Here is a 144179-nt window from a genome sequence, read left to right as displayed (position 1 = left end):
CGTTCAATAAATAGTATACCAATAAGTTATTAGAAGTGTTACCTTAGATCCTGGCCAATTCTATACAGTGTCATTAGTGTACTGTTGAGCAATGACCATAGTTAACCTAACCACCTCTTTTCCTCCAATCACTCAGTTGAAGGACATCTCACTGGAGGCCACAGGAGTGTTGTGAAGCCAGCGGGACACAATACATGGAGAGATGACCAACCAATCACTGTTGATGAGGGGAATGGAACCTCACCACAGCACGTTATTGTGATAGAGGTTAGTGGAATAGTGTTGCATAAAAAAAATGTGTTATTGTAAATCAAATGTGGCCTGTTTATTTCAGCAATGCTTTCCTCAGCCATTCACTTGCTTACATGTACAGTGCATTCGGAAAATATTCAGACCTTCCCTTTTTTACCCATTGTTACATTACAGCCTTATTCTAAAATTGATTAAATACATTTTTTCCCAAATCAATTTATACAAAATACCCCATAATTACAAAGCGAAAATAAGTTTAGATATTTTTGCAAATGTATATATATATTTTTTAAACATACCTTTGCTCTGAGGCTGAGGCTTTGCTCTGAGGCTTTGCTCTGAGGCTTTGCTCTGAGGCTTTGCTCTGAGGCTTTGCTCTGAGGCTTTGCTCTGAGGCTTTGCTCTGAGGCTTTGCTCTGAGGCTTTGCTCTGAGGCTTTGCTCTGAGGCTTTGCTCTGAGGCTTTGCTCTGAGGCTTTGCTCTGAGGCTTTGCTCTGAGGCTTTGCTCTGAGGCTTTGCTCTGAGGCTTTGCTCTGAGGCTTTGCTCTGAGGCTCAAAATTAAGCTCAGGCCCATCCTGTTTACAATTATCATCCTTGAGATGTTTCTACAACTTGATTGGAGTCCACCTGTGTTAAATTCAATTGATTTGACATGATTTGGTAAGGCACACACCTGTCTAAACAGGGTCCCACAGTTAACAGTGCATGTCAGAGAAAAAAACTAAGCTGTGACGTCGAAGAAATTGTCCGTAGAGCTCTGAGACAGGATCGTGTCAAGGCACAGATCTGGGGAAGGGTACCAAAATATTTCTGCAGCATTGAAGATCCCCAATAACACAGTGGCCACTATTTTTAAATGGAAGAAGTTTGGAACCACCAAGACTCTTCCTAGAATTGGCTGCCAGGCCAAACTGAGCAATCGGGGGAGAAGGTCCTTGGTCAGGGAGGTGACCAAGAACCCGATGGTCACTGTCAGAGCTTCAGAGTTCCTCTGTGGAGATGGGAGAAGCTTCCAGAAGGACAACAATCTCTGCAGTAGTCCACCAATCAGGCCGTTCATGGTAGAGTGGCCAGACAGAAGCCCCTTTTCAGAAAAAAGCACATGGCAGTCCTCTTGGCGTTTGCCAAAGGGCACCTAAAGGACTCTCAGACCATGAGAAACAAGATTCTCTGGTCTGATGAAACCAAGATTGAACTCTTTGGTCTGAATGCCAAGCATTACATCTGGAGGAAACCTGGCACCAACCCTACGGTGAAGCATGGTGGTGGCAGCATCATGCTGTGGGGATGTTTTTCAGTGGCAGGGACTGGAGACACATCATGATTGAGGAAAAGATGAACGTAGCAAAGTACATAGAGATCCTTGATGAAATCCTGCTCCAGAGCACTCAGGACCTCGGACTGGGGCGAAGGTTCACCGTCCAACAGGACAACAACCCTAAGCACACAGCCAAGACAACGCAGGAGTGGCTTCGGGACAAGTCTCTGAATGTCTTGAGTGGCCCAGCCAGAGCCTGGACTTGAACCCGACCAAACATTGTTGGAGAGACCTGAAAATAGCTGTGCAGCGACGCTCCACTTCCAACCTGACAGAGTATCTGGAGACAAGAATGGGAGAAACTCCCCAAATACAGGTGTGCCAGGCTTGTAGCGTCATACCCAAGAAGACACGAGGCTGTAATCGCTGTCAAAAGTGCTTCAACGAAGTACTGAGTAAAGGGTCTGAATACTAATGCAAATGTTACATTTGTTTTTAATACATTTACCAACATTTCTAAAAACATGTTTTTGCTTTGTCATTATAGGGTATTGTGTGTAGATTGATGAGGGGAAAAAACTATTTCATCCATTTCAGAATACGTCTAACAAAATCTGGAAAAGGCGAAGGGGTCTGAATACTTTCCTTATGCACTGTGTTTTGTGTGGTCCCCAGGATGAGTAGCTGCTGCTTCAGCAACAGGATCCTAGCATCATATATGATGAATTTTAAGGCCCAAAAAACTTGCATAAACACATTGAATATAATGTAGGCTAGTGATGTGCGAGTTGACTCATAACCACATTGCTCGCGCTTATATCCGGGGGGCGGGTGGATTTAGTGTCATGAAATATTGTAAGGGTTAAATGAAGAGAAAACAATGCATAAATCCATACATGTGCAATTAATATCTATAGGCTTCTTTCTTTTATTATATACATTATTTATATATATTATATATACTTTTATTATATACATAAGCCAAGCTTTAGGGCATAACTGTACACGCGCCAAATAGGCTGCACAATTGTTTGTTTCAACTACTGTGTTAAGATATCACGGGATCCGGCAGTCTAACAGGAGAGTTTGAGCACAAGAGAACAACCATAGAAAAAAATATGGTCCAAAATGTAAGGTTTTATTTACAAGTGCACTTTACAAAGTGAATATTTACAAAAATGGCTCAGAATGTATCCAAAAATTACGTCCTGGTAGCCTTTTGCAGTCGACAAATGACAAAAAGGTCAAAATAAAGAACAATATCATGCAATAGCAACTAAATGGCTACGAAAGGCAAACGCATAAAGCCTACAACAGGCCAAAAAAAACTCACTCAACTGAGAATTTGTTTAGAGAACTTAATGTGTTGCTATCTTCACAGCAGTTCTACTGATAATGGTAAAGAACGGTCTTCTATACCCACAATATCCCCCTGCACACCCAATTGGAGAGAAACCATACCAATGCACACTTTAAGCAGATACATGGCTAGATCATTGTTGTAGACACTAAAAGGAAATCCGATAGACAAACTTAAATCATAATTTCTACAGTTATTGGTTAAGCAATACAATGGATAATTTTCCGAATATAGCATGACTCCAAAACGGGACTAACCAATGCAGTGACCGATTGCATGAGGTGTGAAGTGCGTGCGCTAGCAACACTGCTTGCCCGACACCAACGGATGGCAGGGAGCTCAGATTGGATGCCAAGCAGTTGCCATACCAAGCAGTGATGCAGCCAGTCAAGATGCTCTCAATGGTGCAGCTGTAGAACCTTTTTGAGGATCTGAGGGCCCATGCCAAATCAACAGGTAGCCTATTACAATAAATTAAACTTGTAAAATAAAGCACATTCTTTCTTATAAACAAATGAAATAGTCCCGGAGTATTACTTCTAATAGCACAAACGAGTGGTGCACTCATAAGTGTAATGCACTGAACAAAAATGTCAAAGATTTTACTGAGTTACAGTTCATATAAGGAAATCAGTCAATTGAATGAAATTCATTAGACCCTAATCTATGGATTTCACATGACTGGGAATACAGACATGCATCTGTTGGGTCACAGATAAATAAATAAAAACAAGGCAGGGACGTGGATCAGAAAACCAGTCAGTATCCAGTGTGACCACCATTTTCCACATGCAGAGCGACACATCTCCTTCGCATAGAGTTGATTGGGGCCTGTGGAATGTTGTCCCACTCCTCTTCAATGGCTGTGTGAAGTTGCTGGATATTGGCAGGAACTGGAAAACGCTGTTGTACACGTCGATTCAGAGCATCCCAAACATGCTCAATGGGTGATATGTCTGAGTATGCAGGGCATGGAAGAACTGGGACATTTCGTCACGGTATCTCTGTGCTTTCAAATTGCCATTGAAAAATGCAATTGTGTTCATTCTCTGTAGCTTAGGCCTGCCCATACCATGACCCCATTGCCACCATGTGGCACTCTTCATAATGTTGACATTAGCAAACCGCTTGCCCAAACAACGCCATATACGCCGTCTACCCGGTACAGTTGAAACCAGGATTCATCCGCGAGAGCACACTTCTCCAGCGTGCCAGTGGCCATCAACGATGAGCATTTGCCCACTGAAGTCGTTTACGACGCCAAACTGCAGTCAGGTTAAGACCCTGGTGTGGAAGATGAGCACGCAGATGAGCTTCCTTGAGATGGTTTCTGACAGTTTGTGCAGAAGTTCTTCAGTTGTGCAAACCCACAGTTTCATCAGCTGTCCGGGAAGCTTCCCGCAGGTGAATAAGCTGGATGTGTAGGTCCTGGGCTGGCGTTGTTACACGTGGTCTGCATTGGACATACTAACACATTCTCTAAAACGATGTTGGAGGCAGCTTATTGTAGAGAAATTAACATTCAATTCTCAGGCAACAGCTCTGGTGGACATTCCTGCAGTCAGCATGTCAATTGCATGCTCCTTTGAAACTTGAGACATCTTCTACTACAGTAGAACACACTAGAGTACTTTGATGTCCAAACTTGTGAAACAGACGTCTATGATGGTTTCAAATTTTGTCTGATCCTGATCAACCAAAGGTGGTCTTGTTTGGGGGCGGCGCTCATTAGAATAATAGCCAGTGTGTAGAATAATACCCAAATATGCAAAATACAGATATTGATGATGATGATCGGGACCTGTTAGTGGTAGTTATGTGATAAATGCACTGTGCTAACAAAAAGTATATATAAAAAATGGTTAGGGAATTTTTCTAAACGTTAACGATCCCAATTTTTATTTAAATGTTCACACCCCTAAAAGTTAATAACCAAATTTTCTTGTGTCAGTCGGCACATGCAGAGGCCTCGGGTCCTGGAGGATTCTCTCTGGTCAAGCAGGAGAGGACTGAAGGAGAGGACCCACGAGACGGCAGACACATCCAGACTGGAGCAGCGGCCGGAGTGGAACTCCCTTCAGCAGTGCCCCGGCACAGGACCCGACGAAGCATCATTGTGGTCAGTGTAACGCCATCCTCCGTCATAGACCGACACAGACTTTAACACTAAGGCCGTCACCGACAAAAAAAAAAAAATCTTAGGCGACCTAGAGTTGTCTTTTCTTTCGATCAATCGATTGTGTTGTAATCAAATATAAGCACTGAGCTTGTCTGATGCTTTAAGCGAACTGTTTGATGAAATAATTAAGACACACAAATGACTAGAGGAAGTCCGACCGCAATTGATTTGATTGTGCCGCCTGGCTGACTTGCTGCACTTTGTTTAAAAAAAAAGACAGAGTGATTGTGTGACTAGTACAACAGTTTAACTTTAGTACCGTCCCCTCGCCCCGACACGGGCGCGAACCAGGGACCCTCTGCACACATCAACAACAGTCACCCACGAAGCATCGTTACCCATCGCTCCACAAAAGCTGCGGCCCTTGCAGAGCAAGGGGCAACACTACTTCTAGGTTTCAGAGCAAGTGACGTAACTGATTGAAACGCTACTAGCGCGTACCCGCTAACTAGCTAGCCATTTCACATCCGTTACACTAGCACCTGTTGTCTCTTCCTCTCCTCCCTGCTGCAGTGACCACCACACAACATCAGTGTGTATAGCACTGTCTGTGTTGCTGAAGTTGCAACATAGCCTAATTACAGCCATTTCTGACTGAAAAGTTGTTACCAAAATCTAATTTGTTTAGGAAAAACATTCCCTCAACCCTTGCTATCTTTATGTGACACATGCACGTGACCAATAGGGCCTGACCTATAGCATATCATAATCGCATCAATAAATAGGTTCTAGCATATTGAATGCCGTAACTCATGTGACAGCAAAATGGATGCAGAGGACGTGAAACTCAAAACGGGGAATGTTTACTGGCTGCGCAGGAGGTAAAAGGGAAGTCAGATGAATACATTTAACTAGTTGTGGAAAATACTGTAGCTCAAGAAAAATAAGGTATGAAGTAAGCGCTACGTGCCAAACAGATTACAGATAGAATTTTTCTGACCGTTTTGGAACTACGTAAACAACACTAAATACATTATAAGGTACCAGAGAGTCTGTTATGTTTTTTTAAGCCTTTATTTCTCATCTCCGAACTCTGCCGCTGCCTCCGCCGCATTGTTCTCAACACCAATATGCTGGTTAACTTTGCTATTATGCACATAGCAACATGGTCTAGGAAAAGGAGCCAATTCAAGAGCGCACTGATGTGTTTCAGGACCACAGACACCGACCACTATCCAATGCAGGAGAAAGCGCATTTGTTATAATATTTTTTTGGTGTTGCACCACAAATAAAGGGCAGAGATTTCTTACATTACAGGGAAAGCTTAGAGACAAATCCAGAAGTTGCGAACCACACGTACACTCGCTCAGTAAATAGGAAAGGTTCCTCTGCATGTTCTGTAACAAAGGCTTCAGCTGCCTACAGAAGGTGACGATCCACAAGGTTCCACAAAGGGGAGAAACCCTACAGCTGTACCCAGTGTCATATGCGCGTCACCCATGCTGGTGACCTGAACAGGCACCAGATGGTTCACACAGGTGAGAAATCATTTGTCTGCCACTAGTGTGAGAATGCACATGCACTAGCTGAAGATGCACCAGAAGGTCCTCATGGGAGAGAGGATGTTCGCCTGTACACACTGCGTGAAGAGGTTCCAGAGAGGAGTTATTCCACACTAACATAGAAAGTAGATCATTAGGGGCCTCCCGGGTGGCGCAGTGGTCTAGGGCACTGCATCGCAGTGCTAGCTGCGCCACCAGAGTCTGTGGGTTCGCGCCCAGGCTCTGTCGCAGCTGGCCGCGAATTGGGCTAGCGTCGTCTGGGTTAGGGAGGGTTTGGCCGGTAGGGATATCTTTGTCTCATCGCGCTCCAGCGACTCCTGTGGCGGGTCGGGCGCAGTGCGCGCTAACCAAGGGGGCCAGGTGCACGGTGTTTCCTCCGACACATTGGTGCGGCTGGCTTCCGGGTTGGAGGCGCGCTGTGTTAAAGAAGCAGTGCGGCTTGGTTGGGTTGTGCTTCGGAGGACGCATGGCTTTCGACCTTCGTCTCTCCCGAGCCCGTACGGGAGTTGTAGCGATGAGACAAGATAGTAATTACTAGCGATAGTAATTACTAGCGATTGGATACCACGAAAATTGGGAAGAAAAGGGGATAAAAAAAGAAAAGGAAAAAAAAGAAGAAAGTAGATCGTTTAGATCAGGGCTGCCCAACCCTGTTCCTGGAGATCTACTGTCCTGTAGGTTTTCAGTCCAACCCTAATTTAGCATATCTGATTCAGCTAGTTAAGGTCTTGTTGAGCAGATGATTAGTAGAATCAGGTGTGTTTAAATTAGGGTTTGACTGAAAATCCACAGGACGGTAGATCTCCAGGAAGAAGGTTGGGCAGCCCTGGTTTAGATCAAACCATGCATTAAAGACAAAGATTAATGTTTTATTGTTAACAGAAAAGATCCACAGATGTATTTGGAATATGTATTTCAGATGTATTAGTGTTGAATATTCCTGTGTAGATCATTGTATCCAGACGTGTGATATATATATAAGGAATATACAGTGCCTTCGGAAAGTATTCAGACCCCCTGACATTTTCAACAACAAAAAAAAAATAATCCTCAGCACACAAATTGGGCCGGAGATGGCTGCAGTTTTACGGGCTCCTAATCAATTGTGCGTGTTTTTGCGTTATTTGTAACATATTTCTGCCACCGTCTCTTATGACCGAAAGGAGCTTCTGGATATCAGAACAGTATTTACTCACCTCGCACTGGACAAAGATGTTTTCTTTAACAAGTCGGACGCGAAGGATTTACTTCAGACACCAGACAAGGCCCAAATCCCCGTCATTCGCATGAAGAAGAGACGGCGATATAGGGGACGTAGGTTGGGGTGCCTTGTAAGAATCCAACGACGAGTAGTTAATCCACCTCTACCATCAGTCCTATTATCATTGGATAATAAACTAGATGAGCTCCGATCAAGACTATCCTACCAATGGGACATTAAAAACTGTAATATCATATGTTTCAGAGTCGTGGCTGAACGACGACATGGATAACGTACAGCTGGCTGGGTTTTCCGTGCATCGGCAAGATGGAACAGCTGCCTCCGGAAAGACAAGGGGTGTCGGACTGTGTCTATTTGTCAATAACAGCTGGTGCATGACGCTGGTGCATGACATCTAATATTAAGGAAGTCTTGGAAGCACTATTTAGTTGTAAATGGCCATAAGCAAACAAGAAAATGCTCATTGAGGTCGCGCTCCTTGTGGCCGGGGACTGTAATGCAGGGAACCTTAAATCCGTTTTACCTAATTTCTACCAACATGTTACATGTGCAACCAAAGAAAAAAAAACTCGAGACCACCTATACTCCACACAGAGACACGTACAAAGCTCTCCCTCGCCCTCCATTTGACAAATCTCACGATGACTCTATCCTCCTTCATCAAAAAGTGCATCGATGACGTCATCCCCACAGTGACCGTACGTACATACCCCAACCAGAAGCCATGGATTACAGGCAAAATTCACACTGAGCTAAAGGGTAGAGCTGCCGCTTTCAAGGATTGGGACTCTAACCCGGACGCTTATAAGAAATCCTGCTTTGCCCTCCGACAAACCATCAAACAGGCAAAGCGTCAATACAGGACTAAGATTGAATCGTACTATACCGGCTCTGACGCTCGTCGGAGCTTGCAAACTATTACGGACTACAAAGGGAAGCACAGCCACGAGCTGCAGTGACACGAGCTCACCAAATGAGCTAAATGACTTCTATGCACGCTTCGAGGAAAGTATGAGAGCACAAGTTGTTCCGGACGACTGTCTGATCACGCTCCCCGTAGCCGGTGTGAGTAAGACCTTTAAAAACAAGTCAACATTCACAAGACCGCAGGGCCAGATGGATTACCAGGACGTGTACTCCGAGCATGCTCTGACCAACTGACAAGTGTCTTCACTGACATTTTCAACCTGTCCCTGACCAAGTCCGCAATACCAACATGTTTCAAGCATATCACCATAGTCCCTGAGCCCAAGAACACCAAGGTAACCTGCCTAAATGACTACTGAGCCGTAGCACTCACGTCTGTAGCCATGAAATGCTTTGGAAGGCTGATTATGGCTCACATCAACACCATTATCCCAGAAACCCTAGACCCATTCCAATTTGCATAACGCCCCAACAGATCCACAGATGACGCAATTTCTATTGCACTCCACACTGCCATTTCTCACCTGGAAAAAATGAACACTTACGTGAGAATGCTATTCATTGACTACAGCTTAGCATTCAACACCATAGTGCCCTCAAAGCTCATCAATAAGCTAAGGACCCTGGGACTAAACAACTCCCTCTGCAACTGGATCCTGGACTTCCTGATGGGCCGCCCCCAGGTGGTAAGGGTAGGCAACCACACATCTGCCACGCTGATCCTCAACACGGGGCCCCCTCAGAGGTGCGTGCTCAGTCCACTCCTATACTCCCTGTTCACCCATGACTGCATGGCCAAGCATGACTCCAACACCATCATTAAGTTTGCCAACGATACAACAGTGGTAGGCCTGATCACCGACAACGATGAGACAACCTATAGGGAGGAGGTCAGAGACCTGACAGTGTGGTGCCAAGATAACAACGTGATCAAGACAAAGGAGATGATTATGGACTACAGGAAAAGGAGGGACGAGGACGTCCCCATTCTCATCGACGGGGCAGTAATGGAGCAAGTTGAGAGCTTTAACATCCTTGGTGTCCACATGTTTAGTATACATCATATCTGATCTCACCCTATTTGGCATACACCAGACAGTGCTTTATCACCATTATAGACTTACTAAATATACCTACACATACTCACACGCTAACAAACACCTACTGTACACGTCAGACTAGTTTAGTCAGGTGTTGTCTGATGACTTGACTTATCATAGCTGACTTATTTTTACCCACATCATATTTATGTCCACTATGATGGGTTTCACAACAACAAAATAATGATTTAACTACAGTACAGGTCTCATGTAGTGGAGATGGGTAAACACTCCATGTTGAAAGTGTGTTTATCTGTGTGTGCGTACCTGAGAGAGTATGTCTATCACCTGTCTCTTCCAGGAGGAGGAAGAAGGTCCAGAGGTGCAGCTGGTGAAGCAGGAGGGTCTGGGGAACCCTGAGGAGACCATGGTCATGGAGGACAACCAGACTACACCTTCTCCTGAACCCACAGAGGAACCAGCTGAGCAGCACAGGACCACACACAGTCTCACTGAGGTGAGCCCACCGTAAACTACTGTCTGAATGGTATTAGGTCAGAGCTCGGATCCACAAAGCCTCTCAGAGTATGAGTGCTGATCTAGGATCAGTTTTGTCTTTTAGATCATAATGAATAAGACTATATAGACAGGTGAGGACCTGATACCCGATCAGCACTTCAACTCTGTGGATACGGGCCCAGGTCTTGATTAATTTTGTGTTAAGTGTGGCACCATGCCTTTGAATTATCAAACCATGAAAGAGTGTCAAGTAATCAAATCAACATGTTTACATAGTACTCTTAGCAATCCCTCATTGCGTTATCAGAAGATGCTCCATAACAGGGCGCAAATATCCGATTTCAGTAACACTTTACATGACACCTAGCATCATGACACATTTACACATGTGACATATTACATTATTGTATGGCACCTACATAAGTGTCAACCCACATTTATTCAACTGTGTTTTTTCCCTGCCAAGAAGTTTTTTAGTTTTGAAAGTTTTTCTTAGATCCTTTGTTGTTGTTATGAATTCTTCAGTCGTGTTTTTGATTTCATCATATTTTAAATAATGTGTAGAAAATAGCATGAAGCATTATGACCATCCTTTGTCACTTTACTTGGACTAAGAAAATACACTTTATGACACTGTCAAGAAGCATTATGACCAGAATGATGTAAGCCAGGTCTGCCACGTACATGCCCTTATGTTAATCATCAGTCAAAAAGAGGGTGTCTTGGGGGATTGGAGGGACGCCATGTGCGACTGATGTGTTTTCCATTTGCTCCCGTGGTATTTTTAAAGTTTGTGAATTTTGCAGCAGAACGGTATTTATTTTCATATATTATTTTGGTGATCCCTTCCCGTAAAAACCAAGACTACTTTACTTCCAAATGTCAGCATGTCGACGAAACATAAGGCCAAAAGCATGACTTTGAGAATACCCGGCCTACAAGACACACTCTCATCACCACCCTCTCCTGAGCCTAACGGCCCGGGGACTGACACTTTACCCGGGGGGGGGGCGGCTTGGCCTGGCGGCGCTGAAATGAACATTCTCGAGGCCATCAAACTACTACGCTCTGAGATAGTTGAAATGAAAACGGATGTGGTTGCTACGATTGAGGCCCGAATAAAGGAGGTTTCTGATACTTTAAAAGCAGATCTAACCATCCTGCGGAATGAGACGGTGCCAGCAATCACATCACTCAAAACAACAATGAGTGACACTACAACGATGGCAGCACTGGAGACCTCCGCTACAAATGTCTCCGACTTAACTACATCCCTGGAGGCTGACGTGAAACGCCTAGCTGCGGATTTGAAAAAGGTGAAGGAGAGCTGTGTAAGCTTAGAGGGATTCTCTCGCCGCAACAACCGGAGACTTGTATCAGTCCCAGAGGCAGCGGAAATGCCTCGCGCCACGGATTTCGTTTCTGGGCTGCTGAAGGATGTTCTTGCCTTAGATGAAAAGCCCCTGATTGATCGTGCCCACCCGTCGCTGCGCCCAAAGCCCCGGGATGGGGAGGCCCCGTGACATAATTCTTCGAGTGCACTTTTTCCATGAGAAGATGGAGATTCTCCGACGAGCCCGCAATACCACTCTGAGCTTTCAAGGACAGAGCTTCTCCATCTACCAGGACTACTCCCCCACTGTTTCCAGGCAGCGCGCAGCTTTCGAACAGGCCAAACGACTACTTCGGGACCATCCAGGTGTGAAGTACGGACTGCAATTCCCGCCTGTTTATGGCTATCTCATGATGGTAAAGACTACACATTTGAATCTCCGGATGAGGCTCTCTCTCACATTCAACGTCACATCAAGAAGTCTTGAACTTGCTCATAGTTCAGCAACTGTTGTAAGTAAGTAACCCACCTGTGGTACAATTATGTTTAGCTATAACATGCTAATTTTGTATAGTCGGGGAGTTGGCGAACCCATTCAGGCTTATTTGATGTGATCTAATGTTTTGATCATCTAGTGTGCTTGCCTTACAAGCATTCAGTCATTTTAATTTCATTGTATTGAGGTTTTACTTTACTCCTGTGTTTCTAGGCTGTCTTGCTCACCTATTCAGTTTGTTTACATAGTGTCTCAGTGACTCAAAATATTCTTGGTTATTTGTTTACTGCATCCGTTTCCAAGATGGCGTAGCAGTCAGATGTCCATTGTCCTCGTCTTGTCCCGTGTATATATATTTTTCTTCGCATATCTTTTTTATATATATATTATTTTCTTCTTAAAAACTCAACTTCAAAACACTCTCCTGCAACCCACCTCACCAAATGTGGTGCGGATCTGTTGTTTTTTCTTCCTCAAAAGTATTATTCACCTCGTATCCGAAATCTACAACAGAAGCTAACAAGCTAACCAGAAGTTAGCCAGCTCACAAGCTAACGTTAGTAGCTAACGTTAATAGTTCAGCTACCCACAGCTAGCGCTCATCAGCTATCCTTTAGCTCGGAAAACTATTGCCAGTTTTGTACAACGCGACTCAGACCAGAGCATACCAGACCTATTTTTCTCTCCACATCCCCGGATTTTTACCTCAAGCTCTGGACATTTACACCTGGATCTTGCAGCTAACTAGCTGCTATCCGAGTGTCTATCGGCTAACATCAATTCCGGAGCAAACACCAATTATCCCGGAGCTAGCCAGCTGAAGAGTGCCATCAGCCACTCCTGGGCTACAATCACCTATCCGGACCCGTTTTACTGCCGATGCGGAGCCCCACCGGGCCTTCACGACTGGGATACCGACGTTATCTGCCCGAGGGAGTATTTCAACCGGCCCCTCCATCGCGACGTAACCTGAACGTCCATATACTAACTGCGGCCCGCTAATCGTTAGCTGTCTTGAGCATATCGGCTGCTATCTGAACAGGTCTATCGAACAATCTTCTTAGGCCACTATAACTATTTTGACAACTGGATTGGTCCCCTCTACCACACTGAACCCCACTAATCTACCGACGGAATTGCACGGCGTGGCTAAAAACAGACCTCCATCTTCTGCTAGCTTGCTACCCATGACTAGCTGTCTGAATCACGAAGCTAGCACCAGTTAGCAAACACAATTCTACAACTCACAACCTCTCTTTCGCCACCGCCATCCGGCTTGGATTCTCTGTCGACACGACCACGTCTGGTCTGCAGACAAATACCCCATCCGCTGTGCCCTCAACCGGCCTCCGTCTGAGCAGACCCCCTCCGTCTGAGCAGACCACCCCCCCGGGCTACTAACTTTAAACGCCGCGGGCTAGCTTAGTGGAGGCCTCACTACTTCATCTACGGCTGGCCCCTGGACACTATGATCACTTGGCTACATAGCTTATGCCTGCTTGACTGTCCATTAATTCACGGTACTCCATTCTGTTTATTTGTGTTTTATCTGTCGGCTCTGTGCCTTAACTCAGGATCTGTGTGTAGTTAATCCGACCCTCTCTGCCCAGTCGTCGCCATTTTTTTACCTTCTGTTGCTGTGTTAGCCGACTAGCTGCTGTTATCTGACCTGCTGTTTTAGCTAGCTCTCCCAATCATGACCTGCAATCACTTTATGCCTTATTGTATGTCTCTCTCAAATATCAATATGCCTTGCATACTGTTGTTCAGGCTAGTTATCATTGTTTTGGTTTGCAATGGACCCCGTAGTTCCACTCTCCGTACCTCTGATACCTCCTTTGTCCCACCCCCCACACATGCGGTGACCTCACCCATTGAGACCAGCATGTCCAGAGATACAACCTCTCTTATCATCACCCAGTGCCTGGGCTTGCCTCCGCTGTACCCGTGCCCCACCATACCCTGGTCTGCACATTATGCCCAGAATCTATTCTACCACGCCCATAAATCTGCTCCTTTTATTCCTTGTCCCCAACGCTCTAGGCGACCAGTTTTGATAGCCTTTAGCCGCACCCTCATCCTACTGCTCCTCTGTTCCTCGGGTGATGTGGAGGTAAACCCAGGCCCTGCATGTCCCCAGTCACCCTCATTTGTTGACTTCTGTGATCGAAAAAGCCTTGGCCTCATGCATGTCAACATCAGAAGCCTCCTGCCTAAGTTTGCCTTACTCACCGCTTTAGCACACTCTGCCAACCCTGATGTCCTTGCCGTGTCTGAATCCTGGCTTAGGAAGGCCACCAAAAACTCTGAGATTTCCATACCCAACTATAACACTTTCCGTCAAGATAGAACTGCCAAAGGGGGAGGAGTTGCAATCTACTGCAGAGATAGCCTGCAAAGTTCTGTCATACTTTCCAAGTCTATGCCCAAACAGTTTGAACTTCTAATTTTAAAAATTAATCTCTCCAGAAATAAGTCTCTCACTGTTGCCGCCTGCTACCGACCCCCCTCAGCTCCCAGCTGTGCCCTGGACACCATCTGTGAATTGATCGCTCCCCATCTAGCTTCAGAGTTTGTTCTGTTAGGTGACCTAAACTGGGATATGCTTAACACCCCGGCAGTCCTACAATCTAAGCTTGATGCCCTCAATCTCACACAAATCATCAAGGAACCCACCAGGTACAACCCCAAATCCGTAAACATGGGCACCCTAATAGACATTATCCTGACCAACTTGCCCTCCAAATACACCTCTGCTGTCTTCAATCAAGATCTCAGCGATCACTGCCTCATTGCCTGTATCCGCCACGGGTCCACGGTCAAACGACCACCCCTCATCACTGTCAAACGCTCCCTGAAACACTTCTGCGAGCAGGCCTTTCTAATCGACCTGGCCCGGGTACCCTGGAAGGATATTGACCTCATCCCGTCAGTTGAGGATGCCTGGTCATTCTTTAAAAGTTACTTCCTCACCATATTAGACAAGCATGCTCCGTTCAAAAAATGCAGAACCAAGAACAGATATAGCCCTTGGTTCACTCCAGACCTGACTGCCCTCGACCAGCACAAAAACATCCTGTGGCGAACTGCGATAGCATCGAAGAGCCCCCGTGATATGCAACTGTTCAGGGAAGTCAGGAACCAATACACGCAGTCAGTCAGGAAAGCAAAGGCCAGCTTTTTCAAGCAGAAATTTGCATCCTGTAGCTCTAACTCCAAAAAGTTCTGGGATACTGTAAAGTCCATGGAAAACAAGAGCACCTCCTCCCAGCTGCCCACTGCACTGAGGCTAGATAACACGTTCACCACTGATAAGTCCGTGATAATCGAAAACTTCAACAAACATTTCTCAATGGCTGGCCATGCCTTCCACCTGGCGACTCCAACCTTGGCCAGCAGCCCCGCCCGGTCCGCTGCTACTCGCCCAAGCGTCCCCAGCTTCTCCTTTACCCATATCCAGATAGCAGATGTTCTGAAAGAGCTGGAAAACCTGGACCCATACAAATCAGCTGGGCTAGACAATCTGGACCCCCTATTTCTGAAACTGTCCGCCGCCATTGTCGCACCCCCTATTACCAGCCTGTTCAACCTCTCCTTCGTATCATCTGAGATCCCCAAGGATTGGAAAGCTGCCGCTGTCATTCCTCTCTTCAAAGGGGGAGACACCCTGGACCCAAACTGTTACAGACCTATATCCATCCTGCCCTGCCTAGCTAAGGTCTTCGAAAGCCAAGTCAACAAACAGATCACTGACCATCTCGAATCCCACCGTACCTTCTCCGCTGTGCAATCCGGTTTCCGAGCCGGTCACGGGTGCACCTCAGCCACGCTCAAGGTACTAAACGATATCATAACCGCCATCGATAAAAGACATTACTGTGCAGCCGTCTTCATCGACCTGGCCAAGGCTTTCGACTCTGTCAATCACCATATTCTTATCGGCAGACTCAATAGCCTCGGTTTTTCTAATGACTGCCTTGCCTGGTTCACCAACTACTTTGCAGACAGAGTTCAGTGTGTCAAATCGGAGGGCATGTTGTCCGGTCCTCTGGCAGTCTCTATGGGGGTACCACAGGGTTCAATTCTCGGGCCGACTCTTTTCTCTGTATACATCAATGATGTTGCTCTTGCTGCGGGCGATTCCCTGATCCACCTCTACGCAGACGACACCATTCTGTATACTTCCGGCCCTTCCCTGGACACTGTGCTATCTAACCTCCAAATGAGCTTCAATGCCATACAACACTCCTTCCGTGGCCTCCAACTGCTCTTAAATGCTAGTAAAACCAAATGCATGCTTTTCAACCGTTCGCTGCCTGCACCCGCACGCCCGACTAGCATCACCACCCTGGACGGTTCCGACCTAGAATATGTGGACATCTATAAGTACCTAGGTGTCTGGCTAGACTGCAAACTCTCCTTCCAGACTCATATCAAACATCTCCAATCCAAAATCAAATCTAGAGTCGGCTTTCTATTCCGGAACAAAGCCTCCTTCACTCACGCCGCCAAACTTACCCTAGTAAAACTGACTATCCTACCGATCCTCGACTTCGGCGATGTCATCTACAAAATAGCTTCCAATACTCTACTTAGCAAACTGGATGCAGTTTATCACAGTGCCATCCGTTTTGTTACTAAAGCACCTTATACGACCCACCACTGCGACCTGTATGCCCTAGTCGGCTGGCCCTCGCTACATGTTCGTCGTCAGACCCACTGGCTCCGGGTCATCTACAAGGCTATGCTAGGTAAAGTGCCGCCTTATCTCAGTTCACTGGTCACGATGGCTACACCCACCCGTAGCACGCGCTCCAGCAGGTGTATCTCACTGATCATCCCTAAAGCCAAAACCTCATTTGGACGCCTTTCCTTCCAGTTCTCTGCTGCCTGCGACTGGAACGAATTGCAAAAATCTCTGAAGTTGGAGACTTTTATCTCCCTCAACAACTTTAAAAATCTGCTATCCGAGCAGCTAACCGATCGCTGCAGCTGTACATAGTCCATCTGTAAACTACCCACCCAATTTACCTACCTCACCCCCATACTGCTTTTATTTATTTACTTTTCTGCTCTTTTGCACACCAGTATCTCTTCTTGCACATGATCATCTGATGATTTATTACTCCAGTGTTAATCTGCTAAATTGTAATTATTCGATTTATTGCCTACCTCATGCCTTTTGCACACATTGTATATAGATTCTCTTTTTCCTACCATGTTATTGACTTGTTTATTGTTTACTCCATGTGTAACTCTGTGTTGTCTGTTCACACTGCTATGCTTTATCTTGGCCAGGTCGCAGTTGCAAATGAGAACTTGTTCTCAACTAGCCTACCTGGTTAAATAAAGGTGAAATAAAAAATAAAAAAATAAAATTGACCCAGTAAACAGTAAATGCTTCCCGAGGCGACACGTTTTTTGGGGTCTTCACTTAAATTGTAAAAGTTCTGAGCGTCATTATGCCCAGCAAGTGTTCAATGTTGCGCACAAGTAGTTTTTTGGTCTTGGTTGTAAGCTGTCTCAGCATTCAACTAGACAACTATTATAATAATAATAATTATTATTATTATTTTTGATTGTCTTACTACGATTTCCTTACTTCAAATTAGGTTTTCGGCTGAGAGCCTTTATACATGTTATTTATTTTCTCTCTCAAATGCCTGTTATAAGACTGGGAATATAATTATATACATCTACAAGTGGTGCTTTTGTAATTTCGTTTGCACAAGGGATTCACTTTTATTTTATTTTTATTTAAAAAACGATCTCTTTTTGCTGTTTGATCCACTAACAAAACGTGACTTTAAAGAGCGGGACTGTGGGTTTAGGTTTAAGACCGCACTCTCACAGACATACTGTGCGAAGAACATGTTCTATTTAGGCTTGTACCTCGTTTGTGGAGGTATTGTCTGGGATGGGGGGAGGGGGTGGGGGGAGGGGTTGAATTGTTCAGTTCTAATGTTGTCATTCTGTCTTTCGTTTTTTTTTTCTGTACTTTTTCCAAACATCTACCACCGTACATTATTACTTTGAGACAAGTTATTCTGGGGTATTTGGGCGCTCATTGCTTTTCCATTCTATGCTCTAATGACAGGGTTGTATAACGGGAATGCCCAGAGGGGCCAAAACAATGCGATCAAGTACATTTCGTGGAACATCAAAGGGGTTAATAACCCAGTGAAGCGTAAGAGGGTGTTGACACACTTAAAGGGTTTGAATGCAAATGTTGCATTTCTACAAGAGACTCACTTGAGGACTGGTGAGCATTTTAGGATGCGTAGGGACTGGGTTGGTCAAGTGTTCCACTCTAACTTTCATAGTAAATCAAGAGGGGCTGCCATTTTGGTTGATAAAGCTACTCCCTTTGTAGCTTCTGAGGTTATCGCTGATCCTAAGGGACGATACGTCATAGTAACCGGTAAACTGTTTTCTACCCCTCTTGTTTTGGCTAGTGTTTATGCTCCCAATTGGGATGACACAAGTTTAATTTCTTCCTTTTTGTCTGCTATACCCAATTTAGATTCTCATTTGTTGATTTTAGGGGGGATTTCAACTGCAAAATGTCCCCAGTTCTTGACAAGTCCTCACGAACAACTACAGGCCCATCTAAATGTGCCCTACTTATTCAAGCCTTTCTTCAGATATATGCCATGTTTGAGGCCTGGCGTTTTTCCTACATCCTACAGATAGACAGTATTCATTTTATTCTCATGTTCATCAAACATACTCCCGGATTGATTACTTCTTTTTGGACAAAAAACTTCTGCCTAACCTTCAGCAGTGTACTTACAAGAGTATTGGTATTTCTGACCATTCACCATTAGTGCTTGAACTAGAGTTTCCCCAGCGACCTCCTATGTGTTATCAATGGCGTCTTAACCCCATTTTACTCTCAGATAAGGAGTTTGTCAATTTCATTTCTTCTGAAATCACCTTACTCCTAGAAACTAATTCAACACCAGGTATGTCCTGCTCTACCATATGGGAATCTCTCAAAGCATACCTACGTGGGCAAATGATTTCTTATACAGCCAACCAAAACAGAGTTCGCTCTCAGCGACTTCAGGACCTGAGCGAATCCATAGCCACATTGGATGAGAAGTATGCTACGGTTCCTTCCTCTGATCTGCATAAAGAGCGCCAACTACTCCAATCTGAATTTGATGAGCTTTCTACCAGGCAAGCTGAACAGTTACTCTTGCGAGCTCGGTACAGAGTGTATGAACAAGGCGACAAGGCCAGTAAACTCCTTGCACATCAGATCCGTAAATCTGAGGCCTTACGTTTAATCCCACAAATAAGGACCCCATCCGGTGCCACCACAGTTATACATAAAGAGATCAATGATCAATTAAAACAATTTTACTCTGCGCTATACACCTCTGAATCCCCTCAAGACCCTTTGCTGATTGATTCCTTCTTTAATGGCCTGAATATGCCTTCAATTGATACAGACACCCATGACTGTCTAGAAGAAGAATTTACACCTGAGGAGATTGCAACAGCAGTGTCCGCAATGAAAAGTGGTAAATCACCGGGTCCGGATGGTTTTCCAACCGAATTTTACAGGACGTTTTTTGGTCTGCTTTGCCCATTCTTGTCTCGACTATTTGCAGAGTGCCTTAATACCTCAAAGCTACCGCCTAGTCTTTATCAGGCTTCAATTTCATTACTATTAAATAAAAACAAAGACCCCCTGTAATGTGGATCCTATCGCCCAATCTCGCTTTTAAACTGTGATTACAAAATCCTAGCCAAGCTTTTAGCCATCCGTATGGAAGGCTCGCTGCACCAAGTAATACACTCTGACCAGACTGGCTTTGTGAGAAATAGGCATTTGTTTTTCAATATTAGGCGCCTTATGAATATACTGTACTCCCCAGCGTCGGAGGACCCAGAGGTGGTGGTCTCACTTGATGCAGAAAAAGCGTTTGACCGCGTTGAGTGGGATTACCTAACAGCTACCCTTTATAGATTTGGCTTTGGCCCCAAATTCATTGCGTGGATAAAGATTCTTTATTTTTCCCCCATGGCTTCGGTACGGACTAACAACTTGTCCTCTGACTATTTTCCCTTGCACCGCGGATCCAGACAGGGTTGTCCACTCTCCCCCTTGTTGTTTGCTTTGGAAATCGAACCTCTCGCCATTGCACTACGCTCTAATGATGCCATTCAAGGAATATTCAGGATGGGCTCAGAGCAGAAAGTCTCGCTATATGCGGATGACCTCCTTTTGTTTATCTCTAACCCTGATACCTCATTGCCACGCACCTTATCTGTTCTTAAAAGGTTTGGATCAATCTCAGGGTACAAGCTGAATCTAGGCAAGAGTGAGCTTTTTCCTGTAAACAAGGCTGCTTTAAAGTGCTCTTTTACAAGTTCTCAGTTTAGAATTGTCCGGGATCAATTCACCTACTCGGGAGTTAAAGTGACAAGGAAATATTCAAATCTGTTTCAGGAAAACTTGGTTGCTCTAGCAGACAGTTTGAAACAATCTTTTACTTTTTGGAATTCGCTACCTCTTTCTCTTATCGGAAGGATTAATGTTATTAAAATGAGTGTGTTGCCCAAATTTCTATATTTATTTCAATGTTTACCCATTTTTATTCCAAAATCGTTTTTTATTTCACTGGATCAAACATTCATGCATTTTATTTGGGATGGCACCACGGATTGGTAGAAAACATTTACAGAAGCCTAAGTCATTGGGGGGTTTAGCTCTACCAAATTTTCAGACATACTATTGGGCTGCAAATTTCAGAGCCCTTCTGTACTGGCTGCAGACTGATCCTACAGGCCCTAGACCACTCTGGGTCCAGATGGAGTCTGAATTGTGTAAACCTGCTTCACTTTCTTCTGTGTTGTGCTCGTCTCTCCCAGTGTCCTTAGGCAAAAGGTGTGTCAACCCAATTGTAAAGCAGTCTCTTAATTTGGAATCAGTTCCGTTTAGCCTTTAGCCTCCGAGGCTTTTCTCTATCAGGCCCAATCAATCAGAACATTTTTTTTCCTCCATCTTTGAATGATGGGGCTTTTGGCATCTGGCACTCACTAGGCCTCTCCTCACTAGCCCAATTATTCTTTGATGATACATTTGCCTCTTTTACTCAGCTACAGGAAAGGTTCAACCTCCCCCATTCCTGCTATCTCCAGACTAGGAACTTTGTCAGAGCTAACACACCTGAATTTCCCCATAGGCCTTCGAATACAGCTATAGAGAGCATCTTGGAGCTGAACAAGCTTCCTAGGGGCGCAATTTTAGATGTATATGCAATCATTCATGACTTACAGAACCCTTCTTTGGTGCCTTTAAAGACTCGATGGGAAAAGGATTTGGGGGAGGAACTTGGGGAAGACACCTGGGAATCTGTGCTGCGCAGGGTGCATTCGTCCTCTTTTAGCACTAGACACAGCCTCATTCAATTCAAGGTGGTTCACCGTATCCACTGGTCTGGGGCCAGACTTGGAAGAATATTCTCTGATTTTGATCCTACCTGTGTCAGATGTAAAATTGAACCAGCCACACTGTTGCATATGTTCTGGGGCTGTCATAAACTGTCAGGTTTCTGGGAATTAATATTTAAATGTTTCTCTGATATATATGACACTGTTATAGATCCCTCTCCCCTTACAGCCCTTTTTGGAGTACTGCCCATAGGTACCCCCCTGTCAAGAATCCAGTCGGACACTGTTGCTTATACAACTCTTTTAGCTAGATGGCTAATACTACAGAACTGGAAGATGGCAGCTCCCCCATTTTATAAATATTGGGTGAGAGATGTGTTGTGCTCTCTGAAACTAGAAAAAATTCAATTCCATTCACGTGGGAACCCCGTGGGAACTGTTTAATGAGGCTTGGGCTCCATTCCGGTCTTACTTTAAACAGTCCATCCTCTGATGGCATTCCTATTAAAACCAAAATAAGTCTGTATTTGACCCCCCTGTGACTTAGGGGTTGGATGAGCATTTCTCTGTGTTTTTTCTGGGGTGGGGTGCATTAAGGTTGATGTGCTTATTGATTGTGACCTGCGGATGCCTTGTTCATCTTGCCCGGGCAGAGACTAAGGTGTGAGCTTGTTTTTCCCAGTTATTTTTATTTTTACATTTTGTACACGCCTACATGAAATTATTATTATTCATTTTTTATTTTAAAGCATTGTAAACTTTTTATTTTTGGTCCAGTGGATGGTCGGTCTGTGGCCTTGACTGTCTGTGAGTGGTTGCATTTCTCCACCCCATCCCTTGACTGTTTACAGGAACAATGGTGAGGTGTTTGCTCTGTCCCTATACTATAGATTGCCCTTTAACCTTTGTAGCCTTCTGCCTGGTGTGTTTAACTTGTCTAAAGTATGGTATCTTTAAAGCTATTTTTTTTTTTATGTATTATTTGTATTTTTTCTAGTTGAGTATATTATTTATATTGCTTTGTCTTGTCTGTGTGTGTAAAACTTAATAAACAGAGTTTAAAAAAAAGAGGGTGTCTTTTCCTGCTCTTGAAATCTGCTCCTGCATTCATCAGCAACAATTGGGGAAGGTGCTTGCATCCCCAAGCATTGGGGGAGGTGCATGTCTGACATCAATGTGTGCGCAATTACAATAATATATGAATATGGTACATTTTAGAAAATGTTCCAGGTAGGATTTGTGTGTTTTGACACTTATGTAGATGTCATAACCAGCCATAATATAATGCAATATGTCACAAGAGGTCTAAGTATGTGTTATGACTATATTTTGACAGGTTGTCAGCTGTTATGAGATATGACACGGTTATGACCATGTTATGATGCTAGGTATCAAGTAAAGTGTTACCCACATTTCTTGATCCAACATCATATCAGATTTCTTGATCCAACATCCTCTCACTCTGTATCTCTTATAGTCAGTAGACATGGAGGATGGGAAGCCTGATCTGCTGCTAGTCAAAGAGGAGACAATAGAAGACGGACCAGAGAGCATTGATCTGCTGAGTGGACTAAAGCTGGGGGCGCAAGGTAAGGGAGAAATACATATAGCCTACGTACAGTAATAAATCTTCCTGACAATTTTTATCTTTTTCTTCATTCATAAAATTAAATCAATAGAACTTATGTTTACATAGAAAAACACACATCTTAATGTATGAACTTGACCAGATAATTGACAAAAAAATATCCATATGTAACATTCTCTTTCATTTTTGTAACCTCTTCCTGCAGGTGATTGGATGGAGGCTAAAAGAGGAGACTGGGTGGCCATCTCTGATTCCCAGATAGGTGCAGCCAAGGGCCCAGGGGACAACATCACAGAGCAGGCCAGGACCAGAGGCGAGGCCAGTGGATTGGACAGCGTCCTCAACTCTGGGCTGGGGAACAACACTGTTAACCAGAAACAGACAGTCGAAAACAAAACAACAACCGAATTTAGTCTCCATGCCAACAGACTGGCTGAGACCAGGGTGAGGTGTAGATTTGGTCTGTGGGGACGGGGAGGTGTCCGTATGTGGAGGGAGAGAACAGACACAGACACGGCTAGTGATGCACCGTCCTGCTCCTATAGTTGTGATTCAGAGAGACTGATGGGGCCTCAGGTTAAGCCCCTAGCACTGCCTTCTATAGGATCTATCAACTGGAACTTGGACCCTGCGACAACACAGACACTTCCTGGCCTTCAAACTCCTCAAGCTCTCCTTATGTTAAACCAGACCTCAGACAATGCCAGTGCCTCAACACTAAATGGCTACACAAGCCCATCGACAAATGAGAGTAGTAGAGATGGAATCAGTAAAGGTGGCAGCGCCAAGGAGAAGCGCTTCCCGTGTTCGTTCTGTGGGAAAGCCTTCAGTTTCCCAAAACACGTGGAGATCCACCAGAGGATACACACGGGGGAGAAACCGTTCGGCTGTAGCCAGTGTCACATGCGCTTTGCCCAGGCTGGCCACCTGAAGAGGCACCAGAGAGTCCACACAGGGGAGAAACCCTACAGCTGCCCCCAGTGTGAGAAAAGGTTCTCCCACCAGCATCAGCTGAAGCTGCACCAGAGGGTCCACACAGGGGAGAAACCCTACGGCTGCCACCAGTGTGAGAAAAGGTTCTCCCACCAGCACCATCTGAAGATGCACCTGAAGGTCCACACGGGAGAGAGGCCGTTCGCCTGTACGCACTGCGGGAAGAGGTTCTCAGAGAGGAGCTCTCTCAGGACACACCAGCAGAAAATGCACACAGCCCATGTATAGAGTATAGTGACATGTAGTACTAATTTGTTTTTTTGCAGTTAATTATGTTGGTTTTGGATGTATAGGGAACTGGATGAGGTGAACTGAGGATGATGAGGTGATGGTTGGTGTGATGGTGTCTGTAAAAATGCTTCACTGATGAAGAGTGACAAACTTTGTCCCTTTAGGTTGATACTGGTGTTTTATAATAAGGAAATGATAGTGCCTTAATTCATGTTTACTTTAAATGAAGTAGTGAAGATGTGTGTAATGTTTAACCTTTTGCAAAGTACTTTAAAATGTATTTTATCAAAGCAAGGGTACCAGATTTACAGAAAAGTTAACGCATCATGTAACAATTTCAAAAATGTTACTGAGTTAGTTTATAATAAGGAAATACGTTAATAAAAATGATTTCATTAGTCCCTAATCTATCGATTTCACATGACTTGGAATCAGTGTTGTGTTCAAAACCACCTAAAGCGAGACCAATTCAAGACCGAAAGGGGGGCGAGACTGAGACCAGAAAAATTTGAGTCCAATTCAAGGCGATTGGAATTTTGTCCAATCGCCACCATTGTAAGAGTTAAACATGTCCAGTATTTTAGACATTAAGAATGGTGAAAAAATGCATGCTAAGGGAAAATAGAGCCACTCTACAAATTATTACTAACCCAAACACAGTGGGGAACAATGAGGGCCTTCTACATCTTCAGAGAAGGGCTAAGGATTTATAAAATAATAATGCTATTTACATTACTATTTTCAATTATGTTCTGTATAAGGGCAACATTTTGGCTAGACAATGGAATCAACCAATCACATTTTGACTTGTAATGAATGGGTTGAACTGTTTTTACAAAAAAACATATGGGAACGTCTGCCTTCTCAAAGGCCAACAGGTCACTGCGCAATAGCGAGCAGCAGTTTTCTCACTGTCTAGCTAGCTATCTTTCGTGGTAGGCTAGTTTGCAGTGGCTGCAGCAGTTATTGAAGATGTTACTAATTTGTTAGCTTCTCCCTTTTCAAGAATAACTTCCACCAAGAAGTTAAATTTCAAATTATCACCATCTGGCGAGTTGAACTGTTTTATTGGAGCTCACTTGCTTTTCTTAGCCATCTCTTTGAAAATAACTTGTGTATGAAACATTGTTGCATTTAAACTTTAGGTCACCGGTTACTTTGTCCTAAATGTTTTTGCAGTTGGAAGTAAGTTCTACATTTCGATTAGGAAATGCTTCGCCTAATGGTTGTGTTTTTGTTTTCTTATGATTGGGACCTACTGGCTTATTATCGCCGTGTGAATGGACTGCTTATCCTTTAACATCATGCTGCAGTCTTTCCATCGGCCCCATGTAGTGGTGCTTGGAGAAGTGGGTATACTCCAATTTTTCCAAAACGACCTGACCAGCGGATGCAATTAAGTCTGGCAGCCCAACTGATTGGCAAACGTACTGCACATTAAGAAATCATGTGACTAAACTAAAGAAACAAAGATAAATTATATAACGAATGATAGTAAAAAGCTTTGGGGCACCTTAAATTACATTTTTGGGGGGAAAAAGCCATCTTGGCTCATTCATCACAAAGCCCACTGATATTGTAAACTCCTTTAATAATGTTTCATTGGCAAGATAAGCAAACTTAGGTATGACATGCCAGCAACAAAACGCTGACACTACACATCCAAGTATATCGGAACAAATTATTAAAGATGAATTGTACTTTTGAATTCCGTAAAGTCAGTGTGGAAGAGGTGAAAAATGCCACCGGGATCTGACAATCTGGATGGAAAGTTACTGAGGATAATAGCAGACGAAATTTACACTCCTTTTTGTCACATCTTCAATTTAAGCCTACTAGAGAGAGTGTGTGTCCTCGGTCCTGGAGGGAAGCTAAAGTAATTTGGCTACCCAAGAATAGTAAAGCCCCCTTGACTGGCTCAAATAGCCGACCAATCAGTCTGTTACCAACCCGTAGTAAACTTCTGGAAGAGAATTGTGTTTGACCAGATACAATGCTATTTTACGGTAAACAAATTGACAACAGAATTTCCGCATGCTTATAGGGAAGGACACTCAACAAGCACAGCACTTACACAAATGACTGATGATTGGCTGAGAGAAATTGATGAAACAATTATTGTGGGGGCTGTCTTGTTCGACTTCAGTGCAGCTTTTGACATTATCGATCATAGTCTCTGCTGGGAAAAAACAAATGTGTTATGGCTTTACACCCCTTGCTATAATGTGGATAAAGAGTTACTTGTCTAACAGAACACATAGGGTGTTCTTTAATGGAAGCCTCAAATATAATCCAGTTACAATCAGGAATTCCCCAGGGTAGCTGTTTAGGCCCCTTGCGTTTTTAAATTTTTACTAATGACATGCCGCTGACTGAGTATAGCCATAGTGTCTATGTATGCGGATGACTCAACACTACACGTCAGCTACTACAGCGACTAAAATGACAGTTAGTATCAGAGTGGGTGGCAAGGAATAAGTTAGCCTTAAATATTTCTCAAACTCAAAGCATTGTATTCGGAACAAAACACTCACTAAACCCTAAACCTCAACCAAATCTTGTAATAGATTATGTGGAAATTGAGCAAGTTGAGATGACTAAACTGCTTGGAGTAACCCTAGATTGTAAACTGTCATGGTCAAAACATATTGATGCAGTAGTAGCTAAGATGGTGAGAAGTCTGTCTACAATAAAGCGATGCTCTGCCTTGTTAAGAAGGCAGGTCCTGCAGGACCTATTTTTGTCGCATTTTGACTACTGTTCAGTCGTGTGGTCAGATGCCACAAAAAAAAATTAGGAAAATTGCAATTGGCTCAGAACAGGGCAGCACAGCTGGCCCTTGGATGTACACAGAGAGCTAATATTAATAATATGCATGTCAATCTCTCATGGCTGAAAGTGGAGAAGAGATTGACTTCATCACTACTTTTATTTATGAGAGGTATGTTGAATGCACCGAGCTGTCTGTCTAAACTACTGGCACACAGCTCGGACACCCATGCATACCCCACAAGACATGCCACAAGAGGTCTCCTCACAGTCCCCAAGTCCAGAACAGACACACAGTACTACATAGAGCCATGACTACATGGAACTCTATTCGACATCAAATAACTGACGCAAGCAGTAAAATTCGTTTTTTTAAAAACTGATAAACACCTTATGGAACAGCGGGGACTGTGAAGCAACACAAACATTGGCACAGACACATGCATACAATACATACACATTGATTTAGTACTGTAGATATGTGGTAGTGGTGGAGTAGGAGCCTGAGGGAACACAGTGTGCTTTGAAATATGTGAATGTATTGTTTTTAAAATTGTATAAACTTCCTTAGTCTTCCTGGGGTCCAGCAAAATTATATGCTGCTTTGGCATGTTCAGTACAAATAAAAGGTACCCTATGTTTCCCTAATCGTTTTTTATTAGTATTCCTATATCTTTTTCAGATTTGCACTCTCAAAATCACACTTTTTTAAATAGAACATCACATTTGTTGTTTTTCTAAGTCCACAACAATGCTTAAACCACATCCTGAGGCCATTTTGGAGGTCTGGGGAAAATCAGAAAGGGAAGGTGTGGACTGTTTTTGTAAAAATAATGTATTATTTTTTTGTTTTTGCTCAATCTGATAGGGTGGGCCTGGCCATGCCTGCACCCCTGATGAAAACAGGGCATGATGACTGAATTGTGCATCACAAATAGCCTACTAACAAATACTTTGACCCAAACTTTTTCAATACCTGGTTTTCATACCCATTTACTTGTAGATATCATAAGTTGAAATGTCTTTCCTACCTACCCTACCGGCTACCGATGTCATTCTTCTGAGAGCTACTCCATGCCAAAACCAGAGCTGTGGGTGCTTGCTGCCTGTAGATGATAATCTGCTGAAACTAGGCTGTGCGCCACGCATGGGAATATATTTCACGTGCTATGCGATTGTGTAGGCTACTTTGTGCATGATTTCTCTATTGTACTACATAACTGATAAGTCGTATACCTCCATTACACTACTTTGATACGCATCAGTGGGGATTAAGAAGTGAGTATACGAAATGGCCATAAACAATTGTTAGAAATGTGAAATTGTTAGAAATTACTGCATGGTCGGAACTAGAAGCACAAGCATTTCGCTACACTCACATTAACATCTGCTAACCATGTGTATGTGACCAATACAATTTGATTTATACCTGCTTATAGCCTCCGTTTTACAAAAAGTGCACTCCTTCATGAACACATGCCGTTTCCTACTGCTAACATTCGTCTCACCACTAATCAACTCGTTGTTAGCTGGCTAGTTAGCATCATTAACAACCTATAAGGCAAAGAGATCTATTCCATCGCTATGGCAGCGAACATTCTGACAGGGGCCTGAAATTAGGACAACTTTAGGGATGAATTCGTGGACTATGCACTGGCGACCGGTCAACATGAAAAACCCAATGAGTTCCAAGCGGCAACTCTGAGGAGTTTAATGGGCAGCGAATCGAGGCACATCTACTTGCGCAATCTCACACTCACAACATACTGGATCCATTGGATAATTACTTCAGACCTGCCAGGAACGTCATTTACGAGCAGTTTGATTTTGGAAGCTGCAAACAGGAATAGGGTGAGTCAGTAAACAACTTTGTAACCCATTTGAGAGAAAGATCCACTACTTGTGAATACGGGGATTGAAAGATGTACTGATTCGAGACAAAATAGTACTGTGAATTGCAAATGAGGACATGCGTCGGCGTCTACTAAGAGAGAGAGGCTTAACATTAGCAACTACCATTGAAATGTGCCGCACTGCTGAAGTCACTGACATGAGAATGAGAGCAATATAAATCGAAACCCCACACACCAACGCTGATACTGTTCACACTGTTGCCAGGCAAACATTCAGACAAAACCAATCGAGGCAGAGTAATTCACAACAAACGGTGAACACTGTGAAAATGCACACGCAAAGAGCACTGCCCTGCCTACGGAAAACCATGCAGAGCTTGTGGAACTAATATCACTTTGCAAAAGTGACATGATGGGAAAATCAGAAGAAATCAGCCAAGACCTCAGAAATAAAATTGTAGACCTCCACAAGTCTGGTTCATCCTTGGGAGCAATTTCCAAATGCCTGAAGGTACCACGTTCATCCGTACAAACAATAGTATGCAAGTATAAACACCATAGGACCACGCAGCCGTCATACCACTCAGGAGGAGACCCGTTCTGTCTCCTAGAGATGAACGTACTTTGGTGCGAATAGGGCAAATCAATCCCAGAACAACAGCAAAGGACCTTGTGAAGATGCTGAAGGAAACGGGTACAAGAGTATCTATATCCACAGTAAAACGAGTCCTATATCGACATAACCTGAAAGGCCGCTCAGCAAGGAAGAAGCAGCTGCTCCAAAACCGCCATTAAAAAAAGCCAGACTACGGTTTGCAACTGCACTTAGGGACAAAGATCATAGTTTTTGGAGAAATGTCCTCTGGTCTGATGAAACAAAAATAGAACTGTTTGACCATAATGACCATCGTTATGTTTGGAGGAAAAAGGGGAAAGCTTGCAAGCCAAAGAACGCCATCCCAACCGTGAAGCACGGGGGTGACAGCATCATGTTGTGGGGGTGCTTTGCTGCAGGAGGTACTGGTGCACTTCACAAAATAGATGGCATCATGAGGGAAGAAAATTATGTGGATATATTGAAGCAGCATCAAGACATCAGTCAGGAAGTTAAAGCTTGGTCGCAAATGGGTCTTCCAAATGGACAATGACCCCAAGCATACTTCCAAAGTTGTGGCAAAATGGCTTAAGGACAAGAAAGTCAAGGTTTTGGAGTGGCCATCACAAAGCCCTGACCTCAATCCTATAGAAAATTTGTGGGCAGAACTGAAAAAGCGTGTGCAAGCAAGGAGGCCTACAAACCTGACTCAGTTACTCCAGCTCTGTCAGGAGGAATGGGCCAAAATTCACCCAACCTATTATGGGAAGCTTGTGGAAGGTTATCCAAAACATTTGACCCAAGTTAAAGGCAATGCTACCAAATACTAATAGAGTATGTAAACTTCTGACCCACTGGGAATGTGATGAAAGTAATAAAAGCTGAAATAAAATCATTCTCTACTATTATTCTGACATTTCACATTCTTAAAATAAAGTGGTGATCCTAACTGACCTAAGACAAGGAATGTTTACTGGGATTAAATATCAGGAATTGTGAAAACTGAGTTGAAATGTATTTGTCTAAGGTGTATGTAAACTTCCGACTTCAACTGTATATGTTCGAGAGCTGGTCACCTCTAAAACTGATCACAAACTATATTCAGTAAATCTCTCAAAGCCCAAGAGGCTTCAAAGCATGATCCTGACTCTGCAAAAGTTCAGTCTGAAGATCATCTACAAGCCAGGACCAGAGATGTACATCAGCGACACACTGAGCAGGGCAACAGAACAATGTACAGGCAGAGGCACTGCCTATCAGTGGCATGCATCTGTTCGCTACAGCAGGAACAACAAGATGTTCAACAGATCAATCAGGCAGACTACTTAAACATCACAAATCACCACCTAGGCTCAGATCAGGCAACACACTGACAAGGACGAACACCTACAGTACCTGAAGTCCATGGTTCTCATAAGTTGGCCGTGCCTTAAAGAAGAGACACCTTTCACAGTGAGAGCATACTGGACCTTTCGAGATGAGATCAGCATGCAAAATGACATCTTGTCATTATCCCCAAATCATTATACTGGCCAAATATGCAAGCCGAAATTAAAGACTTTGTCAGCAGCTGTCCCCCACATGCAACGAGTACGCTAATGAACAGCAAAAGGAAACCTTGATGTCGCATGAACTGCCCACAAGGGACGGCAGGTAGCCTCGTGGTTATAGCATTGGACTAGTAACTGAAAGGTTGCAGATCGAATCCCCGATCTGACAAGGTAAAAAATCTGTTGTTTTGCCCCTGAACAAGGCAGTTAACCTCTCTTGGGTACGTGAGACGTTAGTGAAACTGCTGGGCGCCAAATTCAAATACAGAAATACTCATTATAAAAATTCAGAAAACAAAACATATTTTACATAGGTTTAAAGATTAACTTCTTGTGAATCCAACCACGGTGTCAGATTTAAAGAAATGCTTTACGGCGAAAGCATACCTTACGATTATTTGAGAACATAGCCCACTAGACAAATCATTACAAACAGTAACCAGCCAAGTAGAACAGTTACACAAGTCAGAAATAGAGATAAAATTAATCCCTTACCTTTGATGATCTTCATATGGGTGCACTCAGAAGACATTCATTTACTCAATAAATGTTCCCTTTGTCTCTTTATATCCAAAAACCTCCGTTTTGTTCGCGCATTTTCTTCAGTAATCCACAGGCTCAAACACAGTCAAAACAGGAAGACAAAAAAAATCCAAATTGTAGCCGTAAAGTTCATAGAAACATGTCAAACGATGTTTTATATTCAATCCTCAGGTTGTTTTTAGCCTAAATAATCGATAATATTTCAACCGGACAATAACATTGTCAATTTAAAAGGTAAATGCGGTCTCGCGCATGAAAAAGCTCTGTGACACTTTAGGGTCCACTCATTCAGACTGCTCTTACTTCCTCATTATTCAGAATACAAGCCTGAAACAATTTCTAAAGACTGTTGACATCTAGTGGAAGGCATAGAAACTGCAATTTGAGTCCTAAGTCAATGGATACTGTATTGGCATTGAATTGAAAACTACAAAACCATAGCCGCAGGACACCGGATAAGACAGGAGAAGTACTCCAGATATAACAGACTGACCCTAGCCCCCCGACACAAACTACTGCAGCATAAATATTGGAGGCTGAGAAAGGAGGGGTCAGGAGACACTGTGGCCCCATCCGATGATACTCCCGGACAGGGCCAAAGAGGAAGGATATAACCCCACCCACTTTGCCAAAGCACAGCCCCCACACCACTAGAGGGATATCTTCAACCACCAACTTACCATCCTGAGACAAGGCCGAGTATAGCCCTCTTCTCCAAGGCACCCAAAGGCAAATCGCAAGGCAGAGTCAGCTATCAAGATTGCAAAAAAACTGTTACGCAAGGCTTTGCGTGACAGCAACAACCCCTAATAAAAACATGTTACGTAAAGCCTTGCGTACTGCGCCACCGAAAGCAGATAGCTAAGTGCTTCTACAACCGGACTGCTTGAGACCTGCCAGAGCTGAAGGTGGGTGAAACGATAAGGGTGAAACCGCTGCCGGGAGCCCACACAGGACTTTGGAGGCTGGGCACGTGCCTACAGAGAGTTGCACCACATTCTTACCTGGTGGATGTCAGTGGCTCCCTCTATCGTTACAATCGGGTCACAATCAGGTCAATCTCCGTGTAGGAAAGCAGACAATACAGAACACACCATAAACTCACCTAGATGAGCTGGATCACAGTCCTGGCCTAAGGGCGCAGAATGGAGACATAAGCCAACTGAGGGTGAGGCTTCTACCCCACCAAGCTCTCCAGCTCGTGACCCTTGACCTACCCCTGTCAGAGCCCACACTTACGCACGGGTGGGTCGGATGTGTAAGCCACCGGACAGGCTTACTCTGTAAACAAGGGACTGTGTTAACTCGTCCTCTGTTATATATTTAAAAAACAGGAACAGGACAACTGGAGTAAAAAGAAAATGTAATGCATTTTCATTTGTTATGACTTGACTGTTAAGAACTTAATGGTTGTGCTGTTATGTTTGCACTTCTATTGAAATGATAATGTTACAGAGTCTAGTTGATAGGTAATCGACTAGCTGGGCTGTTCCCGGGACCCCGTATGTAAGGACTTGTACAATGCTTTATTCTTTAATCTAACATATAATTCAGAATCAAAGCGGTTTTATGCACTTACTGAATGGATGTTGATAATTATGGATTTTTTACTCCGCTGGTCTCTGGAAGGCTTCACTGTCTGAGACAGAGTCAAGACTGAGTACAATGTATCCGACACAAGACAGACACTCAAAATGTGGTCTCGAGTACTACAACACTGCTAAGAATACAGATACCTTAAAAAAATGTAAGGGCGTGGATCAGAAAACCAGTCACTATCTGGTGTGCCATCTGCCTGGTACATTTGAAACCGGGATTCATCCGTGAAGAGCACACTTCTCCAGCATTCCAGTGGCCATTGAAGGTGAGCATTTTCCCTCTGAAGTCAGGTCGAGACCCTGGTGAGGACGACGAGCACGCAGATGAGCTACCCTCAGACGGTTTCAGACAGTTTGTGCAGAAATTCTTTGGTTGTGCAAACTCACAGTTTAAACAGCTGTCCAGGTGGCTGGTCTCAGATGATCCCGTAGCTGAAGAAGTCAGATGTGTAGGTTCTGGGCTAGCGCTTTTACACGTGGTCTGCTGATTTAAAGAACATTTTAAAAACTCTAGTGGCTCCATATTGATACTTGAATCATAGTGTTAGAGATGGGCTTGACTTTGGTTTACATTGTATTATAAACTGGGTGGTTTGAGCCCTGAATGCTTAACACCTGTATACCACAGGGATGACAAAACATTTATTTTTACTGTTCTCATTACACTTGTAACCAGTTCATAATAGCAATAAGGCACAAGGGGGTGTGGTATATAAATGTGTCATGTTTATGTGTACAGCAAGAGTTTCTTATATAAACCTTTTATATGCTCTTCTGTACAATTTTGTGTTTACAGTCTGCGGTCCATGAGGACCTGCTGATGACCTGCAGTGTTGCGGACGGAAGAGACTGGACCTCTGAAGCAGCTGGTCACAAACCCTGGCCCCAGATCAGAACCCTGGATCAGGAGCCGTTACTCTTCTGTCCCGAGTCTGAACTAGGACCAAACCACGAGGGACAGAGACTCCACCACCACCACACCGAACACAACCAGTGTACAGGTGGACTGAACAACCTCAGTCCTGGTGGTCATCCGAGAGACCGAGGCTCCAGTCAGGGATCCAGTCTGCAGGCCAGACCCTTCTCTTCACAGTCTCAGTGCAGGGATGAAGCAGGGCCTGGGGCTGATAGAGACAGACCCTCCTGTTCCTTTGATACAAACACCACAGTATCCATGATGAACAGAGCAGGTCACCCTGGGCTTCAGCCTTCACAGAGAGTGGTGGGAGACCCCCCTTGCAGTAGTCTATCGGCAAGTCTGTCTTCTCCTTCAGGATCTTGTCTAATGCCTGGTGACTGGGTTCATGGGAAGCCTGGATCCAGCCTTCCTCAGCTACCTCATGGTTACCCCACAAATACAGACAGGGCCAGGATGGGCGTTCACCACAAGAGGTACCTAGCCTATAACACAGCACACAATCCCAACAACACCCAAACAATGGCTAGAGTTCAAGGAGGGAGCTCAAAGACTAACCACCTAAGGGTGGTGGCTTCTGCTTCTACCTCCTCTGGTGTCATTGGGAGGCCGAGCATTAGGACTGACGCCGACAAGCCGTATGCCTGCCCCACATGTGGGAAGCACTTCGCTGAGGCGAGCTATGTGAAGAAGCATCAAACCGTTCACACCAAGGAGAAGCCATTCAAGTGCAAACTATGTTACAAGAGCTTCTCTTTCCTGAGTAACCTTATCAGACATAGGAGTGTCCACAGTGGGGAGAAATTGTAGCAGTGTGGCTTGAGATGTCTGGGAAACATTCTTTAGCTGACATTATCGTAAGAGGGTAATTAACCACATATCCCTCATTAACCCTTTGTTAACTTATCATTTGAAACAGGATTGTGTGAATCTGTTTTTAGAGAGACAGTAAACCTAGGCTAGAACAAGGACCGTTGTTTTACCTTACTGAGGCGATGTAGATGGAATAAATTAATTATTTTCTCTTCTACTCTATTCTTGCTAACACTTCTTTCTAAACGAGTCTGCGCTCAGCTCGAAAGATAGCAATCATAGGAGATTTTATATGTAATGTACACTGAACAAAAATATAAATGCAACATGTAAAGTGTTGGTCCCATGTTTCATGAGCTGAAAAAGATCCCAGAAATGTCCCAGATGCACAAAAAGCTTATTTTTCTAAAATGTTGTGGACAAATTTGTTTATATCCCTGTTAGTGAGTATTTCTACTTTCCCAAGATAATCCATCCACCTCTCCAGTGTGGCATATCAAGAAGCTGATAATCATTATTTTATCTTCTGCTCTATTCTTATGAACACAATGTTCTTTCCTTACAAGTTAGTCACGAAACGTGGCCTTCAAATTATGCAAACACTGTGCGCACATTTCCATTCAATAATGACAAACCGTCCCTTTACAAGTCAGAATGTTTAATAAACTTAATTTGAACTTACTCTGCTGATTGTCCGTGGTGTTCGTCCTTCTCTTGGTAGACATGTTTGACAAAATATCAACAGGACAGTGTTATTAACCTGACTTCAAAACGGAGATCTCTGTGTGTGGCAATCCAGATTTTTTTGCCCGTGCACAAGACGGAAGTACATGGAAAAGCAAAGTATTCATGAATCTGAAGTCTGCAGGTGTTTAAATGTTTTTGTATACGTGCCAGGTGATAATTTATAACGGCAGTAATAGTGCTCTAAAAAGTCGGTTAAACAATACTTTCCTGTCGATAATTTCTCGAATATCGAGCAACTGAAGGACAAACCGCACAGATCACCAGTGTAGAGTAAGTTCACATGTAATTTGATTCAATATTCTTGCTTGTAAGGAACATTTTGCACAAAGTTACATTAGTTTCAGGCTGTATATACAAATTAGATGTATTGCAGTCTGATTAATTCACAAGTCTGCTCTCAGCTTGAAAGATACTGATCATAGGAGATTTGATGTGTAATGTAATAAGCAGTACCGTGTTTCAAAGAACATCCGGTGAAATTCCAGAACGCGAAATTCAAACTACAGAAATATAAATATTCAACTTTCATGTGGTTTGTGTTTCTGCTGGTGTTTCTGCTGGTCAGAGGGATCAGGCACTTCATGTTAAACAAATGGGGGCAAGAGATGTGAATGGTTTTACTCCCAAGAAAAGGGTGCCATTGAAAGGAGTGATTACTGGGGTAGCGGTAAATGTGAAAGCTGACCAACTGACGGAGAAGATTTACTACATATGTCACCAAACCCACTTTCTCCAGGTCATCTATAAGTCTTTGCTAGGTAAAGCCCCGCCTTATCTCAGCTCACTGGTCACCATAGAAACACCCACCCGTAGCACGCGCTCCAGCAGGTATATTTCACAGGTATATTTCATCCCCAAAGCCAACACTTCCTTTGGCTGCCTTTCCTTCCAGTTCTCTGCTGCCAATGACTGGAACGAATTGCAAAAATCACTCAAGCTGGAGTCTTATATCTCCCTCTCTAACTTTAAGCATCAGCTGTCAGAGCAGCTTACCGATCACTGTACCTCTACACAGCCAATCTGTAAATAGCACACCAAACTACATCATCCCCATATTATTACTTACCCTCTTGCACCCCAGTATCTCTACTTGCACATCATCTTATGCACATCAATCACTCCAGTGTTAATGCTAAATTGTAATTATTTTGCCTCTATGGCATATTTATTGCCTTTTATTGCCTACCTCTCTACTCTTCTATATTTGCACACGTTGTACATAGATTATAAAAAAAAAATTCTTCTATTGTGTTATTGACTGTACATTTGTTTATCCCATGTATAACTTGTTTTTGTCGCACTGCTTTGCTTTATCTTGGCCAGGTCGCAGTTGTAAATGAGAACTTGTTCTCAACTGGCCTACCTGGTTAAATAAAGGTAAAATAAAATGTTGCTCGTTGCTTGGTGCGACACAGACAGGGTGGCATGAGTGGAGAAACAGAAGTCATTTTCTGTTCTTTTGAGTTTTGATTTTGAGTCTTTGCCCAACAAAGTGATGTTAGGATATAAGTTATCCTGTATGAGCTTTTGTGCCGAATACATTACGTTATTACAGGTGTCAAGCTTATGGGCATTTGGCAGCAGTGTGTAGGGAGGTTCCTAGGTGTGAGAAGTGTGCATGCGGAAGGGCATGAGACAAAGGAATGTGTAGCATTGGGGAAAGTAGTGGTATGTGTTAATTGTAGGGGTGCCCATGGGGCTGGGGATCAGAAATGTCCAGTGTGAGAGAGCCAGGTTGAGGTTTCCAGGGTCAGAGTAGTGCAGAAGTTGTCTTATGCTGAGGCAGTGAAGAAAGTAGAGGAAGATGAGTCAAGGGGGAGGGATCCTGAGAGGAGTGGCGTGAGTTGTAGATCTGTACCAGTACAGAGGGATAAACCAACAAGTGATATGTTTCAGTAATATTGGATTTTTGTGGTGGCAGCTGCAGAGAGGTATTTGGGTGTGTTAAGTGGTGGTGTCCCATCCTTTCAGGCTGTTGGGCTGGAGTAGGACTAAATAGATTTAAAATAGTGGAGTATGTTTTTTAAAATTATTATTACATTTTTGTGTGAGTGTAGTGTTAGATGGTAGGGTATTTGTTGTATTATTCTTATTAAACAATTGTTTAAAGCAAAGAATAAGGGAGTTATACTCCAGTCTAATAGGTGGCGGTAACGCAACATTTATTGGATGCCAACCGCAGTTAAACTTAATCGAAGAAGTAGTAAACAAAAGTAAATAGTGACCAATAACCATTTCCACGTTAGCGGTTTTATTGTTATTTAGAAGTTTATTAACACCATGGAAATCAAAATATGACTGATTTAACTGCAAAGCATTACATACTTACCTCAGGTAGTTTTTAATTCGCGTTAGAGACAGGACTTGGTTGATAGATGTTATTTAGCTAGGTAACGCTAGCTAGGTAGCCGCTAACAATAATGGCTAATTGTATGGGTTTTCACACTCAAATAGCCTCCATCATAGAGGTGCTAGCGAATGCAGCCGTGGCAGAGATCTGTAAACTCGTAGACGACGACTATGCAATGTTCCGTTTGGAAATGTCTCAAAGCCAGAAAGAAAACAGGGGATTGCGGAGGAAACTACAGATATTGGAACTGAAGGTGGCACGAGAGCGCGTCGTTGCCAGTCGTCCCAGTAGTGTCAAGATCCTCGACCGATACAGAGGATTAGCAAGAGGTACATTTTGCATAAATTATCCAGTTCCCCTCTGCGCATGTGTTCAGATGTTACCCAGAATTGTGACTTGGTCAGTTTTTGGATAGTATGCAATAGACGGCTTGATTGTTTAGAGTTTTTCCTGGTCAGGTAAAACTCTGGATCCTATTCCTAGGCTATGACAAAATATTGTTATAGATAGCTTCCCTTTTCCTCTGTGTTATGACTATACGGCTTGGATTTTTTTTGGTCATGTTAATTGGAAACACTCCTGGCGTAAGGTGGATCAAACCCTTTCAAACTACCACAAACCTTGTTATTATTCATTCTAAATCAGATATCAAAACACCCAGAGAAGACAACTTTAATGGACACCATGCTCTGTAGTTTAGTGAACTACTATAGCAGGGCTGAGCGTTATGCAAAGAATGGTTACAATGTCTTTAAATATTAATTTCACTCTATACACAATGTAAATTAAGTCTTAATTTAATGTCATAAAACCTATTTGTTAATCTAATTTCAGTGCTCTAATGCAATTATTAATTCTGTAATCTTTATGTAAGGCAGGGTTACATTTAACACTATACACAGTAGACTTTGTAACAGTTTTTTATGTGTAAGTCATAAAACCACTAACTTTGTGTTGTTGTCCTGGGCTCCATCTGTCCCACCAGAGGTTGGTTTCCTGGTGCTCACTGTAGGAACTGATTGCCTGTAAAATCCATATATTCAATCATTAAATCAACTACTTTATTTTTTTTTAAATTCACATGCGCCGAATACAACGTTACAGTGAAATGCTTACTTACAAGCCCTTAATCAACAATGCAGTTAAGAAAAATAAGTGTTAAGTAAAAAAAAAATAGCAAGGCTATATACAGGGGGTACTGGTACAGAGTATATGTGCGGGGGCACAGGTTAGTCGAGGTAATATGTACATGTGGGTAGAGTTAAAGTGACTATGCATAGATAACAAACAGAGTAGCAGCAGCATAACAGGGAAGGGGTGGGGACAATGCAAATTGTCTGGGTAGCCATTTGATTAGCTGTTCAGGAATCTTATGGCTTGGGGGTAAAAACTGTTGAGAAGCCTTTTTGTCCTAGACTTGGCACTCCGGTACCGCTTGCCATGCGGTAGTAGAGAGAACAGCCTATGGCTGGGGTCTTTGACAATTTTTGGGGCCTTCCTCTGACACCGCCTTGTGTAAAGGTCCTGGATGGCAGGCAGCTTAGCCCCAGTGATGTACTGGGCCGTACGCACTACCCTTTGTAGTGCCTTGCGGTCAAAGGCCGAGCAATTGCCGTACCAGGCAGTGATGCAACCAGTCAGGATGCTCTCGATGTTGCAGCTGTAGAACCTTTTGAGGATATCAGGACCCATGCCAAATCTTTTTCTTTTTCTAAGGGGGAATAGGCTTTATTGTGCCCTCTTCACGACTGTCTTGGTGTGTTTGGACCATTCTATTTTGTTTGTGATGTGGACACCAAGGAACTTGAAGCTCTCAACCTGCTCCACTATAGCCTTGTCGATGAGAATGGGGGCGTGCTCAGTCCTCCTCTTCCTGTAGTCCTGTTCACAATCATCTCCTTAGTCTTGGTTACGTTGAGGGATAGGTTGTTATTCTGGCACCACCCGGCCAGGTCTCTGACATCCTCCCTGTAGGCTGCCTCGTCATTGTCGGTGATCAGGCCTACCACTATTGTGTCGTCTGCAAACTTAATGATGGTGTTGGAGTCGTGCCTGGCCATGCAGTCGTGGGTGAACAGGGAATACAGGAGGGGACTGAGCACGCACCCCTGGGGGGCTCCAGTGTTGATGATCAGCGTGGCGGATGTGTTGCTACCTACCCATCTAGCTAGTCTACACTAGCGTTAGTAGTTTTTTTAGCTAGCTATAGATTGGATCGTTCTACCTAGTTTTAGACGACGACTAAACTGCTTTAACTGCTTTTAATAACACATACTCTGTTTTCCATGTGTGTTCGCTTTCTCATGAGGCAAGCAGGAGAAGACTTACACTAGATAACACAAACACAAATTCAGATCCCACAGAACGTGAGCGAAGAAAGAGGCAAAGTGCGAGTCAAACAATGGGGGGGCACTAGTGGATGGGGTCCCTAAGTGACCGCTTATGTCACTTATGCCTGGGGCCGGGCCTGATGTAGTACTTCCCCTGATTACTTAGCTATCTTGCAAAAAAATGTATTTACCAGGCAGGTCAATTAAGAATTAATTATTCTAACACAGAGACACAATATTATATTCTAACCCAATTCATATTATCATATTCTAACCAGATTCTTGATTTACTGAATTCCCTATTGTCATACTCAAAATAATGTAATGCATGGAACATAATCAATCAATCAATAAATAGTATGTCAAAAATTTATGAGAAGGGACATCCTTGCCACTTGTAGACAGTGTCAAGTGCACAATTGAGCATTGAGAGTACCTAACTTAACCACCCGTTTCCCCCAATCACTCTCTCAGGTGAAGGACATCTCACTGGAGGCCACAGGAGCTTTGTGAAGCCAGCGGGACACAACACATGGAGAGATGACCAACCAATCACAGTTGATGAGGGGAGTGGAACCTCAACCCAGCAAGTTATCATAATAGAGGTTAGTGTAATAGTGTTACATTAAAATTACATTAGATCAAATGTGATCAGTTTATTTCAGAAAGACTCCCATCAGCTATTCATCTATTTGCCATAGGGTACTTTGAGACTTCACTACCATATTGTTATCCAATTCAACTCATGTATCGATAATAACCTCCTCTCTTCTTGTCAGTCTGCAGAGGCTGCAGGTCCTGGGGTCAAGCAGGAGAGGACTGAAGGAGAGAAGGACCCACGGCACAGCAGAAACATCCAGACTGAAACAGCGGCTGTAGCCACGGAGGACCTCGCCACCGCCGCCATGCCCCAGGCCAGGACCAGACACAGCATCTTGGAGGTCAGTGGAACGCCGAACGCCGTCCTCAAGTCAGAGACAGATACCGAGACTTTAACTGTAACACACAGGCTCTTACACACAGGATCTGACCACAGATCAGAACCAGAGAGACTGGGCTGTCCTCCTGCTTCCGGCTCAGAGTACCTACCGGTATTTCACCAGAGCCAGAGGATGGGTCATTCCCATGGAGATGTAGACGGCGACGCGTTAGACACTGGCGTTGATGACCTGTCTGGTTCTTACACTACAGAGATGGACCCTGGCAACATGCCCTTGGGTTTAGAAGCACAGACTGATCTGTCTAGAGGGGAATGGAACCGGTACAGTAGTAGTGAATACTCTGAAGGGTGTCTAGATAAGAAAGGTGAGGGTTTAGTCGTAGATGAAGTGACTGTAAAATTGGAGGGCAACGTACCTCCCACATGGAATGGTCACCTAGTAGACGGACACTCGCAGGCCAGAGATTTCTTAGACTACAGGGAAAGCTTAGAGACAAATCAAAATGTTGCCACCCACTCCCTTTTACACGCGTTCAGGGATCGCGACCCAGTGTCCACGTCGATGGCACCTTCCGATTCACACAGCCACATCCTTTTCGATCAGGTATTGAACTCAAACGACAGGGCCACAGCCCAGGCTCAGGGAGGGGGTGCCACATCAGACAATAGTAAAGAGAAACGGTTCCTCTGCATGTTCTGTAACAAAGGCTTCAGCTGCCCCCAGAAGGTGGAGATCCACAAGAGGGTCCACACTGGGGAGAAACCCTTCAGCTGTACCCAGTGTCACATGCGCTTCGCACAGGCTGGTGACCTGAAGAGGCACCAGAGGGTCCACTCAGGGGAGAAACCCTACAGCTGCCCCCAGTGTGAGAAGCGGTTCTCCCGTCAGGACCAGCTGAAGAGGCACCATATGGTCCACACGCGAGAGAGGCCGTTTGCCTGTACGCACTGCGGGAAGAGGTTCTCAGAGAGGAGCTACCTCAGGATACACCAGCAGAAAAACCATTCCACTCAATAGCTTCTGACATTTACATCAAACACTGCATTAAAGACAAATGTACATTTTCACGGTTGTCAGCAGAAAAGATCCACAGATATATTTGGAATAACAGATTTCAGTGTTGAATATTCCTGGGTAGAATATTGCATCCAGACATTGTGTGATATATACACTGCTCAAAAAAATAAAGGGAACACTTAAACAACACAATGTAACTCCAAGTCAATCACACTTCTGTGAAATAAAACTGTCCACTTAGGAAGCAACACTGATTGCTCTGGACACTAGTGGCTCACCACACCTGAGCCACTTGTGTGGGTTGTAGACTCCGTCTCATGCTACCACTAGAGTGAAAGCACCGCCAGCATTCAAAAGTGACCAAAACATCAGCCAGGAAGCATAGGAACTGAGAAGTGGTCTGTGGTCACCACCTGCAGAACCACTCCTTTATTGGGGGTGTCTTGCTAATTACCTATAATTTTCACCTGTTGTCTATTCCATTTGCACAACAGCATGTGCATTTTATTGTCAATCAGTGTTGCTTCCTAAGTGGACAGTTTGATTTCACAGAAGTGTGATTGACTTGGCGTTACATTGTGTTGTTTAAGTGTTCCCTTTATTTTTTTTGAGCAGTGTATATAAGTCTAAAGTCTGATACATATTGTGTTTGTACTGTGTAGGCTGTATGATGTTCACAAATGTCTATTTCATTACTTCTATTAAACTACATGTTTTTCCAATACATTTTTAATGAGAAAATGTATGCAAGTGATACATTTTTTGTTGAGATGTATATATGTGGTTTTCATACATCGTGTATTTAAAACTTGTTTATGTTTAATAAACACAAAATGGGACTTTTCATTCTAAGACTTTCATTGAGACTCTCTTTAGTATACATCACATCTGATCTCACCCTATTCTGCATAAATCCAACAGCACTTTATAAACAATATACACTTAAATATACTTACACACTAACACTTACTGTACAATTCCATATAGTTTAGTCAAGTTTGTGATATGATTACTTTTGACTTATCATAGCTGACTCATATTTACCCACAACAACATATTTATGTCCACCATGATGGGTTTAACAACAATGAAGTCATTCTGTAACTACAGTATAGGACTCAAACGTAGTGAGGATGGGTCAACACTCCATGTTAGAAGTGTGTTTATTATCTGTGTGTACGTACCTGAGGGAGTGTATGTCTGTTTAATCTGTATCACCTGTCTCTTCCAGGAGGAGGAGGGTCCAGAGGTGCTGCTGGTGAAGGAGGATGGTTGTGAGGAGGGTCTGGGGAACCCTGAGGGGACCATGGTCATGGAGGACAACCAGACTACACCTCCTCCTGAAGCCACAGAGGAACCAGCTGAGCAGCACAGGACCACACACAGTCTCACTGAGGTGAGCCCACTGTGAACTACTGTCTGAATGGTTTTGCCTTTTAGATCCTAATGAATTAGACTATGTAGACAGATAAGGACCTGATCCTCAGTCAGCACTTCTACTTTGAGACTCTTTCTAGACGCTTTTCAGGTCTAGATGAATGTTGTCTTAAGTGTGAGTTTGAATGATCAAACCATGAAAAAGTGTCAAGTAATCAAATCAACTAACATGTTTGCATTGTATCAAATCAACTAACAAGTTTCCATAGTACTCATAGCCATCCCTCATTGCCCAATCAGAAGGTGCTCCATAGCAGGGTGCTCATATCATTTCTTGATCCCACATCCTCTCACAGTCAGTAGACATGGAGGATGGGAAGCCTGATCTGCTGCTGGTCAAAGAGGAGACAATCGAAGACGAACCAGAAAGCATTGACCTGCTGAGTGGACTAAAGATGGGGGAGCAAGGTAAGGGAGAAATAATTATAGCATAGAGCAACTTGTGTTTGCATACAAAAACACACATTTTAAAACTTTTTTGGGATAGGGGGCAGTATTCGGAAGTTTGGATGAATGAGGTGCCCAAAGTAAACTGCCTGTTACTCAGGCCCAGAAGCTAAGATATGCATATAATTGGTAGTATTGGATAGAAAACACTCTACAGTTTCCAAAACTGTTAAGAAAATGTCTGAGTATAACAGAACTGATATGGCAGGCAAAAACCTGAGGAAAATTCATCCAGGATGTGGGATTTCTTTGATGTGGGTACTTTTCAATTGAATGCCTATACAGTATGTAATGGGTTAGGACCCATATTGCAGTTCCTTTGGCTTCCACTAGATGTCAACAGTCTTTAGACATTGTTTCAGGCTTTTATTCTGGAAAATGAAGAAGAATGAGACCATTTTGTAAGTGGACTGTAGAATGAAGCAGAGCTGGTTTGCACGTGTGACCGATTGCGTGCCCTTTGTTGTTTTTCCTTTCTATTGAATACGCTATTGTCCGGTTGAAATATTATCGATTATTTAGACAATAGACAACCTGGGGATTAATTCTAAACAAAGTTTGACATGTTTCGACGAACTTTACCGGTACTATTAGGATGTATTCGTCTGCATGTTGTGCTGCCTTTGAGCCAGTGGATTACTGAACAAAACGCGCCAACAAAACAGAGTTTTGGGATATAAAGAGGGACTTTATCGAACAAAACGAACATTTGTTGTGTAACAGGGACTCTTGTGACTGCAACCAGATGAAAATGATCAAAGGTAAGTGATTAATTTTAGCGCAATTTCTGACTTTCGTGACTCCTCTACTTGCCTTGAAAATGTTTGTATGCTTTTGTAAGCGGGGCGCTGTCCTCAGATAATCTCATGGTGTGCTTTCGTCGTAAAGCCTTTTTGAAATCTGACACAGCGGCTGGATTTACAAGAAGTTCATCTTTAAGCCGATGTATAACACTTGTATCTTTTATAAATGTTAATTTTGAGCATTTCTGTATTTTGAATTTGGAGCTCTGCAATTTCACCGGATGTTGTCGAGGTGGGTCGCTAGCGGAACACCTATCCCTAATTAACTTGACCAGGTAATTGATAAAGAAAAACTCCATATGTAGCGTTTTCTCTGCCATCTTTGTAAAGTCTATTTTCTAACCTCCTGCAGGTGGTTGGCTGGAGGCTAACAGAGGAGACTGGGCGGCCGTCTTGGATTTTCAGACCCAGACGGGTGCAGCCAAGGGCCCAGGAGACAACATTACCGAGCAGGCAAGGACCAGAGGCGACATAGTGGAGGTCAGTGGATGGGACAGCGTCCTCAACTCTGGGCTGGGGAACAACAGTGTTAACCAGAAAAGACAGTCGAACACAAAACAACAACCGAACTTAGTCTCCATGACAACAGACTGGCTGAGAGCAGGGTGAGGTGTAGATTTGGTCTGCGGGGACGGGGATGTGTCTGTATGCGGGGGGAGAGAACAGATAGCTGTGCTGACTGACTTGGTTATTTTTGTATTATTGCAGAGACTGAGTTTCCCTCATCTCAGTCGAACCAAAACATATTTCATTTTTGAATCAACACATATGGACAATGTTTCATAGTAAACTCCAATGGCTACAAATTGTTAGGTACTTGACTGTGGTTAACATTTTATAATATCATGTCATGTTTCTGTGTGTACAGCAAAGAGTTTCTTATATAAACCTTTATGCTTTTCTGTTTACAGTCTGCAGTCCATGAGGACCAGCTGATGTCTGGTGTTGCTGGCGGAAGAGACTGGACATCTGAGGTGGGTGGTCACAAACCCTGGCCCCAGATCAAAACCCTGGATCTGGAGCCATCACTCTTCCTTCCCGAGTTGGAACTAGTACCCAACCGCGAGGGACAGAGACTCCACCACAACCACTACACAGAACACAACCAGTGGACAGGTGAACTGAACAACCTCAGTCCTGGTGGTCATCAGAGAGACAGAGGCTCCAATCAGGGATCCAGTCTGCAGCCCAGACCCTTCTCTTCACAGTCTCAGTGCAGGGATGAAGCAGGGCCTGGGGCTGATAGAGATCGACCCTCCTGTTCCTATGATACAAACACCACAGTATCCATGATGAACAGAGCAGGTCACCCTGGGCTTCAGCCTTCACAGCGAGTGATGGGAGCCCCCCCTGGTGGTAGTCTATCAGCAAGTCTGTCTTCTCCTTCAGGGCCTCGTCCAATGCCTGGTGACTTGGTTAATAGAAGGTCTGGGCCTGGGTCTAGCCTTCCTCACTTACCTCAGGTTTACCCCACCAATACAGACAGGGTCAGGATGGGCGTTCACCATAAGAGGTACCTAGCATATAACACAGCACACAATCCCAACAACACCCAAACAATGGCTAGAGGTCAAGGAGGGAGCTCAAAAACGCTTGCTTCTACCTCCTCTGGTGTCATTGGGTCACAATGTGGGAGGCCGAGCATTAGGACGGACGCCGACAAGCCGTATGCCTGCCCCACGTGTGGGAAGCGCTTTGCTGAGGCAAGGTATGTGAAGCAGCACCAGACTGTTCACACCAAGGACAGCTTCAATTGCAAATTATGTCACAAGAGCTTCTCCTTCCTGAGTAGCCTTATCAGACATAGGATTGTCCACAAAGGGGAGAAATCGTAGCAGTGTGTCTTGAGATGTACGCAGAGGATATCTGGGAATCATTCCTTATCTGACATATTATAGTTATAATGTTTAGTGTCTTGGGATAAGAGGGTAATTAACCACATACCCCTTACCTGTTGGGGATGGGGGCGCTGTTTAGACTATTTATGCTAATGTGGCTAATTTTTTAAACGGCTTCCCACAAAATCCTTGATCGTACAATATGCATATTATTATTATTATTGGATAGAAAACCGTCTATAGTTTCTATAGGAGTTGAAATTTTGTCTCTAAGTGGAACAGAGCCCATTCTACAGCAATTTCCCTGACATGGAGTCAGATTTGAGAAATGTTGGCCACTTTTCTGAAGTCAGTTAAAAGGGCACTGTCGTTGCTATGACTATACGGACACTTCTTACGTCTTCCCCTGGATGCCTTTACGTGATGACGATTCCAACGGGCTCGATTGCGCGTTCACAGGCCCTACAAATGAAAAAACTCTGAAGCTAGTCATTCTTTGGGAGCTGCGTAACGCGCATGGAAGACACCGACCCTCTCCTGTTCCAAGCGTTAGTTTAGCCTGTTATATTTCTCCGGTCATCTTTTCACTCGTTATAGGAGTTACAAACATCATAAAGTAGTTAATTTAAAGCGTTTTATAGCAATTTATATCCGTTTAGTGCGATTTTGGGACATTTATTTTTGCAACGATGTGAAAAGTTGGGCACGCTTTTTCAGTTCATCCCGAACGTAGTTGACATTTCCACATGGCAAGAGGACAGCTTTCCACCAAAAGACGATTTCTCCCAAGAAAGGATCCTTTGCCCAAGATACTGATGGAAGAACAGCTCAAGGTAGGACATTTTTATTATGATAAATCGTGTTTCTGTCGAAACATTTTAGTGGCTTAGGACGCCATGTTTTTTGACGTAGCTTCGTTTGGCGCAAACTGTATTGAAAAGTAAGGATAAATTAAAAAATGTAATAACGCAATTGTATTAAGAATTAAATTGTCTATCAATCCCTGTCCACCCTATATTTTTTTGTCACGTTTATGAGTATTTATGTATAAGAGTAGATCACTGTCTAAGTGGCGCAAGGACATTTTCTGACCAGCTGAGCTACATTTCACATTGTCTAACCATGATTTTGGTGGCTAAATATAAACATTTTCGATCAAACTGTATATGCATGTTGTAATGTGATGTTACAGGAGTGTCATCGGAAGAATTCTGAGAAGGTTAGTGAAAAAATTAATATCTTTTGGCGATGTTGACTTTTATCGCTCACTTTGGCTAGAATCAATGCTGGGCTGCTAATTGCTATGTGCTAAGCTAATATAACGATTTATTGTGTTTTCGCTGTAAGACACTTAGAAAATCTGAAATATTGTCTGTATTCACAGGATCTGTGTCTTTCGATTCGTGTATGCTGTGTATTTTTACGAAATGTTTGATGATTAGTAGTTAGGTAAACACGTTGCTCATTGTAATTATTCTAGTCCATTTGTGATGGTGGGTGCAATTGTAAACTATGCCATATACCTGAAATATGCACTTTTTTCTAACAAAACCTATCCCATACCATAAATATGTTATCAGACTGTCATCTAATGAGTTTTTTTGTTGGTTAGGGGCTATAAATATCTTAGTTTAGCCGAATTGGTGATGGCTACTGGTGTTGGTGGACAAATAAAAGATGGTGGATTATGCTAATGTGTTTTTAGGTAATAGATGTACATCTTTACATATTGTGTCTTCCCTGTAAAACATTTTAAAAATCGGAAATGTTGACTGGATTCATAAGATCTGTGTCTTTCATTAGCTGTATTGGACTTTAATGTGTGAAAGTTAAATATTTTAAAAAAATATTTTTTTTGAATTTCGCGGCACTGGTTTTTCAGTGGGGGGGGGGGGGTGTGCCGCTAGCGCCACGCTGATCCTAGACAGGTTTTAACCCCTTTAACTTAGAATTATTTAACAGACTTGTGTTAATAACTGTTTGTTAGAGAGATAGTAAACCTAGGCTAGAACAAGTATAGTTCAATATTCTCTGGTCTGATGAAACCAAGATTGAACTCTTTGGCCTGAGTGCCAAGCGGCGCGTCTGGAGGAAACCTTGCACCATCCCTACGGTGAAGCATGATGGTAGCAGCATCATGCTGTGGGGATGTTTTTCAGTGGCAGGGACTGTGAGACTAGTGAGGTTCGAGGCAAAGATGAACGGAGCAAAGTACAGAGACCCTTGATGAAAACCTGCTCCAGAGCGCTCAGGACCTCAGACTGGGGTGAAAGTTCACTTTCCAACAGGACAATGACCCTAAGCACATAGCCAAGACAATGCAGGAGTGGCTTCAGGACAAGTCTCTGAATGTCCTTGAGTGGCCCAGACTTGAACCCGATCTACCATTTCTGGAGAGACCTGAAAATAGCTGTGCAGCTACGCTCCCCATCCAACCCGACAGAGCTTGAGAGGATCTGCAGAGAGGAATGGGAGAAACTCCCCAAATAAGCTTGTAGCATTATACCCAAGAAGACTCAAGGCTGAAATCGCTGCCAAATGTGCTTTAACAAAGTACTGAGTAAAGGGTCTGAATACTTGTGTAAATGTGATATTTCAGTTTTATAATTATTAATAAATTAGCAATAATTTCTAAAAACCTGTTTTTGCTTTGTTATTATCGGGTATTGTGTGTAGATTGAGGAAGGGATTTAAAAATAAAACATTTTTTTTTTTTATAGAATAAGGCTGTAATGTAACAAAATGTTGAAAAAGTCAAGGGGTCTGAATACTTTCGGAAGGCACTGTAACTCAAAGCTAGAGTGAAAACAGGGCATTGCGGCGGAAACTACATGTACTGGAACTGAAGGGGGCATGATAGCGTGTCCTCGCCAGTTGTCCCAGTACTGTCAAGATCGTCGACCGATAAACTATCAAAATAAAGAGTGTCAGACCCTGAAGAAGGCACAGGGATGCCGAAACGTTGGTGATTTACCTAATAAATGACCAGAGTTTATATATGTAGTGTCTCTCTTTATTTTGATAGTTTATTAGCCGTTAGTGAGCACTTCCACACAAAATCATTTTTCTGGGTGTGCGCCTACTCGTGTTTTTTATTCTAAGATCCTCGACCGATACAGAGGAATGGCAAGAGGTACATTTAGCAGAAGACAGAGGAATGACAAGAGGTGCATTTGCCCTGTTCCCCTCTGTGCATGTTAATTTAGATGTGTTAACCACATATGGTTCTTGGACAGTTTTTGGATAGTATGCAATAATTCACCTGATTACTTAACTATCTTGCGCAAAGACACAATATCATATTCTAACCAGATTCTTGATTTACTGCATTTCCTATTATTTACTCATTGAAAACTATGTGATACATGGAGCATAATACATCAATCAATAAATAGTATATCAAGAAGTTATGAGAAGTGTTACCTTACATCCTGGCCAATTCTAGACAGTGTCAATAGTGTACAACATACCGTTGAGCATTGACAGTAGCTAACCTAACCACCTCTTTTACCCCAATCACTCTCTCAAGTGAAGGACATCTCACTGGAGGCCACAGGAGCTTTGTGAAGCCAGTGGGACACAGTACATGGAGAGATGACCAACCAATCACTGTTGATGAGGGGAGTGGAACCTCAACCCAGCATGTTATCATGATAGAGGTTAGTGTAACAGTGTTGCATAAAATATGAGTTACTTTGTAAATTTAATGTGGCCTGTTTATTTCAGAAAGGCTTCCCTCAGCTATTCATTTGTACATCCTTTTTTGTGAGACTTCACCAAATCAAATAATATTTTATTGGTCATGTGACGACCCTCCCACTCTGTCTACCGTTTTCTCTCTCTCTCCTTGCTCTTGTTTCCCTATTAGGATGCCGGTGGGCGGAGTTGGGAGGGTCGTCAGCTACATGGGGAACACCTGGGCCCACTCTCCCAGGATAAAATTACCACTTCCCCATTCATCAGGGAGACTCTCTCCATGTAGACACCTTGTTAGATTCGGTTATGTTTCATGGTGTTTTTTGTTTGTTTGTCTTAGCATCTTTCAACACCCTGCACTATCACCTTCATGCATGCAAAACATTCAATTACACTACTGATTACTGATTACACACCCCATTGTATATTAAACCTAGTTTCGTTAGTTAAATAAATATATTTTGTTACTCCTGATTTCCACGTGGTCTCCCTTTTGTTACGGGCTCTGAGCCGGTTCGTGACAGTCACATACACGGGTTTAGCAGATGTTATAAGATTTAGATTTTGTTTCACTGATCTACACACAATACCCCATGATGTCAGTGGAATTTTGTTTTAAGAATTTTTTACAAATTACAAAAGAAAAGCTGAAATGTCTTGAGTCAATAAGTATTCAACCACTTTGTTATGCCAAGCCTAAATAATTTAAGCAGTAGAAATTTGCTTGGCAGATCACATAAGAAGCATGGACTCCCTTTGTGAAATAATAGTGTTTAACATGATTTTTGAATGACTACCTCATCTCTGTAGCCCACACATACAATTATCTATAAGGTCCCTCAGTGAAGTTGTGAGAATTTCAAGCACAGATTCAACCAAAAAGACCAGTGAGGTTTCCAATGCTTTGCAAAGAAGGGCACCTATTGGTAGATGGGTAAAAATAAACTAAAGTAAACATTGAATCTCCTTTTGAGCATGGTGAAGTTATTAATTACACTTTGGATGTTGTATTAATACACCCAGTCACTACAAAGATACAACTCAGTTGCCAGAGCGGAAGGGAACCACTCAGGAATTTCATCATGAGACCAATTGTGATTAATGGGTGTGACAGGAGAAAACAACATTGAATCAACAACATTGAAATTACTCCACAATAGTCACGTAAATGACAGAGTGAAAAGAAAGAAGCCTTTACAAAATACAAATATTCCAAAACATGCATCCTGTTTGCAACAAGACACTAAAGTAATACTACAAAACAAAATTGGCAAAGAAACTACGTTTTTCTCCGGAATACAAAGTAAACACAACACATGACTGAGTACAACTCTTCACATTTTCAAGCATGGGGGTGGCTCCATCATGTTATGGGTATACTTGTAATCTGCAATGACTGGGGAGTTTTTCAGGATAAAAATAAACCGAATGGAGCGAAGCACAGGCAAAATCCTAGAAGGAAAACCTGGTTCAGTCTGCTTTCCAACAGACAATGGGAGAAAAATTCACCTTCAGCAGGACAATAGCCTAAAACACATGGCCAAATCTGCACTGGAGTTAATTACCAAGATGACATTGAATGTTCCTAAATGACCTACTTACAGTTTAGACTTAAATCTGCTTGAAAATGGCTGTCTCGCAATGATCAACCAACTTGACAGAGCTTGAAGAATTTAAAAAAGAATGAGCCAATATTGCACAACCCAGGTGTGTAAAGCCCTTACAGACTTATCCTAAAACACTCACGACTGTAAACACTGCCAATGGTGTTTAACATGTACTGACTCAGGGCGGTGAATAAAATGATATAATTTTTCTTCCACTTTGACACTAGAGTATTTTGGGTAGATTTTTTACCCCAAAAAATTACAACTGGATGAGTGCTGGGGGTTGTCTTGCTGGAAGATCCACTTTCAGCCAAGTTCCAGCCTCCTGGCAGACCATAGCACTGGCTGGAGTTTACTAAACGGTATTGGCACTTGGATTGGAACTGGTGTTATGGTCAGATGACATGAAAATAGAGCTCTTTCGCCACACCAGTGGTGTGTTTGGCGTCGAGAAATGGAGGTACAGTTGAAGTCGGAAGTTTACATACTCCTTAGCCAAATACATTTAAACTCAGTTTTTCACAATTCTTGACATTTAATCCTCGTAAACATTCCCTGTTTTAGGTCAGTTAGGATCACCACATTATTTTAAGAATGTGACATTTCAGAATAATAGTAGAGAGAATGATTTATTTCAGCTTTTATTTATTTCATCACTTTCCCAGTGGGTCAGAAGTTTACATATACTCAAATAGTATTTGGTAGCATTGCCTTTAAATTGTTTAACTTGGGTCAAATGTTTCGGATAGCCTTCCACAAGCTTCCCACAATAAGTTGGGTGAAATTTGGCCCATTCCTCCTGACAGAGCTGGTGTCACTGAGTCAGGTTTGTAGGCCTCCTTGCTCGCACACGCTTTTTCAGTTCTGCCCACAAATTTTCTATAGGATTGAGGTCAGGGCTTTGTGATGGCCACTCCAATACCTTGACTTTGTTGTCCTTAAGCCATTTTGCCATAACTTTGGAAGTATGTTTGGGGTCATTGTCCATTTGGAAGACCCATTTGAGACCAAGCTTTAACTTCCTGACTGATGTCTTGAGATGTTGCGGCGGTTTTACGGCGGTTTTGGAGCAGTGGCTTCTTCCTTGCTGAGCGGCCTTTCAGGTTATGTCGATATAGGACTCGTTTTACTGTGGATATAGAAACTTTTGTTCCTGTTTCCTCCAGCATCTTCACAAGGTCCTTTGCTGTTCTTCTGGGATTGATTTGCACTTTTTGCACTAAAGTACGTTCATCTCCAGGAGACAGAATGCGTCTCCTTCCTGAGTGGTATGACGGCCGCGTGGTCCCATGGTGTTTATACCTGCGTACTATTGTTTGTATAGATGAACGTGGTACCTTCAGGCGTTTGGAAATTTCTCCCAAGGATGAACCAGACTTTTTTTCTGATGTCTTGGCTGATTTATTTTGATTTTCCCATGATGTCTAGCAAAGAGGCACGGAGTTTGAAGGTAGGCCTTGAAATAAATCCACAGGTACACCTCCAATTAACTCAAATGATGTCAATTAGCCTATCAGAAGCTGTTAAAGCCATGACATAAGTTTCTGGAATTTTCCAAGCTGTTTAAAGGCACACTCAACTTAGTGTATGTAAACTTCTGACCCACTGGAATTGTGATACAGTGAATTATAAGTGAAAAAATCTGTCTGTAAAGAATTGTTGGAAAAATTACTTGTGTCATGCACAAAGTAGATGTCCTAACTGACTTGCCAAAACTATAGTTTGTTAACAAAACATTTGTGGAGTGGTTGAAAAATTTGTTTTAATGACTCCAACCTAAGTGTATGTAAACTTCCGACTTCAACTGTATATGCAGAAAAGTACCTCATACCTATTGTAAAATGTGGTGTTGGATTTTTTAAATTGGATTTTTTACATTATGGGAGTATTTTGCATCCACTGTTCTTGAGGCCCTTGCTAAGGTCAACGGCATCATGAACTTTACCAAGTAGCAGGTCATTTTAGCCGGCTGCACTTTGCAGGCTGCAAAGATTTTGTTGGTTAGCTTTATGTTGGCTATTTTTACATATTTGGCAATGGCAATAGAAGTTACTTTTAGATTTGTATAATCTTAATTTAGATTTAGATAGAATCTTGATTAACCACATGACAATGATTTTGAGATAGAAGACGTTATTATGACTGAAACTGTTCAACAAAAATGTGCATATGAAAACCATAAATGGCACACAGATCAGTAGAAATGGTAAGGGAAGTTCCCCCTGTACCAGGCCTCACAAGATTAATCTAAAGTTCCCCCTGTACCAGACCTCACAAGACTCATCTGAAGTTCCCCCTGTACCAGACCTCACAAGATTCATCTGAAGTTCCCCCTGTACCAGGCCTCACATGATTCATCTGAAGTTCCCCCTGTACCAGGCCTCACAAGATTCATCTGAAGTTCCCCCTGTACCAGGCCTCACAAGATTCATCTGAAGTTCCCCCTGTACCAGGCCTCACAAGATTCATCTGAAGTTCCCCCTGTACCAGGCCTCACATGATTCATCTGAAGTTCCCCCTGTACCAGGCCTCACAAGATTCATCTGAAGTTCCCCCTGTACCAGACCTCACAAGACTCATCTGAAGTTCCCCCTGTACCAGACCTCACAAGACTCATCTGAAGTTCCCCCTGTACCAGGCCTCACATGACTCATCTGAAGTTCCCCCTGTACCAGGCCTCACAAGACTCATCTGAAGTTCCCCCTGTACCAGGCCTCACAATGCTCATCTGAAGGTCCCCCTGTACCAGGCCTCACAATACTCATATCATAACTGCTACACACAGACTACATCGTTGTCACCATATTAGCTAAAGTAACGTCATAGTCAACATAGCTAAAAGAACTAACATGTTAGTAAACCCGCTACAATCATGCAGTAAAGTTAGTGTACAGTGAGTAAGCAGTTTAGAATTTACAATGGCGGCCCCCGGTGGCAATACATTTCTAAAACAAAAAGCTTACCTTTGATTTGTAAGAGTTCCAGTGTTGTGTTGGAAAGTCATAGCCAGCTAGCTAACACAGCATCCCTCTGTTTGAGCAGGGTGTTTGAGTAGGCTAAACTAGCTAGCTGCATTTGCTAGCTAAGTAAGTGAAACGGGGAAAAAATGACACTTGCTTCTCCTTAATTTTTGAAGAAACTAATTGGTTCAAAACTGATCAGCTATTGTCTTTCTCTCTCTTTGAGTCAACTACTCACTACATGTTATGCACTGCAGTGCTAACTAGCCATAGCTTATGCTTTCAGGAATAGATTAGTTCTCTGATCCTTTGATTGGGTGGACAACATGTCAGTTCATGCTGCAAGAACTCTGATAGATTGGAGGACATCCTCCGGAAGTTTTCATAATTAACTGTATAAGTCTATGGAAAGGGGTGAGAACCATGAGCCTCCTTGGTTTTGTATTGAAGTCAATGTACCCAGAGAAGGACGGAAGCTAGCTGTCCTATGGCTACACCATAGTGCTACCCTACAGAGTGCTGTTGAGGCTACTGTAGACCTTCATTGCAAAACAGTGTGTCAAAACTTGTTCAGGACCTCAGACTGGGGCGAAGATTCACCTTCCAACAGGACAACGACCCTAAGCACACAGCTAAGACAATGCAGGAGTGGCTTCAGCACAAGTTTCTGAATGTCCTTGATTGGCCCAGCCAGAGCCCGGACTTGAACCCGATCGAACATCTCTGGAGAGAACCGAAAATAGCTGTGTAGCTACGCTCCCCATCCAACCTGACAGAGCTTGGGAGAAACTCCCCAAATACAGGTGTGCCAAGCTTGTAGCGTCATAGTCAAGAAGACTCGAGGCTGTAATTGCTGCCACAGGTGCTTCAACAAAGTACTGAGTAAAGGGTCTGAATACTGTTGGGTTCTGAGAATTTGAAAATCTACTTATTCATGTCACTGATGGAGGGCTAAGGTTTAGAGGGTCTACACCAGAAGTTAAGGGTTATAGGAGGAAGGTATATAGTGTGTGCAACTAAGCTTGGAATGTGTTGAGTGCAGGGAAGTGGTTACATGTGGCAGGCATTGATAAGGGGAGAGAGCCATAGATTGGTGATAGAGGGAGGTTGAGGTCAGGTCAGGTCACCTTAAGGGAGTTAAGGGAGAAATAGAAGTTATGACCCGTATCACTAGTGTCCTTCCTAGCAGTAAAGAACGATGTTTGTACAGATGGGTAGGAGGAGACTCAGCTTCGGAGAAAGGGTTAAATATCAGTGCTTGTGTGAAATGTCTTGTCTGAATTACAGCTGTATCGACGCTTTGGGAATAATTAAACTTGGTTAAGCTTCTCCTGTGTCCGTGAGTTATTTACTCTGAAAATTAGAACCTAACAATGCTTATGTAAATGTGATATCAGTTTTTTATTTCCAATACATTTGCAAAAATTTCTAAACCTGTTTTTGCTTTGTCATTATGGGGTATTGTGTGTAGATTAAGGTGGGAAAAACTATTTCATACATTTTAGAATAAGGCTCTAATGTAACAAAATGTGGAAAAAGTCAAGGGGTCTGAATACGTTCCGAATGCACTGTATGCAAAATACAGAAATACAGCCGGCATGATGCATTTTGCATTATGACTGCTTTGAAATAAATCTTAATCACCAATAAATCTTAGCCAGCTCCAGTTTTGCACGTCCATTAAAAACCCCTCCATGTAGGCTACATGTGTCCATATGCCCATCATGAAATGAGAGATGAGATATGCTGGTGACTCTTGTATTTAGAAATAATTTTCCTGTAACAATTGCTTGTTTTCCGTTTCATATGATTAAAAACCAAGCCCTCCATAGGCTACCCTTATGCCTATAGGCTATAACAAAGGCTGCTTCAACAGCAATACATTGTCTTTTTTATCCTAGCGGTTTTATTATATTATGCTTCTGACCATGCTATTTAGAAATGTTGTTTTAAAACAGATGTTTTTTTATTCAAATTAAAACTTAAAACAAGCAAACTTATTAGAATGATTCACCGTTGCTTTATGATGAGAACGTCCAGCTGCCATGCAATGGAATTTAGTCATAGTCTATTTCTGGAAAAGTGTGAATGCAATCTGTAAGATGGTTCCATTATGTTTATAAAACATATTTGGGAGCAGTAGAACAGTGAGTGCACACTCTCTCTTTCTCTTTATATTGGATCTTTTTCCGGCAGGTAGCCTAGCGGTTAAGAGCGTTGGACCAGGTTGTTGGTTCAAATCCCCGAGATGACTAGGTGAAGAATCTGCCGATGTGCTCTTGAGCAAGGCCCTTAACCCTAATTTCTCCTTTAAGTCGCTCTGGATAAGAGCGTCTGCTCAATGTTCCTCAAGCAAGGGTGTAGGCCGATGACATCACGGATTTGCAGTTGTCTAAAAAAACACTATTTTGCTCAAAACATGTTTTAAAAAAAAAACTTTTTCATGTGTGTACTTTTCACAGTAAAAGTTTAAAAAATCAGTTTAGAATGCAATTAGTTTAATCAGCTGTGTTTGCTAGGGATGGGGTAAAAGTGTGACACCACTCCGGCCCCCAAGGACTTGCTCATCTGTTCTATCTAATACAGACGGGGACTATGTCGCACAGCAAGAGTTGAGTGGGGACGAATGGATTTGTTTCAGTCAGTTCTGAGGCCATGTCTAGACTTGACAGTTCATGGTTGGAAGAGCGCGCTTGTTTGAAATGGAAAAGCGTTGCGGTAGCTTTTGATAAAGAACAACATCAAGACTAATCAGCTGCTTTACAAGTGGGATGCACTGTTGAGCGCTACATCCCGAGGGGTTCGTGCTGATTATTCGGCGATTGAGACAGCCAGTTAAATGGCGTCCCTTAACAATGCAAGAACAAGATGTAAGTCAGGAGAAGTGCAGTATTATCAGGAGACGTATACTTGGAATACGGAGGAGGAATGGAGGGAAAAGGAGAGGCAGAGGAGGTCTAAGAGAGAGAGGGAGGAAGTTGGTGAGCTTGAGTCGGTTAAAAATGTTGGGGAAAAGGGAGATGGTTTGTTAAAGAAGAATGGTAGAAAGTGTAAGCAGAGAGCTGAAGACAGGAGGAGAAATGGAAGTGAATGAGGTCAAAGTATCGGAGGTGGTAGGTGTGGGGAAGTTCTTGGAGCACGAGGCTTGCACCGAGGGTCAGAATAAAGATGAGTCTGTGACGGTAGGAGTGAAGTTTTTGGAAAAAGTGGACCTTTGCCTTTTGGCTGATCCATTTGTGGTTTCAAGGTGGGTGAAAAAAGAGTTGGGTGCTGTGGAATCGGTGAGGGTAACGAGAAGTGTTCTTGTGATAATTCTTTGTGTTTCTGCTGGTCAGAGGGAGAAGGCGCTCGCCGTTAAACGAATGGTGGCAAAAAATGTGAATTGTTTTGCTCTCAAGAAAAGGGTGCCATTGAAAGGAGTGATTACTGGGGTAGCAATAAATGTAAAAGTTGACCAACTGAAGGGGAAGATTCCCGGTGTTTGTGATGCTCGTCATTTGGTGTGACACAGTGGTGAAACAGAAGAGTCATTCTGTTCTTTTGAATTTTGATGTTGAGTCTTTGCTAGACAAAGTGATGCTAGGATATATAAGTTAAACGCGGTTTTGTGCCAAATACATTAAGATGTTACAGGTGTCAAGCTTATGGGCATGTGGCAGCAGTGTGTAGGAGGGAGGTTCCTAGGTGTGAGAAGTGTGCAGAAGGGCATGAGACAAAGGAATGTGTAGCATTGGGGAAAGTAGTGGTATTTACATTTACATTTAAGTCATTTAGCAGACGCTCTTATCCAGAGCGACTTACAAATTGGTGCATTCAGCTGGTATGTGTTAATTGTAGGGATGCCCTTGGGGCTGGGGATCAGAAATGTCCCGTGCGAGAGACTCAGGTTGAGGTTTCCAGGGTTAGAGTAGTGCAGAAGTTGTCTTATGCTGAGGCAGTGAAGAAAGTAGAGGAAAATGGGTCAAGGGGGAGGGATCCTGAGAGGAGTGGTGTGAGTAGTAGAACTGTACCAGTACAGAGGGGTATGTCAACAAGTGATAAATGTTTCAGTAAGACTGGATTTTTTTGCACTTATAGCAATGGTTATCAACTGTACTGCAGGGGTGGAACGTAAGCCGCAGAAAATTGAGGTTGTGGTGGCAGCTGCAGAGAGGTATTTGGGTGTGCAAGACTTGACATCAGAAGAGTTACAGGGTGTGTTAAGTGGTGATGTCCCATTTCAGGTTGTTGGCCTGAGGTAGGACTAAATATATTTCAATAGGGGAGTAGGGTGGTGTTATTTATTACATTTGTAGTGTCAGATGAAAGGGTATTTATACATTTTTTAAGCAAAGTATAAGTGAGTTCTACTCTAGTCTAGTAGGTGGCGGTAATGCAACATATTTGGATGCCAACCGCCGTTAAACCTCATCGAAGAAGAACAGCGCGCATACGCTTTTCATTTAGGCACACCCTTTGCGCTACGACGCCAACCAATAACATTTCTCTTCACTGTAAACGGAAGTGAACAGTGACCAAGAACAATTTCCACGTTAGCGTTTTTATTGTTGTTATTTAGACGTTTATTAACGCCATGGAGCACAAAATATTATTATTTTAACTACACAGCATCACATACTTACGCCATGTAGTCTTTAATTCGCGTTGGAGACAGGACTTGGTTGATATATGTTATAGGTAACGATAGCTAGCTGCTAACAATGGCTAACTGTATGGTTTTTCACACTCAAATAGCCTCCATCATGGAGGTGCTAGCGAATGCAGCAGTGGCAGAGATCTGTAAACTCGTAGATGACGACTATGCAGTGTTTCGTTTGGAAATTTCTGAAAGCCAGAAACAGAACAGGGCATTGCGGAGGAAATTACAGCTTCAGGAACTGAAGGTGGCACGGGAGCGCGCAGACAGGACAATGCGAGAGCGCGTCCTCGCCAGTCGACCCAACAGTGTTAAGATTCTCGACCAATACAGAGGAATGGCAAGAGGTACTTTTTGCAGAAGGCCGAGGCTGCGCGGCCTGTCGCCGTTCATATATACAGTAGCTCAGTGCCCGTTCCCCTCTGTGTCCAGATGTGTTACCCAGAATTCGGTCCGGTTTAGGATAGTATGCAATAGTATACTTAGCTATCTTTTGCAAAGACACAATTTCATATTCTAACCAGGTCTTGATTTACTGTATTTCCTATTTACTCAATGAAAACAATGTGATGCATGGAATATAATACATCAATCAATACATAGAATATCAAGAAGTTATGAGAAGTGAGTCTTCTTATATTCTTGCCAATTCTAGACAGTGTCAAAACTGTCAATAGTGGGAATATACTGTTGAACATTGACAGTCGCTTATCAAACCACCTCATCTCCTCAATCACTCTTTCAGGTGGCGGACATCTCACTGGAGGCCAAATCAATTTTGTAAAGCCAGTGGGACACAATGCATGGAGAGATGACCAACCAATCACTGTTGATGAGGGGAGTGGAACTTCAACCCAGCAAGTTATCATGATAGAGGTTAGTGTAATAGTGTTGCATTAAAAATGACAGTCACTTTGTAAATCAAATGTGGCCCGTTTGGTTCAGAAAGGCTCCCCTCAGCTATCTGTCTTAGGGGAGCTTGAAAGACTTCCTTTCAACAATGTTATCCACTACGCCATGGTCCCTCGTTTTGTAGGTTACGAATTTGCTTAAAATTTACATTGATATATATTAAAATGTATGTGTATCTGAGGTCATTTACTTACCCTATGCCGGTTTTCAACGTATTTGACAACCAAGAAGAAGCACAAAGCCGAAAAATTACGTTTAGCATTTTTTTAAAGTACTGGCTAGCAATGTTCAGTAAAAAAGCTCCAGCGTAATCTAATATAAAGCACATCAAACGGACTGTAATTTATAGGTTTTTATCGTCCTGTAAGTCCTCAACTTGAGCAGGCACGCTAACAAGGCTGCTGAGTTGTAGTTCAAATGAGACTTTAATAACTTTCGCCGATGTGTCTTACTTCTTACAGTCTGAATTGAAAATGTATTACATTTAGATTTTGTGTCACTGATCTCTACACAATACCCCATAATGTCAAAGTGGAATTTTGTTTGTAGAACATTTTAGTAATTAATACAAAATTAAAAGCTGAAATGTATTGAGTCAAGTTTTTGTTATGGCAAGCCTAAATAAGTTCAGGAGTACAAATGTGCTTAACAGATCGCATAATAAGTTCCGTGGACATATTCCGTGTTCAATAATAGAGGTTAACATGATTTTTGAATAACTAGCCCATTTCTGTACCCCACACATACAATTATCTTTAAGGTCCCTCAATCGAGCAGTGAATATCAAGCACATTTTCAACCACAAAGACCAGGGAGGTTTTTCCATGCCTCGCAAAGAAGGGCACCTTTGAGCATGGTGAAGTAATTAATTAGGCTTTAGATGATGTATCAATACACCCAGTCACTGCAAAGATACAGACAACCTTCCTAACTCCGTTGCCTGAGAGGAAGGAAACTGGTCAGGGATTTCACCATCAGGCCAATTGTGATTTTTAAAACAGTTAAGAGTTTAATGGGTGTGAAATTTGAAATCTGGAGATAAATCAACAACATTGTAGTTACGCCACAATACTAACTTAAATGACAGAGTTAAAAGAAGGAAGCCTGTACAGAATACAAATATAACAAAATATGCATCCTGTTTGCAGTAAGGCACTAACGCACAGTGCCTTCGGAAAGTATTCAGACCTCTTGACCTTTTCCACGTATTGTTAGGTTACAGCTTTATTCAAAAATTCATTAAATTGTCCCCCCCCCCATCAATCTACACACAATACCCCATAATGACAAAGCAAAAACAAGGTTTTAGCCATTTTTGCTAATTTGTGTATTTTTTAAACGGATCACATTTACTTAAGTATTGAGACCCTTTACTCAGTACTTTGAAGCACCTTTGGCAGCGATTACAGCCTTGAGTCTTCTTGGGTATGACGGTACAAGCTTGGCACACCTGTTTTTGGGGAGTTTCTCCCATTCCTTTCTGCAGATCCTCTCAAGCTCTGTCAGGTTGGATGGGGAGTGTTGCTGCACAGCTATTTTCAGGTCTCCAGAGATATTCGATCGGGTTCAAATCCGGGCTCTGGCTGGGCCACTCAAGGTCATTCAGAGACTTGTTGTGAATCCACTCCAGTGTTGTCTTGGATGTGTGCTTAGGGTCATTGTCCTGTTGGAAGTCTGAGCTTCTGATCACCCAGTCAGCTTTTGAGCACTCTGGAGCAGTTTTCATCAAGGATCTCTCTGTACTTTTCTCCGTTCATCCTTCCCTCGATCATGACTAGTCTCCCAGTCCCTGCCGCTGAAAAACCTCCCCACAGCATGATGCTGCCATCACCATGCTTTACCGTAGGGATGGTGCCAGGTTTCCTCTAGAAGTGAAGCTTGACATTCAGGCCAAAGAGTTCATTCTTGGTTTCATCTGACCAGAGAATCTTGTTTATCATGGTCTGAGAGTCTTTTAAGTCCCTTTTGGCAAACTCCAAGCGGACTGTCATGTGCCTTTTACTGAGGAGTGGCTTCCATCTGGCCACTCTGCCATGAAGGCCTGATTGTTGGTGCGGCAGAGATGGTTGTCCTTCTGGAAGCTTCTCCCATCTCCACAGAAGAACTCTAGAACTCTGTCAGACTAACCATCGGGTTCTTGGTCACCTCCCTGACCAAAGCCCTTCTCCTCTGATTGCTCAGTTTGCCCGGGCGGCCAGCTCTAGGAAGAGTCTTGGTGGTTCCAAAGTTCTTCCATTTAAGAGTGATGGAGGCCACTGTGTTCTTGGGGACCTTCAATGCTGTAGAAATGTTTTGGTACCCTTCCCCAAATCTGTGCCTCGACACAACCCTGTCTCTGAACACTACAGACAATTCCTTTGAGAACATGGCTTGGTTTTTGCTCTGACATCCATGTCAACTGTTGGACCTTATATAGACAGGTGTGTAACTTTCCAAATCATGTCCAATTTAATTTACTACAGGTGCACTCCAATCAAGTTGTAGAAACATCTCAAGGATGATCAATGGAAACAGGATGCACCTGAGCTCAATTTCGAGTGTCATAGCAATGGGTCTGAATAATCATGTAAATAAGGTATTTCTAAAAACCTGTTTTTATTTTGTCATTATGGGGTATTGTGTGTAGATTGAGGATTTTTAAAATGTTATATACATTTTAGAATAAGGCTAATGTAACAAATCTGGAAAATGTGAAGGTGTCTATATACTTTCCGAAGGCACTGTATATCTCCAAAGAAAATAACTTTATGTCCTGAATACGAAGCGTTATGTTTGGAGCAAACACTACACATCACTGAGTGTCGTTCTTCATATTTTCAAGCATGGTGGTGGCTGCATCATGATATTGGTATGCTTGTCGGCAAGGACTAGGGAGTTTTTTTAGGATAAAAAGTAGCGGTATAGAGCTAAGCACAGGCAAAATCCTAGTGGAAGACCTGGTTCAAACTGCTTTCCAACAGACAATGGGAGACAAATTCAGCTTTCAGCAGGACAGTAACTTAAAACACAAGGCCAAATATAAATTGGAGTTGCTTAGCAAGATTATATTGAATGTTCCTGAGTGACCTAGTTACAGTTTTGACTTAAATCATCTTGAAAATCTATGGCAAGACTTGAAAATGGCTGTCTAGCAATGATCAACAACCAACTTGACAGAGCTTGAAGAATTAAAAAAATAATAATGTGCAAATATTGTACAATCGAGCTGTGCAAGGCTCTTAGACTTACCTAGAAAGACTCACAGCTGTAACCGCTGCCAAAGGTGACTCTAACATGTATTGACTCATGGGTGTGAATACCTATGCATATGAGATATTTCTGTATTTAATTTTCAGTAAATTTGCTAACATTTCTAAAAATATGTTTTCACTTTGTCATTATGGTCTATTGTGTATAGATGGGTGAGAAAAACAATCAATTTAATACATTTGAATTCAGGCTGTAACACAACAACATGTGGAATAAGTCATGGGATATGAATACTTTATGAAGATACTGTATATCTTATTTGACCACGTTCTCATGAATTTGATGATATAAGTGTGAAGCCCATTAAAAAACACATACTTCTTGTGTCAGGATGCAGATGCTGCAGGTCCTGGGGTCAAGCTGGAGAAGTCTGAAGGAAAGGAGGACCCGCGGCACAGCAGAGACATCCAGACTGGAGCAGCGGCTGGAGTGGCGCCCCCTGTAGCCACGGAGGACCCCACCACCGCCCCAGCGCAGCCCAGGACCCGATGCAGCATCACGGAGGTCAGTGGAACGCCGAACGCCGCCCTCAAGTCAGAGACAGACACCGAGACTTTAATGGGGCTGGGGCAACTGGGCTGTCCTCCTGCTCCCTGCTCAGAGTATTTACTTTATGGTAGCCCAAGGATGATTCTATCCCATCAGGACACAGGTGATGCGTTACAGGCTGGCAATGATCCGTCCTGTTCATATGCTACAGCGACAGAGATGATACCTGGTGACATGCCTGTGGGCTTAGATACACAGACTAATCCAATGAGAGGGGAAATGGACCGGTACAGTGGTAGTGTATACTCTGAAGGGTCCCTAGATAAGAAAGGGGAGGTTATAGTCATAGATGAAGTGACTGTAAAAGTGGAGGGTGACGCACCTCTGACATGGAATGCAGACATGACTCATTTAAGAGAAGGAAACTCGCAAGGCAACACTCGTGACTTCTTAGACTATAGTGAAAGCATAGGAAAAAATCAAAATGTCGTGACCCACTCCCCTTTACTCACTTTCAGGGATTGCGACCCAGTGTCCACGTCGATGGCACCTTCAGATTCACACGGTCGCGTCCTTTTCGATCAGGTATTGAACTCAAACAAAAGGGCTAGAGCGAAGGCTCCGGGAGGGGGCGCCACATCAGGCAATAGTAAAGAGAAACGGTTCCTCTGCATGTTCTGTAACAAAGGCTTCAGCTGCCCCCAGAAGGTGGAGATTCACCAGAGGGTCCACACGGGGGAGAAACCCTTCAGCTGTACCCAGTGTCACATGCGCTTCGCCCAGGCTTGCACCCTGAAGAGGCACCAAAGGGTCCACACGGGGGAAAAACCCTACAGCTGTACCCAGTGTCACATGCGCTTCGCCCAGGCTGGTAACCTGAAGATGCACCTGAAGGTCCACATGGGAGAAAGGTCTTCTGACATTTAGATCAAATCCTGCATTAAAGACAAAGATTCATTGTCATTGTTGTCAGCATAAAAGATCCACAGATGCATTTGGAATACAGAGAGTAACAGATTTCAGTGTTGAATATTCCTGGGTAGAATATTGCATCCAGACATTGTGTGATATATAAGCCTAAAAATCTGTTACCATATTGTGTTTGTACTGTGTAAGCTATATGATGGTCACAAATGCCTATTTCATTACTTACATTCAAAAGAAAATGAATGCAATTCGTCAAGTTCATGCAGATATTTTGTTAAGACATGTGTATGTGTGGTTTTCATATGGTGTATTTAACACTTGTTTGTTTAATAAACACAAAATGGGACTTTTCATTCTAACACTTTAATTGAGACTCTCTTTAGTATACATCACATCTGATCTCGCCCTATTCTGCATACACCCAACAGTGCTTTATAACCAATATACTCTTACTAAATAAAATACACTTAAAGATTGCCTCATAATATGAAGTAAAACGTTAATGTTTCAAACAGCATAATGCCTCCAGCTCACATTGCAAGTGGTGTGTGATGCGCTGAATGGCGAATGGGAAGCGCGCTTCAATTACCAGTTGAGAATTAAAAACAGTAGCTCTTTTTAATAGCGATTTCAAAACTGTTGTAACACGCTCATGTGCGTTGCACTTTTGACGACTTGTGTTGTCCCGCTAATTGCATTATGGAACGGAAATTTGCACACTGCCTTGTGCACATTGCTGTGCTTATAATGTGAAGAAATACACTGCTCAAAAAAATAAAGGGAACACTTAAACAACACAATGTAACTCCAAGTCAATCACACTTCTGTGAAATCAAACTGTCCACTTAGGAAGCAACACTGATTGACAATAAATTTCACATGCTGTTGTGCAAATGAAATAGACAAGTGGAAATTATAGGCAATTAGCAAGCCACCCCCAAAAAAGGAGTGATTCTGCAGGTGGTGACCACAGACCACTTCTCAGTTCCTATGCTTCCTGGCTGATGTTTTGGTCACTTTTGAATGCTGGCGGTGCTCTCACTCTAGTGGTAGCATGAAACGGAGTCTACAACCCACACAAGTGGCTCAGGTAGTGCAGTTCATCCAGGATGGCACATCAATGCGAGCTGTGGCAAAAAGGTTTGCTGTGTCTGTCAGCGTAGTGTCCAGAGCATGGAGGCGCTACCAGGAGACAGGCCAGTACATCAGGAGACGTGGAGGAGGCCGTAGGAGGGCAACAACCCAGCAGCAGGACCGCTACCTCCGCCTTTGTGCAAGGAGGTGCACTGCCAGAGCCCTGCAAAATGACCTCCAGCAGGCCACAAATGTGCATGTGTCTGCTCAAACGGTCAGAAACAGACTCCATGAGGGTGGTATGAGGGCCCGACGTCCACAGGTGGGGGTTGTGCTTACAGCCCAACACCGTGCAGGACGTTTGGCATTTGCCAGAGAACACCAAGATTGGCAAATTCGCCACTGGCGCCCTGTGCTCTTCACAGATGAAAGCAGGTTCACACTGAGCACATGTGACAGAGTGGAGACGCCGTGGAGAACGTTCTGCTGCCTGCAACATCCTCCAACATGACCGGTTTGGCGATGGGTCAGTCATGGTGTGGGGTGGCATTTCTTTGTGGGGCCGCACAGCCCTCCATGTTTTCGCCAAAGGTAGCCTGACTGCCAATAGGTACCGAGATGAGATCCTCAGACCCCTTGTGAGACCATATGCTGACACAAGCACATTTGTGGCCTGCTGGAGGTCATTTTGCAGGGCTCTGGCAGTGCACCTCCTTGCACAAAGGCGGAGGTAGCGGTCCTGCTGCTGGGTTGTTGCCCTTCTATGGCCTCCTCCACGTCTCCTGATGTACTGGCCTGTCTCCTGGTAGCGCCTCCATGCTCTGGACACTACGCTGACAGACACAGCAAACCTTTTTGCCACAGCTCGCATTGATGTGTCATCCTGGATGAACTGCACTACCTGAGCCACTTGTGTGGGTTGTAGACTCCGTCTCATGCTACCACTAGAGTGAGAGCACCGCCAGCATTCAAAAGTGACCAAAACATCAGTCAGGAAGCATAGGAACTGAGAAGTGGTCTGTGGTCACCACCTGCAGAATCACTCCTTTTTTGGGGGTGGCTTGCTAATTGCCTATAATTTCCACCTGTTTTCTATTCCATTTGCACAACAGCATGTGAAATTTATTGTCAATCAGTGTTGCTTCCTAAGTGGACAGTTTGATTTCACAGAAGTGTGATTGACTTGGAGTTACATTGTGTTGTTTAAGTGTTCCCTTTATTTTTTTGAGCAGTGTAATAGTTTATCAACATTTTAAGGTAAACGTTCTCATCTGATGTATCAGCCTCATTGCGATTTAATGTTTTTCTTATGTAGCCTTGGCCTACTTGTTGTATGAATTTGGGATCTTTTGTCCCACAACTGTCCCAAAGTCTGTTTGGAATAGGCTGTTTCTTTCTCGCACAGAACGACAAGCTGACCAATAGAATAGGTACACTTTTCTACTGTGGTGTGTAGTAGATTGACATAGGCTAGTGATTCTGCTGTTCATTACTCGTCTTGTTGGCTGAAAGAAAAGTACATGTGGACAGTTATTCTAACGTCTTCAAAGTGCGCATCGGAATTCGGTAAGAAGGACGCACGTTCTGTTGAAATGAATTACCATAGTCTAAATGTGATTTCTGTCATTCTGAGCACCGTGGGTGGACGGCCTAATCAGGTTATGCACCCAATGCATATGGGTCTGGTTCATCTCTCAAATGTCACATAAATGAAAATGCTTCCAGAAATGTCCGGTGCATATGTAACCTGAGGCTATCACCTGTCTCTTCCAGGAGGAGGGTCCAGAGATGGTGCTGGTGAAGGAGGAGGGGTGTGAGCAGAGTCTGGGGAACCCTGAGGGCACTATGGTCATGGAGGACAACCAGACTACACCTCCTCCTGAACCTACAGAGGAACCAGCTGAGCAGCACAGGACCACACACAGTCTCACTGAGGTGAGCCCACTGTGAACTACTGTCTGACTGGTATTAGGTCAGAACCCGAATCCACAAAGCTTCTCAGAGTATGAGTGCTAATCTGCATCAGTTTTGCCTTTTGGATCATAATGAATAAGATTATATGTACAGATCCTAGATCAGCACTTTTTGTCTTAAGTGTGGGACCATGTCTTTTGAATTATCAAACCATTAAAGCCTCAAGTAATCAAATCAACTAACATGTTTGCATAGTACTCATAGCAATCCCTCATTTCCCAATCAGAAGCTGCTCATATCAGATTTCTTGATCCAACACAATGTTTTTCTGTACCTCTTACAGTCAGTAGACATGGAGGATGGGAAGCCTGATCTGATGCTGGTCAAAGAGGAGACAATAGAAGATGAACCAGAGAGCATTGCTCTGCTGAGTGGACTAAAGATGGGGGAGCAAGGTAAGCAAGAAATACATATAGCCTACATACAGTAATAGCTCTTCAATGGGAATAGTGATGCTTCTGGCTATTAGGTCGTTCCACCAATTAGGTGGCTTTTGAGTAGTGTAAATTGGTGTAAAAATAAAGAGCACATATTCAATTAAATAAACACTTTTTTTTTTTTTTTTTTTTCCATCTCAAGAGGTTATTAACCCTTGTGTTATACATTCTGTATAATCCCCTTGTACTAAGAGTAAGAAATTACCCGCCTTCACTAAACCCCTAAAATAAAGCATCTTAATTGAATTTTAAACCCCACATCTATTTTGCATGAAGAAACAACCTGTCATTCATCACAAACTTTGTGAATATCTGGGTTGTCCCTGTTGACAATGCAGAAAGACTGCATTTAATCAGTGGACACCACTCGTTTTTATTACAACACACCTGTCATACTTGTTTTCTTAACTAAAGTAGAGTTTTATTATTATTATTATTATTGCTAAAGGTACTGCATAGGTGTAAACATACTTTTTTCAGCAAGAGATAGCACTTGTTAAGCCTAAGAAAGTAACAGAAATGTGCAGAAAGTAGTTTTGAATGCATTTTATTGAAGGGAAACAATACGTCTTGAACCGTTTTGGCAACATAGTGATATATTCTTATATACTGTACAATGAGGAATTCAACTACAAAATACTAGTCTTCTCCCATTTTTTTAACCATTGCCCCCACCCACAAGATGTATAAACAACAACAATAAATAAGAATAAAATAAGATAATAGATACAAAAACATGAAGAACATAAATCAATCAACTCTAATTATCACATGTAGGACAGTATGCAAGTGTTTGTGCATGGACCTTGCAAATGTATTTCTCACATGTGCAGCACATAGTATTTGTTTCCTCCTCTTGCCTGCCCCAGCTGCAGCCTCAGGTGGATCAGGATTCAGACCCCTGAACAGCTTTCACAAGCGCTGCAGAGGCTGCTGTGTGGAGACGTGCTCCCTTCTTTGAATGTATGGGGTTACAAGTGCCTTTTCCAGCTGCTCCCTCCTCTTGTTCCGCTTATTAGGCATCCAGATAGGGTTGATCTTGTTCCATATCACGAAGGCATTGTATGAGGACAAATCAATGATATTATGGAAGATGACCAGGAGCCAGCGGGCAGTCATCCTCCTGCAGCTGTAAGTTCCAATCACCTTGTCCAGGTTGTCCACGCCTCCTTTGTGGTGGTTGTAGTCCAGGATGATGGCTGGCTTAATGTCCTCACAATTACTGATCTCAGCTGTTTTTTGCAGTGTGCTCAGGAGGACCACATTCTTGTTCCTCTCTGGGAGGTCAGAAACTAGAGTGGTGATGGGGGTGAAGGCAAACTTTGATGAGAAGGCCTCTCTCCCCCTTGTTGTGAGGATTGCAGGGGGGAGCTCAGACTTGTTCTTTCTAACTGTGCCAACCATGGTGATCTTCCTCTTCAGGAGCTGCTGGCTGAGTTCAAACAGTAGCACACATAATCTACATTTCTCATTGTGTGTGTCTTTGTGGTTTTTCTGGTGTGTAAATTATTTTATAACTTGCCGGGTCAAAGATGACCCTAAGACAATCTTTGTACCCTAGTGGTGTACAGCTTTCATGGAAATATGAACAAAGGTGATGTTTCACTTTTTCTAATGTTGGGGTAACTCTAGGAAAAGTAATCAAATTTCAAGTTGAAAAAAATATAATTTAGGGGGTTTTCTCTGCTCTTAAACAAAGTGGCATGTCATTTTTTACCCTTAAGAAAATGGTTAAATTTAAAAAAGGCTATTAAGTGCCAAATAAAGTAACAGGGTTGATAAATGAATCTTAAATCAGCCATGAATCCCCTTGCGACAGGGAATGGTTGCCTAAAATTTAGACTGTTACCATGGTTGCTCCATGGATATCAGTCTTAAAGAAATTGTCTCAACAAGGCAGAATGTTGAATAAAATTATATTTACACTTACTTTACCGGTTGTTTATGCTGTTGGTCCTTTTGGCAGTAGGAGGTGGAGATAAGATATCCAGAGGGAAGTGTTGTTTACTCAACTTTTTGTGGCGCCGGTAGGTTCTGTCGCTTGTATTTTCAATCAGTTAACACATTGCACGTGATACACAATATGTAGACAATAGCCGAATGTAACCGAATGTAGTCGACCGAAGCACGTTTTATCGCAATCTGCTGGTAGTGCTTGCCGTTCGGTTATGCTCGGCCACATTGTGCAAGTGTTTGTCACGTGCAAATTGCATCAGTATTGAAAATAAAAAACAGAAATACAAATGATATACATTCCAACCTGCAAAAGGACCAACCACACGGACAACAGGTAAAGTATAATTCTATTCAGCATTATGGCTTGTAGAGGTCTTGAGAGGAAACTTTCCTGATCCAAATGCTCATTTCTGCCCGACGTGGGTATGGACGCTTGTGTACAACAGGAAGGGGCAATTAAATGCAAGCTTCAAGAAAAAAACAGTCTAGAAATGTTTTGTCTATCTATAGGTAACAGGGTTTATGTGTTATGCTCGATCCGCTCAGAGTATAAAGAGAATAACCAGCTCACCTGATTTTACACTATGATTTCACGATTAGATGTTCAATGTTTTTTGAAAATAATGTTTTCTTTACCTTAAAATTAGGGTATTTTTTACCTTAAAATTAAGGTAAAAATCACATGAAACAAATAATAATCTTCAGTAATTACTTTGTCAAAGCAAAACAATAACTAGGGCTTAATGAGGGTGAAAACGTATAGAAATGTTGGTTAAGTGGGTTAAAATGCACAAAGGGAAATGTCAAAATGCTGAATTTTGACACGGGCTAGAAATGTCTTTATTCATATAAGCAAATCAGATTTTTATGTGCTCTATATTAAAGGGCACTTCATTTTAAAATGCAATATTGTTGAATAATTTCTATCTAAAAGATCAATGGGATGCAAAAAAATATATAATTATTGTGTGATGACCCTTATTCTTTAATTTAAAAAAAAATTGTTCCATTAGATGAAATCAATAAAATGTACACTACCGGTCAAAAGTTTTTGAACACTTACTCATGCCAGGGTTTTTCTTTATTTTGACTATTTTCTACATTGTAGAATAATAGTGAAGACATCAAAACTATGTAGTAACCAAAAAAGTGGTAAACAAATCAAAATATATTTTATATTTGAGATTATTCAAATAGCTACCCTGCCTTGATGACAGCTTTGCACACTCTCGGCATTCTCTCAACCAGCTTCATGAGGTAGTCACCTGGAAAGCATTTTAATTAACAGGTGTGCCTTGTTAATTTGTGGATTGTCTTTCCTTCTTAACTTCTCTGGGATATGTGGGACGGTAGCGTCCCACCTGGCCAAAAGCCAGTAAAAATGCAGAGCGCCAAATTCAAAGAAATTACTATAAAAATCTAACTTTCATGAAATCACACATGAAAGACACTAAATTAAAGCTACACTTGTTGTGAATACAGCCAACATGTCTGATTTCAAAAAGGATTTACGGCGAAAGCACACCAAACGATTATGTTAGGTCAGTACATAGCCACAGAAATACACAGCCATTTTTCCAGCCAAAGAGAGGAGTAACAAAAAGCAGAAATAGAGTTAAAATTAATCACTAATCTTTGATGATCTTCATCAGATGACACTCATAGGACTTCATGTTACACAATACATGTATGTTTTGTTCGGTAAAGTTCATATTTATATCCAAAAATCTGAGTTTAGCCGGGACGCTACTGTCTCACTTGGCCAAAAGCCAGAGAAAATGCAGAGTGCCATATTCAAATAAATGACTATAAAAATCTAACTTTCAATAAATCACACATGAAAGATACCAAGTTACAGCTACACTTGTTGTGAATCCAACCAACATGTCAGAATTCAAATAGGCTTTTCGGCGAAAGCAAACGGTGCTATTATCTGAGTTAGCACCATAGTAACAAAGAGAGAGAAACATATTTCAACCCTGCAGGCGCGACACAAAACGCAGAAATAAAAATATAATTCATGCTTTACCTTTGACGAGCTTCTGTTGTTGGCACTCCAATATGTCCCATAAACGTCACAAATGGTCCTTTTGTTCGATTAATTCCGTCGATATATATCCAAAATGTCAATTTATTGGGCGCGTTTCATCCAGAAAAACACCGGTTCCAACTTGTGAAACTTGACTACAAAATATCTCAAAAGTTACCTGTAAACTTTGCCAAAACATTTCAAACTACTTTTGTAATACAACTTTAGGTATTTTTTAACATAAATAATCGATAAAATTGAAGACGGGATGATCTGTGTTCAATACAGGATTAAAACAAACTGTAGCTAGCCTTCTGGTCATGCGCCTCTAAAAACAGGACACAACAAGTGACCCTGATTCAAAATGGCCGTACTTCTTCATTACACAAAGGAAAAACCCTCAAACAATTTCTAAAGACTATTGACATCCAGTGGAAGCGGTAGGAACTGCAAGAAGGTCAATTAGAAATATGTATTCCCAATGAAAATCCATTGAAAAGAGAGTGACCTCAAAAAAACAATCTGAATGGTTTGTCCTCGGGATTTCGTCTGCTAAATAAGTTCTGTTAAGTTCTGTTCTGTCAGACATGATTCAAACAGTTTAGAAACTTCAGAGTGTTTTCTATCCAAATCTACTAACAATATGCATATCTTATCTTCTGGGGATGAGTAGCTGGCAGTTGAATTTGGGTATGCTTTTCATCCAAACGTGAAAATGCTGCCCCCTATCCTAGAGAAATTAATGGGTTTGAGCCAATCATTTGTGTTGTGACAAGGTAGAAGGGGTATACAGAAGATAGCCCTATTTGGGAAAAGGCCAATTCCATATTATGGCAAGAACAGCTCAAATAAGCGAAAAGAAACAACAGTCCATCATTACTTTAAGACGAAGGTAAGTCGATGCGAAACATTTCAAGAACTTTTAATGTTTCTTCAAGTGGGAGATGGTTTGGGATGAGTTGTACCGCAGAGTGAAGGAAAAGCAGCCAACAAGTGCTCAGCATATGTGGGAACTCCTTCAAGACTGTTGGAAAAGCATTCCAGGTGAAGCTGGTTGAGGGAATGCCAAGAGTGTATAAAGCTGTCATTAAGGCAAAGGGTGGCTATTTGAAGAATCTCAAATATAAAATATATTTTGATTTGTTAAACACTTTTTTGTTTACTACATGATTCCATATGTTTTATTTCATAGTTTTGATGTCTAAAAAAACACACATTACAATGTATGAACTTGACCAGGTAATTAACTTTTTTTTCTCTCCATATGTAGTTTTCTCTGCCATGTTTAAAAGTCTATTTTGTAACCCCTTTCTGCAGCTGATTGGCTGGAGGATAACAGAGGAGACTGGGCAGCCATCTTGGATACCCAGACGGGTGCAGCCAAGGGCCAGGGGGATGACATCACTGAGCAGGCCAGGACCAGAGATGACATAGTGGAGGTCAGTGGATGGGACAGCATCCTCAGCTCTGGGCTGGGGAACAACACTGTTAACCAGAAACAGAGAGTCGAACACAAAACAACTGAACCTAGTCTCCATGACAACAGACTGGTTGAGACAAGGGTGAGGCGTAGACTTGGTCTGCGGGGACAGGGAGGTGTCCGTATGCGGCAGGACAGAACAGACACAGACTCGGCTAGCGATGCTCCGTCCTGCTCCTATAGTCGTGATTCAGAGAGACTGATGGGGCCTCAGGTTAACCCCCTAACAGGTGCTGCCTTCAGCCTGCCTTCTATAGGATCTATCAACTGGAACTTGGACCCTGCGACAACACAGACACTCCCTGGCCTTCATCCTCCTCACACTCTCCTTATGTTAAACCAGACCTCAGACAATGCCAGTGCCTCAACACTAAATGGCTACACAAGCCCATTGACAAATGAGAGTAGTAGAGATGGAATCAGTAAAGGTGGCAGCGCCAAGGAGAAGCGCTTCCCGTGTTCATTCTGTGGGAAAGCCTTCAGTTTCCCTAAACAGGTGGAGATCCACCAGAGGATGCACACGGGGGAGAAACCATTCGGCTGCCACCTATGCCGGGCCAATTTCTCACACTCGTCCAGCCTGAAGAGGCACCAGAGGGTCCATACAGGGGAGAAACCCTACAACTGTCCCCAGTGTGAGAAGAGGTTCTCCCACCAGCACCAGCTGAAGATGCACCTGAAGATCCACACAGGAGAGAGGCCGTTCGCCTGTACGCACTGCGGGAAGAGGTTCTCAGAGAGGAGCTACCTCAGGATACACCAGCAGAAAATGCACACGGCCCATGTATAGTGAAATGTAATGTAAAACTAGTTAGTTTGTCGTCAATTTTGTTGGTTTTGGATGTACAGAGAACTTCAACTGGATGAAGTGAACTGGGGAAAGAATTAGTATGAGGGAGAGTAGATATGGTGATGGTTGGTGTGATAAAACGCTTCACTGATTAAGAGTGACAAGTATGTCCCTTTTTTAAATTGATGCTGGTGTTTATAGTGACATGAGGATAGTGCCTTAATTCATGTGTACTTGATATAAAGTAGTAAAGATGTGTGTTATGTTGAATCTTATCCAAAGTATTCTAAAATGAATTTGATCAAAGCGAGGGTACCAGATTTACAGAAAATGGAAAGTGTTACCATAGTGAGAACAGTTATTCTACTTGTCACGTATCGTTTTGTGCAATAAAAGTAATGTACTTCAAAGTTGTGAGTGTTGTTGAAATTAAATACAAAATTGACTCTGTGCTGTCTGACTTGGTTATTTTTGTATCATTGCAGGGACTGAGTTTCCGTTATCTCAGTCGAACCAAAACATTATACTTAGTTCTTGAATCAACACATATGGACATTTTCTTGATAAACTCCAATGGATCCATATTGTTGGGTACTTGAATCACAGTGTTAGAATAGGGCTTGACTGTGGTTAACATTTTATAATGGCATGTGTCTTATATAAACCTTTATGCATTTCTGTTCAATTTGGGCAATTCCACATCAAAATGTTACAAAACAAAAAACATTGATTTCAAAGTTGAACAAACAACTCTATGCATAAGGAATAATTTGAACAATTTCCACAGAATATTTTACAAAAACACAACTGTTTGGTAACAGAATTTCAGAAGGGCGGGCTGACCAAATTTCAACTAGTTTTCCACATCCACAGACGTCCGGTTTCGCTTGGTGCTCACTGGGTGAGGATGCTTGTAACAGTAAATGGAAAGAGGGTAGTTGGTAGGAGACAGGAGAGGAGACAATAACTGGAGATGAGAGTGTGTGAGAGGGTGGGTTGGTCCAGACTGTTTTCACAGTCTTGCTTTGACCACCAGATGACAGAAAGATAAAACAGTATGCCAGTGGATAGAAGAACAGTAGCAAGAGACCTAACTGTGGTGTGTGACTACTGTGATTTCCAATTGTAGCCAATTTAATTGCAGTTAATCCATTACCAATTTGGAAACAGAATTACAAGTCTAAATCCCTTAATTCATAAACTTGATATCAGTAAAAACACTAACTAATGGTAGGTCTACCTTTACTTGTAACTTCTGTGAACTTTCATTATCCTTCCTCCTCATGAGGGAGAGAAATTAGAAAATATCCAAAAGATATGTGGGGTTTTGCTAACGGAATTACAAGTCAATGTTTCTTAAACGTACAGAAAAAGTTATCAAAAACAAAATATAAGTGTTGATGTTAGTTAGCAGGGGTCTTTACTTTCAACATGATTGTGGTTTGATGTATTTCCAAAACCTGAAGACTTTTTTTCTGGGAGATGTTGTCTCTTCCATCTGTTTGGCGAGAAATCAAAGCCTCTGCCCATTGACATTTTTTACAATGGAAAATGTTTGAAAAATGTATATATGCCTTAATTTAAGAAATATATACTCTTAGCATTCATTTGACACTCAATTTGACATGCTCTTATGAATGTCACATCAGTGCTCATGGGTCTTTTTACATTGAAATGCCCATTTGTGTATACAGTCTGCAGTCCGGTGTTGCTGGTGGGAGAGACTGGACCTATGAAGTGGCTGGTCACAAACCCTGACCCCAGATCAGGACGCTGGATCAGGAGCCATTGCTTTTCCTTCCCGAGTCAGAACCAGAACCCAACCGCAAGGGACAGAGACTCCACCACCACAGAGAACACAACCAGTGGACAGGTGGACTGAACAACCTCAGTCCTGGTGGTCATCAGATAGACAGAAGCTCCAGTCAGGATCCAGTCTGAAGCTGGGCCTGGGGCTGATAGAGATAGACCCTCCTGTTCCTATGATAAACACCACATGATGAACAGAGCAGGTCACCCTGGGCTTCAGCCTTCACAGAGAGTGGTGGGAGACCCCCCTGGTGGTAGTTTATCAGCAAGTCTGTCTTCTCCTTCAGGATATTATTTAATGCCTTGTGACTGCGTTCATAGAAACTCTAGGTCTAGCCTTCCTCAGTTACCTCATGGTTACCCCACCAATACAGACAGGGTCAGGATGGGTGTTCACCATGAGAGGTACCTAGCCTTTAACACAGCACACAATCCCAACAACTTCCAAACAATGGCTAGAAGTCAAGGATGGAGCTCAGAGACTAACCACCTGAGGGTGGTGGCTCCTGATTCTATCCCCTCTGGTGTCATTGGGTCACAACGTGGGAGGCTGAGTGTTAGGACGGACACTGACAAACTGTACGCCTGCCCCACGAGTGGCAAGCGCTTCACTGAGGCGAACTATGTGAAGATGCACAAGACCGTTCACACCAAGGAGAGGCCCTTCAAGTGCAAACTATGTTACAAGAGCGTCTCCTTCCAGACATAGGAGTGTCCACAATGGGGAGAAATCTTAGCAGTGTGGCTTGAGACATACACAGGGAATATCTGGGAACCATTATTAAGCTGACATAGTGGGTATCATAAGTATTCACCACCCTTGGGTTACTTCACATTTTATTTGGTTACAAAGTGGAATTAAAAGTAATTTGTTATTTTTTGTCAATAACCTACAGAAAATACTCTCAAAGTGGATTTTTTTTTTTTTAATTGTTAATATTAATTAAAAATAAAACCTAATATATACCTAATTTCAATTCCACTTTACAAAATGTGAACAAGTCCAAGGTGGGTGAATATTTATGATACCTACTGTATTACAGTTAACATGTGAAGTGTCTTGGGGTAAGAGGGTAACCACATAACACTCATTAACCCTTTGTTAAATTGTCATTTGAAACAGGTTTGTGTAAAGACCGGTTTTTGAGAGACGTAAACCTAGGCTAGAACAAGGGCAATTTCATATTTACCTTACTGAGGTGATGTAAATGGAATAAATTCATTATTATTTTCTACTCTATTCTTGCTAACACACTGTTCTTTCTAAACGAGTCTGCTCTCTGCTTGAAAGATTCTGATCATAAGAGATTAGATGTGTAATGCAATAAGCAGTACCATATTTGAAAGAACAGCTCGCATACCTTTTTAATTTAACCACACCATTTAAGCTATATAACGTCAACCAATAAGATCCTTTCTCTTCAGTGTAAACGGGGCCTAGATTATCGATACCTGCATTTGGCTATCCTATCGAGCTGATATTTCTCTGTCAAATTAGTTATGGCAAAATAGCAAGAGCCCGTGTCTGGAATGTGTTTCATAAATAAGCTAGAGATGTCAAGCGTTCCAACCTGGTCTCATAGACTAGACGTAACATAGTAAAGGTAAACTTCGTCTTCCTGTCGAACCATAAAAGATGTAAGGGTTGGAGAGAAGGAGGAATGCATATAAATTAGAGTATATATACACTTGTGCGAAAATGTTTTTGTCTGAATGCAGCTGTATTGACCCTCTGGGAGAATAAACTTGGTTAAGCTTTCATAGTGTCCGTAGAGTTTTTTACTCTGAGAATTAAAACCAAACAGCTCGACATTAAATTACTTCCCCAATCAGTGCGGATTGAGCAGCTTGCTATGGAGCAGGTAAGCAATTTAATCTATATTGGAAAATCGTTAAAAGCAAATTGTATTTTGCTGTAACAGCATGGTTTAATCATAATGAAAGACAAACACACACACTATTCTGCCAGTCACAGTGTAGGTTGCAAGATGCAGTTTACATTTTGCAGGTGAGGAGAGAGAGGATGGAGGAAGCTTGCCTTGAAGTGCTGGGCATCTTCTTATTCCACAGAATTATACCTACGGAGCAGCGGCTCCTATGGAGGTACTCTGTGTCTTTGAACTTCCAAGTTGATTCAATGTTGGACCAGAGCAAACGTTATGTTACATTTCATATGGTAGGTATTCATTTGTGGAAGTCCATCATCTGTTTCGTATGATATGTTATGAATTACAATTCGTCCAAGATGTAACAAATTATTGTATGGTGCCAGAGGAAACGGCAGCCATTTTACGGGGTCCTGACCAAGTGTGCTATTTTGTGTTGTTTTTTTGCGTTGGTCTTAACTTTTTTTATATGTTTCCGCCATCGTTTCCTATGACTAAAAAGAGCTTCTGGACAACAGAACGGCTATCAGTAACCTTGATTTGGACGAGGACTTCTACTTCAATGAGTCGGAGGCGAAAGACGTATTGATTATCCCTGACCAGGCACTAATCCCTGACCCTCGTAGAAGGCGTTATAGAGAGCGCCATGCGGGCACCCTGGTGTGCCCGAATGTCAGGAAATAACGTAATTATGCACTAGAGGACGCATTCTCATTATAGATTAACCTAGTATTTTGGTACATTTGTATGACCAAAAGTATGTGGACACCTGCTCGTCAAACATCTCATTCCAGAATAATGGGTATTAATGTGGAGTTGGTCCCCCTTTATCTGCTATAACAGCCTCCACTCTTCTGGGAAGGCTTTCCACTAGATGTTGGAACATTGCTGCGGGGACTTGCTTCCATTCAGCCACGAGAGCATTAGTGAAGTCGGGCAATGATGTTGGGCAATTAGGCCTGGCTCGCAGTCGGCATTCCTATTCATCCCAAAGGTGTTAGATTAAGGTCAGGGCTCTGTGCAGGCCAGTCAAGTTCTTCCACACCGATCTTGACAAACCATTTCTGTACGGACCTTGCTTTGTGCACAGGGGAATTGTCATGCTAAAACAGGAAAGGGCCTTCCCCAAACTGTTGCCACAAAGTTGGAAGCACAGAATCATTGAGAATGTAATCAATGTATGCTGTAGCGTTAAGATTTCCCTTCACTGGAACCATGAAAAACAGCCCCAGACCATTATTTATCCTCCACCAAACTTTACAGTTGGCACTATGCAGTCGGGCAGATAGCGTTCTCCTGGCGTCCAAACCCAGATTCGTTGGACTGCCAGATGGTGAAGCGTGATTCATCACTCGAGAATGCGTTTTCACTGCTCCAGAGTCCAATGGCAGCGAGCATTACACCACTCCAGCCGATGCTTTGCATTGAGCATGGTGATCTTAAGCTTGTGTGTGGCTGCTCGGCCATTAACCATTTTCATGTAGCTTCCAACCAAGATTCTTGTGCTGACGTTGCTTCCAGAGGCAGTGCTGCGCTACAGCACTCGGCGTTCCCATACTGTGTACTTGTGTGACCTACCACTTCGTGGTTGAGCCGTTGTTGCTCCTAGACGTTTCCATTTCACAATAACAGCACTTACAGTTGACCAGGGCAACTGAATTGTTAGAATGGTGGCGTCAAATCAAATCTTATTTGTCACATGCACCGAATACAACAGGTGTAGACCTTACAGTGAAATGCTTACTTACAAGCCCTTAACCAAAAATGCAGTTTTAAGAAAAAGAAGTGTTAAGTAAAAATAGATAAGTAAAAAATAACAATAGCGAGGCAATATACAGGGGCTGCCGGTACAGAGTCAATGTGCGGGGGCACCAGTTAGTAGAGGTATTTGAGGTAATATGTACATGTAGGTAGAGTTAACGTGACTATGCATAGATAATAAACAGAGAGTAGCAGCAGCGTAAAAGAGGTGGGGACAATGCAAATAGTCTGGGTAGCCATTTGATTAGCTGTTCAGGAGTCTTATGGCTTGGGGGTAGAAGCTGTTAAGAAGTCTTTTGGACCTAGACTTGGCGCTCCGGTACCGCAATGACGGTGCCACGTTGAAAGTCACTGAGATCTTCAGTACAGGTCATTCCACTGTCAATGTTTGTCTATGGCGATTGCATGGCTCTGTGCTCGATTTTATACACCTGTCAGCAATGGTTGTGGCTGAAATAGCTGAATCCACTCATTTGAAGGGACATACTTTTGGCCATGTAGTGTATTTTTTAAATCTCCTGTTTTGGGCTGGATGTGTCAATGTGTAGTTCATTCATGCATAATCTATGAGCAGAATTACTGTCTTACCTCAATTAGCCACGAAATCCCCAGTTTTGAAGCAACTGTTGATTGCTCCATTTTGCAAATCTGACCATAACTCTATCCTCCTGATTCCTACTTACAAGCAAATATTAAAGCAGGAAGCACCAGTGACTGGGTCTATAAAAAAAGTGGTCAGATGAAGCAGATACTAAACTACAGGACTGTTTTGCTAGCACAGACTGGAATATGTTCCGGGATTCTTCCGATGGCATTGAGGAGTCAACCCCATCAGTCACTGGCTTCATCAATAAGTGCATCGAGGACATTGTCCCCACAGTGACTGTACGTACATACCCCAACCAGAAGACATGGATTACAGGCAACATTCGCACTGAGCTAAAGGGTAGAGCTGCCGCTTTCAAGGAGCGGGACTAACCCGGAAGCTTATAAGAAATCCCGCTATGCCCTCCGACAAACCATCAAACAGGCAAAGCGTCAACACAGGACTAAGATCGAATCGTACTACACCGGCTTCGACGCTCGTCGGATGTGACAGGGCTTGCAAACTATTACAAACTACAAAGGGAAGCACAGCTGAGAACTGCCCAGTGACACAAGCCTACCAGACGAGCTAAATATCTTCTATGCTCGCTTTGAGGCAAGTAACACTGAAACATGCGAGAGCATCAGCTGCTCCGAACGAGTCTGTGATCACGCTCTCCGCAGCCGATGAGAGTAAGACCTTTAAACAGGTCAACATTCACAAGGCCGCTGGGCCAGACGGATTACCAGGACGTGCACTCCGAGCATGCGCTGACCAACTGGCAAGTGTCTTCACTAACATTTTCAACCTCTCCCTGTCTGAGTCTGTAATACCAATAAGTTAAAAGCAGACCACCATAGTCCCTGTGCCCAAGAACACTAAGGTAACCTGCCTAAATGACTACCGACCCGTAGCACTCACGTCTGTAGCCATGAAATGCTTTGAAAGGCTGGTCATTGCTCACATCAACACTATTATCCCAGAAACCCTAGACCTACTCCAATTTGCATAACGCACCAACAGATCCACAGATGATGCAGTCTATTGCACTCCACACTGCCCTTTCCCACCTGGACAAAATGAACACTAAGTGAGAATGCTATTCATTGACTACAGCTCAGCGTTCAACACCATAGTGCCCTCAAAGCTTATCACTAAGCTAAGGACCCTGGGACTAAACACCGCCCTCTGCAACTGGATCCTGGACTTCCTGACGGGCCACCCCCAAGTGGTAAGGGTAAGTAACAACACATCTGCCACGCTGATCCTCAACATGTGGGCCCCTCAGGGGTGCGTGCTCAGTCCCCTCCTGTACTAACTGTTCACTCATGACTGCACGGCAAGGCACGACCCCAACACCATCATTAAGTTTACTGATGACAAAACAGTGGTAGGCCTGATCACCAACAACTATGAGACAGCCTACAGGGAGCAACAACCTCTCCCTCAACGTGATCAAGACAAAAGGATATGATTGCGGACTACAGGAAAAGGAAGACCGAGCACATCCCCTATTCTCATCGACGGGGCTGTAGTGGAGCATGGTCCAAGCACACCAAGACAGTCGTGAAGAGGGCACGACAAAACTTATTCCCCGCAGGAGTCTAAAATGATTTGGCATGGGTCCTTGGATACTCAAAAGGTTTTACAGCTGCACCATCGAGAGCATCCTGACGGGTTGCATCACTGCCTGGTATGACAACTGCTCGGCCTCTGACCGCAAGGCACTACAGAGGGTAGTCCGTACAGCCCAGTACATCACATGGGCCAAGCTTCCTGCCATCCAGGACCTCTATACCAGGCGGTGTCAGAGGAAAGCCCTAAAAATTGTCAAAGACTCCAGCCACCCTAGTCATAGACTGATTTCTCTGCTACCGAATGGCAAGCGGTACCGGAGCGCCAAGTCTAGGTCCGTCAGGCTTCTAAACAGCTTCTATCCACAAGCCATAAGACTCCTGAACAGCTAATCAAATGGCTACCCAGACTATTGCATTCCCCCCCCCCCCCCCCCCACCCCACTGCTGCTACTCTCTATTATTATCTATGCATAGCCACTCTACCTACATGTACATAATTACCTCGATACCGGTACCCCCTGTATATAGCCCCGCTATTGTTATTTACTGCTGCTCTTTAATTTGTTATTCTTATCTCTTACTTTTTTTTTGTATTTTCTTAAAACTGCATTGTTGTTTAAGGGCTTGTAAGTAAGCATTCCATTGTATTCGACACGTGACAAATAACATTTGATTTGGTTTGTATTTTTGAAGTTGTGCCAAGCCATTTTCTCTACATTTCCCCCCATCTGGGCCAGCCCCTAGGCAATTCAAGTTCTAGCCAATGTACTTCAGCCCCTCGCAGCATTGTCCAATGAGGTTGCAGTGCAGCCTAACGGCTCAGTGGACACAGCAGAGAGACAGAGACAGAGACACAGCAGAGAGACAGAGACAGAGACAGAGAGACAGAGAGAGACAGAGAGAGAGAGAGAGAGAGAGCAATGACCTGGTGCACATATCTGGACATATGTGATGTAGTACACATTTTCTCTCAAAAAAGGACATCTTAAACTGGTCATATGACATCCTGACCAGAATATGACCATTATATATCATCATAATGACATAATGTGCCAGTTGGGATGTAGTAGATGATGTCTCACCCTCTCAGGTCCCAGAGCCTTAGCAAGGTATTTGAGTTTTTGAATGACTGGAGTGGGATTTTTGTAGTTTTTGTAAAATGTTGGTAGTTTGTGTGGAATAATGTTATTTTCCCTTCCACATAATATAGTTTAGTGCATTTTTTCACTCCTATCCAGTTGGTGGCGGCAATACACATTTGCGTGAAATTCGCAACAAAACCTCATCTAAGAAGTAGTAAACGGAAGTAAGCGTTGACCAGTTACAATTTTCACGTTAGCGGTTATATTGTTGTTATTTAGACATTTATTAAACCTATAGAACTGAAAAGATTACTAATTTAACTACACGGCATTACATACTTGCCCCAGGTAGTATTTGATTCGCGTTGGAGACAGGACTTGGCTGATGTTGTTTAGGTAAAGTTAGCTGCTAACAATGGCTGACTGTTTGGTTTTTCACACTCAAATAGCCTCCATCATGGAGGTGCTGGCGAATGCAGCCGTGGCAGAGATCTGTAAACTCGTAGACGACGACTATGCAGTGTTTCGTTTGGAAATAACTCAAAGCCGGAAAGAAAACAGGGCATTGCGGAGGAAACTACTAGAACTGAAGGTGGCACGGGAGCGCGCAGAGAGGACAACGCAAGAGCGCGTTCTCGCCAGTCGTCCCAGTAGTGTCAAGATCCTCGACCAATACAGAGGAATGGCAAGAGGTACATTTTGCAAGGCCCAGGCTGTGGAGGCTGTCTTGGTTCATATAGCTCAGTGCATGTAGCCCCGTTCCCTTTTGTGCATGTGTGTCTTTAGATGTGATAATCAGAATTGGATCTTGGTAAGTTTTTGGATAGTTAGTATGCAATAATTCACCTGATTACTTAGTTATTTTGCCCAAAGACACAATAGGGTCGTTCCACATCTCCCCCCAAATGAGCTTAACCAAAACCATTCTGTTTATAGCTCGATTGATTATGTTCCATACATCACATTGTTTTAAGTGCGCTAATAATAGATAACGTAGTAAATCAAGAATCTGTTTAGAATATGATATTGGGTCGTTCCATTTGATTTCAATCACTTATTGACCACACCCGTTTTGAGTTGAACAAAACTTTCTCTACATATTTGCTCATGGTAGAAGAAGTCAGAAAGTAACCTTTTGGACCTGAATACCAAAACATTTAGGAGATCGATGTGCTCAAAGTTGACCTGTTTTGCATACCCCACCCTACCATGAGACATCCATGTCTTCATCACTGGAAAATAAACGATTGAGTTGTATATAATTTAAAAGCTTACAAACAGGGTTGTTAAACTATTTTATAATTTATAATTAAAAAAAAAAAAAAAAAAAAAAACTTTTTTTTTTTTACCATTAATGTCAATTATCTAAAACTTGGTAAAATCAGCTACTTTCTCAGAACAGTTAATATCTGACTACTTCTATCATGGGCAAATATGTATACAAGTGTAGTCCATATGAAAAGTTCTGCGGTAAAAATATGATTGAAATGAAATGGTACGACACTATCATTATCTAACTTGATTTACTGCATTTTCCATTAATTACTCATCGAAAACTGTGATGCATGGAACATAATCAATCAATTGTATATCAAGAAGTTATATCCTTGCCAATTCTAGAACATGTCAATAGTGTATAATATACCATTAAGCATTGACAGTAGCTAACCTCAACACCTCTTTTCCCCCAATCACTCTCTCAGGTGAAGGACATCTCACTGGAAGCCACAGGAGCTTTGTGAAGCCAGCAGGACACAATACATGGAGAGATGACCAACCAATCACTGTTGATGAGGGGAGTGGAACCTCAACCCAGCAAGTTATCATAATAGAGGTTAATGTAATAGTGTTGCATGAAATATTACGGTAACATTGTAAATCAAATGTGGCTGTTTATTTCAGAAAGGCTCCCCTCAGGTATTCACTGTCTTACATGCACATCCTCATGTATCTGCCATAGGGGAGCTTGTGAGACTTCCCTACAACATTGTTATCCAATTCAACTCATGTGCCCGTGATAACCTCCTCTCTTCTTGTGCCAGTCTGCAGATGCAGAGGCTGCAGGTTCTGGTGTCAAGCTGGAGAGGTCTGAAAGAGAGGAGGACGCATGGTACAGCAGAGACACCCAGACTCGGGCGGCTGTAGAGTCCCATGTAGCCACAAAGGACCCACCCACCATCGCCCCAGCGCCGCCTAGGATCCGACACAGAATCACGGAGGTCAGTGGAACGCAGAACGCCGTCCTCAAGTCAGAGACAGACACGGATACTTTAACTGTAACACACAGGCTCTTACGCACAGGATCTGACCACAGATCAGACCCAGAAAGACTGGGGCTGGGGAGACTAGGCTGTCCTCCTGCTTCTGGCTCAGAGTATTTACTTCACGATAACCCAAGCCCGAGGACTGTTCATTCCCTTCGGGACTCAGGTGACGCATTAGAGACTGGCAATGATCTGTCTTGTTCTTACACTACAGAGATGGACCCTGGCATCATGCCCTTGGGCTTAGAGACACTCACTGATCCGTCCAGAGGGGACTGGAACCGGTACAGTAGTAGTGTATACTCTGAAGGGTGCCTAGATAAGAAAGAGGAAGGTCTGGTCGTAGATGAAGTGACTGTGAAAGTGGAGGGTGATGTTCCTCCCACATGGAATGCAGATAATCACCTAGGAGACAGACACTCACAGGGCAGAGATTTCTTAGATTACAGGGAAAGCTTAGAGACAAATCCAAATGTCACGACCCACTCTCCTTTACACACAGTCAGGGATCGCGAGTCAGTGTCCACGTCGATGGGACCTTCCAATTCACAGGACAGCGTTCTTTTCGATCAGTTATTGAACTCAAAGGGCCAAAAGGCCAAGGCACGGGGTAGAGGAGCAACATCAGGCAAAAGTAAAGAGAAACGGTTCCTATGCATGTTCTGTAACAAAGGCTTCAGCTGCCCCCAGAAGGTGGAGATCCACCAGAGGGTCCACACAGGGGAGAAACCCTTTGGCTGTACCCAGTGCCATATGCGCTTCGCTGAGGCTGGCAACCTGAAGAAGCACCAGAGGGTCCACACAGGGGAGAAACCCTTTGGCTGTACCCAGTGTCACATGCGCTTCGCCCAGGCTGGTCACCTGAAGAGACACCAGAGGGTCCACACAGGGGAGAAATAATACAGCTGACCCCAGTGTGAGAACAGAATCTCCTGCCAGCACCAGCTGAAGATGCACCTGAAGGGCCAAACGGGCGAAAGGCGGTTCGCCTGTACGCACTGTGGGAAGAGGTTGTCAGAGAGGAGCTACCTCAGAATACACTAGCAGAAAAAACATTCCACTCCATAGCTTCTGATGTTTAGATCAAACACTGCATTAAAGACAAAGATTAATTTTCATTATTTTCAGCAGAAAATATCATTTGGAATAACCAAAGTAACAGATTTCAGTGTTGAATATTTTGGGGTAGAATATTGCATCCAGACATGTGTGATATACACTGAGTGTACAAAACATTAAGGACACCTGCACTTTCCATGACATAGACTGACCAGGTGAAAGCTTTGATCCCTTATTGATGTCACTTTTTAAATCCACTTCAATCAGTGTAGAGGAAGGGGAGGAGACAGGTTAAAGAAGGATTGTTAAGCCTTGTGACAATTGAGACATGGATTGTGTATGTCTGCCATTCAGTCTGTGAATGGGCAAGACAAAATATTTAAGTGCCTTTGAAAGGGGTATGGTAGTAGATGACAGGAGCACCGGTTTGTGTCAATACTGCAACGCTGCTCGATTTTTCCACACTCAACAGTTTTCTGTGTCAATCAAGAATGGTCCACCACCCAAAGGACAGTCAGCCAACTTGTAGGAAGATTTGGAGTCAACAAAGGCCAGAATCCCTGTGGAATGCTTTCGACACCTTGTAGAGTCCATACCCCAACAAATTGAGGCTGTTCTGAGGGCAAAAGCGGGGGGGGGACTCAATATTAGGAAGGTGTCAATGTTTTGTACACACTTTGTACAGCCTAAAACGTGTTACGTAATGTGTTTGATTCTAACATGTTATGTATTCAGGGGTTGAATCAAGATATATTAGTTTTATTTTTCACTTTATTTTTATTTTTTTACAAATGTTACATTTTTCTTCCAATTTGCCATTTAGAATATTTTGTGTAGATTGGGGGAAAAAAAGACAAATAAATTTTAATCCCACTTTGTAACAACAAAATGTGGAATAAGTAAAGGTGATATTGTTAGTACTGTGTAGGCTAAATGATGTTCACAAATGCCTATTTCATTACTTCAATTCAACTACTTAATTTTTCCCCCGAATAACCTTTTAATGAGAAAATGAATGCAGTGTGTCAAGCAGATTTGTAGTGGAGACATGTGCATGTGTGGTTTTCATATGGTGTATTTAAAATTATTAATAAAAATAATAAAAACAATGGGACTTTTCTAAGACTTTCATTGAGACTCTCTTTAGTATACATCACATCTGATTTCACCCTATTCTGCATACACCTGACAGCACGTTATAACCAATATACACTTACTAAAAATACCGACACAAACCCAGACACTAACAAACACCTACTGTACACATCAAAATAGTTTAGTCAGGTCTGTCTGACTTTTGACCTATCATAGCTGACTCATATTTACCCACAACATCATATTTATGTCCACCATGATGGGTTTAACAACAATTAAGTATTTTTGTAACTACAGTATAGGACTCAAATGTAGTAGGGATGGGTAAACACTCCATGTTGAAAGTGTGTTTATTATCTGTGTGTATGTACCTGATGGAGTGTATGTCTGTGTAATCTGTATTACCTCTCTCTTCCAGGAGGAGGAGGGTCCAGAGGTGCTGCTGGTGAAGGAGGAGGTGTGTGAGGAGGATCTGGGTAACACTGAGGAGACCATGGTCATGGAGGACAACCAGACTACACCTTCTCTTGAACCCATAGAGGAACCAGCTGAGCAGCACAGGACCACTCAGTCTCACTGAGGTGAGCCCACTGTGAACTACTGTCTTAATGGTATTAGGTCAGGTCTTGATTCATTTTGTCTTAAGTGTGGGATCATACCTTTGAATAAAAAAAAGTGTTTAGTAATCAAATCAACTAACATGCTTGCATAGTACTCATAGCAATCCCTCATTGCCTAATCAGAAGATGTTCCATAGCAATTTGACGAACTGACTTGTTAGAAAGGTGGCATCCTATGACGGTGCCACATTAAAAGTCACTGAGCTCTTCAGTACGGGCCATTCTACTGCCAATGTTTGTCTATGGAGATTGCATGGATGTGTGCTTGATTTTATACACCTGTCAGCAACGGTTGTGGCTGAAATAGCTGAATCCACTAATTTGAAGGGACATACTCTTGGCCATGTAGTGTATTGTTTAAACCTCCAGCTTTGGGTTGGATGTGTCAATGAGTAGTTCATACATGCATAATTTATGTGCAGAATTACTGCCTTCAATTTGCCACGGAAGCGACTGTTTTCTTGAAGTTGTTCCATTTCCCCCCCACCTGGGCCAGCCCCCTAGCAATTCAAGTTCTAGCAAATGTACTTCAGCCCCTCGCACCATTTTCCAATGAGGTTGAAGGGTGGGCCCAATGGACACGAGAGAGAGAAATGACATGGTGCACATATCTGGACATGTGACGCAGTAGGCATTTTTCAGGGAACACTTTTGGCTCGTGCATGCTAGTTTCAGAACTACTGGCAAAAAAAATGATACAAAAGTACCGGTGAATCTCTTTAAAAAGTGGCCAATCAGCTGAAATCCATTCAAAAAATAAAAATCTTAAAGTAGTAATATTTTGGTCATATGACATCGTGTCCAGAATATGACCATTATAAGACATCATGTGCCCGTTGGGATTGGAGTACTGTCTCATGCGATCTCAGGCCCCAGAGCCTTAGCAGGGTATTTGGGGTTTTGAATGACTGAAGGAGTAGAATTTTTTTGTATGTGTACATTTTTTGTAGTTTGTGTGGAATAATGTTATTTTCCCTTCCACATAACGGAATAAAATTTTATTTTGTGAATTTTTGCACCCCGTCCAGTGGGTGGCGGCAATACATATTTTGCTTAAAATTCGCCACAAAACCTCACCGAAGTAGTAGCAAACGGAAGTAAGCATTGACCATTTACAATTTTCACGTTAGCGGTTTTGTTGTTGTTATTTTGACATTTATTAACGTCATGGAACTAAAAATATCACAAATTTAACTGCACAGCATCACATACTTGCCCCAGGTAGTCTTAAATTTGCGTTGGAGACAGGACTTGGTTGATATTGTCTAGGTAAGCTAGCTGCAAACGTTAGCTAACAATGGCTGACTGTGTGGTTTTTCACACTCAAATAGCCTCCATTATGGAGGTGCTAGCGAATGCAGCCGTGGCAAATATCTGTAAACTCGTAGACGACGACTATGCAGTGTTTCGTTTGGAAATAACTCAAAGCCAGAAAGAAAACAGGGGATTGCGGAGGAAACTACAGATATTGGAACTGAAGGTGGCACGGGAGCGCGCAGAGAGGACAACGCGAGAGCGCGTCCTCGCCAGTCATTCCAGTAGTGTCAAGATACCCGACCGATACAGAGGAATGGCAAGAGGTACGTTTTGCAAGGCAGAGGCTGCGGGGACTGTTGCCCTCTGTGCATGTGTGTGTCTTTCGATGTGGTTAACCAGAATTGGATCTTGGTCCGTTTTTGGATACTATGCAATATTATACAAAAGCTATCCCCCAAATTAGCTTAATAACTGAAACCATTCTATTTATAGCTCGATTGATTATGTTCCATGCATCACATTGTTGATTATGTTCCATGCATCACATTGTTTTAAGTGAGTAAATAATAGCTAATGTAGTAAATCAAGAATCTGTTTAGAATATGATATTGGGTTGTTCCATTTGATTTTAGTCACTTTTTGACCACACCCGTTTTGAGTTGAACAAAACTTTCTCTACATATTTGCTCATGGTAGAAGTGGTCAGAAAGTAACTTTTTGGACCTGAACACCAAAACATTTAGGAGATCGATGTGCTCAAAGTTGACCTGTTTTGCATACCCCACCTTACCGTAAGACATCCATGTCTTCATCACTGGAAAATAAACAATTGAGTTGTATATAATTTAAAAGCTTTCAAACAGGGTTGTTAAACTATTTTATAATTTCTTAATATAAATAATTTTTAAATTAAGAATGGATTTCTTTTTTTACCATTAACGTCTATCTAAAAATGCGTAAAATCTGTCACTTTCTTATAACAGCTAATATCTGACTACTTCTATCATGGGCAAAGATATATATAAGTTTAGTCCAAATGAAAAGGTGTGCAGTCAAATTATGATTGAAATTAAATGGAAAGACCTAATATTTTATTAAAACTAAATTCTTGATTTACTGCACTAACCATTATTTACTCAATGAAAACAATGTGATGGAACATAATCAATCAATTTTATGTCAAGAAGTTATTAAATGTTATACCTTACATCCTTGCCAATTCTGAATTGTGTCAATAGTGTATATTAAGCATTGCCAGTAGCTAACCTAAACACCTCTTTTCCCCCATCAATCTCTCAGGTGAAGGACATCTCACTGGAGGCCACAAGAGCTTTGTGAAGCCAGCAGGACACAATACATGGAAAGATGACCAAACAATCACTGTTGATGAGGGGAGTGGAACCTCAACCCAGCACGTTATCATCATAGAGGTTAGTGTAATAGTGTTGCATGAAATATTAGTTAATTTGTAAATCAAATGTGGCCGTTTACTACCGGAAGTCTTACACTGTCTTACATGTACATCCTCATGTATCTGCCATAGGGGAGCTTGTGAGACTTCTCTACGACATTGTTATCCAATTCAACTCATGTACACGTGATAACCTCCTCTCTTCTTATGCCAGTCTGCAGATGCAGAGGCTGCATGTCCTGGGGTCAAGCTGGAGAGGTCTGAAAGAGAGGAGGACGCATGGCACAGCAGAGACACCCAGACTCGAGTGGTGGTAGAGCCCCATGTAGCCACAAAGGGCCCCCCCACCATCGCCCCAGCACCGCCCAGGACCCGACACAGAATCACGGAGGTCAGTGGAACGCAGAACGCCGTCCTCAAGTCAGAGACAGACACGGATACTTTAACTGTAACACACAGACTCTTACACACAGGATCTGACCACAGATCAGACCCAGAGAGACTGGGGAAGGGGCCACTGCGCTATCCTCCTGCTCCCGGCACAGAGTACTTACCGGTATTTCACCAGAGCCAGAGGATGGTTCATTCCCGTGGAGATGGTGAAACGTTAGACACTGGTGGTGATGATCCGTCTTGTTCGTACGCTACAGAAATGGACCCTGGCAACATATCCTTGGGTTTAGAGACACAGACTGATCTGCCTAGAGAAGACTGGAACCAGTACAATAGTGGTGTATACTCTGAAGGGCCTCTAGATAAGAAAGGGGAGGGTCTTGTCGTAGATGAGGTGACTGTCAAAGTGGAGGGCGACGCTCCTCTGACATGGAATGTAGACAAGACTCACTTAGGAGAAGGATACTCACAAGGCAGAGATTTCTTAGATTACAGGGAAAGTTTGGAGACAAATCCAAATGTCACGACCCACTCTCCTTTACACACGGTCAGGGATCGCGAGTCAGTGTCCACGTCGATGGGACCTTCCGATTCACACGACCACGTCCTTTTCGATCAAGTATTGAACTCAAAGGGCCAAAGGGCCAAGGGGAGGGAAAGGGGAGCAACATCAGGCAATAGTAAAGAGAAACGGTTCCTCTGCATGTTCTGTAACAAAGGCTTCAGCTGCCTCCAGAAGGTGGAGATCCACCAGAGGGTCCACACAGGGGAGAAACCCTACAGCTGTACGCAGTGTCATATGCGCTTCGCTGAGGCTGGCAACCTGAAGAGGCACCAGAGGGTCCACACAGGGGAGAAACCATTTGGCTGTACCCAGTGTCACATGCGTTTTGCCCAGGCTGGTCACCTGAAGAGACACCAGAGGGTCCACACAGGGGAGAAATCCTACAGCTGACCCCATTGTGAGAAGAGATTCTCCTGGAAGAGACGGGAGCTACCACCAGCAGAAAAAACATTCCACTCTATAACATAGAAAGCAACCAATCCTCTCAGTAGCTTCTGATGTTACGTTCAAACACTGCATTAAAGACACCGATTCATTTTTATTATTGTCATCAGAAAATATAATTTGACATAACGAGTGTGACAGATTTCAATGTTGAATATTGCTGGGTAGAATATTGCATCCAGACATTGTGTGATATACACTGAGTGCACAAAACCTTAACACCTGCTCTTTCCATGACATAGACTGACCAGATGAAAGCTATGATCCCTTATTGATATCACTTTTTAAATCCACTTCAATCAGTGTAGTTGAAGGGGGGAGACCGGTGGAAGGATTTTTAAGCGTTAAGACAATTGAGAAATGGATTGTGTATGTGTGCCATTTAGGGTGAATTATGAAAGACAAAAGATTTAAGTGCTTTTGAAAGGGGTATAGTAGTAGGTGCCAGACGCATTGGCTTGTGTCAAGAACTGCAACGCTGTTGGATTTTCAACGCTCAACACTTTTCAATGTGTATGAAGAATGGTCCACCACCCAAAGGACATCCAGCCACCTTTACAGAACTATAAGAAGCATTGGAGTCAACTTGGGCCAGCATCCCTGTGGAATGCTTTTGATACCTTGTAGAGTCCATACCCAAATTGAGGCTGTTCTGAGGACACTGTGCACACACAACTCAATATTAGGAAGGTGTCTGTTTTGTACACTCAGTGTATGAGGCATATATAAGCCTAAAAAGTCTTAAGTAGTGTATTTGATTTTAATATGTATTGACTCAGGTTTTGAATACTTATCTAATTAAGATAAATTCATTTTTTTTTTTTTTTCTTAAAAAAAGTCAAATGTTAGAATTTTTCTTCCACTTTGACAGAGTATTTTGTGGTGATCATTGACACAAAAAAATACAATTAAATCAATTTAATCCCACTTTGTAACACAACAACTGTGGAAAAATTCCAGGGGTGTGAATACTTTCTGAAGGCACTACTTCATTTCTAGAAGGTGCTTTATTGTGCTTGAACTTTCAAATCAAATGAAAGTTTATTTGTCACGGGCATCAAATACAACAGGTGTAGACCTTACAGTGAAATGCTTACTTACAGGCTCTAACCAATGGTGCAAAAAAGGTATTAGGTAAGTAAAGAAATAAAACCACATACAAGGTGACATACAGACACCGGTTAGTCAGGCTGATTGAGGTAGTATGTACATGTAGATATGGTTAAAGTGACTATGCATATATGATGAACAGAGAGTAGCAGTAGCGTAAAAGAGGGGTTGGCAGGACACAATGCAGATAGCCCGGTTAGCCAATGTGCGGGAGCACTGGTTGGTCGGCCTAATTGATGTAGTATGTACATGAATGTATAGTTAAAGTGACTATGCATATATGATATACAGAGTAGCAGCAGCGTAAAAAGAGGATTTGGGGGGGCACACAATGCAAATATTCCGGGTAAGTGATTACCTGTTCAGGAGTCTTATGGCTTGGGGGTAAAAACTGTTGAGAAGCCTTTTTGTCCAAGACTTGGCACTCCGGTACCGCTTGCCAGGTAGCAGTAGAGAGAACAGTCTGTGACTGGGGTGGCTGGGGTCTTTGACAATTTTTAGGGCCTTCCTCTGACACCGCCTGGTGTAGAGGTCCTGGATGGCAGGCAGCTTAGCCCCAGTGATGTACTGGGCCTTACGCACTATCCTCTATAGTGCCTTGCGGTCAGAGGCCGAGCAATTGCCGTACCAGGCAGTGATGCAACCAGTCAGGATGCTCTCGATGTTGCAGCTGTAGAACCTTTTGAGGATCTCAGGACCCATGCCAAATCTTTTTATTTTCCTGAGGGAGAATAGGCTAAATGATGTTCACAAATGCCTAATTTCATTACTTCCATTCAACTACTTAATGTTTTCCCCCAAGACACTTGTATTGAGAAAATTAATGCAGTTTGTCAAGCAGATTTGTAGTGGAGACATGTGCATGTGGTGGTTTTCATATGGTGTATTTCAAATTAGTTTATGTTTAATAAAAACAAAATGGGGCTTTTCATTCTAATACTTCTTTTAAATTATCATTGAGACTATGATAATGATCTCACCCTATTCTGCATAAGCACGACTGCACGTTATGACAAATATACCTACACATACCGGCACACTAGCAAACACCTACTGTACACGTCGAAATAGTTTAGTCAGGTTTGTCTGATGATTACTTTTGACTTATCATAGCTAACTCATATTTACCCACAACAACATATTTATGTCCACCATGATGGGTTTAACAACAATTAAGTCATTCTGTAACTACAGTATAGGACTCAAGCGTAGTGGGGATGGGTAAACACTTCATGTTGAAAGTGTGTTTATTTTCTGTGTGTACGTACCTGAGGGAGTGTATGTCTGTATCACCTCTCTATTCAAGGAGGGGGGTCCAGAGGTGATGTGGGTGAAGGAGGTGTGTGAGGAGGGTCTGGGGACCATGGTCATGGAGGACAACCGGACTATTCCTCGTCCTGAACCCACAGAGGAACCAGCTGAGCAGCACAGGACCACACACAGTCTCACTGAGGTGAGCCCACTGTAAAATGTCTGAATGGTATTAGGTCAGGTCTTGATACATTTTGTTTTAAGTGTGGGACCATACCTTTTGAATGAAAAAAACAGAATCAAATCAACTAACATGTTTGCATGGTACTCATAGCAGTCCCTCATTGTCCAATGAGAAGATGCTCCAGAGCAGGGTGCTCATATCAGATTTCTTGATCCAACATCCTCTCACTCTGTATCTCTTAGTCAGTCGACATGGAGGATGGGAAGCCTGATCTGCTGCGCGTCAAAGAGATGACAATAGAAGACGGACCAGAGAGCATTGATCTCCTGAGTGGACTAAAGATGGGGGAGCAAGGTAAGAGAGACATGCATATACAGAACATAATAGATATACTTCAATGGGAATAGTGATGCATCTATATAAAATGAAATCAATACAATGTATGTTACATAAAAAAACACAATGTATGAACTTGACCAAGTAATTGACAAAAGAAAATCCATATGTAGAGTTCTCTGCCATGTTGATAAATTCTATTTTCTAACCTCTTCCTGCAGGTGATTGGCTAGAGGGTAACAGAGGAGACTGGCCATCTTGGATTCCAAGGGCCCAGGGGACGACACCATTGAAGCAGGCCAGGACCAGAGGCGACAGTCAAAACTGTAACTCGGCCACTCAGGAACATTCACTGTCTTCTTGGTAAGCAACTCCAGTGTAGATTGTCCTTGCTGCTGGAAGGTCCTTCCTGCTGGAAGGTGAATTAATCTCCCAGTGTCTGGTGGAAAGCAGACTAAACTGTGTTTTCCTCTAGGATTTTGCCTGCGCTTAGCTCCATTCTGTTTATTTTTTATCCTGAAAATCTTCTGTCCTTAATGATTACAAGCATACCCATAACATGATGCAGCCACCACTATGCTTGAATATCGGGAGAGTGGTAATCAGTAATGTATTGGATTTGCCCCAAACATAACACATTCTATTCAGGACAAAAAGTGAATTGCTTTGCCATACTTTTTACAGTATTACTTCAGTGCCTTGTAGCAAACAAGATGCATGTTTTGGAATATTTTATTCTGTACATGCTTCCTTCTTTTCACTCTGCAATTAGGTTAGTATTGTGGACTAACTACAATTTTATTTTTTTATTTTTTATTTCACCTTTATTTAACCAGGTAGGCTAGTTGAGAACAAGTTCTCATTTGCAACTGCGACCTGGCCAAGATAAAGCATTGCAATTCGACACATACAACAACACAGAGTTACACATGGAATAAACAAAACATAGTCAATAATACAGTAGAACAAAATAAAACAAAAAGTCTATATGCAGTGAGTGCAAATGAGGTAAGATAAGGGAGTTAAGGCAATAAATAGGCCATGGTGGCGAAGTAATTACAATATAGCAATTAAACACTGGAATGGTAGATGTGCAGAAGATGAATGTGCAAGTAGATACTGGGGTGCAAAGGAGCAAGATAAATAAATACAGTATGGGGATGAGGTAGGTAGACCAGTGAGATATACCTGCTGGAGCGCGTGCTACGAGTGGGTGCTTCTATGGTGACCAGTGAGCTGAGATAAGGCGGGGCTTTACCTAGCAGAGACTTGTAGATAACCTGTAGCCAGTGGGTTTGGCGACGAGTATGAAGCGAGGGCCAACCAACGAGAGCGTACAGGTCGCAATGGTGGGTAGTGTATGGGGCTTTGGTGACAAAAACGGATGGCACTGTGATAGACTGCATCCAGTTTGTTGAGTAGAGTGTTGGAGGCTATTTTGTAAATGACATCACCAAAGTCGAAGATCGGTAGGATGGTCAGTTTTACGAGGGTATGTTTGGCAGCATGAGTGAAGGATGCTTTGTTGTGATATAGGAAGCCAATTCTAGATTGAATTTTGGATTGGAGATGCCTAATGTGAGTCTGAAAGGAGAGTTTACAGTCTAACCAGACACCTAGGTATTTGTAGTTGTCCACGTATTCTAAGTCAGACCCGTCCAGAGTAGTGATTCTGGACGGGCGGGCAGTGATCGGTTGAATAGCATGCATTTAGTTTTACTTGCAATTAAGAGCAGTTGGAGGCAACGGAAGGAGAGTTGTATGGCATTGACGCTCGTCTGGAGGTTAGTTAACACAGTGTCCAAAGAGGGGCCAGAAGTATACAGAATGGTGTCGTCTGCGTAGAGGTGTATCAGAGAATCACCCGCAGCAAGAGTGACATCGTTGATATATACAGAGAAGAGAGTCGGCCCGAGGATTTGAACCCTGTGGCACCCCCATAGAGACTGCCAGAGGTCCGGACAACAGGCCCTCCGATTTAACACACTGAACTCTATCTGAGAAGTAGTTGGTAAACCAGGCGAGGCAGTCATTTGAGAAACCAAGGCTGTCGAGTCTGCCAATAAGAATGTGGTGATTGACAGAGTCGAAAGCCCTGGCCAGGTCGATGAATACGGCTGCACAGTAATATCTCTTTTCGATGGCGGTTATGATGTCGTTTAGGACCTTGAGCGTGGCTGAGGTGCACCCATGACCAGCTCTGAAACCAGATTGCATAGCAGAGACGGTATGGTGCGATTCAAAATGGTCGGTAATCTGTTTGTCAACTTGGCTTTCGAAGACCTTAGAAAGACAAGGTAGGATAGATATACAGTGGGGAGAACAAGTATTTGATACACTGTCGATTTTGCAGGTTTTCCATACTTACAAAGCATGTCGAGGTCTCTAATTTTTTATCATAGGTACACTTCAACTGTGAGAAACAGAATCTAAAACAAAAATCCAGAAAATCACATTGTATGATTTTTAAGTAATTAATTTGCATTAATTGTGGAGCTAGGCACTGCAGGACCTGGATTAACCTCTACATCACCAGAGGAACAGAGGAGAAGTAGGAAAGGGTACGGCTAAATGCTATACGAACTGTCCGTCTAGCACGTTCGGAACAGAGAGTAAAAGGAGCAGGTTTCTGGGCACGATAGCATAGATTCAAGGCATAGTGTACAGACAAAGGTATGGTAGGATGTGAGTACATTGGAGGTAAACCTAGGCATTGAGTAATGATGAGAGAGATATAGTCTCTAGAGATGTTTAAACCAAGTGATGTCATCGCATATGTAGGAGGTGGGACAACATGGCTACATACGGGGAGTACCAGTACCGAGTCAGTGCAAGAGAATTAGTACAAAAAAGGGTCAATGTGGGTAGTAAGGGCAGCCATTTGATTAGCAGTCTTATGGCTTGGGGTTATAAGTTGTTCAGGGTCTTGTTGGTCCCAGACTTGGTGCACTGGTACCGCTTGTGATGTGGTAGCAGAGAGAACAGTCTGTCTTGGGTGGCTGGAGTCTGACCATTTTTTGGGCCTTCCTCTGACACTGCCTGGTATAGAGCTCCTGGATGGTATGAAGCTTGGCCCCAGTGATGCTCAAGATGCTCTCTCAACTTTGGGGACGGGAGCACGAGAAAGATGATAGGAGTCCACCTTAACTAGACATAGGTTGGGACACAGCCGGCTGAATAAGTAATTATATATCATAGGAAAATATCCACCAGGAAGGTGCGATTATTGCCAGGAAATAGAAACAGTAGAACGTGTGTTGATATAGTGTGGGCAGTATAAGAGGGCGAGAGATATGAGTCTGTATGAGAGAGAATGGGATACAGGAATGAAGTGTAATGAGTCCATTGAGTAGAATGTGAACTGTTGTATTTTCTAAGATAAACGGGGCAGGAAGGCAATATTTCGTTCCTCCAGGGTCTCTGGCTCACACTCCACTCCAGCACAGTAGCGGTAATACACTAACAACGTTGGATGCCAACCGCTCAAAAATACCACTGAAGAAGTAAAGGGACGCGAACAGTGACCAATAATTTACACTTTGGCGTTTTTACTGTATTTAGACGTTTTAACACACTGCAATTCAAAATATGCCTAATTTTACTGCACAGCATCACATACTTACCTCGGCTAGTCTATAATTTGCGTTGGAGACAGGACTTGGTTGATATACCCATGTTATCTAGGTAACGCTAGCTAGCTGCTGACAATGGCTAACTGTATGGTTTTTCACACTCAAATAGCCTCCATTATGTGCTAGGGAATGCAGCCGTGGCAGAGATCTGTAAACTAGTAGATGACGACTATGCAGTGTTTCGTTTGGAAATTTCTCAAAGCCAGAAAGAAAACAGGGGATTGCGTAGGAAACTACAGCTACTGGAACTGAAGGGAGTGCGCGGAGAGGACAATACGAGAGCGCGTCGTCCCAGTAGTGTCAAGAAACTTGACCGATACAGAGGAATGGCAAGCGGCATGGCATTTTGCAGAATGCTGAGGGGCTTGGCACCCGGTTCCCGCTTTGCGCATTTGTTTAAATGTGTTATCCAGAATTGTGTCTTCGTCAGTGTTTGGCTAGTGTGCAATACTTCCCCTGATTACTTAGCTATCTTGCACACTTTTTTAAATGTTACTTTATTTTACCAGGCAGGTCAATTAAGAATAAATTATTCCTGCACAAAGACACTATCATATTCTAACAAGATTCTTGATTTGCTGAATTTCCTATTATCATACTCAATTAAAAGCATGTGATGCATGGAATCAATCAATAAATAGCATATAAATAAATTATGACAAGTGCTACCTTACATCCTTGCCAATTGTAGACAGTGTCAATAGTGTACAATATAGTATTGAGCATTGACAGTACGTAACTCAACCACTCCTTTTCCCCAATCGCTCCCTCAGGTGAAGGACATCTCACTGGAGGCCACAGGAGCTTTGTGAAGCCAGCAGGATACAAGGCGTGGAGAGATGACCAACCAATCACTGTTAATGAGGGGAGTGGAACCTCAACCCAGAATGTTATTGTGATAAAGGTTAGTGTCATAGTGTAACATAAAAATTACAATACATGACATGTGTCCTGTTTTATTTCAGAAACACTCCCCTCAGCTTTTAATTTGCTTACATGTACATCCTTATTTATCTGCCATAGGGGAGCTTGTCATTTAGCAGACGCTCTTATCCAGAACGACTTACATGAGCAATTAGGGTTAAGTGCCTTGCTCAAGGGCACATCAACATATTTTTCACCTAGTCGGCACGGGGATTTGAACCAGCGATCTTTCGCTTACTGGCCCAACGCTCTTAACCAGTAAGCTACCTGCCGCCCCCAGACTTCCCTACGACATTGATAATAACTTCCTCTCCTTGTGTCAGTCTGCAGATGCAGAGGCTGCAGGTCCTGGAGGATCGTCACTGAACAAGCAGGAGAGGACTGAGGGAGAAAAACCTACGACACAGAGACCTCCAGACTGGAGTGCCCCCTGTAGCCACAGAGGACCTGGCTCAGAGTATTTACTTTACGGTAACCCGAGCCCGAGGACAGTTCCTTCCCATCGGGACTCGGGTGACACATTAGGGACTGGCAATGATCCGTATTGCTCTTACACTACAGAGATGGACCCTGGAAACATGCCCTTGGGTTTAGAGACACAGACTGATCTGTGACGAGGAGATTGGAAACCGGTACAGTAGAAGTGTATACCCCGAAGGCTGCCTAGATAATAAAAGGGAGGTTATAGTCGTAGATGAGGTGACTGTGAAAGTTGAGGGCGACATGGAATGTAGAGAAGGACACTCGCAAAACAGAGATTTCTTAGATTACAGGGAAAGCTTTGAGACAAATCCAAATGTCGTCACCTACTCCCTTTAACACACACTCAGTGTCCACATCGATGGGACCTTCCAATTCACAGGGCCACATACTTTTCGATCAGGTATTGAACTCAAACGACAAGACTAGACCCCAGGCTCGGCGAGGGGGTTAAACATCAGTCAATAGTTAAGAGATGTGGTTCCTCTGCATGTTCTGTAACAAAGGCTCAGCTGCCCCCAGCAGGTGGGGATCTTCCAGAGGGTCCACACAGGGGAGAAATCCATCAGCTGCCCCCAGTGTCACATGCGCTTCACCTAGGCTGGCAACCTGAAAATGCACATGAAGGTCCACACAGAGGAATGAGGCCGTTTGCCTGTATGCTAAATGGTATGATGTGTTTATTATCTGTGTGTGCGTGTGTATGTACCCGAGGGAGTGTGTCTGTGTAATCTGTATCACCTGTCTCTTTCAGGAGGAGGAGGGTCCAGAGGTGCTGCTGGTGAAGGAGGAGGGTTGTGAGAAGGGTCTGGGGAACCCTGAGAGGACCATGGTCATGGAGGACAGCCGGACTACACCTCCTCTTGAACCCACAGAGGAAACGGCTAAGCAGCACAGGACCACACACAGTCTCACTGAGGTGAGCCAATGGAAACTACTGTCTGAATGGTATTAGGTCACGGCCCGTATCCACAAAGCCTCTCAGAGTTGGAGTGCTGATCTAGGATATCAACTTATTCATTATGATCTAAAAGGCTAAACTGATCCTACATCAGCACTCCTACTCTGAGACTCTTTGTGGATACTGACCCTGGTCTTGATTAATTTTGTCTTAAGTGTGGGATGATCATTGCCTTTTGAATGATCAAACCATTAAAGAGTGTCAAGTAATCAAGTCAACTAACACATTTACACAATACTCATAGCAATCCCTCTTTGCCCAATCACAAGATGCTCCATAGCAGGGTGCTCTTATCGGATTTCTTGATCCAACATCCTCTCACTCTGTATCTCTTACAGTCAGTAGACATGGAGGATGGGAAGCCTGATCTGCTGCTGGTCAAAGAGGAGACTATAGAAGATGGACCAGAGAGCATTGATCTGCTGAGTGGATTAAAGATGAGGGAGCAAGGTAAGGGAGAAATACATATAGCCTACATACAGTAATGGTTCTTCACTGGGAATAGTGATGCACCTGGCTATTATTAGTGGTTCATAGCTAATCTGTGAAATCTATTGTTATTCTCTGAATTATTTATATACATTTTTCTTGACATGGTCAAATAACTCAAGCATAGATTGGTAACTTGTTTTCTAATTTGGCACACAGAAACTAGAGGCAATGAGTAACTTGGTCAAAAAGAATGGCACCGATTGGCCTATAGGTGGCACTGTTATAAACAGTTTTACTTAAACCTTCGAATCCATCGTCCAGTTTGACCTAGAGACTTAATTTTGTATGTAGGTGTCTTTCCTTATGCTGGACAAATGTGCCTCAAGACTCCATAAGTTCCGTCAGGATAGATTTATATCCATTTTGAAAATGTTGGATAAACTTATTTTCATGAACCATATGTCCAAATAACACCACGATGTAGACCCATGGTACATCTCTTAACTTAGTTTGAGAAAATATAAGGGATTGGTTAAGAGATGGCTGAGTTATTGATAAATCAGGAAATCAGATTTTACGTGTCCATTTAATTAAATCCTTTGTAAATCCACTCCACAATGGCCTATCAATCTGAAACTTTTTAGGGTCATGAAAGACATTACTATGATGAATTTGTAAGTCGCTCTGGATAAGAGCGTCTGCAAAATGACTTAAATGTAATGTAAATGTAACTATGTTTGGCATTGATACCTTTAAAAAAATAAGGAAACTAACAATTTACTTTTGTCTATGTAACGCTTAACTTAAATGTAACAAATCTTCTCATGGACTAAGTCAGATTCACTCCAAATTTGGTCTGTGGGCTCATCACAATATTACCTAAAGAGTTTGAGAAAATAACATTGAGGCATTCAAAGGATTGCCACACTATGCATGTAGATGCATATTAGTACATATGCTAATAAGCTAAAATATGCCAAAAATACTTTACAAATCTTTCTCATAAACCATAGGGCCAAATGACACCAATTTGGAATGTAGGCCCATGTTACATGTGTTAACTTAGCTTTCCCCAAACTAAGGGGTTGGTCAAAATATGGATGAGTTACAAAAATACCACCTACTCTGAAGCTCTTCTGTGCCAAGATATTTGAGTGCTCCCGTTTTGTGGTTGAGTTTGTCACTGATCTTGAGGGGTTATAAGATTGGTGGAATAATTTTGAAAGTTGCAAAAACAGAGGCTAATTAAAATTAAAATAAAGCCATGGACTTTAAGTTGGAAGCATTTGTGGAAAACCCTACATGGGAGATGCTAGATAAATGTACAAAGGTGAATCTGCTTGCCCTTGCAAAGCATCAAAGTGGCATCTGGCTATCCAAAAGTAGTAGCCAAAGATTTGATTGGTACTGTTTTGGTGGAGGAGTAAATTCTTTCGGAGAGAGAGGCTGATGAAAAGGGCGCTACGGGTAGTAGAGTACATCCCATAGTCGTGCAACTAAGGGAGTTATAACTAAAAGCAAAGTTGGAGCAACAATTAAAGCTTGAACAACAACAATTTCAGCTCGAGCACAAGGAAAAAGAGAACTTGCAGCCAGATTAGAACAAGAAGAACGTGCGCATGCCATTCGATTGAGATGGATCTGGAAGCCCGCCGAATCCAGTCATGCCATCTTGCACCCTCAACAGAGTTTCATCTAGGTCAGAACAGCCTTCTTGTACCGTCTTGTACCTAAAATAGCCACGAAATATTTGGTCACTGCTCCTCAAGTGTTCTTGTGGGAAAAGCTCAAAGTCTACGCTGCTTTCTCTTGACAAGAGTTCAGTTATATCCTTGTATTGCTACTGGTGTATAATCAAATTATTCTAAGTGAGTCTCAGAAATGGAAAATATATTCATGGTACCTGATGTTAGCAAGTTATTGATTTCATTAACCTTATTTCTAAGGCTACATATATTAATATGGGCCTATTTTCAGCCCTTTCTTGGGTAGCTTATCAGAGATAGACCTAATACTGAAAAATAATACTGAAAAAAATATATAAATATACATTCAGTAGTCCATTTATTAATTTGTGTGTGTGTGTGCTGCGGGTTGAAGCTACGAACCCATAGGCTTGGCTTTCTCATCCCCCCAGGCTTCTGGGAGGGTGGACAATGAGCCAGTCATAGTAAGCAATGTAAGCAATGTCCCCACGTGCTCTGGCAGCTTTCATAGCTGGGATCAGTTCTTTCCTATTCTGGCACACAGCTTCAGGATAGAGTTGTTGAGGAAGATGTACGTTCCTCTCAAGTTCGTGGCTCTTTCCAGAACAGCTACAGTTGAAGTCGGAAGTTTACATACACTTAGGTTGGAGTCATTAAAACTCGTTTTTCAACCACTCCACAAATTTCTTGTTAACAAACTAAAGTTTTGGCAAGTCGGTTAGGACATCTACTTTGTGCATGACACAAGTAATATTTCCAACAATTATTTACAGACAGATTATTTCACTTATAATTCACTGTATCACAATTCCAGTGGTCAGAAGTTTACATACACTAAGTTGACTGTCTTTAAACAGCTTGGAAAATTCCAGAAAATTATGTCATGGCTTTAGAAGCTTTTGATAGGCTAATTGACATAATTTGAGTCAGTTGGAGGTGTACCTGTGGATGTATTTCAAGGCCTACCTTCAAACTCCGTGCCTCTTTGCTTGACATCATTGGAAAATCCCCCAAAATCAGCGAAGACCTCAGGGGGAAAGAATTGTGCACCTCCACAGGTCTGGTTCATCCTTGGGAGCAATTTCCAAATGCCTGAAGGTACCACGTTCATCTGTACAAACAATAGTGCGCAAGTATAAACAACATGGGACAGCGAGACAACTCAAAGGCGAAATCCATTAAATGCCAAGATAATGGAATTCATTGCCCTTGACAAATAACCATTTTCTGTTGTGGGTGATGTTGGTTTTCGCCGACTGGTCGAGCACCGAGCAACTATTTTATACTATTTTTTAAGATGTGCTACCGGATTTACACAGTAATAGCGTCACTGCTATTAGCTTCGGACCAGCGATATCAGCCCCATGAGCATGCTGAGTCTGACAGCACAGTGGGTCGTCGAGGATTTCGTACTGAGGAAAGTTGTATTGCATGCTCATGAATATGCTGGTAGTCATACCTCTGCTGCCATTTCAAATGGCATTTGAGAACGTGTTTGAAACTTGGAAACATGAACACACTAGCTAGCTCCATTCGAACAACTGACTCGAGAAATAAGCTCATCAACTGCATCCGCAGCAGATGTGATACCCTCTGTCATGGCATTGAAACGCCTGCTCGTCAACTGACAGGGATGTAAACAAATGTGCACAATTTCACAATTTGAGAAGCTTTATGTGCGTATGGAACATTTCGGGGGTCTTTTTTTTCAGCTCATGAAACATGGGACAAACACTTTACATGTTGCCTTTATTTTTGTTCAGTGTAGTATTCTAATTCCTAATTCTAATGCACATTCTGACTTCGCCAATGCTAAGCTATCCAGTTAGCTAGCAGCTAGTGTGCAATGTTAGTGCTGACTAGTTTCTATGGAGTGAAGATGGCCCTTTTTCCCGACAAGGTGGATGTTTTTGCTGGCCTACATTGGCGAATGAAACAGTTGCCCTTGACAACAGTTTTCCCCGGCAACAAAACTGCCCACATAGTCTGTGAACAAGCGATTCGGTGGCATTCTCTCTTTACTGTGTCGCCACCATGCTCGATGCTATGTGCAAGGACCACTACTTCGATGCAGACAAGAAAAAGGGTTTACATGAAATGTTACATACAGAGCTGGACAAGATGGAAACGGACACAGTGACAGTGCGCACGATGGAAGAGAGGCCAAGGACAGACAGAGCTGAAACTTCACTGCTTGACATGTATGACGCAATCCTGGTTGAGAATGAAACGACTGAAAAAATGAACAACGAAACAGCACAGCAAGTAAGTGAAAGAAATAGGTTTTGATTATGTTTTACTGGTAATGGGGACATACGGAAATGTCAACAAAATGACTTTTTGGTGTGTGTGTGTGTGTGTGTGTGTGTGTGTGCAACCTTTATTTAACTAGGCAAGTCAGTATAGAACAAATTCTTCTTTACAATGACGGCTTACCCCAGCAAAACCCGGACGACGCTGGGCCAATTGTGCGCCACCCTATGGGACTCCCAATCACAGCCGGAAGTGATACAGCCTGGATTCGAACCAGGGACTGTAGTGACGCCTCTTGCACTGAGATGCAGTGCCTTAGACCGCTGTATCCATGTGTGTGTGTGTGTGTTGACTATTTAACTGTACTAGAAATGCATAGAAGGCCGCAAAAAATTTAAGCATCGGTTATTGTTTTGGGCAAGGAAAATATCGGATATCGGTATCGGCCCAAAAAATTTACATTGTGCATCACTACTTTAAACATTTAGATATACATTTAAGTCATTTAGCAGACGCTCTTATCCAGAGCGACTTACAAATTGGTGCATTCACCTTATGACATCCAGTGGAACAGCCACTTTACAATAGTGCATCTAAATCTTTTAAGGGGGGGGGGGGGGGGGGGGGGGTCAGAAGGATTACTTTATCCTATCCTAGGTATTCCTTAAAGAGGTGGGGTTTCAGGTGTCTCCGGAAGGTGGTGATTGACTCCGCTGTCCTGGCGTCGTGAGGGAGTTTGTTCCACCATTGGGGTGCCAGAGCAGCGAACAGTTTTGACTGGGCTGAGCGGGAACTGTACTTCCTCAGTGGTAGGGAGGCGAGCAGGCCAGAGGTGGATGAACGCAGTGCCCTTGTTTGGGTGTAGGGCCTGATCAGAGCCTGAAGGTACTGAGGTGCCGTTCCCCTCACAGCTCCGTAGGCAAGCACCATGGTCTTGTAGCGGATGCGAGCTTCAACTGGAAGCCAGTGGAGAGAGCGGAGGAGCGGGGTGACGTGAGAGAACTTGGGAAGGTTGAACACCAGAAGGGCTGCGGCGTTCTGGATGAGTTGTAGTGGTTTAATGGCACAGGCAGGGAGCCCATCCAACAGCGAGTTGCAGTAATCCAGACGGGAGATGACAAGTGCCTGGATTAGGACCTGCGCCGCTTCCTGTGTGAGGCAGGGTCGTACTCTGCGGATGTTGTAGAGCATGAACCTACAGGAACGGTCCACCGCCTTGATGTTAGTTGAGAACGACAGGGTGTTGTCCAGGATCACGCCAAGGTTCTTAGCGCTCTGGGAGGAGGACACAATGGAGTTGTCAACCGTGATGGCGAGATCATGGAACGGGCAGTCCTTCCCCGGGAGGAAGAGCAGCTCCGTCTTGCCGAGGTTCAGCTTGAGGTGGTGATCCGTCATCCACACTGATATGTCTGCCAGACATGCAGAGATGCGATTCGCCACCTGGTTATCAGAAGGGGGAAAGGAAAAGATTAATTGTGTGTCGTCTGCATAGCAATGATAGGAGAGACCATGTGAGGTTATGACAGAGCCAAGTGACTTGGTGTATAGCGAGAATAGGAGAGGGCCTAGAACAGAGCCCTGGGGGACACCAGTGGTGAGAGCACGTGGTGAGGAGACAGATTCTCGCCACGCCACCTGGTAGGAGCGACCTGTCAGGTAGGACGCAATCCAAGCGTGGGCCGCGCCGGAGATGCCCAACTCGGAGAGGGTGGAGAGGAGGATCTGATGGTTCACAGTATCAAAGGCAGCCGATAGGTCTAGAAGGATGAGAGCAGAGGAGAGAGAGTTTGCTTTAGCAGTGCGGAGCGCCTCCGTGACACAGAGAAGAGCAGTCTCAGTTGAATGACTAGTCTTGAAACCTGACTGATTTGGATCAAGAAGGTCATTCTGAGAGAGATAGCAGGAGAGCTGGCCAAGGACGGCACGTTCAAGAGTTTTGGAGACAAAAGAAAGAAGGGATACTGGTCTGTAGTTGTTGACATCGGAGGGATCGAGTGTAGATTTTTCAAAAAAGGGGTGCAACTCTCGCTCTCTTGAAGACAGGGTGCCGTTCTCGTTCTCAACTAACATCAAGGCGGTGGCCCGTTCCTGTAGGTTCATGCTCTACAACATCCGCAGAGTACGACCCTGCCTCACACAGGAAGCGGCACAGGTCCTAATCCAGGCACTTGTCATCTCCCGTCTGGATTACTGCAACTCGCTGTTGGCTGGGCTCCCTGCCTGTGCCATCAAACCCCTACAACTCATCCAGAACGCCGCAGCCCGTCTGGTGTTCAACCTTCCCAAGTTCTCTCACGTCACCCCGCTCCTCCGCTCTCTCCACTGGCTTCCAGTTGAAGCTCGCATCCGCTACAAGACCATGGTGCTTGCCTACGGAGCTGTGAGGGGAACGGCACCTCAGTACCTTCAGGCTCTGATCAGGCCCTACACCCAAACAAGGGCACTGCGTTCATCCACCTCTGGCCTGCTCGCCTCCCTACCACTGAGGAAGTACAGTTCCCGCTCAGCCCAGTCAAAACTGTTCGCTGCTCTGGCACCCCAATGGTGGAACAAACTCCCTCACGACGCCAGGACAGCGGAGTCAATCACCACCTTCCGGAGACACCTGAAACCCCACCTCTTCAAGGAATACCTAGGATAGGATAAAGCAATCCTTCTGCCCCCCCCCCCCCCCCCCTTAAAAGATGTAGATGCACTATTGTAAAGTGGCTGTTCCACTGGATGTCATTAGGTGAATGCACCAATTTGTAAGTCGCTCTGGATAAGAGCGTCTGCTAAATGACTTAAATGTAAATGTAAGACGGAAGGGACGTAGCCAGCGGTCAAGGATGAGTTGATGAGCGAGGTGAGGTAAGGGAGAAGGTCTCCGGAAATGGTCTGGAGAAGAGAGGAGGGGATAGGGTCAAGCGGGCAGGTTGTTGGGCGGCCGGCCGTCACAAGACGCGAGATTTCATCTGGGGAGAGAGGGGAGAAAGAGGTCAGAGCACAGGGTAGGGCAGTGTGAGCAGAACCAGCGGTGTCGTTTGACTTAGCAAACGAGGATCGGATGTCGTGACCTTCTTTTCAAAATGGTTGACGAAGTCATCTGCAGAGAGGGAGGGGGGGGGGGATTCAGGAGGGAGGAGAAGGTGGCAAAGAGCTTCCTAGGGTTAGAGGCAGATGCTTGGAATTTAGAGTGGTAGAAAGTGGCTTTAGCAGCAGAGACAGAAGAGGAAAATGTAGAGAGGGAGTGAAAGGATGCCAGGTCCGCAGGGAGGCGAGTTTACCTCCAATTCCGCTCGGCTGCCCGGAGCCCTGTTCTGTGAGCTCGCAATGAGTCGTCGAGCCACGGAGCGGGAGGGGAGGACCGAGCCGGCCTGGAGGATAGGGGACATAGAGAGTCAAAGGATGCAGAAAGGGAGGAGACGAGGGTTGAGGAGGCAGAATCAGGAGATAGGTTGGAGAAGGTTTGAGCAGAGGGAAGAGATGATAGGATGGAAGAGGAGAGAGTAGCGGGGGAGAGAGAGCGAAGGTTGGGACGGCGCGATACCATCCGAGTAGGGGCAGTGTGGGAAGTGTTGGATGAGAGCGAGAGGGAAAAGGATACAAGGTAGTGGTCGGAGACTAGGAGGGGAGTTGCAATGAGGTTAGTGGAAGAACAGCATCTAGTAAAGATGAGGTCAAGCGTATTGCCTGCCTTGTGAGTAGGGGGGGGGGTGAGAGGGTGAGGTCAAAAGAGGAGAGGAGTGGAAAGGAGGCAGAGAGGAATGAGTCAAAGGTAGACGTGGAGAGGTTAAAGTCACCCAGAACTGTGAGAGGTGAGCCGTCCTCAGGAAAGGAGCTTATCAAGGCATCAAGCTCATTGATGAATTCTCCAAGGGAACCTGGAGGGCGATAAATGATAAGGATGTTAAGCTTGAAAGGGCTGGTAACTGTGACAGCATGGAATTCAAAGGAGGCGATAGACAGATGGGTAAGGGGAGAAAGAGAGAATGACCACTTGGGAGAGATGAGGATCCCGGTGCCACCACCCCGCTGACCAGAAGCTCTCGGGGTGTGCGAGAACACGTGGGCAGACGAGGAGAGAGCAGTAGGAGTAGCAGTGTTATCTGTGGTGATCCATGTTTCCGTCAGTGCCAAGAAGTCGAGGGACTGGAGGGAAGCATAGGCTGAGATGAACTCTGCCTTGTTGGCCGCAGATCGGCAGTTCCAGAGGCTGCCGGAGACCTGGAACTCCACGTGGGTCGTGCGCGCTGGGACCACCAGGTTAGGGTGGCCGCGGCCACGCGGCGTGAAGCGTTTGTATGGTCTGTGCAGAGAGGAGAGAACAGGGATAGACAGACACATAGTTGACAGGCTACAGAAGGGGCTACGCTAATGCAAAGGAGATTGGAATGACAAGTGGACTACACGTCTCGAATGTTCAGAAAGTTAAGCTTACGTTGCAAAAATCTTATTGACTAAAATGATTAAAATGATACAGTACTGCTGACTGGTGAAGTAGGCTAGCTAGCAGTGGCTGCGTTGTTGACTTTGTTTGAAAGTGTAGCTGGCTAGGTAACCTCGATAGCTGGCTAGATAATTACTCTAAACTACACAATTATCTTAGATACAAGGACAGCAAAGACAACTATGTAGCTAGCTAACACTACACTAATCAAATCGTTCCGTTGTAATGTAATAGTTTCTACAGTGCTGCTATTCGGTAGAAGTTGGCTAGCTAGCAGTGTTGACTAGGTAGGAGAACGGCAGCGCGGCGGACGAAAATAGCTGGCTAGCTAACCGATAATTACTCTAAACTACACAATTATCTTTGATACAAAGACGTCTATGTAGCTAGCTAAGATCAAACAAATCAAACCGTTGTACTGAACAGATCAACTTTCACAAGGCCGCAGGGCCAGACGGATTACCAGGGTGTGTACTCCGAGCATACGCGTACCAACTGGCAATTGTCTTCACTGACATTTTCAACCTCTCTCTGACCGGGTCTGTAATACCCACATGTTTCAAGCAGACCACCCTGTGCCCATGAATGCAAAGGTAACCTGCCTAAATGACTACCGCTCCATAGCACTCACGTCGGTAACCACGAAGTGCTTTGAAAGGCTGGTCATGGCTCACATTAACACCATCTTCCTGGAAACTCTAGACCCACTCCAATTTGCATACTGCCCCAACAGATCCACAGATGACGCATTCTCAATCGCACTTCACACTGGCCTTTTCTACCTGGACAAAAGGAACACCGGTTAGAATGCTGTTCATTGACTACAGCTGAGCGTTCAACACCATAGTGCCCACAAAGCACATCACTAAGCTAAGGACCCTGGGACTAAACACCTCCATCTGCAACTGGATCCTGTACTACCTGACGGGCCGCCTCCAGGTGATAAAGGTAGGTAACAACACATCTGCCACGCTGATCCTCAACACCGGGGCCCCTCAACTCCGGGGCCCCTCAGGGGTGCGTGCTTAGTCCCTTCCGGTACTACTTGTTCGCCCACGACTCCAAGATCATCATTAAGTTTGCAAGCAACACAACAATGGTTGGCCTGATCACCGACAACGATGAGACAGCCTACAGGGAGGAGGTCAGAGACCTGGCGGTGTGGTGCCAGGACAACAACCTTTCCCTCAATATGAGATGATCGTGGACTACAGGAAAAGGAGGGCCTAACAGGCCCCTATTAACATCGACAGGGTTGTCGTGGAGCGGGTTGAGTTTCAAGTTCCTTGATCCACATCACCAACAAACTATTATGGTCCAAACACACCAAGACAGTAGTGACGAGAGCACAACAACACCTTTTTCCCCCTCAGGAGACTGAAAAGATTTGTCATGGGTCCCCAGAACCTCAAAAGGTTCTACAGCTGCACCATCGAGAGCACCCTGACCGGGTTCATCACCGCCTGGTATGGCAACTGCTTGTCATTCGACCGTAAGGCGCTACAGAGGGTAGTGTGTATGGCCCAATACATCACTGGGGCCAAGCTTCCTGCCATCCAGGACCTAAGCTCAGCAAAAAAATGTACGTCCTCTCACTGTCAACTGCGTTTTTTCAGCAAACTTAACATGTGTAAATATTTGTATGAACATAACAAGATTTAACAACTGAGACAAACTGAACAAGTTCCACAGACATGTGAGTAACAGAAATTGAATAATGTGTCCCTGAACAAAGGGTGGGCCACCAGCTGCATCAAGTACTGCAGTGCATCTCCTCCTCATGGACTGCACCCGATTTGCCAGTTCTTGCTGTGAGATGTTACCCCACTCTTCCACCAAGGCACCTCCAAGTTCCCGGAGGGAATGGCCCTAGCCCTCCGATCCAACAGGTCCCAGACGTTCTCAATGGGATTTAGATCCGGGCTCTTCGCTGGCCATGGCAGAACACTGACATTCCTGTCTTGCAGGAAATCACGCACAGAACGAGCAGTATGGCTGGTGGCATTGTCATGCTGGAGGGTCATATCAGGATGAGCCTGCAGGAAGGGTACCAAATGAGGGAGGAGGATGTCTTCCCTGTAACGCACAGCGTTGAGATTGCCTGCAATGACAACAAACTCAGTCCGATGATGCTGTGACACACTGCTCCAGACCATGACGGACCCTCCACCTACAAATCGATCCCGCTCCAGAGTACAGGCCTCGGTGTAACGCTCATTCATTGGACGATAAACGTGAATCCGACCATCACCCCTGGTGAGACAAAACCGCGACTCGTCAGTGAAGAGCACTTTTTGCCAGTCCTGTCTTGTCCAGCGACGGTGGGTTTGTGCTCATAGGCGATGTTGTTGCCAGTGATGTCTGGTGAGGACCTGTCTTACAACAGGCCTACAAGCCCTCAGTCCAGCCTCTCTCAGCCTATTGCGGACAGTCTGAGCACTGATGGAGGGATTGTGAGATCCTGGTGTAACTCGGGCAGTTGTTGCCATCCTGTACCTGTTCTGTAGGTGTGATGTTCGGATCCTGTGCAGGTGTTGTTACACGTGGTCTGCCACTGCGAGGACGATCAGCTGTCTATCCTGTCTCCCTGTAGCGCTGTCTTAGGCGTCTCACAGTACGGACATTGCAATTTATTTCCCTGGCCACATCTGCAGTCCTCATGCCTCCTTGCAACATGTCGAAGGCATGTTCACGCAGATAAGCAGGGACCCTGGGCATTTTTATTTTTGGTGTTTTTCAGAGTCAGTAGAAAGGCCTCTTTGTGTCCTAAGTTATCATAACTGTGACCTTAATTGCCTACCGTCTGTAAGCTGTTAGTGTTTTAACGACTGTTCCACAGGTGCATGTTCATTAATTGTTTACGGTTCATTGAACAAGCATGGGAAACAGTGTTTAAACCCTTTACAATGAAGATCTGTTTAGTTATTTGGATTTTTACGAATTATCTCTGAAAGACAGGGTCCTGAAAAGGGGATGTTTCTTTTTTTTCTGAGTTTATATACTAGGCGGTGTCATAGGAAGGCCCAAAAAATTGTCAGACTCCAGTCACTCAAGTCATAGACTGTTCTCTCTGCTACCGCACGGCAAGCGGTACCAGAGTGCCAAGTCTAGGTCCAAAAGGCCTCTTAACAGCTTCTACCCCCCCAAGCCATAAGACTGCTGAACAAGTAATCCGTAAAAGGCACATAACATCCCGCTTGGAGTTTGTCAAAAGGCACCTAAAGGACTCTCAGATCATGAGAAACAAGATTCTCTGGTCAGATGAAACCAAAATTGAACTCTGGCCTGAATGCCAAGTGTCACGACCTAGCACATATGCAGAAAAATACTTTTAAAAATCTTCTCATAAACCATAAGTCAGATTAACTCCAGATATATATATACTCCAGGTATATAGAGTCAATGAATTAGCCTCTAATGCATTTTAGAATGATTAGTTGCTGCATTCAAGATCGGCACCAGACCAGACCAGTTGGTGGCACTATAGATGTCATTATCACCCGTGACACAATATATTCACATCCTTTAATAATTTAACCATTGCCTCATTTTCACCTCGTTGCCTCTGGACAAATTGGCTTGAGAAACTCTGGAGAATCCCAATCCCACTAATGGTGATCGCACTTACTTGTAGTGTATTCCATTTTGCATATTACAATCAATACAATTCCTAAATGTTACCAAATTCACACCATAACACAGGTAACTACAACATGGACTCGCTTAAAGGGATGCACAAGGAGTCAAGAACAACATAGTTAAGTGAACAATTCTAAAACTACAAATCATATTCAAACCATATTTGGTACATAGACTTAACAAATTCATCTCAAATGAGGTTTAACAAAATAAAGTCCTAGTATTTAAAGATGACCGCAATATACCAATACACTTAACGGTGAAAACGTCATATCTTAACATAAACCATTAGTCAAATTGACCCCAGAATTGGTTTATAAACTCAGTACATTAAGGACTAAGATTGATTACCTGCTGCATTCAAAGATAATCAACCTACAGCAAGCACTACACTAAACTTCACTTACTTGTGGTATTGAGAGATAAACTTGGTAACGCTTTCACAGATTTTCTTTCAGCAGCAGTGGCAAAGCTAGCGTGGGGGGGTAGTTTCTATGGCCAACAGCGCTGTCTCCGACCAAACATTTTGGAGGACCTCCTCTTGACCGCAGAGACAATTTTGCTGCTTTAAAGCAAATTTCGTGCAACTCTACACATTTTGCCATGGACAGAGAGAACATTATACAGTTTTAAAGCTAGTTTCCTGCCATTCTACACTTTGTCATTGCTGCTCGCAGCTATGTATCTTTTAAAATTTATTCATGAAGTGAAATCAATGCAACTTATGTTTACATAAAAAAACACAAAATGTATGAACTTGACCAGGTAATTGACAAAAGAAAACTCCATATGTAGAGTTCTCTGACATTTTTGTGAAGTCTATTTTCTAACCTCTTCCTGCAGGTGATTGGATGGAGGCTAACAGAGGAGACTGGACAGCCATTTTGAATTCCCAGACCGGCGGAGCCAAGGGCCTACGGAACAACATCACTGAGCAGGCCAGGACCAGAGGCGACAAAGTGGAGGTCAGTGGATGGGACAGCGTCTTTAACTCGGGGCTGCGGAACCAGAAACAGAAAGTCGAACACAAAACAACATACAGATTGATCTGCGCGTACGGGTAGGTGTCTGTATGCGGAGGGAGAGACAGTCTCAGACTAAAGAATGTTGCTAACGACAGAGCAGCAGAAGGATTTAGTGCGAGTCGTCAGGCTAGGGCTGAACTGTGTTTACCATTTTATAATGTCATGTTTCTGTGTGTAGAGCAAATGGGTTCTTATATAAACCTTATTGCTTTTCTGTTCAATTTGTGTTTACAGTCTGCAGTCCAGGAGAGCCTGCTGACATCCGGTGTTGCTGGGGGGAGAGACTGGACCTCTGAGGTGGCTGGTCACAAAGCCTGGCCCCGGATCAGAACCCTGGATCAGGAGCCTTCGCTCTTCCTTCCCGAGTCGGAACCAGGACCCAACCACGAGGGACAGAGACTCCGCCACACAGAACACAACCAGTGGACAGGTGGACTGAACAACAGTCCTGGTGGTCATCAGAGAGACCGAGGCTCCAGCCAGGGATCCAGTCCGCAGCCCAGATCCTTCTCTTCAGAGTCTCAGTGCAGGGATGAAGCAGGGCCTGGGGCTAATAGAAATAGACCCTCTTGTTCCTATGATAGAAACACCACAGTATCCATGATGGACAGAGCAGGTCACCCTGGGCTTCAGCCTTCACAGAGAGTGGTGGGAAACCCCCCTGGTGGGAGTATAGCAGGAAGTCTTTCCTCTCCATCAGGGTCTTGTCTAATGCCTGGTGACTGGGTTCATAGAAGGTCTGGACCTGGGTCTAGCCTTCCTCAGCTACCTCATGGTTACCCTACAGACAGGGTCAGGTTTGGCGTTCACCACAAGCGCTACCTAGCCTCGGACACAGCACAGAATCCCAACAACACCCAAACAATGGCTAGAGGTCAAGGAGGGAACTCAAAGACGAACCACCTGAGGGTGGTGGCTCCTGCTTCTACCTCTAGTGTCATTGCGTCACAACGTGGGAGGCCGAGCATTAGGACTGACGCCGACAAGCCGTACACCTGCCCCACGTGTGGGAGGCGCTTTGCTAAAGCGAGCAATGTGAAGATGCACCAGACAGTTCACACCAAGGAGAGGCCCTTCAAGTGCAAACTATGTCACAAGAGCTTCTCCTTCCTGACTAATCTGATCAGACATAGGAGTGTGCACAATGGGGAGAAATAGTAACCATTCTTTAGGTGACATAGTTATGTGAAGAGAGTAGCCACATACCCCTCATTAAAACTTGAACTTGTAATTTGAAACAGGCTTGCGTAAACTGTTTTTAGAGAGACAGTAAACCTCGGCGAGAACGAGGACAGTTAAATATTTACCTTACTGAGGTGATGTCGATGGAATAAAGTCATTATTTTCTATTCTTGCTTTCTTTCTAAACAAATCTGCTTTGAGCTTGAAAGATGGTCATCATGAATAGGAGATTTGATGTGTAACATAATACGCAGTAGCGTATTTGAACAGCATGCATACCTTTTTCATTTCAACCACATCCTTTGAGCTATGACGCCTACCATTAAGTATGAGGCGTTATACGTGCCTATACCTCGATTGTAACAGTTAATATTCAACCGATAAGGCAATGCCGCAATAGTGATTATTGGAATAATTGAACCGCTCATGCAGCGAGAACCGGAAACACCAACTGCTAGCGGAGAAGAGTAGATGATTGTAAGACTTGTGGAGGGGGGGGGGGGGGCACAATGCTGCATCGCAGACTGCTATAGAAGGTTAAGTGGAAGCTAGCTACAGATTGTTACACCAGATAATGTGATTGAACCAAAGATTTTTGCTATCAATTACTGGGAGTTAGAGGTTAGGTACTGTTTGGTGTAGCACAGAGAATTTTCGACCAACCCTAATTTCAAATCAAATTCTATTGGTCACATGCAGATGTTGTTGCGGGTGTAGCTAAATGCTTATGTTCCTAGCCCCAACAGTGAGGTAGTATCTAAAATTGATTCACAACAATACACACATCTAAAAGTAAAATAAATATTAGATTGAGCAATGTCGAAGTTGCATTGACTAAAATACAGTAGAATAGAATACAGTATATACATATGAGATGAGTAAAGGGGGATACCTAGTCAGTTGTACAACTGAATGTATTCAACTGAAATGTGTCTTCCACATATAACCCAACCCCTCTGAATCAGAGAGGTGTGGGGGGCTGCCATAATCGACATCCACGTCTTCGGCGCCCGGAGAACAGTGGGTTAACTGCCTTGCTCGGGCAGAATGACGGATTTGTACCTTGTCAGCTCGTGGATTCGAACCAGCAGCCTTTTGGTAACTGGCCCAACGCTCTAACCACTAGGCTACCTGCCGCAGTATGTAAACATTATTAAAGTGGCCAGTGATTCCAAGTCTATGTATATAGGGCAGCAGCCTCATAAGGTGCAAGGTTGCTTAACCGTGTGGAAGCCGGCTCGTGATGGCTATTTAACAGTCTGATGGCCTTAAGATGGAAGCAAATTTTCAGACTCTCGGCCCCAGCTTTGATGCACCTATATTGACCTCGCCTTCTGGATGATAGCGGGGTGAACAGGCCATGGTTCGGGTGGTTGATGTCCTTGCTGATCTTTTTGACCTTCCTGTGACATCGGGTGCTGTAGGTGTCCTGGAGGGCAGGTAGTTTGCCCCCAACGATGCGTTGTGCAGACTGCACCACCCTCTGGAGAGCACTGCGGTTGTGGACGGTGCAGTTGTCGTGCCAGGCGGTAATACAGCCTGACAGGATACTCTCAGTTGTACATCTGTAAAAGTTTGAGGGTTTTAGGGGCCAAGCCAAATTTCTTCAGCCTCCTGAGGTTGAAGAGGCACTGTTGCGCCTTCTTCACCACACGGTCTGTGTGGGTGGACCATTTCAGATCGTCAGTGATGTGTACACTGAGGAACTGTCCACCTTCTCCACTGGGGCCCCGTCGGTGTGGATAAGGGCGTGCTCCCTCTGCTGTTTCCTGAATTTACTTGGCGATACTATGTTTGTTTTTGATTCGGCCAAACAAAGGGGTTAAAGCAAAAAAACTTGTCAGCCTCCGAACGATGGTCTGGGGCCAAGTTAAACTCTCCTTTTATGTAAGGAAGTCATGAACATCGCGCTTTTAGGGAAACTGTGAGTTTGAGAATTTTTATATGGAAGGAGTGAGAAGCTCAGTTCGGGTGACTTTTTAAAATAACATTCTATTCCAAAATGAAGGGTTTTTGATTGGTCCAGAAACTGATGGGTTGGGCCAGAGCCAGAACACCCGTGGGTAAAGCGGTGGATTAAAAATTTGTCATTGGCTTTGATACTGTGATTGGTTAGACGATCCAATCACGGATGACTTTGTTAAGTACAATGCAGAGATTGATTTCTTATTGCACACTTCAATCCATTGTACAGGATGCAGACAGGTGACTGACGTTTCAACGTCAAGCTGAAGCCTTCCTCAGCATGTAAGGTGTTGGTCCGTCCCATGAGCTGAAATAATAGATCTCAGAAATGTTCCATATGCAGAAAAAGCTTATTTCTCTCAAATTTGGTTACATCCAAATTAGTGAGCATTTCACATTTGCCAAGACAATCCATCGACCTGACAGGTGTGGCATATCAAGAATATGATTAAACAGCACGACCATTACACATGTGCACCTTGTGCTCTTGACAATAAAAGGCCACTCTAAAATATGCAGGTGTGTCACAAAACAATGCCACAGATGTCTCAAGTTGAGGGAGTGTGCAATTGGCATGCTGACTGAAGGAATGTTCACCAGAGCTGTTGCCAGAGAATTTAGTTAATTTCTCTACCATAAGCCGCCTCCGTCATTTCAGAGAATTTGGCAGTATGTCCAACCGGCCTCCCAACCACAGACCACGTGTAACCATGCCAGCCCAGGACTGTGATGTGGCTGGCTTTCTTTTTGTAGTCCATGATCGTTAGGAGCCCCTTCCACATACGCCTCGTGTCCGGCCCGCTGAATTCCTCCTTTACTTTGTCCCTGTACTTGTTTCGCCATCTTGATCGATCTACGTAAGTCATATTTGTACTGTTTAACCAAACGATTGTTTATTAAATCAATCCACAATTGTGCACCCCAATACATTTTAGACATCATTTTAAGTTATGTACCCAGTAGGTCCCTCAGGTTCTCTGGCACTGGCCTTTTAACTATCCCAAAACCTAGAACCAAGAGGCATGGAGAGACAGCCTTTAGTTCTATGCCCCCTGCCTCTGAAATAGCCGGCCAGAGAACCCGAGGGGGGCCGAAACTGTGGACATATTTAAGAGAGATCTTAAAACACGTCTTTTTAGCTTTGCTTTTTAGGCGTTCAGTTTTTATTATTTTGTTTTTTATCTTGTGTTTTGTGTAGTAAATATTTCCGTTTTTATTTAAGTTTTTTCCCTGTGAGCGCATGTCTGAAATGTAAAAAAAAACATTAAACATTTGAACCTTTATTTAATTAGGCAAGTCAGTTAAGAACAAATTCTTATTTACAATGACGGCATACCCCGGCAAAACCCGGACGACGCTGGGCCAATTGTGCACCGCCCTATGGGACTCCCAATCACGGCCGGATGTGATACAGCCTGGATTCTAACCAGGTACGGCCTCTTGCGCCACTCGGGAGCCGGGTGCTATAGAAATAAAGCGGGATTTGATTCTAAAATTCTAAAGTAATCCCACAGATAAAACGAGACAGATATTTCACCGGATGTATACATTTGAAACATCCATTTGGCATTTCCACTCACTACCAAATATGTTGGTGAAAGGAAGCTCAGTGACTGGCAGTGGAAGAAGATGAAACAAGATGGATTTTGGCTGATGTTCTGCAAAATGTTCTCATCAATTAAACATTTGATCTCAATACAGTTCTATTCCTAAAACTAGAATGTGTTACGAACAGAGTAGACTTTCCCTTTGCCGGAGTGTAAGGGCAAATTGAGTTATTGCATGCGCACTTCAGAGTAGGCGTTCCCGAACGGAAATATGCAAATACATGCTGATCTCGCTAAATTGTGCTTGGCTCTGCCCACTAGTTCCCATTGGAAATGACAGGCTGTGGTCTATCTTGGTTAGATATTGTTTTTAAATGGTAATCCGACGGTGAGTAGTTTGTTTTTGCGTCAGCCAATGATTAGAAGCGGTGACGAGGAGTTGGGTCTGTTTTCAGTATGCAGGTTGAAGAGGGTGTGTCATCTACCATCATTCACTTCTGTAAGTTTACTCAAAAGATGAGTGAACCGTTTTGTTATAACATCTTTGGTCTGACAGTTTGTATGATGTCAACAAACATGGCTCCACACATAGCTGGCAATTAGCTTAGCATTAGCTCATTATAATCAGTACATCCTTCAAAAAAGTATTTTACACACGTGTCCATTACAATTTATGCAAGAATCGGAATTCCTGATGTGTCACCAGTACTTAAACATTTGAATAAAACAGTAAATGAATTAATTACTACCACACAAACCATTTTCTGATATTGATTTATTGATACAAGTGGCACGTGCCAGCAGTCAATCACGTAACCTCTGACATTCCGTTTTGTTTATGTATGTAGCATTAGCAATGTCTTTCAAAAGGAGACTGGAGATTTTTGTAAATTCTGACAGTGAGTCAAAGTCAGATATCAGATTCTGACCGTAAGGCGCTGCTTCCCATCCTTGTGGCCATTGAGAACCCTAAATCTGAGGACGTCTTGCCCACTGACGAAGTCCCAGGTCCCTCTGAAGATGCTGGTGGTGATGGAGGCAGACCAACGAAGATTACTTTTTTTTCACCTTTATTTAACCAGGTAGGCTAGTTGAGAACAAGTTCTCATTTACAACTGCGACCTGGTTAGTTGTACAGGAGGTGGTAGCTGTAAGTCGCCATCATATTTCACCACTCCTGGCCCTGCTGTTTGCTTTGAAGAGTCCCAGTCTGGTGTGCAAAGCCCCTTGCCATCTCCCTCTGAGGCAGAGTGCTTCAAGTGGTTTCTGACAGGATCGAGACATAGTGGAGGAGACCAACCGCTATGCCTTGGAGCTACAGGAGAAGAGAGAGCCAGGAGTGAGGAGGAAGCTCGCTAAATGGGTGATTACCACAATTAGTGAAATGTATACCTTCCTGGTGACAGTCCTTCAAATGGGAATAGTAAAGAAGAATTCCCTATGTTTGCAACTCCCTTCTCTGCCACCCTCTTTTCCCAAAACCGCTTCCTAGTTCTGCTGCCATGCCTGCTACTGCCAACCTAAATGACCCCTTACACAAAATAAGAAATGTTCTTACTAGCCTGACATCAGTATTTGGTCAGGTCTTTGTGCCATACAAGGATCTATGCATTGAGTCCTTGATGTTCTGGAAGGGTAGGCTGGCATTCCTTCAATATATTCCCTACAAAAGCCACAGGTTTGCGGTCAAGTTCTTTGTTATGTGAAGACAGGATTTGTCCAGGACAGTATAGTCTACACAGGGTCCACTACTGACATCCAGCATTGAGGCTTGGGGTGTCCGGGTCTGTGGTGATGACCATGCTGGCTCCTCAGCTTGGGAAGGGCCACACTTTGCATGTGGACAATTGGTACAGCAGTCCCACACTCTTCCAGCATCTGCTCTCCAACCGCACAGTGGCCTGTGGCACAGTCGAACAAGGGGATGCCAGCATTTGGAAGCAGGAAGATTGGGAAATGACAGCTGGCAGTAAAGTGAGATGACAAACGAGACGTCCATGTCCTCTCTACTGTCCATACAGCAACCTTATAGGCCACAGGGAAGGTGGACCACCTGACGGGAGAAAGATCAAACCAGACTGTGCGATTGACTAATCACAAAATGGGGGCAGACATGATAAACAGCTCTATGGAATGCGCTCAGAAAACTACCAAGTGGAATAGGATATTTTTCAATCTAATCAACACTGCTGTCCTCAGTGGCAACATAGTTCACCGCCAGCTAACAGGTGAGATTACTGAACAAGGCTTTTTTGTAATTGGACATAGTTCACATACAGTTCCTTTATGGAATTAAAGTGACAATATCTCTCACCCACCTAGCTACTCCCTCATCTCCCTCTTCACTCCTTCATCCTCCCTACTCCCTTACTCCATAGGTGGGGTAATTACCTACCAAAAGCGCAGAGAACTTCAGAGCACCACACCCCTCAGCGTCCATCCACTGGGGGTCGTCCTGCTGCAGACAATCCCCTCCCTCAAACTGCTGCTCAAGACAATCTCACATGGAGGCACTGCAAATCTGACTGTCTGGCACCAGGAGAAAGAAGTAGAGGTTGTTGACAAAGTACATGTGTTTAGCTTGTGACACACCCCTGTGTGTTGCACCATACTTTGGGGAGTACCATACACTCAAGCACTATATAGCACATTTGCAGCAATTTCTGACTGACTTGACTGGTGACATACCATGATACTACGACTTTAGGGGTGGGAACACAGTTCAAATCACTACATGAATATTGAAATATGGGTTATGCATATTAATAAGCTGCCAGACTTTTCTTGATGTTTTTTCCCCAGTAAAACTGTAAAGGAGTGTATTTTGCTAGCATACAAAATCTGGTCTCAATCGTCGGCAAGAAAGATAGTTCCAGTAATGTTGGCAAATAATGTTCAATACTGTTTGTGTGTGGTTTCTGAAAGTACAGAATAAAGAGGAATTATTACTAATTACAATACAGCATCAGGATATAGGAATAAAACAATTAAAGTAGTAACATAACACTGCTATAAAAATAAATTGCATTGACAAAAATCACATATGAATAATAGTCAGAAACAGTCACTGTTGCACTCCACAAGGAGGCAGGGCACAGCAGAGCTATTAGCTTGTGTTGTATCTTTTGAAGCTGCCCTGGCCTCATGACCTGTGTATTTTAGCTCTGCTGTGCCCTGTCTCCTTGTGGAGCACAACAGCAGCATTGTTTTACAGAGCTAATAGAAGAATGCAGCAGTTACATAAGCACAATTGAGTATAACACCATAAAGGTTATGAAATTAGTTCCTTGCGTGTCCGCGGTTATAAAGGAATGCACACAGAATACATTTCTCCATACATACATACAGTAAGTAGTGTGCTACAGTAGAAAGGACAACACGGTATATAGAAACTTTAATGATAATGTAATGAGCCACTTTTGATAGGAACGCACACATGTCCAAACATATTATTTGTATGGAAAACAACAAGGAAAGCAATTCGGGCGTCAGCCGTAAAATACGCCAGGGGGAAAATGTGCAAATGTCTGCATACGTGACCTGGGGAAGTGCTTGGACTCTCATCGAAGAGAGAAGTTTGTCCGGTTCATCGTAGTGCCTCTAGTGTAAATTCTCTGACACAGTGAAATGGGCTACTTCTATATGAATTAATGAAGAATCGGAAACACACTTCATTTCAAACTGTTCGAAAATAATTAGAAATGTACCAGTTGAAACAGCCTATTTATAAATAGCAGGCAGCGTGCCTTGGTTTGATGGCAGCGTGGGTTAACTGTCCCGTTGCATAACAATCACATCTTGGAACACTAACCACGATTCCATCCAAATATTGATATAATAACCATCATACTGAAGTCAATTTGGAGTCACGCGATGATATGGTGTGTGGTCATCCCACTACAACTTGAGAAACCACGCAGTTTAATAGGCTACAGATGAAATAAGTTGTGAAAGTGCACGGTGATGAGCTTGATGCTGCTTTCCAATGAATACAGAGGGTCTTATTCTGGTGACATGATGATCAATGCTTGACTGCCGTTTTGACAAATCCAAATATTCTCACTCTTATCCATAATAATCTCATCATGTAGACTAATCAAATTCAAATCAAATGTATTTATATAGCCCTTATATCAGCTGATATATCAAAGTGCTGTACAGAAACCCAGCCTAAAACCCCAAACAGCAAGCAATGCAGGTGTAGAAGCATGGTGGCTAGGCAAAACTCCCTAGAAAGGCCAAAACCTAGGAAGAAACCTAGAGAGGAACCAGGCTATGAGGAGTGGCCAGTCCTCTTCTGGCTGTGCCGGGTGGAGATTATAACAGAACATGGCCAAGATGTTCAAATGTTCATAAATGACCAGCATGGTCAAATAATAGTAATCGCAGTGAACAGGTCAGGGTTCCATAGCCGCAGGCAGAACAGTTGAAACTGGAGCAGCAGCACGGCCAGGTGGACTAGGGACAACAAGGAGTCATCATGCCAGGTAGTCCTGAGGCATGGTCCTAGGGCTCAGGTCCTCCGAGAGAGGGAAAGAAAGAGAGAATTAGAGAGAGCATACATAAATTCACACAGGACACGGGATAAGACAGGGGAAATACTCCAGATATAACAGACTGACCCTAGCCCCCCGACACAAACTACTGCAGCATAAATACTGGAGGCTGAGGCGGGAGGGATCAGGAGACACTGTGGCCCCATCCGATGATACCCCCAGACAGGGCAGGATATAACCCCACCCACTTTGCCAAAGCACAGCCCCCACACCACTATAGGGATACCTTCAATCACCAACTTACCATCCTTAGATAAGGCAGAGTATAGCCGACAAAGATCTCCACCACGGCACAACCCAAGGGGGGGGGGGGGGACCCAGACAGGAAGACCATGTCAGTGACTCAACCCACTCAAGTGAAGCACGCCTCCTAGGGACAGCATGGAAGAGCACCAATAAGCCAGTGACTCAGCCCCTGTAATAGAGAATCCCAGTGGAGAGAGGGGAACAGCAAGGGCGGTTCGTTGCTCCAGTGCCTTTCCGTTCACCTTCACACTCCTGGGCCAGACTACACTCAATCATAGGACCTAACAAAATCATAGGTGCTCTTATTCTCCATGGACTTTATAGTGTCCCAGAACTTTTTGGAATTAGTGCTACAGGATGCAAATTTCTGTTTGAAAAAGCTAGCCTTTGTTTTCCTGACTGACTGTGTATATTGGTTCCTGACTTCAATGAAAAGCTGCATATCGTGGGGGCTATTCGATGCTAATGCAGTACACCACAGGATGTTTTTGTGCTGGTCAAGGGCAGTCAAGTCAGGAGTGAACCAGGGGCTATATCTGTTCTTAGTTCTACATTTTTTGAATGGGGCATGCTTATTTAAAACCTTTTCTCAATAGGGGGGGCGCTATTTCCACTTTGTAAAAAATCGTTCCCAAATTAAACTGCCTCGTACTCAATTCTTGCTCGTACAATATGCATATTATTATTACTATTGGATAGAAAACACTCTCTAGTTTCTAAAACCGTTTGAATTATATCTGTGAGTAAAACAGAACTCATTTTGAGGCAAACTTCCTGTTAGGAAGTGAGAAATCTGAAATCGAGGGCTCTGTTCCAGGGTCAGTTTATTAATTTGCATGGAATCTATGGGTCTACATGCACTGCATACGCCTTCCACTAGATGTCAGTAGGCAGTGATTGTTGGAATGGGGTGTCTAGCTAGTTCTGAGGCCGAACAAGACCTCTTGGAACCGTGGGTCTGGTCTTTCCACCGTTTGGCTTGACGCAAGAGGGACCTCTGCATTGCGTTCAGAAAAGCTTTCGTTTTAGAAGTTAGATATATCCGGCTCTGATTTTATTTGATATATGTGTTAAAAACATCATAAACTAGTTATATTAAACCGACTTTTATCAGTTTATATCAGTTGATTGCGATTTTCAGTATTTTGTTTGTTATGCGTTCTGGTGAGTTGGGCACTTCCGTGCCGCATGGCCATCTTTGTTAGCTAAATCGACAGATGAAGACGACATTCTACAACCGAACAACGATTATTCTGGAAAAAGGACACCTTGTACAAGATTCTGATGGAAGCTCATCAAATAGTAGGAACCATTTATGATATTATTTCGTATTTCTGTCAAATGTTTAGACTATATTCTGCCCAGATTTTGGGTGCTGTCTCGCTATAACGTAAGCTGTATGTCGTACTAAGGTCATTTTAAAAAATCTAACACAGCGGTTGCATTAAGAACTAGTGTATCTTTCATTTGCTGTCCAACCTGTATTTTTTAGTAAAGTATATGATTAGTTATTTGATTAGATGATGTGAGTGTCAGAAATATATCCGGATTATTTTGTGCATTTTGGCTAGTATTCACATTGTTCAACCACGAATTGTACCGCTAAATATGCACATTTTCGAACAAACCATATATGTATTGTGTAATATGATGTTATAGGACTGTCATCTGATGAAGTTTGAGAAGGTTAGTGAAAAGAATAATATCTTTTGCTGGTTTATTCGCTATCGCTAACGTGCCTTGAATGAATGCGGTTGTGTGGTAGGCTATTGTAGTAAGTTAATATAATGCTATATTGTGTTTTCGCTGTAAAACACTTAAAAAATCTGAAATATTGGTTGGATTCACAAGATGTTTCTCTTTCATTTGCTGTACACCGTGTATTTTTCATAAATGTTTTATGATGAGTATTTAGGTATTTCACGTTTGTTTCTGTAGTTATTCTAGCTGCTTTGGTGAGACTTGTGATGGTGGCTGCAATATAAAACTATGATTTATACCTGAAATATGCAAATTTTTCGAACAAAACATATGCTATACAATAAATATGTTATCAGACTGTCATCTGATGAAGTTGTTTCTTGGTTAATGACTATTTATATCTTTATTTGGTCGAATTTGTGATAGCTACCTATGCAGTAAAAAAATTGTGAAAATATGTGGTTGGGTCTTTTGCTATCGTGGTTAGCTAATAGAAATACATAGTATTTTCCCTGTAAAACATTTTAAAAATCGGAAATGATGGCTGGATTCACAAGATGTGTATCTTTCATCTGGTGTCTTGGACTTGTGATTTCATGATATTTAGATGCTAGTATTTACTTGTGGCGCTATGCTAGGCTATGCTAGTCAGCTTTTTTACTGATGAGGGTGCTCCCGGATCCGGGATGAGTACCAAGTAGAAGTTAAGATGGTGAGGAAAGCACTTTTAAAGAACAACCAGGCATCCTCTACTGACGGGATGAGGTCAATATCCTTCCAGGATACCAGGGCCAGGTCGATTAGAAAGGCCTACTCGCTGAAGTATTTTAGGGAGCGTTTGACAGTGATGAGGGGTGGTCGTTTGACCGTGGACGCAAGCAATGAGGCAGTGATCGCTGAGATACTGGTTGAAGACAGCATAGGTGTATTTGGAGGGCAAGTTGGTCAGGATGATATCTATGAGGGTGCCCATGTTTAGGGATTTAGGGTTGTACCTGGTAAATTCCTTGATCATTTGTGTGAGATTGAGGGCATCTAGCTTAGATTATAGGACGGCCGGGGAGTTAAGCATATCCCAGTTTAGGTCACCTAACAGTACGAACTCTGAAGAGAGATGAGGGTCAATCAATTCACATATGGTGTCCATATAGACCTGGATAGTATGACAGAACTCTGCAGGCTATCTCTGCAGTAGATTGCAACTCCGCCCCCTTTGGCAGTTCTATCTTGACGGAAAATGTTGTTGTTGGGGATGGAAATTTCAGAATCTTTGGTGGCCTTCCTAAGCTAGGATTCAGACACGAGGAGGACATCAGGGTTTGTGGAGTGTGTTAAAGCAGTGAATAAAACAAACTTAGGAAGGAGGCTTTTGATGTTTACATGCATGAAACCAAGGCTTTTGCGGTTACAATATTCACAATGAAAATCTGTCACCAATTGGGATGGAAACCTAGGTAGCTCCTCTCTGAGAACCTCTTCCCGCAATGCCTACAGGCGATTGGCCTCTCTCCCGTGTGGACCTTCAGGTGCATCTTCAGGTTGCCAGCCAGGGCGAAGCACATGTGACACTGGGTACAACTGTAGGATTTCTCCCCTGTGTGCACCCTCTGGTACCGCTTCAGGTCACCAGCCTGGGCGAAGCGCATGTGACACTAGGTACAACTGAAGGGTTTCACCCCTGTGTGGAATCTCTGGTGAATCTCCACCTTCTGGGGGCAGCTGAAGCCTTTGTTACAGAACACGCAGAGGAACCATTTCTCTTTACTATTGCCCGATGTTGGTCCCCCTCCTGGAGCCTTGGCCCTTTGGTCATTTGAGTTCTAATCGAAAAGGAAGTGGCCGTGTGAATTGGAAGGTGTCATCGATGTGGACACTGGGTCGCGATCCCTGAATGCGTTTAAAGGGGAGAAGTTGGCGGCATTTAGATTTGTCTCTAAGCTTCCCCTGTAATCTAAGAAATCTCTGCCCTGTGAGTCACCTAGGAGACGGACAATCTTCATTCCATGTGGGAGGAGCGTCACCCTCCACTTTCACCTCTACCACTATAGCTTCCACTTTCTTATCTTGGCACCCTTCAGAGTATACACTACTAATGTACTGGTTCCAGTCCCCTCTAGAGAGATCAGTCTGTGTCTCTAAACCCAAGGGCATGTTGTCAGGGTCCATCTCTGTAGTGTAAGAACAAGACGTTTCTCCCCCTCCCTGAGCCTGGGCTCTAGCCCTGTCGAAAAGGAAGCTGCCGTGTGAATCGGAAGGCCCCATCGACGTGGACACTCGGAAGCGATCCCTGAACCCGTGTAAAGGGGAGTGGGTCGAGACATTTGGATTTGTCTCTAACCTTTCCCTGTAATTTAAGAAATCTCTTCCTTGTGAGTGTCCATCTCCCAGGTGATTATCTGTATTCCATGTGGGAGAAACATCTCCCTCCACTTTCACAGTCACTTCATCTATGACCAGATCTATGACCCTTTCTCATCTAGGCGCCCTTCAGAATATACACTACTACTGTACCGGTTTTTGTCGCCTCTAGACAGATGAGTCTGTGTCTCTAAACACAAGGGCATGTTGCCAGGGTCCATCTCTGTAGAGTAAGAACAAGACAGATCATCACCGCCAGTGAAATACCGGTAAATACTCTGAGCCGGGAGCAGTAGGACAGCCCAGTGGCCCCAGTCTCTCTGGGTCTGATCTATGGTCAGATCCTGTGTGTAAGAGCCTTTATGTTACAGTTAAAGTCTTGATGTCTGTCTCTGACTTGAGGACGGCGTTCAGCATTCCACTGCTTCCGCTGCTTCGGGTCCAGGGCTGCGCTGGGGTGGTGGTGGGGTCGTCCGTGGCTACACGGGGCGCTCCAGCTGCTACTCCAGTCTGGATGTCTCTGCTGTGCCGTCGGTCCTCCTCTCCTTCAGACCTCTCCTGCTTCACCAGAGACAATCCTCCAGGACCTGCAGCCTCTGCAGACTGACACAAGAAGGGAGGAGGTTATTACCGGTACATGAGTCGAATTGGATAACAATGTCGTAGGGAAGTCTCACAAGCTCCCCTATGGCAGATAAATGAGGATGCGCATGTAAGCAAGTGAATAGCTGAGGGGAGTCTTCCTGAAATATCCCCGGGACCCAGTAATTAATTTTTGTCCTTTTCTAATGAAAATTTGTTTTTGATCTAAAGCCATACATGCCACTGTGTTAGATCCTGTTGTACATTTGAGAGGATATTCTGGGCTTTTTAATGATATCACGTGTGGGTGTGTCACCCTTTTTTCATTATGCTTTTTCAAAATGGCTACCATCACAATTACTATCACAATTAGCACGTTTTATGGTAAGTGTGTGTAAGTTTTGAGTTTGATATTCAAATTGTTTCTAATAGGTTAATATCTCAGAAATAGTTTGAGTTTATGGCAGTTTAATCATTTTTTCAAAATTTAATAAGAGCTTGTTAATAAATGTTCTCTGTTCATATTTACTACCAACTGAGTATAATGGTCTCTACAGTGCACATACAATGAAAAATCTATAGACATTTATTTCACCAAAAATGATGCCAAATTATGCATAATTACTCAAAAAGATGCATAATTCCCTAACCTTTTTTGTGCTAGGTTTCATGTAAGCAAGTGAATAGCTGAGGAGAGCCTTTCTGAAATAAACATCTGATTTACAAAGTAACACATTTTTTATGCAACACTATTACACTAACCTCTATGATGATAACATGCTGGGTTGAGGTTCCATTCCCCTCATCAACAGTGATTGGTTGGTCATCTCTCCAAGCATTCTGTCCTGCTGGCTTCACAAAGCTCCTGTGGCCTCCAGTGAGATGTCCTTCACCTGAGAGAGTGATTGGGGGAAAAGAGGTGGTTAGGTTAGCCACTGTCAGTGCTCAACAGTATATTTATTGACACTATCTAGAATTGGCAAGGATGTAAGGTAACACTTCAACTTCTTGATATACTATTTATTGATCGATGTATTATATTCCATGCATCACATTGTTTTCATTAAGTAAATAATAGGCAATGCAGTAAATAAAGAATCTGGTTAGAATATGATATTGTGTCTGAGCTGAGTGTCTGAGAGGGTAGGCAACAAAACATCTGCCACACTGACCCTCAACACTGGGGCTCATCAGGGGTGTGTGCTTAGTCCCCTCTTGTACTCCCTGTTCACCCACGACTGAGTGGACTCGCACAACTCCAACACCATCATCAAGTTTGCTGACAGCACACGTTGGTAGGCTTGATCACCGATGATGATGAAACAGCCTATAGGGAGGTCAGAGACCTGGCAGTGTGGTGCAAGGACAACATTTGACAGCGTTTGACAGTGATGAGGGGTGGTCGTTTGACCGTGGACGCAAGCAATGAGGCAGTGATCGCTGAGATACTGGTTGAAGACAGCATAGGTGTATTTGGAGGGCAAGTTGGTCAGGATGATATCTATGAGGGTGCCCATGTTTAGGGATTTAGGGTTGTACCTGGTAGATTCCTTGATCATTTGTGTGAGATTGAGGGCATCTAGCTTAGATTATAGGACGGCCGGGGAGTTAAGCATATCCCAGTTTAGGTCACCTAACAGTACGAACTCTGAAGAGAGATGAGGGTCAATCAATTCACATATGGTGTCCATATAGACCTGGATAGTATGACAGAACTCTGCAGGCTATCTCTGCAGTAGATTGCAACTCCGCCCCCTTTGGCAGTTCTATCTTGACGGAAAATGTTGTTGTTGGGGATGGAAATTTCAGAATCTTTGGTGGCCTTCCTAAGCTAGGATTCAGACACGAGGAGGACATCAGGGTTTGTGGAGTGTGTTAAAGCAGTGAATAAAACAAACTTAGGAAGGAGGCTTTTGATGTTTACATGCATGAAACCAAGGCTTTTGCGGTTACAATATTCACAATGAAAATCTGTCACCAATTGGGATGGAAACCTAGGTAGCTCCTCTCTGAGAACCTCTTCCCGCAATGCCTACAGGCGATTGGCCTCTCTCCCGTGTGGACCTTCAGGTGCATCTTCAGGTTGCCAGCCAGGGCGAAGCACATGTGACACTGGGTACAACTGTAGGATTTCTCCCCTGTGTGCACCCTCTGGTACCGCTTCAGGTCACCAGCCTGGGCGAAGCGCATGTGACACTAGGTACAACTGAAGGGTTTCACCCCTGTGTGGAATCTCTGGTGAATCTCCACCTTCTGGGGGCAGCTGAAGCCTTTGTTACAGAACACGCAGAGGAACCATTTCTCTTTACTATTGCCCGATGTTGGTCCCCCTCCTGGAGCCTTGGCCCTTTGGTCATTTGAGTTCTAATCGAAAAGGAAGTGGCCGTGTGAATTGGAAGGTGTCATCGATGTGGACACTGGGTCGCGATCCCTGAATGCGTTTAAAGGGGAGAAGTTGGCGGCATTTAGATTTGTCTCTAAGCTTCCCCTGTAATCTAAGAAATCTCTGCCCTGTGAGTCACCTAGGAGACGGACAATCTTCATTCCATGTGGGAGGAGCGTCACCCTCCACTTTCACCTCTACCACTATAGCTTCCACTTTCTTATCTTGGCACCCTTCAGAGTATACACTACTAATGTACTGGTTCCAGTCCCCTCTAGAGAGATCAGTCTGTGTCTCTAAACCCAAGGGCATGTTGTCAGGGTCCATCTCTGTAGTGTAAGAACAAGACGTTTCTCCCCCTCCCTGAGCCTGGGCTCTAGCCCTGTCGAAAAGGAAGCTGCCGTGTGAATCGGAAGGCCCCATCGACGTGGACACTCGGAAGCGATCCCTGAACCCGTGTAAAGGGGAGTGGGTCGAGACATTTGGATTTGTCTCTAACCTTTCCCTGTAATTTAAGAAATATCTTCCTTGTGAGTGTCCATCTCCCAGGTGATTATCTGTATTCCATGTGGGAGAAACATCTCCCTCCACTTTCACAGTCACTTCATCTATGACCAGATCTATGACCCTTTCTCATCTAGGCGCCCTTCAGAATATACACTACTACTGTACCGGTTTTTGTCCCCTCTAGACAGATGAGTCTGTGTCTCTAAACACAAGGGCATGTTGCCAGGGTCCATCTCTGTAGAGTAAGAACAAGACAGATCATCACCGCCAGTGAAATACCGGTAAATACTCTGAGCCGGGAGCAGTAGGACAGCCCAGTGGCCCCAGTCTCTCTGGGTCTGATCTATGGTCAGATCCTGTGTGTAAGAGCCTTTATGTTACAGTTAAAGTCTTGATGTCTGTCTCTGACTTGAGGACGGCGTTCAGCATTCCACTGCTTCCGCTGCTTCGGGTCCAGGGCTGCGCTGGGGTGGTGGTGGGGTCGTCCGTGGCTACACGGGGCGCTCCAGCTGCTACTCCAGTCTGGATGTCTCTGCTGTTCCGTCGGTCCTCCTCTCCTTCAGACCTCTCCTGCTTCACCAGAGACAATCCTCCAGGACCTGCAGCCTCTGCAGACTGACACAAGAAGGGAGGAGGTTATTACCGGTACATGAGTCGAATTGGATAACAATGTCGTAGGGAAGTCTCACAAGCTCCCCTATGGCAGATAAATGAGGATGCGCATGTAAGCAAGTGAATAGCTGAGGGGAGTCTTCCTGAAATATCCCCGGGACCCAGTAATTAATTTTTGTCCTTTTCTAATGAAAATTTGTTTTTGATCTAAAGCCATACATGCCACTGTGTTAGATCCTGTTGTACATTTGAGAGGATATTCTGGGCTTTTTAATGATATCACGTGTGGGTGTGTCACCCTTTTTTCATTATGCTTTTTCAAAATGGCTACCATCACAATTACTATCACAATTAGCACGTTTTATGGTAAGTGTGTGTAAGTTTTGAGTTTGATATTCAAATTGTTTCTAATAGGTTAATATCTCAGAAATAGTTTGAGTTTATGGCAGTTTAATCATTTTTTCAAAATTTAATAAGAGCTTGTTAATAAATGTTCTCTGTTCATATTTACTACCAACTGAGTATAATGGTCTCTACAGTGCACATACAATGAAAAATCTATAGACATTTATTTCACCAAAAATGATGCCAAATTATGCATAATTACTCAAAAAGATGCATAATTCCCTAACCTTTTTTGTGCTAGGTTTCATGTAAGCAAGTGAATAGCTGAGGAGAGCCTTTCTGAAATAAACAGGCCACATCTGATTTACAAAGTAACACATTTTTTATGCAACACTATTACACTAACCTCTATGATGATAACATGCTGGGTTGAGGTTCCATTCCCCTCATCAACAGTGATTGGTTGGTCATCTCTCCAAGCATTCTGTCCTGCTGGCTTCACAAAGCTCCTGTGGCCTCCAGTGAGATGTCCTTCACCTGAGAGAGTGATTGGGGGAAAAGAGGTGGTTAGGTTAGCCACTGTCAGTGCTCAACAGTATATTTATTGACACTATCTAGAATTGGCAAGGATGTAAGGTAACACTTCAACTTCTTGATATACTATTTATTGATCGATGTATTATATTCCATGCATCACATTGTTTTCATTAAGTAAATAATAGGCAATGCAGTAAATAAAGAATCTGGTTAGAATATGATATTGTGTCTGCGCATGATAGCTAAGTAATCGGGGGACAGGGTTGGGGAGTAACGGATTACATGTAACTGATAAATAAAATAAAAAAACTGTTTACCAGCAAAAATATTGTCATCGGATTACAGTTACTTTTGAAAAACTAGAGGATTACTTCCAGGATTACTTTTAAATTCTGAAAGGATGTTTACGGAATACTGATCGAGTCTGACCACTATGATGGCACACCAAATCCATTTGATGGATCACGGGAAAAGTGCAAGAATAGGTTTATGTAGAGCTTGATTTGGATGAACGAGTCGCCGGCACAGGACATGCAGCTAACCCCGGAACAGGCCCTAATCCCTAAAACCCTAAACAGGAAAATGCTCATCCAGAGGTGGTGCTTCTAGTGGCCAGTGATTTTAAGGCAGGGAAAGTGAAATCCATTTCACCTAAGCAACTAGAGGAGAAAACTCCAGATCACTTTTACTCCACGACACATAAATGCATACAAAGCTCTCCCTTCATTTGGAAAACCTGACCATAACTCTATCCTCTGGATTCCTGCCTACAAGAACAACTCAAACAGGAAGTACCAGTGACGCACTCAATACGGAAGTGGTCCGATGAAGCGGATGCTAAACTACAGGATTGTTTCACTAGCACAGACTGGAATATGTTCTGGGATTCATCAAATGGCATTGAGTTTACAACATCAGTCCTGGCTTCATTAATAAGTGCATTGAAGCCATGGATTACAGGCAACATCCCCATTGAGCTAAAGGATAAAGCTGCCGCTTTCAAGGAGCCGGACACTAATACGGACGCATATAAGAAATACCGCTTGTCAGATGTGGCAGGGCTTGCAAACTATCACTTATTACGAAGGGAAACCCTGCCGCGAGCTGCCCAGTGACGTAAGCCTACCAGACGAGCTAAAAGCCTTCTATGCTTGCAACAATGAACCATGCATGAGAGCACCAGTTGTTCTGGACGACTGTGTGATCATGCTCTGCGTAACCGATGTGAGTAAGACCTTTAAACAGGTTAACTTTCACAAGGCCGCAGGGCCAGATGGATTACCAGGACATGTACACAGAGCATCTGCTGACCAGCTGCCAAGTGTCTTCACTGACATTTTCAACCTCTCCCTGGCCCAGTTTGTAATACCTACATGTTTCAGGCAGACCACCATAGTCCCTGTGCCCAAGAAGGCCTGGTAACCTTTCTTAATGACTATCGCACTGTAGCACTTACATCTGTAGCCATGAAATACTTTGAAAGGCTTGTATTGGCTCACATCAACACCATCATCCCGGACACCCTGGACCCACTCCAATTTGCATACGGCCCCAACAGATACACAGATGACGCAATCTGTATTGCACTCCACACTGCCCTCTCCCATCTGGACAATAGGAACACCTATGTGAGAATGCAGTTCATTGACTACAGTTCAACACCATAGTGCCCTCCACGCTCATCACTAAGCTAAGGACCATGGGACTGAACACCTCCCTCTGCAACTGGATCCTGGAATTCCTGAAGGGCCACCCTCAGGTGATGAGGGTAGGCAACAAAACATCTGCCACACTGACCCTCAACACTGGGGCTCATCAGGGGTGTGTGCTTAGTCCCCTCTTGTACTCCCTGTTCACCCACGACTGAGTGGACTCGCACAACTCCAACACCATCATCAAGTTTGCTGACAGCACACGTTGGTAGGCTTGATCACCGATGATGATGAAACAGCCTATAGGGAGGTCAGAGACCTGGCAGTGTGGTGCAAGGACAACAACCTCTCCCTCAACATCAGCAAGACAAAGGAGCTGATCGTGGCCTACTGGAAATGGAGGGCCGAACACGCCCCCATTCACATCGACGGGGCTGTAGAGGAGCAGGTCGAGAGCTTCATTCCTCAGTGTCCACATCACTAAGGATCTATCATGGTCCACACACACCAACACAGTCATGAAGAGGGCACGACAATGCCTCTTCCCCCTGAGGAGGCTGAAAAGATTCTACAGCTGCACGATTGACAGCATATTGACTGGCTGCATCACCGCTTGGTATGGCAACTGCTTGGTATCCAACCGCGAGGCACTACAGAGGGTAGTGCGCACAGCCCAGTACATCACTCGGGCTCAGCTCCCTGCCATCCAGGAACTCTGTACCAGGCGGTGTCAGTGGAAGGCCCTAAAAATGGTCAAAGACTCCAGCCACCCAAGTCATCAACTGTTCTCTCGGCTACCGCACGGCAAGCAGTACCGATGCACCTAGTCTGGAACCAACAGGACCCTGAACAGCTACTACCCTCTAAGCCAGGCCTGGGCAACTCCAGTCCTCGGGTTGCCTGATTGATGTCACACTTTTCCCCCCATCCGTAGCAAACACACCTGATTTAAACTAATTTTATTTTTAACTGAAGATCATGATTAGTTGATTATTGGAGTCAGGTTTGTTGGAGTCAGTCAGTGTGACACCAATCAGGCTCCCGAGGACTAGAGTTGCCTAGGCCTTCTCTAAGCCATAAAACTTCTAAATAGATAGTCCGGGTAGCTATTTGGTTAACTATTTAACTATCTGCATTGACCCTTTTTGCACTAACTTTTTGGACTCATCACATACCCTACTGTTTATTATCTATCCTGTTGCCTAGTCACGGTATTCCTAGTTATATGTACATACCGACCTCAATTACCTCGTACCCCTGCACATCGGCTCGGTACTGGTACCTGTGTATATAGTCAAGTTATCTTTACTCATTGTGTATTAATGACTTTTCTATTATTTCTCTACTTTCTCTCACTCTGCATTGTTAGGAAGGGCCTGTAAGAAAGCATTTCACTGTTATTCTACACCTGTTGTTTACGAAGCATGTGACTAATAAAATTTGATTTGACAGCAGTGGTGTAGCCGATGGGCGATATGGATATCACAGAAGGCCTATTATTGATATCTATATAGCCATTATTTGATTCACACCGCTGCTGTGGTAGTTGTGGATGGCTGTTCACAAATGTATAGTTGTATTTTACCCCAATAATGGTTGAATTGAAGAGTGTAGGCTAAGCTACCCATCAATCATTGTTTATGCGACCCGTGGACAGCCAGTGAAAAAAGTGCTCTTGTAACAGCTGCATAATTGCAGATTCCAGCCTATGGAATAAAAGTTTGAGGGAGTTCCTCCTTTGTAAACTCCTCTGTGGTATTGTGCTCCAATAATACTGACAAAAACGAGTTTAATTTAAGGCCACGAGTAGGACTTTAATTGCTCAATCTAATTTGTGCTGGTTAAAAAAACAGGCCTAATGGACACATGCTTAAAAGCTGCAAATTATCCATAGAGATCCTATTAAAAAGTATTATAATTCCTAGTTCTATGGTATCACCAACAAAAATTGTAACATTATGGCTATAACAAATTCAGCATATTGCAGTAATAACAGCTCAAAGCATGCCTTTCAATGATAGCAGCGTTTATTTTTTAACCATGTTTTGAAGCAATGAGCCCTCTGACAAAAACGGAGTAGGCTAATAAGTCCTTCATTTTTGGGTAAAACAATTAGACTTTGGTTTTTAATGTAAATTTACACTGAGTGTACAACACATTAAGAACACCTGCTTTTTCCATGACAGACTGACCAGGTGAAAGCTACGATCCCTTATTGATGTCACTTGTTAAATCCACTTCAATCAGTGTATATGAATGGGAGTAGACAGGTTAAAGAATGATTTTTAAGCCTTGAGACATGGATTGTGTATGTGAGGCATTCAGAGGGTGAATGGGCAAGACAAAATATTTAAGTGCCTTTGAACGGGTATGGTAGTAGGTGCCAGGCACATCGGTTTGTGTCAAGGCCTGCAACGCTGCAGGGTTTTTCCATGCTCAACAGTTTTCCCTGTGTATCAATAATGGTCCACCACCTAAACGACATCCAGCCAACTAGACAAGTTTGGGGAGCATTGGAGTCAACATGGGCCAGCATCCCTATGGCACCCTTTCGACACCTTGTAAAGTCCATGCACCCACGAATTGAAGCTGTTCTGATGGGAGGGGTCATTCATGTTTTGCACACTCAGTGTATCTGAAAGTGATTGCTGTTTAGCAGTCTGATGGCCTTGAGATAGAAGCTGATTTTTAGTCTCTCGGTGTCTCTAGTGGTGTGAACAAGCAGTGGCTCGGGTCAACTGCAAGGCTCTCCAGAGGTTGGTGCAGTCCGCACAATGCATCATCAGGGGCAAACTACCTGCCCTTCATGACACCTACAGCACCGATGTCACAGGAAGGCCAAGAGGATAATCAACCACCCGAGCCACTGCCTGTTCACCCCACTACCATCCAGAAGGTGAGGTCAGTATAAGCGCATCAATGCTGGGACCGAGAGACTGAAAAACAGCTTCTATCTCAAGGCCATCAGACTGTTAAACAGCAATCACTAACGCAAAAAGGCTGCTGCCTACATTGAGACCAATGACCGGCCACTTTAATAAATGGATCACTAGTCACTTTAAATAATGGCAGTTTAAATAAATGTTTACACATCTCACATTACTCATATCATATGTATTTTATACCATATATTGCACATTGCCTATGCTGCTCGGCCATCGCTCATCCATATATTTCTATGTACATATTCTCATTCACCCCTTTTGATGTGTGTATTAGGTAGTTGTTGGGGAATTGCTAGATTACTTGTTAGCTATTACTGCACTGATGGAACTAGAAGCACAAGCATTTCGCTACACTCACATTAACATCGGCTAACCATGTGTATGTGACCAATACAATTTGATTTGAAAGCCGCGCAGGCTCCGCCTATTGCAAAACGTACCTCTTTCCATTCCTCTGTATAGGTCGACGATCTTGACACTACTGGGACGACTGGCAAAGACGCGCTCCCGTGACACCTTTAGTTCCAGGAGCTGTAGTTTCCTTCGCAATGCCCTGTTTTCTTTCCGGCTTTGAGTTATTTCCAAACGAAACACTGCAGTCATCGTCTACGAGTTTACAGATCTCTGCCACGGCTTCATTCGCTAGCACCTCCATGATGGAGGCTATTTGAGTGTGAAAAACCATACAGTTAGCAGCTAGCTAGCGTTACAAGAACACCTATCAAGTCCTGTCTCTAAAGCGAATTAAACCCTAAATAAGGTAAGTATATGATGCTGTGCAGTTAAATTAATTATGTTGAGTAACAGTGTATTAAGAAACTTTTAAATAAAAATAAAAACGCCAACGGGGAACTTGTTATTGGTCACTGTTTACTTACGTTTACTGAAGAGCAAGGATATTATTGGCTGACGTCATAGCTCAAAGAGCGTAGTTAAATGAAAACAGGTACTGCTTATTACAAACTCCTATTCATGATCACGGTATTTCAAGCTGAGTAGACTTCTTTAAAAAGCAGTGTGTTAGCAAGAATAGAGTAGAAAATAATGACTTTATTCCATCAATCACCTAAGGTAAATATTAAACTGTTCTTGTTCTAGCCTAAGTTTACTGTCTCTAAAAACAAGTATTTACTCAAGCCTGATTCAAATGACAAGTATGTGGTTACTCCCAAAGACACTTCACATAACTATGTCACCTAAAGAATGTGTACAATTTATCCCCATTGTGGACACTCTTATGTCTGATACGGTTACTCAGGAAGGAGAAGCTCTTGTAACAGTTTGCACTTGAAGGGCCTCTCCTTGGTGTGAACAGTATGGTGCATCTTCATATAGTTAGCATGAGCCAGCTTGTCTGCGCCGTCTTAATACTCGGGCCTCCCACTTTGTGACCCAATGACAGCAGAGGATGTTTTCTGACCTCCCTCCTTGAGCCATTGTTTGGGTGTTGATGGGATTTTGTGCTGTGTTATAGGCTAGGTACATCTCGTGGTGAATGTCCATCCTGACCCTGTCTGTATTGGTGCGGTAACCATGAGGTAACTGAGGAAGGCTAGACCCAGGTCCAGGCCTTCTATGAACCCATTCACCAGGCATTAGATGAGACCCTGAAGGAGAAGACAGACCTGCTGATAAGGCTCCCACCACTCTCTGTGAAGGCTGAAGCCCAGGGTGACTTGCTCTGTTCAACAGGAATACTGTGGTGTTTGTATCACAGGAACAGGTGGGTCTATCTCTATCAGCCCCAGGCCCTGCTTCATCCCTGCACTGAGACTGATGAAGAGAAGGGTCTGTGCTGCAGACTGGATCCCCTGTCTCTCTGATGACCACCAGGACTGAGGTTGTTCAGTCCACCTGTCCACTGTGTTCTATGTGGTTGAGTGTCTGTCCCCCGTGGTTGGGTCCTGGTTCAGTAAGGAAGAGTAACGGCTCCTGATCCGGGGCCACCTCAGAGGTCCAGTCTCTCCAACCAGCAACACCGGATATCAGCAGATCTTCATGGACTGGAAACTGCAAACAAAGATTATACAGAAAAGCATAAAGGTTTATAAGACATTCTTTGCTGTACACACAGAAACATGACATGTTATAAAATGCTAACCACAGTCAAGCCTGCACCTAATGATGGGTATGGATTTCTGAGCTTTAAATGTTATTAATAATTAGTTATAATAGACCTGAGGGGTGCTGAGATGCTACACCAGAGGTTAATGGTTATCTGTAGGAGGAAGGTATATGGTGGATGCAATTAAGCTTGGAATGTACTGAGCGCAGGGAAAACAATCACGTGGCAGCATTGATCAGGGGAGAGAACCATGGATTAGTGATGAAAGGGGTCAAGGGAGAAGGAAAAGTTTATTGCCCTATCACTTAGTTTCCTGCCTAGCAATAACAATATGGAGCCATTGGAGTTTATTATTAAAAAGAAAGTCCAAACTCAGTCTCTGCAATGATACAAAAATAATCAGGTCAGTCAGCAGAAGCAATTTAGTATTTAATTTAAACAAATAGCATTACAATCACATTTATTGCACAAAACGATACATGACAAGTAGAAAAACTTCTCACAATTGACCTTTTCTGTAAACCTGGTACCTTTGCTTTGACGAAAGTAACTATAGAATACTTTGGAAATGGTTCAACATTACACACAGCTTCAATGCTTCATGAATTAAGGCACTATCATTATCTCACTATAAAACACCTAAAGACACAGTTTGTCACTCTTCATCAGTGAAGCATTTTTACAGACACCATCATATAATCTTCTCTGCCTCATCATACTCATTCTTTCCTCAGTTCACCTCATCCAGTTCCCGATACATCTATTACCAACAGAATGAACTAAACTAGTACTACATTACATATTACTATACATGGGCGGTGTGCATTTTCTGCTGGTGTATCCTGAGATAGCTACTCTCCGAGAACCTCTTCCCACAGTGTGTACAGGCAAACGGCCTCTCTCCTGTATGGACCTTCAGGTGCATCTTCAGCTGGTGCTGGCGGGAGAACCTCTTCTCACACTGGGGGCAGCTGTAGGGTTTCTCCCCTGTGTGGACCCTCTGGTGCCTCTTCAGGTTGGAGGATTGAGAGAAACTGGCCCGGCACAGCTGGCAGCCAAATGGTTTCTCCCCCGTGTGCATCCTCTGGTGGATCTCCATCTGTTTGGGGAAACTGAAGGCTTTCCCACAGAATGAACACGGGAAGCGCTTCTCTTTTCCACTGGATCTGCTGATAGCGTTACTACTACTACTGTCATTTGTCAATGGACTTGTGTAGCCATTAAGTGTTGAGGCACTGATATTGTCTGAGGTCTGGTTTAACAGGAGAGTGTGAGGAGGACGAAGGCCAGCGAGTGTCTGTGTTGTCGCAGGGTCCATGTTCAAGTTGATAGAACCTTTAGAAGGCAGGCTGAAGGCAGAACCTGTTAGGGGGTAAACCTGAGGACCCATCAGTCTCTCTGAATCACAACTGTAGGAGCAGGACGGAGAATTGCTAGCCGAGTCTGTTCTCATACGAACACCTCCCCGTCCCAGTGGACCAAATCTACGCCTCACCCTTGCCTCAACCAGTATGTTGTCATGGAGTTTAAGTTTAGATGTTGTTTTGTGTTCAACTGTCAGTTTCTGGTTATGTTGAACAATGCTCCCAAGCCCAGAGTTAAGGACGCTTTCCCATCCACTGGCCGCCACTATGTCGCCTCTGGTCCAGGCCGGCTTGTTGATGTCATCCCTGGAGCCCTTGGCTGTACTCGTCTGGGAATCCAAGATGGTCATCCAGTCTACACTGTTAGCCTCCAGCCAACCATCTACAGGAAGAGGTTACAAAACAGACTTTACAGACATGGAAGAGAACTCAGGTCCCAAATTATTGTCATCGCTGACAAAGATAAAGCAAAAACAGGAACAGCAAAATAGCCCCATAACATCAAAGCTCTACTACCATTTTTTACCGTACTTTTTTTATTTGCATATGCTTCCATTTTTCAGTTTTTCGACGCCAAAGAGCTCTATTTTCAAGTCATCTGACCATAGCACCGCCTGGAGTTTGATAAACGGCATTGGCACTTGAATTGAAACCGGTACTATGAGGAGGAACGAGCGTGGTGTTGGAGTGACGTCAGCTGTCGGAAGACAATGTGCTATATGTATTTCTCCCTTACCTTGCTCCCCCATCTTTAGTCCACTCAGCAGGTCAATGCTTTCTGGTCTGTCTTCTTTTGTCTCCTCTTTGACTAGCAGCAGATGAGGCTTCCCATCCTCCATGTCTACTGACTGTAAGAGATACAGAGTGAGAGGATGTTGGATCAAGAAATCTGATATGAGCACCCTGCTAAGGAGCATCTTCTGATTGGGCAATGAGGGATTGCTATGAATACTATGCAAACGTGTTAGTTGATTTGATTACGTGACACTTTATTTAATGCATTGATCAAAGGCATGGTCCCACACTTTAGACAAAATTAATCAAGACCTGGGCCCGTATCCACAAAGACTGAGTAGAAGTGCTGATCTTTCCATATAATCCTATTCATTATGATCTAAAAGGGTCAACTGATCCTAGATCATCACTCCTGCTCTGAGAGGCTTTGTGGATATGGGCCCTGACCTAATACCATTCAGACCGTAGTTTACAGTGGGCTCACCTCAGTGAGACTGTGTGTGGTCCTGTGCTGTTCAGCTGGTTCCTCTGTGGGTTCAGGAGGAGGTGTAGTCTGGTTGTTCTCCATGACCATGGTCCCCTCAGGGTTCCGTAGACCCTCCTCACACCCCTCCTCCTTCACCAGCAGCACCTCTGGACCCTCCTCCTCCTGGAAGAGAGGTGATACAGATTAAACAGACATACACTCCCTCAGGTACGTACACACAGATAATAAACATGTTCAACATGGAGTGTTTATGCTTCCCCACTACGTTTGAGGCCTATACTGTAGTTCCAGAATGACTTCATTGTTGTTAAACTCATCATGGTGGACATAAATATGATGTGGGTAAATATGAGTCAGCTATTTAGAACCTCTTCTCACAGTGCGTACAGGCAAACTGCATTTCTCCAGTGAGGATCTTCAGCTGGTGCTGGCGGGAGAACTTCTCACATTGGGGGCACCTGTACAATTTCTCCCTTGTGTGGTCCCTCTAGTGCCTCTTCAGGCTGCCAGCCTCTGAAAAACACATGTGACACATGTACAGCTGTAGGGTTTCACCCCTGTGTGGACCCTCTGGTGGATCTCCACCTTCTGGGGGCAGCTGAAGCCTTTTTTACAGAACATGCAGAGGAACCGTTTCTCTTTACTATTGCCTGATGTTGCTCCTCCTCCATGAGCCTGGGCTCTAGCACTGTTGTTTGAGTTCAATACCTGATTAAAAAAAAAAAGAAACGATGTGGACACTGGGTCGCGATTGCTGAATGTGTGTAAAGGGGAGTGGGTTGCGACATTTAGATTTGTCTCTAAAATTTCACTGCATTCTAAGAAATCTCTGCCCTGTGAGTGTCCGTCTCCTAGGTGACTATCTGAATTCCATGTGGGAGGAGCGTCGCCCTCCACTTTCACAGTCGCCTCATCTATGACCAGACCCTCCCCTTTCTTATCTAGGAACCCTTCAGAGTATACACTACTACTGTACCGGTTTCAGTCCCCTCTAGACAGATCAGTCTGTGTCTCTAAACCAGAGGTGGGAGGGACCAAGTCACTATTATTCGACTCACAAGCAAGTCACAACCTCCGAGTCTCACATGCTAACATTTTAGCATTTGTGGTACAAATCCCATTCAAGTCATTGGACAGATTTTAGCATTTTTCCCCACATCATCTCT

The 144179-nt window shown here is 43.5% G+C and overlaps 7 protein-coding genes and 1 long non-coding RNA gene across 15 annotated transcripts in view; 7 read left to right on the top strand and 1 right to left on the bottom strand.

Annotated features, from left to right (window-relative positions):
* Positions 1-24713, top strand: part of LOC129841443 (zinc finger protein 507-like) — a 25147-nt gene extending 434 nt beyond the window's left edge. Inside the window, exons 2-6 of the mRNA XM_055909708.1 lie at positions 137-267; positions 4823-4990; positions 10104-10259; positions 22973-23084; positions 23289-24713. Coding sequence (XP_055765683.1) covers positions 137-267; positions 4823-4990; positions 10104-10259; positions 22973-23084; positions 23289-24304 — 1583 coding nt within the window. The 3' untranslated portion in view covers positions 24305-24713. The remainder of the gene's footprint in view (positions 1-136; positions 268-4822; positions 4991-10103; positions 10260-22972; positions 23085-23288) is intronic.
* Positions 24714-37873: 13160 nt separating this feature from the next.
* LOC129841437 (uncharacterized) lies at positions 37874-48173 on the top strand. Its single transcript, XM_055909700.1, has 7 exons — positions 37874-38370; positions 40846-40976; positions 41151-41312; positions 43561-43725; positions 44063-44174; positions 45369-45496; positions 45928-48173. Exons 1-7 carry the CDS (start codon positions 38112-38114, stop codon positions 46849-46851), a joined length of 1881 nt encoding a protein of 626 aa, XP_055765675.1. The 5' UTR covers positions 37874-38111; the 3' UTR covers positions 46852-48173.
* LOC129841474 (gastrula zinc finger protein xLCGF3.1-like) lies at positions 41320-43173 on the top strand. The gene has a single exon (XM_055909762.1). It carries the CDS (start codon positions 41484-41486, stop codon positions 42327-42329), a length of 846 nt encoding a protein of 281 aa, XP_055765737.1. The 5' UTR covers positions 41320-41483; the 3' UTR covers positions 42330-43173.
* A 572-nt stretch (positions 48174-48745) lies between the features above and the next one.
* Positions 48746-51024, top strand: LOC129841478 (uncharacterized). The gene is made up of 2 exons (XR_008757328.1): positions 48746-50513; positions 50723-51024. It is a non-coding gene; the product is annotated as an uncharacterized LOC129841478 (long non-coding RNA).
* Positions 51025-59589: 8565 nt separating this feature from the next.
* LOC129841447 (neurotrophin receptor-interacting factor homolog) lies at positions 59590-75520 on the top strand. Of its 2 annotated transcripts, none has more exons than XM_055909713.1 (6): positions 59590-60100; positions 60499-60629; positions 64245-64418; positions 68178-68339; positions 68662-68773; positions 74118-75520. In XM_055909713.1, exons 1-6 carry the CDS (start codon positions 59818-59820, stop codon positions 75068-75070), a joined length of 1815 nt encoding a protein of 604 aa, XP_055765688.1. In that variant the 5' UTR covers positions 59590-59817; the 3' UTR covers positions 75071-75520. The 2 variants fall into 2 exon arrangements, with proteins under 2 accessions (XP_055765688.1, XP_055765689.1); XM_055909714.1 differs by lacking the exon at positions 59590-60100 and adding an exon at positions 60132-60377.
* An 8432-nt stretch (positions 75521-83952) lies between these two features.
* Positions 83953-88773, top strand: LOC129841470 (zinc finger protein with KRAB and SCAN domains 8-like). 2 transcript variants are annotated; one of them, XM_055909754.1, is made up of 4 exons: positions 83953-84463; positions 85475-85605; positions 85814-85990; positions 88608-88773. In XM_055909754.1, the coding sequence occupies exons 1-4, from the start codon at positions 84187-84189 to the stop codon at positions 88767-88769; spliced, it is 747 nt and encodes a 248-aa protein (XP_055765729.1). In that variant the 5' UTR covers positions 83953-84186; the 3' UTR covers positions 88770-88773. The 2 variants fall into 2 exon arrangements, with proteins under 2 accessions (XP_055765729.1, XP_055765728.1); XM_055909753.1 differs by lacking the exon at positions 88608-88773 and having other exon boundaries at positions 85814-88203.
* Positions 88774-90106: 1333 nt separating this feature from the next.
* Positions 90107-116593, top strand: LOC129841467 (zinc finger protein 205-like). Of its 5 annotated transcripts, XM_055909746.1 has the most exons (8): positions 90107-90389; positions 91366-91496; positions 91692-91868; positions 95296-95442; positions 95667-95778; positions 95982-96123; positions 100166-100296; positions 100640-101544. In XM_055909746.1, the coding sequence occupies exons 1-7, from the start codon at positions 90107-90109 to the stop codon at positions 100167-100169; spliced, it is 996 nt and encodes a 331-aa protein (XP_055765721.1). In that variant the 3' UTR covers positions 100170-100296; positions 100640-101544. The 5 variants fall into 5 exon arrangements, with proteins under 5 accessions (XP_055765721.1, XP_055765716.1, XP_055765719.1 ...); XM_055909744.1 differs by lacking the exons at positions 90107-90389; positions 91366-91496; positions 91692-91868; ... (1 more) ...; positions 95667-95778; positions 95982-96123 and adding exons at positions 99237-99444; positions 101551-101715; positions 102096-102207; positions 115063-115184; positions 115479-116593 and having other exon boundaries at positions 100640-101465; XM_055909742.1 differs by lacking the exons at positions 90107-90389; positions 91366-91496; positions 91692-91868; ... (1 more) ...; positions 95667-95778; positions 95982-96123 and adding exons at positions 101551-101715; positions 102096-102207; positions 115063-115184; positions 115479-116593 and having other exon boundaries at positions 99237-100296; positions 100640-101465.
* A 24250-nt stretch (positions 116594-140843) lies between these two features.
* LOC129841450 (zinc finger protein 777-like) overlaps positions 140844-144179 on the bottom strand; it is a 9237-nt gene continuing 5901 nt past the window's right edge. For both annotated transcript variants that reach the window (XM_055909716.1, XM_055909717.1), the window contains exons 5-7: positions 143011-143175; positions 142528-142639; positions 140844-142173 (exon numbers count right to left, since the gene is read on the bottom strand). In XM_055909716.1, coding sequence (XP_055765691.1) covers positions 141233-142173; positions 142528-142639; positions 143011-143175 — 1218 coding nt within the window. In that variant the 3' untranslated portion in view covers positions 140844-141232. The remainder of the gene's footprint in view (positions 142174-142527; positions 142640-143010; positions 143176-144179) is intronic.

Source organism: Salvelinus fontinalis, chromosome 42 (assembly GCF_029448725.1).
Source record: "Salvelinus fontinalis isolate EN_2023a chromosome 42, ASM2944872v1, whole genome shotgun sequence".
In the NCBI taxonomy this organism is placed as follows: Eukaryota; Metazoa; Chordata; class Actinopteri; order Salmoniformes; family Salmonidae; genus Salvelinus; species Salvelinus fontinalis.
Note: the sequence above shows the minus strand (reverse complement) of the source record. Positions and strands in the feature narration are given on the sequence as shown.

Bases quoted from the DNA above. Each gene is read 5' to 3' on its own strand.
- LOC129841467 (XM_055909741.1), top strand. From the start codon at position 90,107: ATGGCTGACTGTGTGGTTTTTCACACTCAAATAGCCTCCATTATGGAG. The intron at 90,390-91,365 runs GTACGTTTTGCA...TCAATCTCTCAG, and splicing joins ATACAGAGGAATGGCAAGAG to GTGAAGGACATCTCACTGGA. The intron at 91,497-91,691 runs GTTAGTGTAATA...TTCTTATGCCAG, and splicing joins AGCACGTTATCATCATAGAG to TCTGCAGATGCAGAGGCTGC.
- LOC129841474 (XM_055909762.1), top strand. From the start codon at position 41,484: ATGGGTCATTCCCATGGAGATGTAGACGGCGACGCGTTAGACACTGGC.
- LOC129841447 (XM_055909713.1), top strand. From the start codon at position 59,818: ATGGCTAACTGTATGGTTTTTCACACTCAAATAGCCTCCATCATGGAG. The intron at 60,630-64,244 runs GTTAGTGTAATA...TTCTTGTGTCAG, and splicing joins AGCAAGTTATCATGATAGAG to GATGCAGATGCTGCAGGTCC. The intron at 64,419-68,177 runs GTCAGTGGAACG...TGTCTCTTCCAG, and splicing joins CCCGATGCAGCATCACGGAG to GAGGAGGGTCCAGAGATGGT.
- LOC129841437 (XM_055909700.1), top strand. From the start codon at position 38,112: ATGGCTAATTGTATGGGTTTTCACACTCAAATAGCCTCCATCATAGAG. The intron at 43,726-44,062 runs GTGAGCCCACTG...ATCCTCTCACAG, and splicing joins CCACACACAGTCTCACTGAG to TCAGTAGACATGGAGGATGG. The intron at 44,175-45,368 runs GTAAGGGAGAAA...AACCTCCTGCAG, and splicing joins ACTAAAGATGGGGGAGCAAG to GTGGTTGGCTGGAGGCTAAC.
- LOC129841470 (XM_055909753.1), top strand. From the start codon at position 84,187: ATGGCTGACTGTTTGGTTTTTCACACTCAAATAGCCTCCATCATGGAG. The intron at 84,464-85,474 runs GTACATTTTGCA...TCACTCTCTCAG, and splicing joins ATACAGAGGAATGGCAAGAG to GTGAAGGACATCTCACTGGA. The intron at 85,606-85,813 runs GTTAATGTAATA...TTCTTGTGCCAG, and splicing joins AGCAAGTTATCATAATAGAG to TCTGCAGATGCAGAGGCTGC.